General features: G+C 37.7%; 1 protein-coding gene across 1 annotated transcript; it reads left to right on the top strand.

The window, feature by feature from the left end:
* Positions 1–62609: 62609 nt before the first annotated feature.
* Positions 62610–105932, top strand: ADAMTS5 (ADAM metallopeptidase with thrombospondin type 1 motif 5). Its single transcript, XM_065876682.1, has 8 exons — positions 62610–63716; positions 74954–75086; positions 86530–86697; positions 95086–95369; positions 96825–97008; positions 97382–97557; positions 99511–99686; positions 105365–105932. The coding sequence occupies exons 1-8, from the start codon at positions 62610–62612 to the stop codon at positions 105930–105932; spliced, it is 2796 nt and encodes a 931-aa protein (XP_065732754.1).
* Positions 105933–144179: the final 38247 nt, after the last annotated feature.

Genomic DNA, 144179 nt, shown 5'->3' with positions numbered 1-144179 from the left:
AAAAAAACCCAAAATAAAATCCTATTTGAAATCACATCTCAAAGAATAAAATATCTAGAAATAAACTTAACAAAGGGAATGAAAAACCTTTTCTCTGAAAACTATAAGACATTAATGAAGGAAACTGAATATAATACAAATAATGGGAAAACATCAAGTGTTTTTGGGTTGGAAGAATCCAGTCCAAGCGGTGCTGGGAACTGCACAGCTACATATAAATGAATGAGATTAGAACATTTCCTCACACTATATACAAAAATAAACAAAAAATGGATTAAAGACCTAAATGTAAGACCTGAAACCATAAAACACCTAAAAGAGAACATAGGCAGAACATTCTCTGACATAAATTATTGCAATATTTTCTTGGATCTGTCTCCTGAGGCAAAAAAGAAACAAAATCAAAAATTAACAAATGTAACCTAATTAAACTTAAAAACTTTTGAACAGAAATGGAAACCAGCAACAAAACAAAAAGACAACCTACAGAATGGAGAAAATATTTACAAATGACATGATAGATGAGGGATTATTTTCCACAATAAATAAACAGCTCTACAAGTCAATATCAAAAATTTAAAAACCCAATAAAAATGGGTAGAAAACCTGAATAGGCATTTTTCCAAAGAAGACAAACAGATGGCCAACAGGCACATTAAAAGATGCTCAACACCATTAAAATTAAAGATATGCAAATTCAAAACACAATGAGATATTACCTCACACCAGTCAGAATGGCTTATCATCAAAAAGACAGCAAATAACAAATTTTGACGAAAATGTGGAAAAAAGGGAACCCATGTACTCTGTTGGTGGGAATGTAAATTGATACAGCCACTATGGAAAACAGTATGGGGGGTCCTCAAAAAATTAAAAATAGAACTACCATATGATCCAGTAATTCCACTCCTCGGTATATATACAAAAAAATTTAAAACACCAACTTGAAAAGATGCATGCACCCCAATGTTCACAATAGCATTATTTCTAATAGCCAAGATATGGAAACAATCCAAGTGTCCATCAACAGATGAATGGATAAAGAAGGTATGGTATATATATACAGTGGAATATTACTCAGCCATAAAAAAATGAAATTCTGCCATTTGCAACAGTGTGAATGGACCAAGAGAGTATTATGCTTAGTGAAATAAGCCAGACAGAGAAAGACACTCTATGTTGTCACTTACATGTGGAGTCTGAAAAACAGCATGAATGTATGTATATAACAAAACAGAAACAGACTCACTAATATAGAGAACTAGTGGTTACCAGTGGGAAAAGGGAAGGGGGAAAGTGCACAACATGGGTATGGGATTAAGTGATACAAATTTCTATATATAAAACAAATAAGTTACAATAATATATTGTACAGCACAGGAAACTATAGCCATTATTTGTAAAAACTTTAAATGGAATATAATTTATAAAGAATGTTGAATCACTTTGCTGTCACTATGAAAATAATATAATATTGTAAATCAACTATATTTCAATAAAAACAAATACAATAAAACAGAAGAAACTTAACTTACACCCTGAAGGTCTAGATGTGTAAATGGTAATGATTCACAAGAAGCAGAAAGTTTCTTGGAAGTTTCTAGAGCTGTATGAATTTTTCAGCCAATGTAAAATGTACCCATATCTTTTTTAATGTAAAAATAATGTTTGTATTATATGCCAATAAAAAATTTAAAAATCCAGGCAGATTAAAGAGAACTAATATAATATGGTAGACACAGAGTCCAGATTTTTTTTTTTTATCCTTGGCAGACTGATATACCCTCCAGAGCATACATGTATCTGGGTTTTAGAAGCAAAGAATGACAATCTGTTTCCTATATCATTAATTTGATCAAATGCGAGTGTGTCTGTGAACTGGAGATAATTTTAAGAAGTCTAAGAGAGATTGGTTCAAGATGGAGGAGTAGAAGGACATGTGCTCACTCCCTCTTATGAGAACACCAGAATCACAACTGACTGCTGAACAATCATCAACAGGGAGACACTGGAACTCACCAAAAAACATACCCCATATCCAAAGACAAAGGAGAAGATTTAATGAGATGATAGGAGGGGAGCAATCACAATAAAATAAAATCCAATAATTGCTAGGTGGGTGACTCACAAACTGGAGAATAATTATACCACAGAAGTCCACACACTGGAGTGAAGGTTCTGAGTCCAACATCAGGCTTCCCAACTGGGGAGTCCGGCAATAGAAGGAGGAATCCCAGAGAATCAGACTTTGAAGTCTAGCAGGATTTGACTGCAGGACTTCGACAGGACTGGGAGAAACAGAGACTCCACACTTCAAGGGCACACACAAAGTAGTGTGTGCATCAGGACCCAGGGGGAAGGAGCAGTAACCCCATAGGAGACTGAACCAGACATACCTGCTAGTGATAGAGGGTCTCCTGCACAACTGGGGTGTGGCTGTGGCTCACTGTGGGGACAAGAACACAGACAGCAGAAGGCCTGGGAAGTACTCCTTGATATAAGCCCTCCTGGAGTCCACCATTAGCCCCACCAAAGAGCCTGTAACCTCCAATGCTGGGTCACCTCAGGCCAAACAACCAACAGGGAGGGAACTCAGCCCCTCACATCAGCAGACAAGCAGATTAAAGTTTTACTGAGCTCTGCCTACCAGAGCAACACCTAGCTCTATCCACTACCATTACCTCCCATCAGAAAGCTTGAACAAGCCTCTTAGATAGCTTTATATACCAGAGTGCAGAAAGCAGAAGCAGGAAGAATTACAATCCTTCAGCCTGTGGAATGCAAAACACATTCACAGAAAGATAGACAAAATGAAAAGGCAGAGGACTATGTACCTGATGAAGGAATAAGATAATACCCCAGAAAAACAACCAAATGAAGTGGAGATAGACAACTTTTCACAAAAAATAATTCAGAATAATGACAGTGAAGATGATCCAGGATCTCGGAAAAAGAATAGAGGCAAAGATCAAGAAGATGCAAGAAATGTTTAACAAAGACCTAGAATAATTAAAGAACAAACAAACAGAGATGAACAATACAATAACTGAAATGAAAAATACACTAGAAGGAATCAATAGCAAAATAACTGAGACAGAAGAACAGATAAGTGACCTGGGAGACAGAATGGTGGGATTCACTGCTGCAGAACAGAATAAAGAAAAAAGAATGAAAGGAAATGAAGACAGCCTAAGTGACCTTTGGGACAACATTAAACATACGAACATTAGCATTATAGGGCTCCCAGAAGGAGAAGGGAGAGAAAAACGATCTGAGAAAATATTTGAAGAGATTATAGTTGAAATTTTCCCTAACATGGGAAAGTAAATAGCCACCCAAGTCCAGGAAATGCAGAGAGTCCCAGGTAGGGTAAACCCAAGGAAAACATGCCCAGACACATAGTAATCAAATTGACAGAAATTAAAGACAAAAAAAAATTATTAAAAGCAACAAGGGAAAAATGACAAATAACATACAACGGAACTCCCATAAGGTTAAGAGCTGATTTCTCAGCAGAAACTCTAAAAGCCAGAAGGAAGTGGCACAATATATTTATAGTGATGAAAGGGAAGAACCTACAACCAAGATAACTCTACCTGGCAAGGATCTCATTCAGAAACAATGGAGAAATCAAAAACTTTACAGACAAGCAAAAGCTAAGAGAATTCAGCACCACAAAACCAGCTTGACAACAAATGCTAAAGGAAATTCTCTGAGTGGGAAACACAAGAGAAGAAAAGGACCTACAGAAACAAACCCAAAACAATTAAGAAAATGGTAATAGGAACATACATATCAATAATTACCCTAAATGTGAATGGATTAAATGCTCTAACCAAAAGAAACAAGCTTGCTGAATGGATACAAAAAAATAAAAAGACCGATATATATGCTGCCTACAAGAAACCCACTTCAGACCTAGGGACACATACAGACTGAAAGTGAGGGGATGGAAGAAGACATTCCATGCAAATGGAAATCAAAAGAAAGCTGGAATAGCAATACTCATATCAGATAAAATAGACTTTAAAATAAGGAATGTTACAAGAGACAAGGAAGGACACTACAAAATGATCAAGGGATCAATCCAAGAAACAGACATAACTATTATCAATATATATGCACTCAGCATAGGAGCACCTTAGTACATAAGGCTAATGCTAACAGCTATCAAAGAGGAAATCATCCAGACAGAAAATTAGTAAGGAAGCACCAGCTTTAAATGACACAATAGACCAGATAGAGTTAATTGATATTTATAAGACATTCCATCCAGAAACAGCAGATTACAGTTTCCTCTCAAGTGCACATGGAACATTCTTCAGGATAGATCACATCTTGGGTCACAAATCAAGCCTCAGTAAATTTAAGAAAATTGAAATCATATCAAGCATCTATTCCAACCACAATGTTATGAGATTAGAAAACAACTAAAGGGAAAAACATAAAAAACACAAACACATGGAGGCTAAACAGTATGTTACTAAATAAATCACTGACTAGCTCACTGAAGAAATCAAAGAGGAAATCAAAAAATACCTAGAGATAAATGACAATGAAACATGATGATCCAAAACCTATGGGATGCAGCAAAAGCAATTCTAAGAGGGAAGTTTATAGCAATACAATCCTACCTCAAGAAACAAGAAAAAAATATCTCACAACAAGATAAACAATCTCACCTTACACCTAAAGGAACTAGAGAAAGAAGAACAAAGAAACCCAAAGTTAGTGAAAGGAAAGAAATCATAAAAATCAGAGCAGAAATAAATGAAATAGAAACAAAGAAAACAATAACAAAGATCAATAAAATTAAAATCTGGTTCTTTGAGAAGATAAACAAAATTGAAAAACCTTTAGCCAGACTCATCAAGAAAAAGATGGAAAGGACTCAATAAAATTAGACATGAAAAAGGAGAAGTTACAACGGACACCACAGAAATACAAAGGATCCTAAGAGACTACTACAAGCAACTCTATGCCAATAAAATGGACAAACTGGAAGAAACGGACAAGTTCTTAGAAAGGTTTAACCTTCCAGGACTGAACTAGAAAGAAATAGAAAATATGAACAGCCCAATCACAAGTAATGAAATTGAACCTGTGATTAAATACCTTCCAACAAACAAAAGTCCAGGACCAGATGACTTCACAGGCAAATTCTAGAAAACATTTAGAGAAGAGCTAACACCTATCCTTCTCAAACTCTTCTTAAAAATTGCATAGGAAGGAACACTCCCCAACTAATTCTACAAGGCCACAATCACTCTGCCACCAAAACCAGATAAAGATACTACAAAAAAGAAAATTACAGACCGATATCACTGATGAATATAGATGCAAAAAATCCTCAACAAAATACTAGCAAACAGAATCCAACCACACATTAAAAGGATCATACACCATGATCAAGTGGGATTTATCCCAGGGATGCAGGGATTCTTCAATATATGCAAATCAATCAGTGTGATACACCATATTAAAAAACTGAAGAATAAAAGCCACATGATCACCTCAATAGATGCAAAAAAACTTATGAAAAATTCAACACCAATTTATGATAAAAACTCTCCAGAAAGTGGGCATAGAGGGAACCTACCTCATCATAACACTGTCCATATTTGACAAATTCACAGCAAACATCATTCTCAGTGGTGAAAAACTGAAATCATTTCCTCTAAAATCAGGAACAAGACAAGGATGTTCACTCTTGCCACTATTATTTAACATAGTTTTGGAAGTCCTAGCCACAGCAATCAGAGAAGAAAAAGAAATAAAAGGAATACAAACTGGTAAAGAAGAAGTAAAACTGTCACTGTTTGCAGGTGACATGATACTATAGAGAGAGAATCCTAAAGATGCCACCAGAAAACTACTAGAGCTAATTAATGAATTTGGTAAAGTAGCAGGATATAAAATGAATGCACAGAAATGTCTTGCATTCTTATACACTAACAATGAAAGATCAGAAAGAGAAATTAAGGAAACAATCCCATTCACCCATTGCAACCAAAAGAATAAAATACCTAGGAATAAATCTACATAAGGAGGTAAAAGACCTGTACTCAGAAAACTATAAGACACTGATAAAAGAAATCAAAGATGATACAGACAGATGGAGAGATATATCATGTTCTTGGATGGGAAGAATCAATATTGTGAAAATGACTATACTACCCAAAACAATCTACAGTTTCAATGCAATCCCTATCAAATTACTAAAAAATGACACTTTTTTACAGAACTAGAACAAAAAATCTGAAAACTTGTATGGAGATGCAAAAGGCCCCAAATAGCCAAAGCAATCTTGAGGGGAAAAAAAATGGAGCTGGAGGAATCAGACTCCCTGACCTCAGACTATACTACAAAGCTACAGTAATCAAGACAATATCATACTGGCACAAAAACAGAAATATAGATCATTGTAATAGGATAGAAAGCCCAGCGATAAACCCACACACCTATGGTCAACTAATCTATGACAAAGGAGGCAAGGATATACAATGGAGAAAAGGCAGTCTCTGCAATAATTGGTGCTGGGAAAACTGGAAGCTACATGTAAAAGAATGAAATTAGAACACTCCTTAACACCACACACAAAAATAAACTCAAAATGGTTTAAAGACCTAAATGTAAAACTGGACACTATTAAACTCTTAGAGGAAAACATAGTAAGAACACTTTTTGACATAAATCATAGCAAGATGTTTTTTGACCCACCTCCTAGAGTAAGGGAAATAATAACAAATGTTTCCTAATTAAACTTCAAAGCTTTTGCACAGCAAAGGAAACTATAAACAAGAGGAAAAGACAACCCTCAAAATGGGAGAAAATATTTGCAAATGAAGCAACAGACAAAGGATTAATCTCCAAAATATATAAACAGCTCATGAAGCTCAATATTAAAAAAACAAACAACCCAAACCAAAAATGGGCACAAGATCTAAATAGACATTTCTCCAAATAAGACATAGAGATGGCCAACAGGCACATGAAAAGCTGCTCAACATCACTAATTATTAGAGAAATCTAAATCAAAACTACAATGAGGTATCTCCTCACACCAGTTAGAATGGGCATCATCAGAAAATCTGCAACAGCAAATGTTGGAAAGGGTGTGGAGGAAAAGGAACCCTCCTGCACTGTTGGTTGGAATGTAAATTAATACAGCCACTATGGAGAACAGTATTTTTTTTTAACATCTTTATTGAAGTATAATTGCTTTACATTGTTGTGTTAGTTTCTGCTGTATAACAAAGTGAATCAGCTATAGGTATATATATATATATATCTCCCCATATCCCCTTCCTCTTGCGTCTCCCTCCCACCCTCCCTTTCTGACCCCTCTAGGTGGTCACAAAGCACCGAGCTGGTCTCCCTTTCTATGCGGCTGCTTCCCACTAGCTATCTATTTTATATTTGGTAGTGTATATATGTCCATTCCACTCTCTCACTTTGTCCCAGCTTACCATTCCCCCTCCCTGTGTCCTCAAGTCCATTCTCTATGTCTGTGTCTTTATTCCTGTCTTGACCCTAGGTTCTTCATAACCTGTTTTTTTTTTTTTTTTTTTTTTTTGATTCCACATATATGTGTTAGTTACGGTATTTGTTATTCTCTTTCTGACTTCACTCCTTATGACAGACTAAAAACCTAAACATAGAATTACCATATGACCCAGCAATCCCACTACTGGGTATATACCCAGAGAAAACCATAATTCAAAAAGACACATACACCCCAATGTTCATTGATGCACTATTTACAATAGCCAGGTCATTGAAGCAACCTAAATGCCCATCGACAGACAAATGGATAAAGAAGATGTGGTACATATATACAATGCAATATTACTCAGCCATAAAAAGGAATGAAACTGGGTCATTTGTAGAGATGTGAATGGACCTAGAGACTGTCATACAGAGTGAAGTATGTCAGAAAGAGAAAAACAAATACTGTATATTAAGGCATATATGTGGAATCTAGAAAAATGGTACAGATGAACTGGTTTACAAGGCAGAAATAGAGACACAGCTGTAGAGAAGAAGAAACATATGGACACCAAGTTGGGAAAGTGGGGTGAGTGGTGGTGGTGGGATGAATTGGGAGGTTGGGATTGACATATATACACTAATATGTATAAAATAGATAACTAATAAGAACATGCTGTATAAAAAAATAAAGTAAAATAAAATTCAAGAAACAAAAACAAAAGAAGTCTAGGAAACAGTATAAATGATGCCAGATCTCCAAATAGACATTGGTGAATCTAGAAAAATCTAAAATGCCATGAATTTCTATTAAATTCTACTATTTCATTAATAAATTGAGTTATTTGGCACTTTTTTCTTATAATATAAGCACCCAGGTATAAGTTAGGAGAGAATGAAAGTGTAGCAATAGCTAGCCCTCTAGCACCAAGTGAAATCCTTAATGCCCAACCTTACCACTCTGTACTTCAATACCAACCCTTTCAGGTCTAAAATCCATCATTCTACTTTTTCTTTTTAGATTTACAAGGCCCATAGACTGCAAATAGGCACCAAAGTTGTCCTTCTCCAAGTCTGCATGGTTAGAAACAACCTTTTCTTTCTCTTCCCTTCATTAAAACTTCCTAATTTCTGCGAATTTCAAGTAGATATTAGGAGGAAAGCAATCTGATTAAATAAATTTAAATACAACATATATATATATATATATATACACACACTTAGCTATATATATATATATACTTAGCTCCATATGTGTGTGTGTGTGTATATATATATATATATATATATATATATATATATATATATATATACATAGCTAAATAAGTATATAAAGCTATATATAGACTGGTTAAACCTTCCCAGGATTAGGTGTAATTTGAAAGGAGGGCTTATCCCTCGCTTGAATGAATTTGTGGTTAGCAGAGAATCTGAAACTTTAAACACAGTAATGGATGGAGAGGGGTTGCTGGGAATTATACCAGACTGTCTTCTTGTGCTCACTGCTCAGCTGTTTTGAGTTGTCATCTCCTGTAGCTTTTGAGGCTACAGGAGGGTAGGGGGCAAGTGAAAGAGCAGGACTGCCTCAGTTTCAGAATTTTTTCAAAGATCTTCATGTTTCCCAGTGTGATTTGCTCCTGCACATTTCAATGCTTGTGAATCCTGGTTGCCTGCTTCATTACCCTGTAGATATTTCTTGTGAGATTACGTTTCCCAATCTCTTTCAACTTGGTGCTGCTCATGGCCCAGAGGATGAAAAAGCCCGTGTCTTTTGGGGAAGAGAATTCTGAGAGGCTATTTTTGTCTAGTATCTGGCATTGTCTTCAACTTGTCAGACAAGAGTTATCATGGTATCACGCATGGTTCCACTATTGTAGCCTTTCAACTGCTTACAAGGAATGACAACAATTTATTCTGTTGGTAAGATGGGGGCAGCCAAGAGGTTCACTTGATATAAGCTTTCTCTAAGGAGAGGTTATTAATGAAAATTGCTGATTTGAGTCCACATGTATTCCTTGAGGAGTTAAGTCATTTCACCTGCTAACTAGCCAATAGATGTTTATAATTAAAAGCAGGCAGTTCACAAAGTATTAATAGCCAGTAATTTGAAGTCTACAAGAAGGGTGTTGACCTATCTTCACAATGTTTCCACCCTTTGGGTACCCTGGAGAAGTTAGGAAGAATTATTGGCTGATACTGATCCTTTCTGTAAAGACAACTTTTGTGGGTTATTCTGCCAAGAATCTGTTGGTCTAAGCAATTCACAAAGAAGGCCAGATTGATATGTATTCTCCCTACTTAAGTATTTCTGGTTCAAATTATTCCTTGCAACAATAAGTTCTGGCAGAAGGGTGGATTTACAGTGCACTGGTATTTAGAAGGTGGGAGTGGGAGACTGTTTCAAATTCCAAGCTATACTGAGGAGTAATTAGGTGCAGTGGAATAGATCTTTTCGAAGATAAGATGACTTCCCCTTTAAAATGCTTTTCATCAGCAAGAATGTTTTCTTTTAAATGTAGTCCATCACCATTCTCCTTTGTGTGTGTGTGTGTGTGTGTGTGTGTGTGTGTGTGTGTTTCCCATGTCTCAAATCCTAACAAAGGACATTTTGAAGGTTATATTTACAACAGATATTTCTTTACATGTGGAAAAGTACATAGTTATATCTGTAATTTTACCTACCAATGAACAGAAAGATTTTACCTTACAATTTGGGAGAAAATCTTATTTTTGACTCTATATTTATACAATGGACAATATTTTAAACTATTATTCACGTTTCTCTGCAAGAGAAATTTAGTGACCTAATTCTTGCACCCTTATAGGGGTCTTATTTCAAAGAATTTCAGATCTTTGAATTTCAGATCCAATTCACAGTTACTAGAAAAAAAAACTTTTTTTAACATCTTTATTGGAGTATAATTGCTTTACAATGGTGTGTTAGTTTCTGCTTTATAACAAAGTGAATCAGCTATACATATATCCCCATATCTCCTCCCTCTTGGTCTCCCTCCCACCCTCCTTATCCCACCCTTCTAGGTGGTCACAAAGCACGGAGCTGATCTCCCTGTGCTATGCGGCTGTTTCCCACTAGCTATCTATTTTACATTTGGTAGTATATATAAGTCCATGCCATTCTCTCACTTGGTCCCAGCTTACCCTTCCCCATCCCCATGTCCTCAAGTCCATTCTCTATGTCTGAGTCTTTATTCCTCTCCTGCCCCTAGGTTCTTCAGAACCATTTTATTTTATTTTTTTTTTAGATTTCATATATATGTGTTAGCATATGGTATTTATTTTTCTCTTTCTGACTTACTTCACTCTGTATGACAGACTCTAGGTCCATCCACCTCACTACAAATAACTCAATTTTGTTTCTTTTTATGGCTGGGTAATATTCCATTCTGTATATGTGCCAAATCTTCTTTATCCATTCATCCAATGATGGATACTTACGTTGTTTCCATCTCCTGGCTATTGTAAATAGAGCTGCAATGAACATTTTGGTACATGACTCTTTTTGAATTATGGTTTTCTCAGGGTATATGCCCAGTAGTAGGATTGCTGGGTCATATGGTAGTTCTAAGAAATAAAACTATTAATTAGACTTTTTTAAAGGCTTGATGTTATGATAGTATCATTTTCTTAAATTAAACTACTTATGTAGATCAACCAAAAAGAATCAGGCTTTTACCATTCTTTTGGAATCTGGGTTTATAAAAACTCTAAGATGGGTTTAACTACCCTCTCTGTGTTGAAGATTTAGTCACTTTAATCTTGGCCTCCACTTCACAGAGAACTCAGATAAAGTAAACTACCACAAATATTGAATCTTTAAACTGTCCATCTGAACTTATTATTGTTACCAATTTGTTGATACTTAAAATAAAGGTGTTTGAATTAGTTATATAAAGAATGTATTTTTTTCTCCCAGTGTTTTCTGCGACATCAAACCAACTGAAATTTTACACTTCAACATAGCTTATAATAAAAGTAAAATTTTAAATTTGCTAAGCTTTGATTTTCTACCAATTTTAGATTTATCCATTATAATATAATCTAATAATGCCACAGAAATGATTCAGAGATGTGATGAAGATTGAAATATAGGCTGAATATATTAATCATCTCACTAATAGACAAAATTTCAGTAATAATGTTTAACAATTAATGAAAATATGTTTACTATTAATCCAATTTCTACCAAATTTTATGATAAATACTATACATACATTTGTATTTAATCTACAAATAACAAAGGAAAAATAAACTGCATATTTGTCTTACTCCTTTGGACTGATGGAGAAATAGCACCAGAAAGTCATACATTTTTCTAAGGTTTTAAGGTTAGTAAGTAGGAGGTGAGTTTTCTGGCCATATTCCTCACCACCATACTGTCAGATTTTGTGTTCATAAAAATAATGTTCTTGGACTTCCCTGGTGGCGCAGTGGTTGAGAGTCCGCCTGCCGATGCAGGGGACGCGGGCTCGTGCCCTGGTCCGGGAGGATCCCACGTGCTGTGGAGCGGCTGGGCCAGTGAGCCATGGCCGCTGGGCCTGCGCATCCGGAGCCTGTGCTCCGCGGCAGGAGAGGCCGCAGCGGTGAGAGGCTCGCGTACCACAAAATAAATAAATAAATAAATAATGTTCTTTATTCCCTCAATTAATAGAAAGTCATCAGTGAATTCCAGAAACAAAGAATATATATACACATAAAATATGTAGCTATCAATCATCTAAGTAAAATAAATGATTATGAAAGGAGAGAAAGAATAGGTCCTATGGATAAAAACAAGGCAGGGAATTGGCTTAAGGAGATCGCTTGGGATGGGGACTTCAATTTTAAGAAGAGTAGACTAGAGCAGCCTCACAGGGAAGGTGTCCTTGTGAATTAAGTCCCATGGCATTTGGGAGGAAGGGGAAGTTACTTGAGAGACAGGAACTTCCAATGCAAAATCCCTAAGTAAGCAAATTCCTGGAATGTTTGTGGAGCAGCAAGAAAGCCAACGTGAATGAGGAGTAATAAACAAGAATTGGATAGTGAAAGATTAAAATCAGGAAGGGAAAAGGAGAAACAGACATTTGTAAGTCCTTGTAAGTTATTATTTAATTTTGGCTTCCATTTGGAATGAAATGTGAAGCCACTGGGAAGATTCAAAAAGAGGAATTATATAATGTAACATATCTTAACAATATCACTTAACAGCTGTGCTGCAAACAGTCTAGAAGATATGTGTTGGAGCAAAAACAAGCAGTGATTCAAAATTGTCCAGTTGAGAGATGTCAATATCTTGGATCAGAGTAGATGCAGTAAAGATGGAAAGATTATTCTGAAGATAAGCTGATGCTGTTTGTAAGTAGATTGTGCCTGGGATATGACAGAAAAAGAAGAATTCCATAAGTGAGAAGGGGTGGAATCTAGTGCACAGGTGAAGGGTTCGGTGCTTCCTTAGGGTATAAATCTTTGTGGAAGTTCTTTTCTGATTGGTTCATTTTCCTCTGTGAAATAGAAGATCACCGGCTCAGTGTGAAGATGGGTTAAGAATATTTAGAAGTTTAAGGAGAGAAAAGATACGAAATTATCATCTGGGAGAGTGGAAGAATAAATGGGCCAGGGTAATATAGTATGATTACTTGACAGAAATAAGGGGCACCTTGAAATTAAGAATCATGAATTTAATATGAGATCAGACATCACAGTTCTCTGTTTGATTCCAGCCACATTGAGATGCAGGTACAGGTATAAAGTATTTGGAGAGTTGGATTTAACCAGGGTTGGGATTTTGCCAAAGTATTGATTATGAGAAAGAGGGACAAGGTAGTTGAAAAGTATATGCAAAGTCATGTTTTTAGTTGACTATAGAATTTAGGCTGAGTAAGAAGGGAAGTGAGAACACTAAGTAGAGTAACAATATATTGTATTATCTGAACTAGAGCATGTTTAATTATTATGATAAGATAACAGATCTGAACAAAAGTCTTCTATGCAAACCAGAACATGTAGCCATTCTGACATTAGGGGACATGGGGCAAGGAAAAGGCAGTAGAATGAATGGCTTGTAAGTCTACATAGGGTCAAAGGATTGTTAGAGTCAGGGTACTGGATGGAAGGAGCTAGAAAGGTAGGAAGTGAGGGCCAAAATGTGATACACTTGAAACTGATAGTATTGAAAATTTGCAGTTTCTGCTAACAATAAAATTGTGGCTATGAGAGTCAGTGGCTGAAGTAAGTGGAGGACAAGATAACTGGAAAGGAAGTCAAAAACAGAGAGGCCCATCTATGGAAAGGTCTACACAAATATTGTTTTTCACAAATATTATGAGAGGAGTATTTTGGAGAGAGTGACATTTACCTAGGGGCTAATATCTTCAAGGAATGAAGGGGGTTTATCCTGGGATCAGTAGACACTTGCCCGAGGAAAAGCAAATAGTGCTCTAATTTGAAGACTTGAAATTTAAACTGGGGGAATTTAGGAAGGAGAAAGTAAGAATTGTCTCAAAGAAGCAAAAGTAGTGAAGAGCACACCTACTGCATCTCTAGGGCCATGAAACTAAGTTTGTTGGAGCTGTACAGCTGCCACTTGATGCCACAAGAGGAGAAGTTATGAAATCAGCAATGAGCCAGGTTTCAGAGCAAGAAGATGAAGAAAACACTTATAAAAAGGTTAAGGACATATGAAATTTGGGTGTGTCAAGAAGACCATGGAAGGATAAAAGTAATGCTGAGTGAGAGAGAGAAGTAGGGAGTGGGGGATGGAATTAGAATAGTGATAGAATAGTAATGCACACTCCTTAGGGAGATTAGAAATGGCTGACATCTCAGAGATAAAGGTCATGATGAAACTGGCCTTTTAGTCCCAAGGCAGATAATGATGGTCATTCCTCTGCTGATTTAGGGGGGGGCTGGTTCAGGAAAATGAAGCACCTTGATAGAGATGTGGGGATGACAGCTGGGCAGTCCTCTTCAGAAGGCCTGAAGTTCCTCCCTCCCTACAAATGTATGGTCCCACCACCACCTGAGTATTTTCATTGGTCCATGTTTTTGAAAAGGAACTTCAACCTTGTATAGATTTTTGTAATTTTTACCAATTAATATATTAGTGTAAAAATGTAGTAATATCAATAGATTGAGGACTGGCATCCTTTCAGGTGACATTTTTATTTAAAGTTCAATTTTATTCAATTTAAAGTTTAAGGCCAAACATTTTCTGAAAGAACACATCTCTGAATTTATAATAGTGGCTCTTGGTAAAAATTATACAGAAAAGCATTATATGTTACCATATATGTAGAATTATATGTTTGCAGTAACTGAAAGAGTTTCTTTTGTTTTATTTTGTATTGTATTTTAAAGCTTTTATTTTTTAATGTAAGAAAATAATGAGAATTTTTTTTTTACTTTCGGCAGCACTATCTAAATACTTTAGTAAATGTGATACTATTGAAAAACACATTTCAATTAGTATGTATTTGAATAAATATTAATTAACATATACCACTGCATGATAAATTAACATTCTTAATTTAAAAACTCTCCCAGGACTTAATAGTTTGTTACTTATTTTAGCATATTGAAAGCTATTTAGACAAAAGCCCTAACTCAACAAGAACACAAATATTTGGATGACTAATAACAGCAGAGGAAACATTCCGTTTGGACACCTCTTTTATAAATTTATTTAGACAAACAGAATGACAGAAATAAATTTCAGTCTGTGTAAATGTATGTTTATTAACTCATTTATAGTTACTCTTCAGAATAAATGATTTTTCTTTTATCTCTGGAGGGGAAAAAAAAAATAATAATTCCAAATGTTTAAATTGACAAAGCAAAATAAAGTTCACACATTTTCATAAAAGGAGAATGAATGAATCCATACATTTGGGTGGGCAGTCTATTCTCCAGGTCAATGACTGAAGCCAGTGATTCTATGTTCCTGTGGTTTTTCCCTTTGACGTTGTTTACTCTTGATTCTACATATATCATTTTTTTCTACCTTTACTCTTTTCATAGATTTTGCTAATAACTTAAGAATTGTTCTGCCAGCACATAGTTACAAAATTAGAGTGGTCGTGTCATATCTGTTTCAACGAAAATGAATACAAATGTAGTTTGGTCACAAATATCTTCCTGCTTCATTGTGAAGTACAAACTCCCTGCCCTAAATGGTTAAGTGGAGGGTTATTCCAAAGTATTCATGAATGAGTACGCTTTTTTTAAAATATACGTTCTACTGCACTTTGAGGAGTAGAAGGATCTTAGATGCTGTCTTAGTACGAATGCCAACAGGAATTGCTTGTGGCTGAGGCATTCCTTCCCACACAAGCCCCAAAGGGCAGCCGTCTCCATAACAGGTTAACGCGTCCCTAAAAATGTTCCCTTGACCTGAATAGCCAACATGAAGTTTAAAAAGAGTCAGAGTAGGATGTGGGAAGGCAACAGTACCAAAAAAAAAAAAAAAAAAAAAAAAGCCATGTAAACAGCTTCCACTCTCTGCCTCATTTCAAATGCTGAGCTTTGCGTCACTGCTGCTTTTCCAATCTTCAGCAAAGAGAATAAAAACTGACCATCAATGGAGTTCTTTCAACGAAGTATAAAAACTTCCCTCCTCTGTCACTTCAGATTTGATATGTGCTTTATTGTTTTATGGCATCAAAGACCCATCTGTATCAGAGGAAGTAAATTTTGTTGTAGAAATTCGTTATAGAAACTATATTAAAATTAGTTCACCCTTTATCCTTCACTTGTTTAAGGGGATGGTGTTTCAGCTGGACTAAGTCTCCTGAGAGATTAGTTCCCCATCCTATCCTATGATTCCCTCCATGTTGAAAAGCATGAAGGTAAGAGAATATGTATAACATATTGGTATAGCCTTTGTCTTTCAGGCAACAGTTGGTATAGCCTTTGTCTTTCAGGCAAGATTCAGCAACTGAACTCTTTCCCATTTTTTAAGGTTACCAGACTCCTAGTCTTTTACATTAAGTATGAATGTCCCTGGATCCCCACTGAATTTAAAGACTCTTAATTTAAAATTAGTGCAGTGGATAAGGCACTGGTAAAACATGTTTTGTTACCCATAACCTCATCATGAGAAACTTTTAAGTAGCACCTGTTAGGTTCTGGAAACTGGTACCTCTGAAATGGAAATATTTCATGAACTCACCCAGCTTTCTTAGTTAGGAACACTTTCCCTTCCATAACCCTCCCCTATACACACACACACACACACACACACACACACACACACACACACACACCCCTTGTATCTCAGTAGTAAATGTTCCAGCAATTACTTATTTTTTTCTAATTGCATATGTCAAAAGAGAGTCTCTTTCTTGAATGAGTTGAATCAGAATATAAAGGGGAAATGTTGCCTGAGCTACTGAGTTTGGCTTAAGCATTTCTATCAACTTTAAAAAAAATAAGGTGACTGCGAATGACTATATTGTTTTACCAGGGCTGCTGTAACAAATACCACAGACTAGACAGCTTAGAAACCAGAAATTCATCGCCTCACAGTTCCAGAGTCTAGAAGCCAAAAATCAAGATGTCAGCAGGATTTGTTCCTTCTGAAAGCTGTGAGGAATAATGTACTCCATGACTCTTAGTTTCTGGTGGTTTTTAATCTTTAGCCTTCTTTGACTTGTGGTAGTACATCTCCAGTCCTCTCATGGAGTGCTCCCTGTGTGCCTGACTGTTCAGATTTCTCCTTTTTATAAGGCCATCAGTCATATTGGATTCGGGATTCACCCTACTCCAATAAAACTTCATTTAAAATAATTACATCTGCAACAGCCTTATTTCCAAATAAGGCAACATTCTGAAATACGGGAGGCTAGGACTTCAGCATATAAATTTGAGGGGGTGGTACAAAATTCAATCCAAAAAACTAGTCAATATGTCCTTGGAAGTAACAACTCCTTGATTCATTATTTGATATTTTTTCTAGTCTCCCAAATTCCAGTTTCCTTGTCTATTACTTATTTACGTTCTTGAATACACAGAGCTCCAATGAATTTTCATCTTCTTTTTGAAACCAGAACAGTAATTTATTTATTCAGTCAATGAACATATATTTATATCTTCTAGGTACAAGATATATAGTATAAAACAAATACTAAATGTCTCCAGCTCTGATGGACTTATAGTCAAATTAGAAAGAAACAGTCAAAAGAGAATAGAAAAGTTTAGAATCTAGAAATTTTAGATATTAAAGGAAATAAACTATGCTTTTTCTAGGTACAGAACACTAAGGAAAAAGTCAAGAACTTTTTTACTCTTATTTTCATGACTTCCCTGAAGCCTAATTTTTACATTTAATTATCAGCCTAGGGGACAATCTGACGTTCCAAAGGAATTAGTTCCTAGCAAGAGGAAACAGACTCCACAATAGTGTATTTCAAGTGTATGCTTGAAATAGTGTATGCTCAAGTCTGAGCATCTGAGGGCCACCAGCCACAGAGAGATTTTTTCCTTGGACTATATCCTTAAGACTTAGAGCAAATACTGCTCAGTAATATGAATGGAGAAGATTCATGCTAGAAATAATTTTCCTTTTATGCTTTGTTCTTCACCACACACAATTTAAGCAAACCATTCCTTAAGAGTCACACTGGGATGAAATGCAAATGAACCACAGAGTGGATAGGAATCATGCAAATTAGGAGAAAGGGGAGGAACCATTAAGTACCAAAAACAGCAACAAGGACACAGAGAAGCTAGGCAAGACTGAATTCTCTGGCTTCATGGTGGCCCCAGATGAACACGAAGATCCAATCTTAAAGCAAGAGTAGGTAGCTTAATATCACTGCTTGTTGTGTATTATTAGGAAACATCTATATGTAAGATGTGCCTCTTTTGAATTTTTTGTTGTTGTTTACAATAAAAATTTTGACATCTTTAAGAAAGTTAACTGCAAAAGAAACAAGTTTCATTCTTTAAGATCTAGGAGGGTACAAATATCTTGCATCAGTGGTATTGGTAGTTCCAATGCAAGGATACCTTTCTTATTTTTAAGATGGTCTAATGCAATGAATGGTAGTCCAGGTCACAGAGCTGAGAGTCTATAGCAACCTAAGCTGAGGACAGTTAAGAGATGTTTGTCTTCAGTCTGAAAGGGAGAAAAAAGTCACTAATATTGAGAAGAGAATGGAAAATGTTGCTGTGCAAAATGGATACAGCAGTCTTCACTTCCACCAGAAATATATGAAGCTTCCTTTAATTCAATGTGGCTGGGGACAGATGGATACTTCTGACCGATGAAACATGGGTAGAAGTGCCAGGTCATTTATTTGCCATTGCAAAGCCCATTCCTCCATCCCAAATCCATACCATCCCCACTCTGCCCAGAGAGCTCTCCTTTTCCCACTAGCATGGTGATCAATAGTGTTTAATTGGTTGTGCCTTATCAGCCTAGGTTTCTGAGTGTAGTGAACAGAGGACTGCTGTTGACACTGTAATACACATGCATCCTGAGCTATAAATAAACCTTTGTGTTTTTAGCCACCAAGATTTTGGTGTTATTCATCTTCATAGTGGCTCTTACTAGCTTATCCAGACAGATAGATTCCATAACCATCCCAACATTTGATATTAGCTGGATTTGTAATTTTTCCCAGTTTTATATATATAAATGTATATTCCAATATTATTTTAATGTGCAGTAGGACTTCCCTAGTGGCGCAGTGGTTAAGAATGTGCCTGCCAATGCAGGGGACACAGGTTCGATCTCTGGTCTGGGAAGATCCCACATGTCGCAGAGCAACAAAGCCCGTGTGCCACAACTACTGAGTCTGTGCTCTACAGCCCGCGAGCCACAACTACTGAGCCTGCGTGCTGCAGCTACGGAAGCCCACACACCTAGAGCCTGCGCTCTGCAGCAAGAGAAATCACCACAATGGGAAGCCTGTGCACTGCAACCAAGAGTAGCCCCCACTCACTGCAATTAGAGAAAGCCCTCGTGCAGCAACAACCAACACAGCAAAAATAAATTTTTAAAAATTACAAAAAATAAAATAAAAGCTCCCTGAAATTCATGAACAGAATGCTGCCAGGGCCATTAAAGAAAAGCCCTAGCATCATTTGATTATATTGCAGAAACCTGTAGTTAGGCCAAAGACTTGTGTTAAAAGGAAAAAGTCATCATTTTATGGGGTAAGAAACAAATCATCTAACCCATCTAAAGCTTGTCTGTAATTTTCAGATGGTATTCACTTATTAGCAATTAAAACTCCTCTAGTTTTTATTCATTTTTTTTCCTTTTTCAACTAAAAAAATGTGTTCTAATAAAAATAAAATACATTACTCAAGCTAAACAATATCATTTGTATTTTTGTTTTAGATATACAAATTGAACAAGAGTAGAATTTATGGAAACCTAAGTGGGCATTATTCTGGAGCCATGCATTATATATTATCTTTTATGTTTCGGGGTTACTTTACTCTATATTCAAGTGATTTTGTAAATTTATTTTTCTTATGCCAAAACTGTTTTGCTTGGAAAGAGGGCTCAAGATGGTAGTGTAGAAGATCCTGAATTCACCTCCTCTCATGGACACCACAAATCTACATATGAATAATTCCTTCAGAAAGATATGTGAAAACTGGATAAACAGAACCTCCTACAAAGGGTAAAAGAACACCATCTAGACAGGGAGGAGAGGCAGAGAGCTGGGCCCCTCAAACATCTGCCTTGGAAAACCAACAGGGAATACATCCAGGAAAACTATACAACTTCAACAAACAAAAAACTCATTCTTAAAGGTCTTGTGAATAGTCTCACTCAACATGAACACCAGTGCAAAAACACCAGAGTGAAAAGCACATGGACCACAGGTGAAGGGACCCACTTACTAATCTTGAAGCATCTGCCAGAGATGTAGGAACCAGTTGGGATGCTTCCTGGGGACAGAGTCACTGGTGGGAGCCATTTATGTGGTCCGATGCTACCTTGCTAATATTGGACCTGGCAGGCATCATTTTGAAATTATCCATATAACCTATTAGCACCAGTGAGTGTGCCCAACCAAGAATGTTGGCTACCTCTGCACCTTGGCCAGGCCTCATAGCTGACCAAGCAATAGCCCTGCCCACCAGTGCCCTGTGACAGCAGCTGGGCCTCACAGCAAGTCTTTGGTCAGCCTCACCATCACCACCCCATGGAAGTTACAGCTTCAGGAAAGCACATGCAGCCACATAGGGAATACACCTTGAGCACCTTGCTCTGGTGGTCAGGCAGGTTGTGTCTTTGAGCCCCTAAACAAGGTCACTCTTTCAAGGTTGGGAGAGATAGCTGATATACCAAATACATAGAAACAAGCGTGGTGATTTAAGTAAAGTGAGAGAGGGGAATATATTCCAATTGAAAGAGCAAGACAAAACCTCAGAAAAAGAACTAAAGGAAATGGAGATAAGCAGTCTACAGATTCAATGCAAACCCTATCAAAATACCAATGGCATATTTCATAGGACTAGAATAAATAATTATAAAATTTATATGGAACTACAAAAGATCTTGAATAGCTAAAACAATCTTCAGAAAGAAGAACAAAACTGGAGGTATCACTCTCCCTGATTTCAAACAGTATGATACTGGCACAAAAGCAGACACAGATATCAATGGAACAGAACCGAAAACCCAGAAATAAATCCAGTCATATATGGACAATTAATTTATGACAAGGGAGCAAAGAACATACAATGATGAAAGAACAGTCTCTTCAATAAATAGTGTTGGGAAAACTGGACAGCCACATGTAAAAGAATGGAACTAGACCACTTTCTTACACCATACACAAAAAATAACTCAAAAAGGATTAAATACTTACATATAAGACCTGAAACCATAAAATTCCTTGAAGAAAACACAAGCAATAACTTCACTGACATCAGTCCTAGCAATGTTTTTGAGGATCTGACTCCAAAGACAAGGGAAACAAAGGCAAAAGTAAACAAATGGAGCTACATCAAACTAAAAAGGTTCTGTGCAGTGAAAAAAACCATGATCAAAATAAAAAGGCAACCTACTGCATGTGAGAAGGTACTGGCAAGTCAGTATCCCACAAGGGGTTAAAATCCAAAATATATAAAGAACTCATACAACCTGATATCAAAAAAACAAACAATCCAATTAAAAAATGGACAGAGGACCTAAATAGACATTTTTCCAAAGAAGACAAACAGATGGCTGACAGGCACATGAAAAGATGTTCAGCATCACTAATTATTAGGGAAATGAAAATTAAAACCACAGTGAGATGTCACCTCATGCCTGTTAGAATGGCATAACAAATGCTGGAGAGGATATGGAGAAAAGGAATCCCTTGTACACTGTTGATGGGACTGTAAATTGGTGCAGCCATGATAAAAAGTATGAAGAGTCCTCAGAAAATAAGAATAGAAGTACCGTATGTCCTAGCTAATCCTCATCTAGGTATTTATCTGAAGAACATGAAAACACTAATTCAAAAGGTATATGCATAGGTATAGCCTATGTTTGTTACAGCATTATTTACAATAGTCAAGATAGATATAGGAGCAACCTCAGTGTCCATCAATGGATAAATGGATAAAGAAGATGTGGTGTATAAATACATATACACAAAATGGAATACAACTCAGCCATAAAGAAAGAATGAAATCCTGCCATTTGTGACAGCATGGATGGACCTTGAAGGTATTATGCTAAGTGAAATAAGTAAGACAGAGAAAAATAAATGCCATACGATTTCAATTATAAGTGGAATCAAAAAAAGAAAAGAAAGAAACAAATCAAATGAACAAAATAAAATAAGAACAAACACATAGAAACAGAGAATAGATTAGTGGTTGCCAGAGGGTTGGAAGATGTGTGAAATGGATGAAGGGGGTCAACTGTATGGTGATGGATGGCAACTAGATTTGTGGCAGTGATCATTTTGTAGTGTATACAGATGTCAAATTATAATGCTGTTCACCTGAAACTTACATAATAATAAAAATAAAATTAAAAAAATAGTACTTCTTTTCTTGGTTGTTTGCTATCTCTGAATCAAAGTTGGTAATATGTTATAACTTGATCATTAGTAAGATAGGGCCTATAATTTTTTAAATAAGTTGAAATAGCCATTATTTACCTAAACAAATTAATCCAGATTTTAACCAGCAAAACTAATCATAAATCAGCTTTGGAAGAAATGAAATTTTCCTGAGTCTGACACTTTGCTGTGTATAGAAAATGTATCCTGAACAAGTAATATTATTTGTTCTAGGAAAACCTAATTCAAAGATCACTCATGTATTTCACAAATAATGACTGATTACTAAATATGTGTTTCACATTCTAATAGGAACCATGGACAAAAAGGTAAAGTCCCAACCATTGTGGAATTTACAGCACAGGGCAGGAAACTGGTCAAATATATAATTCATTTTCTATGATCAATAAAAATTGAGTTCATGCAGTATAATTAACTTCTATAAGTTAATACACTGTGATATAATTCATTATGGTAATGAAAAGGATCTATCAAGATAAGATACAAGAATCTTCCAGTGATCAAGACTTTATCTAGGGCACAACCACTTTCTACCTCATAAACTGCTATCTCATAGCTAACTCTTGCTTTGTGTCTTCCCTGTTCAGTGAGTAGGTACTGGGTGTTAGAGTTAAGAGGTACCACTGCAGCATCATGACGGCATCTTCCATGTCCTTAGACTTGCAATCAATATCATAGTTTCCATGGTGAGAGTTTCTTTGAGTTGAGAAATATGAATGTGCTCAACTCAAGGGGTGATACAAGTTTTGGGGGTCTGTTGCTTATATAATTATGGGGGTCTTCTTTCAAAAAAATAAAGAATATGCAATTTTGAATACAAAATTAGGTAGAGGGATTTGGAAGATGTTAATGTAAGGGAAGTTCTGAAAGTCAAGCTTCATTAGCTTCACAATAAGTGTTCCCATTAATAAATAAGAACAGAGTTCACAGTCCCTCACATAGACACACTCATATACACACACAATCAAATGTAGGACTCTCTCACCTATAAATAATGAAAATCCTGTGACAAAATTAGCAGATTTAATCCAGCTGTATGGTAAAAATACATTATGAGAAACCACCAAACAATCTCCCAAAGTGACCGTACTATTTTGCATTCCCATCTGCAATGAATGAGAACTCCTCTTGCTCCACATCCTCACCAGCATTTGATAGTATTAGTATTCTGGATTTTAGCCATTCTAATAGTTCTTTTAATTTGCATATACATGATGGTGTATGATGATATATGCACATTTTCATGGGCATATTTGCCTTCTGTATATCTTCTTTGGTGAAGTGTCTGTTAAGGTTTTATGTTCATGTTTTTAAATTGGGTTGTCTTCTTATTATTGAGTTGTAACAGTTCTTTGTATATTTTGGACATGGTTCTTTATCAACTATGTCTTTTGGAAACATTTTCTCCCAATTCGTGGCTTGTCTTTTCATTCTCTTGACGGTGTCTTTCACAGAGCAGAAATTTTAGGGTTTTTTAAAATTTTTATTTATTTTTGGCTGCATTGAGTCTTCGTTGCTGCACATGGGCTTTCTCTAGTTGCAGCAAGCAGGGGCTACTCTTCATTGCAGTGTGCAGGCTTCTCACTGCGGTGGCTTCTCTTGTTGCAGAGCACAGGCTCTAGGAGCGTGGGCTTCAGTATTTGTGGCATGCAGGCTCAGTAGTTGTGGCTCGCAGGCTCTAGAGCGCAGGCTCCATAGTTGTGGGGCATGGGTTTAGTTGCTCCACGGCATGTGGGATCTTCCCGAACCAGGGCTCTAACCCACGTCCCCTGCATTGCCAGGCAGATTCTTAACACTGCGCCACCAGGGAAGCCCTGAATTGCTTTTAATGAATAAAATAAAGCAAAGGTGATGAGATGTTACTACTGTGATTATTTTACAGTACACACAACTCTTTGCTAGCTGACTTACTCTAGAGACTCTCCCTCTCTCCACTTCTCCCTCCTCCTTCCCTCTCCCTCTCCTCCTTCATGCTGGCTTTGAAGAAGCTAGCTGCCATTAATCTAATTCTGCCAGAAAACTGAGAGAGCTGAGCTGTACATTCTTTCCCAGCAGTCCAGCCTCTGATGAGACCACGGCCCCAGACAACACCTGGACTGCAGCCTGGTGAGTCTCTGAGTCATAGAGCCCAGCAAGGCTGTGTGGGACTCCAGATCCACAAAACTGTGAGAAATAAACATGAGTTATTTTAAGTGTGTGTTAATTTGTTATACAGTATAGAAAACTAATATACTTTACTTTTTTAGTCTACATATGTATGATTTGTGTTTATACATGGAAAATGTAGATAAATGTAGCAATGGAACTAACAATAAAAACCACAGTGTCCTTATAGAATTATTCTTATCCCCATATTCTGAGAAGATTTGTCATTCCCATATGTGTTAATGAGCAACAGCAGATACATCAGAGACTCAGAGAATTCTGCTACAACTTAGAACAAGTTTCTTGTCTTCATAACAGCAACCTACCACATGGTTTAGGAAAAAATATGAAACAAAAAAAACCACACACTACCTTTTTCAACTCAAAGGGAAAATTTAGAATAGGAAAAAAGAGAACACTTTTTCTTACAGTAGAATAACAGCTAATAAATTTAGAAGGCATGGTGGAATTTGAAATTTACTATTGGCAATCACAGGAATAACAAATGATTAATCCAAGAAACATCAATAGATGCTAAAATTGTGGGTTAAAACTTAATGAAGAATGGAATATTTACAATCTCAAATTACTTCCCTCTCCCCCCCCACACAAACATGTAATTACAAAGAAAAAAAGAATAACTTTATAATAAAGTAACTTTAGAGTAATCAAAGTTAACATCACCTGTAATGGGACAAATTGAGATCAAGTACCTTCTGATAGGGCAATGAGAGAACAAATTATACTTTCTGTGAAATTCTTGCCAAAAATGGAAAAACTGAGTCTAACAATAAAAAAATCAGAAAAAAATTTGAGGGACTAGGGATAAAAAACAAAAATATTTTCTGTAATCTTTAAATGTGCCAAGGTCATGAAAGTCAAGGAAAGACTAGGCTACTCTTCTAGGTTGAAGGGGATTAAAAAGACACAACAAGTAAACGGAATGCATGATCCTTAAATGGTTCCTTCTGCTATACAGGACATTGGGCAAGTGAAGAAACCTGAATGAGATCTGAGGATTTGACAGTAGTCATATATCAGTGTTAATTTCCTGATTTTGATGACTAGGTTGTGGTTATGTAGGACAATTTCTTTGCTGAAATTATATGCTAAAGTATTCATAGGTGATGGAGTATCAAACAGTGATTTATGGAAAATGGTTAAGGGTAAAAAAAAAGTGTTTGTTTTATTCTTGCAACATTTCTGAGAGTTTGAAAGTATTTCAAAATAAAAATAAAAATGATTGTTATGATTTTTAACCAAATCAAGGCATTTTCAAAACAGCCATATCTGTGAATGTTTTCATTAAGTTCTATCAATTGGGAATTCTTTCAGTCCAAAACCCAAGGTCATTATTATTAAAAGAGTTCAGTTTTAAAATCTGATTCTCTTTCAAAATGTTTTGCTACTGGTGAAAGTTTCCATCACCGTCCATCGTTAATAATTCACTTGAAAAGCAATTAATTGAGTCCATGTATTGTGAAGGTCTACATATGAAAGAATTTGGGATTAAGGCAATTGCCTCTTTACTTTGAAATAACTGTATGTTTGAAGTAAAATTATCACTTTAGCTAAAATCATCCAAATAATTGTTTCCACTCCCTTTGTATTTCATCAGTGTATCCAGAAAATCTGTAAATAAAACCATTTCTTTTCAGATTTCAAACACACACTGATGTATACACACAAATACACATATTCATATATATACATTACCCCTACAGTTGTAACAAGACTATTCCTTTCAAAATAATCGCAGCCTTTACTGTAACTCACCAAACATGTTCATTGCTAATGTGCTTGTGCATGAGTTAGGGATAGAACATATTTCCAGATCCCTGTGGTTTTTACAGGACAGTGCCATCTGTTTACCATTGAACGTTTCCTAAGGCCTACTTCTCACCACTTTAAGACACTCCATCAAAGGAAATATCCAACTGCCCTTCTAAAATGTGAATGTTACAAATCATTCCACCTTAGCAAGATATTTTATTCTTCAAATTCCATGTTTTAAAAGCTGTATAGCAAAGGCAGAAACAACAACCAAAAAGGTATAATTTCTAAGTAGCAAAAGTAACAAGTTTTCATTATTGCTTAAGTTTGCCTATTCAGCATTTTTTTTCTCTCCTACTCCATAGTAGCTCTAACCAGCCATTCATCAATAATTGTTAGGATGTTAGCTAATAAAGCTCACTTTAACCTTAAGTACGTTTGGATTTTAGTGTGAGATTCTAAATGAATTAAAATCCCCTAAGACTCACAGAAGTAAATATACTTTGGAGAAATTTCAAGCATCCTAATTATTTGGTGAAAGAATATTTGGAGCAGGAACCTTCCCAGAAACCACATTGAAAACATTCCCCTGCTGACTCCATCTCACTAATCTGGGGGCAGAAGGGCCATTGGAGGAAAAGCCTTGTTTTAGCATCAGAAGGAATTGGGGTATTGACTACAAGTATGACCAAGGACAAATGATGAAACTTTTCTGATCATCAGTTTAGTTAAATGCATAATGAGGATAAGAATATTTATTTTTTAGGGACATTGTTATAATTGACAATTGTTAAACAGAGTTTTCCTATTTGCATCTTCATGGTAAAAAGTCAAAATGTGATCTGAATTGTCATAATTTGGATTCTCTTAATAACTTTATGACTATGTTACCTACTCCAAGCTCATACTGTTCACCAGGTGACAGGACAATAAACCAAGAGATGAGATGTTAGGGCAAGGAATAGAAACTTTATTTGGAAAGCCAGTGGACTGAGAAGATAGTGGACTGGTATCCCAATGAATCATTTTACCGAAGTTAAAATTCGGACTTCTGCTATACTAAAAGGAGAGAGTTTGTTGCAAACTTCTTGGTGCCGGCCAGGTCTTGGAGGGGATGTCAAAATTCTTTGTTCTTGCAGCTGTCCACCTAGGTCTGGTCATGATGTTCTTGTAAACCTCCAACAAAACACATGTCATCCTCTGTTCTGAAAATTTTTATCTCTATATGAACAATAAGTGTTATTCCTTTAAAGATCAAGTCTGGGAAGCAGAGCCTTGAGAAGGGGCTATCTTGTATATTTCAGGCTATAGGCAACATTCTTTTACAAAAGGAGCAGAGCAAGCATGACTAAGAATAGGCCACAGAGCACAAAGTTTAGAGCTAAAGGAATAAATCCAACATGGAGTCAAGTTTGTTCTTGTCTGTTAAAACTACAGTTTAATAGTCCACTCTTTAGAAAATGAGGTATTCATAAATTTGAAGTGAACTTAACTAGAAACTTGTTGCTATTGTTGCTTCATTGATGTAGAAATTTTTCTCAGTAGTAAAAACATGTTCATTGCTAAGTGCCTTCAATTTCTACTCGGTGGTGGTATTTTGGATAGAAATGGAAAGTTTCATCTGCTACTTATATTTGAGTAGAGATTATATGAGAATTCTACATGGTTCCAAATTCCAATTTTTTATGTTTAATCTGAGAAGAAAGTGAGAGAGGGAATGAACACATATAGGATTTTATGTTGTCAGTAAGTTCAACATCATAAAATTATGCCTCTATTCCATAAAATATCCATGTTCAATACCTTAACAACACTTTATTTATATAACTAGAAAGTCAAAAACAGGGAGAGGATGGATGGGATAAACAATATTTTTTGGTTTTAAAATTCCTTGAAAGTACCATTGTCACACCCAAAAATAAATGGTTTAGTATTTTGTGAGGGGAAAAGTTCACAAAAATTTTTCATAAACCACTTATCCATAAACTATGAATATCTGACTATGATATCAGAATATGAACCAAATTTAGATAGTTATTAAGTTACACTTCCAAACTAGGAAGAAACTAGTATTTATTGATATTAAAATTTGTTTTGTTTGGTTTTCCTAGTAAGTCCTATTTTGAAGATTCTGAAATTGTGAAAGTCAGGCTTATATAATTTCTATGAATAGATTTTTTGTGAGTATTCAGCAAGAATAAAATTAGTTACCATTTCAAGTTTTTTTCTGTGTGCCAGATACTGTTCTAAGCACTTCATTTAATCCTTAGAACAATGTGTATAATAAGTATTACTATTCTAATTTTTTTAAAGATAAAATTGATTATTTTTAGAGATGAAAGAACTTCATTATTTCAACATCACAAGGGTAGATCCAGAACCCAATTAATCTGATTCCAAAGCTTCCATTCTCAGTTCCTTTGACAGTCATGAGTGTTTTCCCTGTAGTCTCCATTCATTTTCAGATATGCTTTTAGCAGTGCTCTCACCCTCTCTGGAAGCTAATGATAGAGTCACCAGCCTCAGTCATGGTCAAAGTGTCAAAAGTTCCTTGACCTTCAAACAACTCTCATAACAGCCTGCCATGGCTTCACATGTGAAAACCACCAGAAAGTTAGGAAACAAGGTAAGGGCATTATCCAAATGGAAAAATAAAGCCACATTTTAAACATTTTTGGTGCACATTCCTTAATCAGATTAACTAGTTGGCATCATGAGGAGGGACTTTTTTTGTTGGCAAAATATTTCCAGCCAGGGAAAAGGTAGCACTAATAAGACTTTTCATCCTGCACCTGAAGGGGCAGACCTAAGAAAGTAAAGTAGGGGGTTAGGTGCTGTGGCAACAGAAACAAAAGATGATACAAGCAAAAGCTGATCTCTTTATGTTTTCATTAGGATCATCTCTACTCACAAGTGAAGTCCGGGTGAGCTGAGTTTGTGTGAACAATTATGTACGTTTATTTTTTAAGAGAGACTTTGGTGAGAGTGTCAGTGCTTAGGAGAAATATGGTGAACATAATGGATGGATGTCGATTTTTTCAATAATTACATATACTTTATTTGCATAGAATTAATCTCTCCATGTATTACCTCATAGCCATCCTGGAATGCAGATAGAAACAGAATGCCCCCTATGTAACATGACAAATATCAGACATGAATGAATCAATTGACTTACCCAAGATACATTGCCAATTGATAATTTTAATAAAATAGGGTAGAGGTTCTCAAACTCTTAGTGTGAATAAAATAACAGGGCAATCTCTCAAAATTCAGATTTCTAGGTGCAACAGTAGAGATTCCGACTCCTGGGGTAAGGTTCTGGGATCTGCATTTTTAACAATACCTCAACTGCCTTCATGGCAAATGACCCAGAGTCTGTCTTTGAGAAACACTAGCCCAATGAGTTTCTGGGCCCACAAGTGTTAAATTGATTAAGGACAGACTTGAGAAATCATTGTGGCCTGGAGTTTCCTGGAGTGTTGGTCCCCCTTATGGAAATGTTACTTACAGGATTTAATAAACTGTTTATAATGGCTTAAATCAAGCCATCTGCTAAGGAAATAACTATCCAGTACAAGACAATGAGCAAAAGAAGGGGCCTCATATACCAGTTTCGAAGGGCATTATAGGGAAGCTCTGGCCACAGAGAGAAAAGTACTAATTGATCACATAGCCAACTACCCTAGACAGACCACCCCACCTGTTTGGGCACTATCAGGTGATGGATGTACCTGGGGCCAATTTCAGGTTTGTGGTCTTCTCCATTCTTCTGTCTTAGGAATTGCTGCCTCTTTAATGAAAACTGTCCTAGGGGAATAAGAAACACTTGGAGGAGAATTAAACCAAAAATCTTTTTTAAAACATTTAACATTATCTCTCTAAGCCTTTTCCTGATTCTGCCAGCTGAAAGCAATCATCTTTCTCTCATTTCCCGTTGCATTGGATGTTCACCTCCAATTGACACTGTGATTACCCTGTGAGGCATGTTTACTTACGTGCCTTTGCTCTCTCTGAGCATGACTGTGGGCTCATTATGGACAAGATCCATTATGGATTCAGTGTTTTATCCCATTCCCCCATTGCATGCAGCACATAACTGACACTGCTATGCTATTGTTTTCTGGGGATTTGAATCAGTGAGGATTTCTTTTACTAGAGAGTAACTTCTTGCAGAACTGCTATTAACAACCCTAAACAGATAATTTGAGAAGCCTGCTAAGCAGGTATTATTCCAGATCCCATCTCTGACCAAAAACAAGAACAGAGTGAAAATTACACATACTAGATACATTTTTCCTCTGATCTGAGACTTGCAATAGCATAATTTGCAGAAACAGTAAATCCAAAATTAAGTCCTTGGAAAGATATTATTAGGAAGACTACAATTCTAGTGTCTTGACCCCCTTTAGGGGAAGAGTAAGCAGAGTTTCCTTGGACAGGAATTTGTCAAGAAGAAATGGGTCAAAGGCCTTGGGTTACCTGCCAAACCTGAACCTGAGCCTGGTTTGAGGGGAAGGCAGTACACAGATCATTGCAAGGCTAAGTGCATCCATTTACTCTAAAGGTCTGTTGCTGGGCAAAGTTGAAACAGGTCTCTTTTGGATGTTGCCAATAATAAAGTCTTGTGTGTTAGTCTTGGTGGTCAGAACTTGCATATTCCTTTGTGCATTTATTGAAGATTCATGGAGTCTAGTGCTGCTGTTTAGCAACTAGTCAGGCCTCTGGCTTCTGCTTGCGGCCTGGTTGGCCTAAGAATGGCATGGTGGATGTTACAAGTCGTGGTTCAGTCCAGTGGCATCTTGGTCCAAAAGTGTATCTTAGCCCAGTATGATTCATCTTGGACAATTTGGTTAGTCCCTTTAGTATGCTGTTCCAAAGGCAAGAGTTGGTGGTATCTTAGCAGTGTTTGCAACCTAGAAACATTATTCCTTTGTAATTTAGTCTTGATGAAGTTTTTGCTAGCTAGTCAGAGCATGGTGGAAGCTTGTGAGGATCTAAGTGAAACTTGTTCTAGTAGTCCAGATATGATACATTTAGACTATTGACTTGGGCCAATAAGTAAGATTTAGAAAAAAACTCTATAATATGATTTCTTTGTGTGGGAGGGTCGGGGGAACATTAGTATTCTGGTCAGTTTTTACTACAGTTTGTGTCTAATACTCAATTTATGAGCTCTTCTTCCCCATAGGAAATGCCTAGTGGGATCCTAGACCCAGTGGTCAAGTCTAGTGAAGCCCCAATTCTACGACCCATACTTTATGAAACCTCAGCTTGGTAATAAGCAGAATGGTGAATTTAGAAGGTCTTCAAGTATATTGATGAAACCCATGGAGTCATAAGAAAGGCACCAATTCCTAGAGACTTCTCAATGTCTACTACTGCCTGCACATGTGGACTTGTGTCTGGAATGGGGGAAGACATGCCAAAGACCATCACCAATTTTAGGGCTTGTGTTCCTTCAGAGACCGTGACAACATATGATTTACCATGGTGACTCCATTGTTCTCTGATCATTAGTGGTAGCTGATGGCAGAGCAATGTGGGTGCTGCATTTGGGGCCTGGTCATGGCATACCTGTGGTTATGCACCCATGTTACTGTGTGGGATGAAGTAATGATAGAGCTTGTAGGTTGGATGGTCTAACATATTCATAGCTCTGGACATAGGAATCATCTTGGTGCAGTAATTGTACAATTTCATGGTGAAGACATAGCATTGACTTTATTTTATATAGATGGTGAAGTTTTTAGGAGGAAACTGATCATGGGAAGTGATGTTTTTCCAATGAAAATATTTATCTGGGAGCTCAAATTCCAAGATCTCTGTTAAATGACATGTATATTTTGGTCTCTACTAGTTACCTGCCCTTCTCAAATATATTTTTATTACTGAGTGAAATTTATCCACTCTCCAAACTGTTTATAAGTTCTTGTTGCCCTACCCAGATTCCTTTTACTGAGGCACTGTATTCACTCCTCGGAAGCTGTAGTGGTTGGCTGCTAACAGCTCACACCAGCTCCCTTCTCCAGAAGATCACCATTAGAGGATGGGACCTGACTCACCTGGAGATGCTTGGGAGGTTAAACACCCCACACATACACCTGTGGTGTTGCTTCATAGCCAATGACAAATAGAACTGGGGTCTAACAGTCCATCCCCCTTGCCTCTGGGTAGGACAACCTCTGTGATGTGATTCTTGTTCCAGAGTTTCCTATGGGTCAGTCTAGACCTCTCCCAAACACCATGCTTGCCTAGCTTCCCCTTGGTCCATCCTATTTTCCTCATTCCCTTAAAAGTTTTTCCTAAGATCGCTTCATTAATAAATTACTTGCACAGGAATCCAGGAATCCAAGTCTCAGTTCTTTCTCTAAAGGAATACTATTAGGTGATTTAGGAAGGTAATGTAGACTGGATATCTTGAAGGAATATTGAGAGAAAAAGAAAAGAACAATAAAGTAGCAGTGACAACAACATAAACCTAAAAGGAAGAGAAGGACATTAACCACTGAAGTTTAATAATTGAGTACAAGATCCTCTAATTTTTTTTTCATCATTTTATGTCCAGTGCCTAGAAAAGAGCCTGGATCAAACAAGTATTAAATGAACAAATTAATTAGTGAGCCAGACATCCATCCTCTCTATAGAAAAACTTGACTGCCTAAAGAAGTAGGCAGAGAACCAGCATCACAAATGGGGAAACATATGAAATAAAATAGATTAGAAGATAGACAGACCTGAGACAAAAATGGGAAAATAGAGAATTTATTTTGGAAGAGAAGAATGCAATTATGGTCACGAAGTCTCAACCAGCCAACTTATGATGTGCGCTTATCCTTCTTTGGTTTGTTAAACAACATGGTTCTCCAAGGACTAAGATCTATAGTTAGCAAATATTTTATTTTTTAGCAAAGGAAACTGTTTACTAAATCAAATCTCACTCATACACTTACTAGAATTCATAAACTGATAAAAACAGTATTTATTGTATAAGTTTGTTAAGTTAAACTTTATAGCAGTCAACCAATAAGAAAATGAAGCTGCGTTGAGTCACTGGAAAATGTTTAAGTGTGGATTGTGTTTCCATCTTACATGAACCTCAGTAAGTATTTTATCTCATTATAGTGTTTTTGAGAAAATACAAATTTACACAAATAAATAGTTGCAATGACACCAGGTTTTAGAGCCTCATCTTGAAATCTCATGACACTAAACCAATTTAAATCCTTGAAAAGAGTCATACTGAGAAATTTCTGTTTCAAAGTTGAATCACTTAAAGTCTAATACTGTCATGCTTTAGCTAAAACAAAAGCTTGGAATCACTCTAAAATTGTCACAGTGAAACTTTGTGAGATTACTTGTTATTTCACAAGTGAAATTAAACTGTGAGCTAACCATCTACTCTGTAGATGACCTTGATCTTTCCTCTCACCACAAGTATAGAAGGAGTATTTTTTCTAATACTATCTTACTTTAGCAGATATGCATTAGGCTGATTTATTAAAAATTAGTGCAAAACTAAAACTTCTTAATCAATAATACATTAATTATACATTTAAAGATGTATAAAGATATTACAGAAAAAGGTTTCTTCTAAGATTGACCTTTCCCTCTCCCATGGAAAACATATGGAGGTTCCTCAAAAAATTAAAAATAGAGCCACCCTAAGGTCCAGTAATTCCACTCCTGAGTATATATCTGAAGAAAATGAAAACACTGATTCAAAGTTATATGTAACCCAATGTTCATAGCAGCATTATTTCCAATAGCCAAGATATGGAAACATCCTAAGTGTCCATCAACAGATGAATGGATAAAGATGTTGTATATATATATATATATATATATATATATATATATATATACACACAATGGAATATTAGCAATAAAACAGAATGAAGTTTTGCCATTTGCAACAACATAGATGGACCTGGAGGGTATTATGCTTGGTGAAATAAGTCAGACAAAAACTGTACATTCTCACTTATATGTGGAATCTAAAAAATAAAGCACATGAATGAATATAACAAAACAGAAACAGACTGATAGATACAGAGAAGAAACTAGTGGTTACCAAAGGGGAGAGGTGTCAGGGAGAGACAAAATAGGTGAACAGGATTAAAAGGTACAAACTACTAGGTATAAAATAAATAAGTTACAAGTATGCACTGTACAGCACAGGGAATATAGTCAATATTTTGTAATAACTTTATGTGGAGTATAATCTATAAAAATATTGAATCACTATGTTGTACACCTGAAACTGATATAATATTGTAAGTCAACTATACTTCAATAAAAATAAATAAGTAAATAAACTGCATGAATGTTTATAATGGGCCAGGATTGGGAAGTACTGGCAAAAGGCTTTGTAGTTTTCAAAGCGTTTTACCTGTGTCATATTTTTACCTCAATAATTAAAAATAAAAGAATGTATAGACTTTGAGTAATACAAATAAATAAATAAAAATAAAGGGGTGAATGACAAGGTAGGTAACTCATTAATAAATCTTAAGAAAAGTTAAATGGCTTTTCTAGGAACCAAACCCAAATTTGCAGTTGAGTGCTGTAACTTTTAATCTCATGCTCTTTCCATCAGAAGAGGTTCTCTTAAGGGTCATGAATGATCAGTGAGTGAGCGATGCCTGCAAGAACTGGACCTAAGGATTGTTGTCCATAGAAATTTGATACAACCTGGTAGGAAACAATATATTGACATTTTTTGGAGGCTGTATCCTCAAGAAGGATCATCCTTTTCAGACTTATATTCACACTGAGCATTATGTTCCCTTTTCTTGATTAGAAACCTGAGATTACCCTGATGTCATACATGTCATTGTCCACAAGCAATAGGAGATGTCAACCAGCAAGACCTGAGAAATGTATCCAAAATAACTGAGTTACATAGATGTTGAAGTTACCTAGAACAATCCAGCTCAGTAAGTTTGGTCAACACTATGTCTCCTTTGTATCTTTGCTAAACAGGGGCTTTGGATGGCCCTTTCCATTTGTTCCAGATAATTTTCTGATTATTCTCCCAAATCTATTTCCTATCCTTTTCACTCTACTTTCTCTTTGGGGAGGCTAATCTGTATGGATTATATTAATGGGCACCATTGCTCACTGCCTTCTGCTGGATTTGGTCAAAAAGGGGAGGAAGGTAAATTTTATATATTTACGTCCAAAGCAGCCTTCTTGGGGGTTACCTCAGGCTGGTTGCATTACTCAACCAAAGGTCGCTGCTCCTCTCCTCCAGGTGGCCCTCCCTGTAGACTCTTTCTTTCCCAGGTCCTGGAAATGGATCCCACCTTTTTTCTGTCATGCATACCAGATACCACTTAAACAGTGGTAACAACAGTTACCACTGTTATTATCCCAAGTTACTGTGCACTACCCCTTGATTGCCCACACCTTGCCTACTTATTTGCAAACAGTCCCGGAATGATCATCATTCAAATGTGTTTTTCCTGTTGGCTGGATGATGGATAAACAATACCATGCTCACTTTCTATGGAATTTTGAAAGGTAGCTGAAGTTTATCCCTGAACTTAGCTTCTAGGGTTATAATTGTATAATGTCACAGTTAAATGGATTTGATTTTGTTCATTAGAAATTTGAAATATACGCAAGCTAATATTGAGCAGTGATCACTGGATGCCAGTTATTTTCCTAAAATAGGAAATTTTATTTCCTATAAAATTTGTGGAGATTTAAACCTACATTTCTGTCTTTGGGATTAGGGCAAATTAACTGAGCTTCATACAAAGCACTGAACACAATTCTGCAAACATTCAGGTAGCAGCATGGAGGCTGGATGAGGGACAGAGAGAGGACACAAGAGGTCATGTTCAAATAGACCTGATGGTGAGAACCATAGCAGCAGTATGGTGATGAGGTAGAGGTAAACTCAGAGGACACACACTTTGGACAGAAGTTAAGTTGAAGGGTGATAGGATAAAGTAAGATGAAAGGGAGAAAAAAAAAAGTCAAAATTTAGTACAAGAGCTGGTGACTTTAGAAGTAAGGTTAAAGTACAAGTGAAAATTTTTAGTTTAGATGAAAAAATGAAAGGAAGTTCAGTGAATTCTACTTGAGGACTAGCATTGTGTTTGTTTCTGGAAAAAGTCTCTCTTAGGAGAGTGGAAAAGGCGAATTCCAAAATAAATGGGGCTAGCAATTAAGGACACAATACAGAGAACTTGTTCCCCATTGATTATTCACGTGCTACTTGCATGTGTTACTTGTTAGTTACTTGAAAGGACCTAACTTTTTGTTGAATTAGGCAAAAGGAGAAATGTTCATTTCTATTAAAGGTAATAAGAGAAATGAAAAATACATTTTGCCAACCTTTCAATTTTCTGGCACATCTGAGTTTCAAATTTGGTTCAAAATGTTTAAGTTAAAATACAAAAGGGGAGGGCTTCCCTGGTGGCACAGTGGTTGAGAGTCTGCCAGCCGATGCAGGGGACACAGGTTCGTGCCCCGGTCCGGGAGGATCCCGCATGCCACGGAGTGGCTGGGCCCGTGAGCCATGGCCGCTGAGCCTGCGCATCCAGAGCCTGTGCTCCACAACAGGAGAGGTCACAACGGTGAGAGGCCCGCGTACCACAAAAAAAAAATAAATAAATAAATACAAAACGGGAAACATTTCCGGATTGATCAAGGCACAGGCATGGAAAAGCATACAGATACCACAGATACCGTGAATATAAGATAATTATTAGAAACTATTTTATTAGTTATGTATAAATAAATAAGAAACATATGGACTGCATTTCCCTGGCAATACACTTGGATTTGAAAATTAAAAAGAAAAAAAAATAACCACCTTGATAAAAAGCTGACAAGACTTTGCCAAACCCCAGCAGTTGGAAAAATAGCTTGAAATGTTTGAGGAACCCAAACATGGATGGGTTTGCCCTAGTTAGAAGACCTTTTATGGTCAGATGAACATGGGTAACAGTGGGGGAGGCAGGGTGGAAAAACACATCAGGAACAACACATGGTTTGGCATGTTTCCAGTCAATTTAACAGAAACTCAGATTAAAATATTCTACAGAATGTACCTGACTCAAATGTTCACTCCAAACAAGATCAAGAATTCCCTGGGTAGTTGACCCAATTTGAAATTAGAAGTTTTCACAGCTTAGTGTATCCACATTGTCTGGCATCCTACCCTTTCAAACATAAATTCTAAATTTAGTGACCAGGAATTTTAAAAGTTCAGAAAAAAAATATAAGAATGACCACATGAATAGGAACTCTACAAGGGAGGAAATATTAAGAGGGCAGGTGATATATCAGAAGTGAAATTCTAAGTAAGTAACTAAAAATTATGCCCATGGAGAAGAAAATGCTGATATGCTTAAGGCAATTTATAAATCTGGGCTAAGAACTCTTAGGTACTTGAATATTTGCCAAGAAAAAACATAAAAGAGAGAAGTTACTAGGGATAAATTCCAATTGAGAAAACTACTGAAAAAACTAAGCACAAAACTAAGGATTTTGAGAAATGATAAAAACATTTCACTCATTCAACAACTATTTATACTCTGAGTAAGAACCAAAGAGATGAGATACATAATTGATTTGTATAATATAAGAGGTGGGATTCAAAGTGTAGAATAAACTACTCATCTTATACATTATTTTCATTTTCTGTATCAAAGAGGATAATTTTCAAACTCAAGTGAATTCATTTAGTTAAAACTAAAGCCTCAAATTAGTGAAAAAATAGCAAAGGACATTAGCTTTTCAATGTGTTACAATGTCTAGGCCTGGTGAATTGGTTTATAGGGACTTGAACAAACGTGCAGAAGACAAACCAAGTCTCCATTGGTAATTTTTGGTAATTTATGAGAAGTAGGAGAACTAAAAGAGAATAATACATTATTTTTATTTTGAAAGTGATTTCGAAGAGTGCAGAGTGGGGAATTCAACTTTGAGGGAGTGGTAAACTTAGGTGGCGTACTTGCAATATTTTAGAATACTAACTTGAGAATAGTTCATATCTTGAGGAATTTAAGGATTTAACTTCAGTTTGATTGATTGGAAGTTTTCTAGGAGAACCTGGAAAATTATGTGTAGGAAGTGGCAATCACTAGCTAACTTCTCAGATTCATAATTTTGGGAGGGAGTTAAGATGTGGAAAAGATGTGGAATAGTAATTAATAGGAGGAATAGACTAATTTCAAATAAACTGAGATGGGATTATTCAAATAACACATTTTTGATGAGCAAAAATAAATCTGTTTGAAATTTTCATGCCTTTCTATCTATTAAATATTTGGGACTCACTGTTGCCACTTTCCTATCTTAACTAGATTTTCTATACCAGTGCGCAAGGCATCATGACCGTAAGCCAAGATTAGGAACAAGAGAATTGTGCGGTGGGGTTGATCCAAGACTGGGAAATGGCATGGTCATAGAGACTGAAATATGTTGGTAATGACATGAAGAAACTAACCATAGAATCCAAACTCTACAGAAAGTCATGTAGAGCAGAGGTATAGCTCATAGAGTGAGGCAGCATTCATTTGTTTTTTCAGCATAAGTAAAATGAGAGCCTGCTACATGTTAGAAGTTGTCCTAACTCTAGAGTACTGTGATGGTCAGTTTTATGTGTAAACTTGACTAGGCTATAGTCCCAGTTATTCAAATCAAACAATGATCTAGGTGTTACTGTGAAGGTTTTTTTGTAACCTCCTTTAGTAACTGATTATTAAAGTTTATAATCAGTTGACTCTAAGCAAAGGCAATTATCCTTGATAATCTAGGTGGGCCTGATTCAATCAGTTGAAGAAGTAAACAAGAGTAAACAAGAGGCATTCCTGAAGAATAAATTCTGCCTTGGGACTGCAGCTTCAGACTGTGCTTGAGAGTTTCATCCTGCCCTTCCTGAAAGCCTGCCTTATGGATTTTGGATTGACATATCCAGCTCCCATATTGCATAAAATAGTTCCTTACAGTAAATATCTTACTGCATATATAGCCTGTTATTCTGTTTCTCTGGTGGAAGCTTAACTGATACAGATTTTGGTACCAAGAAGTGTAGTGATGCAGTAACAAATAAAGTAAATATGTGGAAGTGGCTTTGGAGTTGGGTAGTAGATAGGAGGTCGAAAAAGTTTAAGACATGATAGAAAAACCTAGATTGACTTAAACAAATGGCTGGGAGAAATATAGATGTTTAAAGGCACTTCTGGTAAACCTCAGAAGGGAATGAGAAAAATGTTACTGGAAACTGGAGGAAAGGCATTTCTTGTTATATAACAATAGTAAATGTAGCTGAATTATGGCCTATAGTTGTGTGGAAAGCAGAACTTGTAAGCGATGAACTTGGATATTTAGCTGATGAGATTTCAAGCAAAATGTTGAAGATGCAACTTGTTTTCTTCTTTTTGCTTGTAGTAAAATATGAGTGGAAAGAGGTAAATTGAGAAAATAACTATTAAACAAAAAGGAACCAGTACTTGATAACTGGGAATATTCTCAGCTCAACCAGATTGCAAAAGATGCTAAAATTAGGAGATTCACTGTTAGGTAAGTGTGTTCTGGAAAGAAGGACTAAAGTGTGGCTGGACAACTTTTTGCTCGTGGTGAAGAGATTATGCATGTGGCTCATGGATCTCCTTTGCCATCTCAGCAGAAGGTGGAATAGAAATGGGATTACACAGGAAAGGTATTTGGAGAACACTTTTGTCTAATGGAGTGAATCCTCATGACATACACCAGAGAACCACAACAGTTTTAAAGAAAGTTATATCAGCAAAAAACTGTCAGCTTGCATTGACAGTGAAACAGGCAGGACAAAATGAAAGAGGGTTGTCAGACTCCCAAAATCCTAGAAGCAGGAAAGAGGATGATAAAATTACTCAAATGCAAACATGTGTCACCACTCAAGAAAAGGAAATATAACTCCAAAACTAGATCCTTGATTCTAGAGGCCAGAGCCATGTGTGTAGAGGCTAGAGCAATGGACACAGAAACTGGAACCATATGCCCAAAGGGTGGAGCCATAGATACAGAAACCAGAGCCTCTAATCCTCAAAGGACTATTCCCAGCCCTTGAAAACTAATCTCATTTGTCCTGCCAGATTTCAAAACTGTGTGAAACCAGTGACCCTTTTCTTCCTTCCATTTTCTCCCTTTTGGGATGGAAATTTCTATAACTATTAGATTATGTCTATCCCACCCTTACATTATGGGAACAGATAACTTGTTTTCTAGTTTCCCAGGTCCAGAGATGGAGAAGGATTTTACCTCAAGATAGATCATACCTAGAGTCTTATATATTCCTGATTTAGATAATTTAGGGGATGAGATTTGAGTTGATGTTATATGGGTTGAGACTTTGGGAATGTTGGGATGGTGTGAGTGTGTTTTGTGTGTGGGATGGACATGAAACTTTGGGGGTCATAGTAGACTGTAGTGAATTGAATAGTGGTTCCCAAAATCCACTATTTTTCTTAAGTTATTGGCAGGTGTGATTAAGTTAAGAATTTTGAAATGAGGAGATTATCCTGGATTGGACCCTAAGCCCCATCACATGTATCCTTATAAGAGGGAGACAGAGATTTGGCACAAACAGAATAGGAGAGGCAAGGTGACCAAGAGATTGCAGTGAAGCGGCTACAAGGCAAGAAATATTGACAACCATCAGAGACTGGAAGAGGCAAGAAACATACATATTCTCCTCTTAAGCCTCCAGAGGAAGTGCAGCCCTACTAACTCTTTGATTTTGACCTAGTGATACTAATTTTGGACTTCTGGCCTTCAGAACTGTGAAAAAACAACTTTCTGTTGCTTTAAGCCACCAAGTTTTTGATCATTTGTTAAAGAAGCCACAGGAAACTAACCCAGGTACAAGAAGAGTAGGATGTGAATTCTTCCACAGAGATGAGCAGTATCATGGGGGCCAGAGGAATGTCGAGAGTAACTACAACCCCTTGAAATAACTGTGGGTGCACAAAAGGGGAAAGACTGGTTTCTCCTTGAGTCAAGTGCATATCACAAAATTTTTCAGCTGTAATTGCAGGTTAAATGCATCTTATCCAGATAAATAAGAGAAAGATGCTTATTAAATTGACAGGAATGGGAAGTAAAAAGGTGCAGGGGCAATGAAAAAGTAAGGGGTGTTTAAAAAAGAGGAGAATCCTGTTTCACTGCAATATGGGATGAATGAAAGAAAAGCTAGTAGTGAAGTGAAGAGATAATCTGGGGCCTTGTTTTGATGGACTTTTATATGGTACTGAAAATATCAGACTTATTCATGTAAGAAATGGGAAACTCTCAAAATATTTAATGCAATAAGTCAATAGGGATTCATGAACTATGGTTTTTAATATATGCTTTAATGTTTTCACCCTAGAAGCTATGTAGAAAAGAAACTAGGATGGGGTCAGACAAAGATGAGATCAGTCTCACCCCAACATCCCAGGTGAGATAATATGACAAAAGTGACAGAAAAGAGGAGATGAATTTAGAGTTATTTTTGAGATCAAATTGCCAGGACTTGCTGACCAAATTAAAGTCAGGAATGAGGACCAATCCTTGTGTTGTGTTGTTGTTGTTGTTTTCTGCAACAGATGAATGGATGCCAATGCTATTAACCGAAAACAGAATAATAGGGGGAATTTGTGGGGCTGTTGACACAATTCCTTCATTCACTTAATAAATATTTACTGTCCACCTACTTTGTCCAAGCTCTGGGCTAATGATGTTCAGTTTGGGGTGATTCCAGGACCTTAAGAAGGTCACGCAGTACAAAAAGGGTGAGGAAGGAAACAAGTCACTCTGGGAGTGTTTAATGTTTTATATTTGTTTGTTTTATTTTGTTTGCTTTATTGTGTGGGTTGACAGTGTGGAAAGGAGAGATAGTAGGTGAAGAGGTTGTAGTTCAGATAGAGGACATAGTAAATGTGCAAGGGAAGTATATGAAGAGTTGTTAAAACGAGGGGTAAATCAACTGTCAAGAAGAAAGTCTATCTCCCGGAGCACAAATGAAACTGGATAACATTTTCATTATTGATTGACGTTGAAGCGTTTTGGCTTTAAATATAAATGGCATACCATATGCAATTCCTCCCCTAGATGCGTTTTTGGGAGACTTTATCACTGTATAACAACAATACATAATAAATAAATAAATAAACAATGGTTTATTGACATGTGCAGTCCAATACGTTTACAGGATAATGAGGCACACTCGGTATCTGTTGCACTTCATTAAAATTCCAGGCTCAAACTTAACCTTGAAGTTTAATGAAACTGCATTTCTAATTTAGTAATTCTTATACAGGACAAACCTTGATATCTTTATGTACAGTGAGATACTGATTACATTTATATGCTGTCCGAACACATTTTTTTTTAAAATTTATTTTATTTTATTTACTTTTGGCTGTGTTGGATCTTCGCTGTTGTGCGTGGGTTTTCTCTAGTTGCGAAAAGCGGGAGCTATTCTTCGTTGCGGTGCCCGGGCTTCTTATTGTGGTGGCTTCTCTTGTTGCGGAGCATGGGCTCTAGGGCACGTGGGCTTCAGTAGTTGTGGCCTGCGGGATCTAGAGGGCAGGCTCGGTAGTTGTGGCGCACGAGTTTAGTTGCTCCGCAGCATGTGGGATCTTCCCGGACGAGGGCTCAAACCTGTGTACCCTGCATTAGCAGGCGGATTCTTAACCACTGCACCAGCAGGGAAGCCTCCAAACACATTTTTTAAAAATCAGCTGCATAGCACAGGGAGATCAGCTCAGTGCTTTGTGACCACCTAGAGGGGATAGGGAGGGTAGGAGGGAGACGCAAGAGGGAGGGGATATGAGGATATATGTATACGTAGAGCTGATTCACTTTGTTATACAGCAGAAACTAACACGACAATGTAAAGCAATTATACTCTAATAAAGATGTATATATATATATATATATATATATATATATATATATATATATATAATCAGTTTAGGAAATAAGGCAGAATATTTCTCTTTCTATCCCCACCCATGATGCAATTGTACAGGATTACAAAAAGGCAGTATACTATAAACAATGAATATTTTTCTTTTTTTTTTTTTTTCTTTACGTGGGCCTCTCACTGTTGTGGCCTCTCCCGTTGCGGAGCACAGGCTCCGGACGCGCAGGCTCATTAGCCATGGCTCACGGGCCCAGCTGCTCCGCGGCATGTGGGATCCTCGCAGACCGGGGCACGAACCCATGTGCCCTGCATCGGCAGGCGGACTCTCACCCACTGCGCCACCAGGGAAGCCCAAATATTTTTCTATTTTGCATGAAAGCCCTCATCATTTTTAGTCCATGGGCATGGTGATTCTTTTATATCAATTATCTATAAATGTCCAGTGCATCACAGATCAATGAAAGAAATGACCACAGGCAAGCACCTCATATGTGTGATGTCTTGGTTCAAAAGAAGATAAACTGAAATAATGAATAAGCTTTGTGTAGCAAGAATTATGTACATGGTATTTGGCATCCTTCTTGCTCTGTGAATGGTTTATTTTCATGGATGTAAAAATGGTCGTATCCTGATCCTGAGCAGAGTTTAAATTTCAGCATATCCTCCAGGGGGATACTCCATAGAATGTCTATTCTGTAATTCTGAGGTAGAGCAATTTCTAATTATTAAAGGCCTCCAAAGTACCTGGTACTATATAAAAATGACTTCTACTCTACCCAACATTGCTAAAAGGGAAATGTTATTGTAATAGATATGGAAACTGGTAATTTTCTTATTTTAATAGATGAGAAAAATATTATTTTGGACATTTTAACAGATGAAGAAATTTACCTGGCAGAGTTGAGATTCAAACCAAACACGTGATTCTTCAACCCCAAGGCCAAGCTATTCCTAGCACAGCAAGCTACCTCATAAACAGGCTACTTCAAATCCCTAAATAATCAAAACACTTATATTTTTGGTGGGTTTCACCCAGACCTAGTCCTTTAGGAAAAATATCAATACAATTATTCTATTATAATCAAACTTTAGCATACTTAGTCTGCCTTTAGTCGATTTAAATGATAAGTAAAGGTGAACATGCTTACTTCAACTAGAAATGCCACAACTTTGGAATTCATAATACATTTATTTATTTTTAGCCAAGATATACAATTTACCATAAAATTTAAGCTAAACAAAAATTCATTTTTAGATAAAAATGATTTTTGTTGTTCTTTAAGCATGCAAGATAGGCCACATGTACTTACATTCTATCCTATATCTTCACAAGAACACACTGAAATGAAATGATTAACCAATTTATTCTCCTACTCTCCTAGGCCACCCTGTTTCATATTCTCCATTTTCAGCCAACAACCTTGCTTCCTATGTATTGAGAAAATAGGACTTTCACAAACTACTGAGTTCACCTAAGATTTTGTTTAACTTTGTTGGTTGCACGTTAGGGAGAAGAAATGGATGGGAGGGCTATGTAGGAGATCAGTCTCTAGCCACTGTAAGAAGTTATTGGATGATGAGTCAAACCATAATGGAAAAGAATATGAAAAAGAATACACACACACACACACACACACACACACACACACACATATATGTATGTATATGTGTAACTGAATCACTTTGAGATACACCTGAAACTAACACAACATTGTAAAGCAACTATACTTCAATTTAAAAATAATTAAGAAGAACATTATTAACATACCACCTAGAAATATGGAAGTAAATATCAAAAGAAACAGGTAAACATTTTGAAATAGTTGCTTCTGGGGAGTAGAACTACTGGGTCTGGAGGCATAAGAATATTATTTTTTAACTCTAAGCTTTTTAGCATTTAAAAAAATCTATATGATAAAAATGCAATTGATAAAATTACAAAATTAAAGGCTGGAATAAAATACACAAAATTATAAATGCCTTATTATTAAGATGTTCTGGGTACTAATTTTATCATGTATTTCTCAACATTTTAAAATGTTACATAATTCATATAGTTTACCAATAAATCTTCATGAAGAATAATTGTTTGTATTTTATTCTATTTTAGAAAACTTTTTAAGTGTTCTCCAAAAGAAATAACTTAGTAGTATGGAGAAGGGGGAGTACATACATTTCTATGTTTGTACATATTAAAACTTATTACTGTAGACAGTACAAGAGATGACTCTCTGCTGGGCCCGTTATTAGACTCAACACATGATGAGAGGGATTGAAATGTTTTCCAGGACTAGAGGAGCCGCTGGTTTTATCAGTAAATTTAAAATGCCAAGGAAATTATTATACATCTCAAGGAGGATTGCCAGCATGGAAAAGCGGGTGAGCTAGGGACATGAAAGATGCAGTTTCTTATCTGCAAAGTTAATGATCCAATTTTAGACCATGAAAATTCACCAAGGCTTGTTTTCTCTGAGGCTCTTTTGGTAGACAGCAAGCTGATCTCAGAAAACAGTCTATTCACACCTCTGAATATTAAACCATCAGAATCACCAACAAGAGCTATCCTTGATAAGGACAACCACAAGGTACAAGGAAATGGCTAGATTTCTGAATCTCTGATCTTAGGTTAACTTCACACTATCTATATCCAAGAATCAAAAATGAAGATGAAATTTCTCTTTCAAAAACTTTGTCTTCTACTCTGTTTTTTTTCCTAGACTAATATAAGACAGTCCTTTAATTTATAGCTCATCACTTGAACTATAAATTAAATGATTCCATTTAACTGTGGTTTTCCTTCAGATACAATGTTAATAAGGGGATATTTCTTAATCAACAAACTGAGGCTCAATTTTTTTGAAAATTATCCATTTCTCTATTAAAAGTAATTACTGGTCATTAAATCATAAAAGTATGCAGTGAACAGTATAGTATTAACAGTGTATAGAGTCAGTATATGTTAACAATACAGTAACTAGACTCACAAAAATACTTAGTCTCTACTGAGGATATAACTGGTAGAAATATTTTAAGGGTAAAAGTGAACAACTAAGGTCCTCCTGAGGAGGGAAAATATATGTACAATAAGTAAATAAGATTTAGAGTCAGGAAACTTGGATTTGTTCCAGCTCTGCCATGTACCAGCTCTGGCTTTGTCCAAGTTACACATCATTTTCAAACCTTAATACACCTATAAGCAAATACAATTCACAGTGTCCTTGTCATAGATTTCTTGATTAATTACACTCATCTAGCCAAAGTGACTACTATAGTGACTGTCCTGTAGTAAGTGCTCAGTAAATATTTGGTATTGGTATCAATTGATACCAAATGAAGGAACGTGTACTCGAAGGTAGAGAGAAAAGTTTTACATACTGGATCCTACATTATTGTCATTGATTACTGACAGTGTTTGAGACCAAGAGCCAAAGAGAACCCAGGCACAGGGAGCTGTAGAGGCTATCAGGAGGCCATCTGAGGTCAAGGATCCACGCCATAGGGTCTTACGTATTGATGCAGGTCAGAAAGCAGACAGTGCCTATGATGTAGCTGTGTTTAGCCTTCTGCCAGGGCTCTGAGTAACTGGCAGAGCGCTGAGCATGTGACTCATTATAAGTCAAATTGCTGTAAGTGAGAAACCACCTGTAGTTAAGACAAGTGCTTCATTGAAAGTATTAGAGCAAGAGAAAACTTAGGGAAAGAGTGATCTCTTTGATGCAAAATAGCCCTCAGCTCTGTCCTGTAGTACATTCTAGGAATTCTCTCACCACACCCCTATCTGGTCAAAGCATCTCTTCTAAGCTTCCTCTTTAGAGGAAACTGGATTCTGGGACCTGGGGCTCCCTATGGTGACTCTATACCTAGGCTCTTCTTCTTTACGACATTGTGGATTACTCTAAAAAATTAAAAACGGAGTTATTTCCCCTTAGCTTCATGTATGAACCATACTAGAAATCCCTGTCCTACCTACTTAGTCTGAGTTCTGTCCCATGGATAGGCACTCAAACTTTAATTTGGTTTCCTCAATAAAAACACTATTACCATTCACAAAATCTGTTTATTTTGTCTTTCCATTCAGCTTGGCCAGGGCAATTTTCTCTTTTTAACATTGAAGTTAAATCCTGTTTGGATATTGCCACACATTTCTTGACCTTTTTCTGTCTCCTATTGCTTCACTGTTAAAGCTTTATAAGCTCACTAGTTCTACCTGTCCCTCCAATTGAGCCTGAATCAGCCTTCATCTTCTTCTTTTTTTTTTTCTATATTTACATTTATGTTTCATAAAATGCCTTTCTGGGCTTTTTTACAATTCCCCTTTCTTTCTTTTCCTTTCTATGTTCTTAGCAACATTAGTCCCTCCACTTTCTCAATGTGTTTTTCTAATGGTTACACTGAGGTTATAGGTTTTTGGAAGAAAGACTATGGAGATGAAAGATGAAGTATCACTCTCATCGCATCATATCAAGGATACTTACTATCAACATTATTTATCACTGGGATTATTGACTTGGATCACCTGGCATGGTAGAGTTTGTAGGCATTCTCTCTCCTTTCCATATTCTACTCATTGGACACAAATCACTAAGTGTAACGCATACTCAAGGGGCTGGAGAGCTAAGCTCCATCTACGTAAGGGGCACTATACTGACATATTGTGTGGGAAATTTGTCTCTTTTCTTTTTACTTTTTCAATAGTATATTTGTATCCACATGATTTCATGGATATTCATTATACACTCTGGGTTATAATCCAATAATACTTCATTTATTTTGTTGCTGAAATTGTCCCATCTTTAGTCACTTAAGAGCTCTTTCAGTTTGGCTCCTTTATTAAAGTTCATAATAAACTCCACCATTTTTATTATTTTAGATAAATGCTTTAAGAAAAAGCATACAAAGTGTGCTGTTTTGCCATTATGTCAAAATTCAGTATATTAATCAACATATTACGTCAATTTTGCATTTATCATTTTATCTTGTATTCTATGCTTCTCCTCTGTGCTGACCTTTCTTCTTGCTAATTTTTATACTTTAACCATTCCTATATAGGGGCCTATTGGATTATGGCAAAGTTTCATAGTCTTGGAAAAAATTTTCTGATCTCTATTTTGCCCTCATTCTTGGAAAATAATATGGCTGGGTATAAAATTCTAGGCTTACAATGTTTTCCCTTCAATCTTTTTAAGATCTTAACCCACTGTTTTCTGTTACCTATTTTTTGCTGACCAAAAGTCTGCTAAATATTTATCTGGGTTTCCCCTCACTCTGGTAACCTTTACTATATAATCCTTTATGTTAGGAAGATTAAGAGTAATAAGTCAAATAGAAATTATTTTTATTAATTCATTTTGATACTCAGAGTAAACTCTTGATCTAATGAATTCTGGAAACATCAAATATTTTCCCTTTATATACTTCTTCTCAACCATCCTCTCTGTTCACTTAGTCTGTTGGATCCTTCCTGATTGATACCCACATCTTTTGCCTGCTCTTTTGTCTCTATATGATGTTACTATGGTCTTATTGAATGTGTCCTCCCAAAATTCACATATTGAAGTCTAATGCCCAATGTGATGGCATTAGGAGGTGGGGCCTTTGGGAGTGGTTTAGGTCATTAAGGTGAAACCCTAATGAATGGGTTTAGTGCTCTTATAAAAGACCCCACAGAGCTCCTTTGCACCTTGTGTGAATACAATAAGAAGTCTGTGGTCCATCTGATCACAGACTGAGCAGCAAAAAGAAAAAAAAGTCAATGAATATTTTCCAATATATCATTAAAATTTAACATTTAGAAAGGTATTTATTTAACAAGCTTCTATCTAGAGCTTAGGAAGGAACAGGGTTTTTTTTAACCTTTTTTTTTTAAAGTAAGCCACTTCATATGGTAGAGTATAGCAAAGTGGTTAGAACTACCAAATTGGAATAAAATAAACTCAGTTCAAAAAACTCTGCCACTTTATTCGCTATGTGTGACCTTCAGAATGTTATTTAATGTGACTGAGTCTTTCTTGGGCTCACTTGACCATGTCAGATCTTGATTTTAAACAGCCTCCAGAATTGTGAGAAATGAATGTTTGTTGTTTATAAGCCACTCAGTTTTTGGTATTCTGTAAAGCCACCTGAACAAACTAAGACAGATGCACCTTGATGAATTCAATACCTTCTTCCAAATTACTATCTTCAACTGTATGCCGAGTTTATGGATGTATTTTGTGTATATATATATATATATATATATATATATATTTCTGTATATTATGATGTTTTGACATCTTACAAAAAACCTTTCTGGCTGGGGAGAGACTACACCTCCCAGGGCTAGCAGATTCTTCGAGGTAGAAGGTGATTCAGGGATTCAGCTGGGGAGCATACCGTTGATATGCAAACCAACAAACACAAAGCCACAACTCCTCTATCATGTGGCCCTCATACAACAGAAGTTCCTCTATCTGGTCTTTGTACTACAGCTGACAATTCCCTCTGCCTTAATCATCCCAGGGAACTAAAGTCAGGCAACTGAAGCCCACACCTATAGCTCAAAGTCCACTGAAATTACGCAAACTAGATATTCCTAAACTGTTGGCCCTGCATTGCCTTGCCTCCTTCCCGTGAAAATCCCGAGAAAGGTCATAGCCTAGGCCCTCCAGGCCCTCCAGAAGCTCCTGCTTCTGCTTCCTGACTAAAACCTGGTGTTCCTCCAGTTGTCCTGTGATGCAAGTTGTGCCTGTCATTTCTAAGGAACTATGAGTAAATTAAACTTTTTTTTCTTTCCAATGGCATTGTCCTTCTGTGTTGTCATTCAGTCACATGTATAAATGAAGGCCTAGGCCCAGAACAATGAAAGTAATTAAAATAGTTTTATACTTTAAAAATACATTTTTTATTTTCAAGATTTCTAATTTCTAAAAAATATATTACCTATGTTAGCATGTAATAGGTTTATTATTATTACAAATGAATCAACAAATATTTTTTTCAATTCTATTTTCTATTATGGTAACTATCAGTAGATATAATCATATACTGAGAACCCCACATAAACCAAAGTTTGGGGGGGTCATCAATCATTTTTAAAGGGACAAAGGGACCTCAAAATTTTTGAGATTCACTGCTTTCTAGAGGATGGAAATTTTTTTTCCCCTTGTTTCAACAAAAACATGAAGAAAAAGAAAGTATAGACAAAGTATTCTACTCTATAGATATGCCAAGAAAAACATTGAGAAGCCACACATTTTAAAATGCCATCTTAGCACAAAGTACTTGTGGATATTTTTGAAAGAAAAAAATAAAAGAATTTGACCATGCTTTATACAGTTTTTAATGGAACGTCAATAAACATTAAGGCAGTTCTTATTCAAGTCTCTTAATGTTGGGAAATGACAGAACAGGAAAACAAGTGAGTCTTAATCCCAAAATATGCTACTCTGCCACAAAAGAAAATGAGTCAGTTTATCCTTGGCCTCCTTAAATCCTTGTGTTTTCCTGTCCATCTCATGGATGAATGAATATTTAGGAAGAAATTTTCTTTATTGAACATGCTATTTCTCCACTATGAGTTTCTCCACTTCAAGAGAACACTTCTGGGGCAATGAGTCAAATAATGCATTTGTTGATTTCACAAGTGTCAAAAACTAAAATGCTTCGGGAAGTTTCAAACCAACATTTACTCTAGGCATGCTGAGTCCAATTGCCACTGTCTTGCCTTCATCATTTGTAGCTCTGTTTGCGCTTTTGACTTTCTCTTCAACCTTATTTTAATGGAGACCCACAGTTGTGTGCTTTTTGTACCTAATACATTTTGCCATCTTGCAGCTTTTTCCAAATATTTATCTCACTGGTGAGTAAACTGCATCGCATATATCACTTGGAGTCACTGTCCCAACTATTTCCTTTTCTTATACCTCTGGGCAACATAAGTGAAATTGTTTTCATGGTAGATCTGAGCCTTGACTGAATTCCTTTCTCAAATCTATCCATTTTATTTTCTGTCTTAAAGTACAACTGCTTTACACTTTGTGTTCTCTTCACTTCTACCACCAATAATACTAGTGACCTCCTTTGAAGAAACGTCTGTTTTAAATAACGGACAATAAATGTCTGTTTTCAGTTTTTAAATTTTTTTTATTTTGGGGTCAAAACATTTGGCTCAGAAATTAATTTTCTCACATCCTGAAGGATAGAAGTGCAAAATTAGTGTCAGCTGTGTCACATGCTGTCTAAAAGCACTAGGGAAGAGTCCTTTCTTGTCTCTTCCTAGCTTCTGGTAGTTGCCCACAATCCTTGGCTTTCCTTGGTTTATAGCTGCTGAATCAGTCCAGTCTCTGCTCAGTCTCCTCCATCTTCACATGACCATCTTCCCCCTGTGTGTTTGTTCTTTTTGTATCTGTGTCTTATAAGGACACCAGTCACTGAATTTAGGACCCACCCTAACCCTGTATGACCTCATCTTAACTAAATCTTCAACAGCCCGAATTCCAAATAAGGTCACATTCTGTGGATTTGGATGGCTTCTTTCAAAGAAACAAAAAGTTGTGGTTTTCATTTTTTGTTTACTCTCTTGACCTTAGCTTTTTGTTGTGTGATAAGGACTTTTCAAAACAAAGCAAACAAACAAAACCCAGAACCAGAAATACCAGGCAACTACCTAGGCTGACCACATTCCAAATTATGAATTGCTGTGTACTATGTACCTAAGTTCTTCCAGGAGCCACCAAGAAACTGGAAATGTGAATATTATGTCCACCAACCCTAAGGGTCCCATATATTATATCATGTGATGGGAAAGATAAGTGTCATTGAGTCTTCCCTCAACTACCAAAAACCTGTACTGTTTTGTCACCATTTATATTCTCTTCTGGACATAGGGTTCTAGAAGTTTCTACTAGACTGAGTTATAGATGGTCATGATTGCTTTCATAAGTTACAATTATTCCTCTTTTCCTTGAACTGAGATCAAGATTATAGAAAAGAAACAGAAACTAAATATTTTGTGCTTTATTTCTCCTCCCTTAAACACTGTGGGATTAAAGGAGATTAATTTAATTGAAATAAATTAAAGCAAATGTTTGTCGAGAGACTATAAGGTCTGATGTGCTAGGATCTGGTGGTATGTGTAGATGGGGGTGATGGTCCCTATACTCTATGATGGCAGTCTAGCACGTGGCAGAGGGATAAAAAAACAAGCACACAAATGACTTCAACACCATCAGGGAATATAAACACAAGAAGACATGAATGGAAAAAATAAAGTTCTTTTTTTGTAATTCTGCTTTACCGTTCACTCAGACACCAGAGGTAATAATGACCATTAGAAGATACTTCTTTCTAAACCCTTTTGGAATTTCCATTTTGCATCAGGCTTTTCTCCAAATTTAGCACCTGGAATGTTTTAAATATCTTTATTCTTCACAGCCTTGTGATGTTCTTTCAAAACCTCCTTTCAGGACAGTCAGAGACACATTCTGAGCCAAAATATAAATGGACATGAAAGAGTTAAAACTAAATCCGCAACTGCCACAGTGGGATAATAATAATAGTAATATATTATTTATTTACTGTGCACCAGGCACTTCATCCATATTTAAACTTTTAATCTTTATAAGAACCCAGGAAGGTAAGTGTTACAATCTTCACTGATTGGCACATGAAAAACAGGTGCAACAAAGGGCCTAAGTGACTTCTAAATTACAAAGGATCACAGACAGTGCCTGGGCTGAGATAGAAACTTGGGCATTTTGGCTTCTTGCTGTTGTTTTGGAGGGATGTGCTCAACCATACAGCAAGTTGGCATAAAGTAAATCTTCTGCTACTCTCGTGCCTCATGGTTTGGTAGAAGAATTTTCTTATGATGTTTGGCTCTGGTGGTTTCCTCTAATTACCAAAGCCCCGCGATGACTATCTTTCCACACTGCGGGGTCAGCACAGAGAGGGGGCAGGGAGCCAAGCATCTCTTCAGAGCACACATCAGAGGGATGTTGGGTATCCTTAGGTTCCAGAATGTCACAGACGTTTGCAGTGTTTAATAGGATTAAACAGATTTAGAATCAAAGAAGTACAACTGAAGTTTCAGTTTTAACTAATCATAAATGTGAAAATTTCTGCCATAAGTGAATCAACCCAGATAAAAAGTGTTGAAAATTTTGATACAGTTCATCATGAGACACATCAGCGACATGAAACAGAATAACAGGAAATATAATGATAGACTGTGTGATGCATTTATTATGTTTGACAGCTAACATCAGACAAATATATTAATATTGAGAGTTCATTCCTATAATCTGTGATTCAAAAAATATTTAGATTGTCTACCATATGCAAAGCATTGTGTTTAGGCCTACATATAGCGTAGCAAGCAAAACAGGGGTGTGTTCATTCAGATTATTTCTATTTTAGGTGACAGAATTTCTAATTAAACTAGCATAAACAAAAATAAAGATTTTATTGACATTGTGAATTCAAGGTTTCTAATGTTACTGTCTTTTTTTTTTCTCCCCTTTCTTATTTTCTCCCTCTTGCTCTCTTTCTCACCCCTGCTTGGCTTCATTCTTAATCTTTTTCCATTGGTGGCATCTCTAAGATAAATGGCAATTATCAGAGACTGACTAAATGTTGTTTTCACCCCCTTTCTTCTTGGGTTCACACCTGCCTCCCTCTGTCTTACATCTGGGTCGCTCCCTATGGCTAGTTATGCCAAAGGACTGTTAACAGAAATGAAGTATGCCACTGTTGGAAGAGGCAAGTAAGAGAGAATGCCTTATCTACCGTCTCTTTCTTCCCTTTCTAAGTCAGCCTCAGAGGCAACAGGTGAAGAATGGGGTAGGATCACAGGATGAAACAAGGTTGAATTCTTGATTGATTGCACGGAGCGGCCTCCCACCTGCCATCAACCCACAAAGAACTTTGATATCGAAGGAGAAAATACGATTACGTAAAAACACTGAGAATTTGAGGGTGTTTATTATACACTTAGAATAAACTTCAATTGTGTGAGAACATTGAGAATTTGTGGGTGTTTTACAGCAGTTAGATTTCTGTTTTTAGTACATGGTCCTTATAGCTTTTGATCATGGAAAGAAAAGTATATTTGCCTAATGACCTGGCAAATGTCCCAAGTGAGAATACAATGGGCAGAGCTCTTTCTGGGACCAATTTCTATGGCCAGGTCTATGGAGAGCTCTGAGCTGCCAGGTTTGGTGTCAAGTACCCAGACCTGTGGGAAGGGGACAGAAATGGGATCAGCTTTACTCAAACACGTGGATTAGGGCTCCCTGAAAAGGTGTGGTTTTATTATTAGAGAAAGAATGGTTAAGAAAGGTGACAAATATCAAAAAACACATGCACAAATACTTTTAAAAAATAGTTAACATAGATGTTTTGCATAGTTACCATGTATCTATTCATGCCTCCCATTTGCAAGTTACCAAGCTAGAAACTCGAGTTACAAGGTGATAAAGATAAGCATAGGTCCTGTTTTCATGGCGCATGCATTCTAGTGGAAAAGGCAGACATAAAGAACGGGAGAGGGAGGGAGGGAAAAAGAGAAAGAAGGAAGAGAAAGAGGCCAAGAATAATTCTGATACATGGAGTTATCTTTGGCATGCAAAAAGTTTACTTATGTAGGAGGAACCCAACCATTAAACTTGTCAATGATCAAAGGCAAAAACAAGGTTTATGATAGAGCAGAGGGAGAGAAACAAAAACAAAAACACCTCAGTCTCAAGACATTGTTTTGCATTTTTTTGAGAATAAATTATTTGGCTGATAGCTAGCAGAGAGTCCAGTTGGCATAGTTTACCCTTTAATCCTCTGACAACTAATTTTTTTTAAATTATTTTTAGATTTTCTGAAAATTCTGTAGAATTTAGCTGTGGAACGTATGTGAGAGGCTTTCTTTATGTCATACTTGATAGTTTCCTGCTGTGAATGCCTCTGCCTTATGTAGTTTCAACCTGCATCATTTTCCTCAACCCGCTTTTCTAAAATAAATCTCACGAGGAAGTAGGTGAATAAAATACTGACCGATTTGATTACTGCTGTGGCAGAAATAAATGAAGATCTGAGATGCAGAAAAACAGGCTAGAGATGATATAGTTCATTGTAAATATGTGTTTAGTAATTCACAACCAACTACTGGTAATTAATTCTAAAGTCATGAGTCAAAAGAGCTCTTTCAGGTATAATTCAACAGTCACTTAAAACATTTGGGCCCAAACTGACATGGACCATCAAGGTCTGATAATGACTGTGGACAGATCTGGTAAGGACTCCTTTGAGAAGATGATTTTGAATGCAGGTCTGAGTTTCATGAGTGACAGCACCACAACCTCATTCTTTCCAACCCAGCTCTGTTCTCAATAGAATGTGATGCCCCAAATGCCTGAAGGACAAGGGGAATCTTTCTTCATCACGTATATAGACTGGAAAGGGTGTAGATGGCTTGAAAGAGGATGCCGAAATGAGAAAAACGAAGGAGCAAAAGTAAGAGTCTGGCTTTGGGAACAAATACATAAAAATTTGGGCAAAGATTAGTTCCCTCAAGTACAACGCAATCAAATTCTATTTCCTCTTCTCTTCCTGCTGCCTCAAGCCCACCTACTCATATTCTTAAAGATGAGAGATAACGACCTCATTGAGACCCTGGGTCACGTCAGTAGAGGTGAAAGGGGAGTTTCCAACAGGTTCAGGATGGACTAACTGGAAGAAGAAAAGAGGGAGAGTTGATGGTGATTGTCATGAATGGGCTCCTTCCTTGAACTGAGAATAAAATTTTTACTCAGTAAGTCAATAAGTAAGAGCGGCATTGTTACTTCCTGTTTCCGCCATGATTCGGGGCTTGGGAAGAGGGGTATAGGAAGAGGGACACCTGTGAAGTAAAATAAGGAAACACTGCAAGCTCTTTACCTGCATCCCCATCCTCATGTAGGATCATAACCAGGATAACTGCTCCTTCCACCTGCTAGTACCTGTCTAAGAAAAGTATGTGTTGGACAGGTATGTATTAGTCCATGGATAATCATGAAAAATGATACTCTGTATTTCTTTCTTAAACCATCTATGCAACCAGCAGCATGGGTGGAAGGTAAGCTTATTGATTAGGCAGCCACTGTCTTCATTTCCTTACTAGCCAGGGGCGAGTGAGGCAGGAACCAATTGATGTTTATCAGCTTTGTTTGGACTAACTTCCGCTTCTTACTTTACTGACCAGAATAAGGCAAATACTTTTAATAAGGAGAGATTCACTGGTTTCCAAGGAGACTGTGATATTGCAGAGGTTGAACAAAGTGTTGCTACCATGTAAACTTTACTTAAAAAAACAAAAAAAACCCACTAGTTGTAGGGCTATGGAACAACAATTCTTACCTGCTACAATTACGGTGGCAACAACTACTCATTACGCAATTTGAACTCTTTGCTTAAATTTGTCATCATGAAGGAAAAAATAAAAAACTCAAATGTTTTAAATTACTCTAGGCTGGAAATTCCTGATTTTCCATGTGTTTCCAGTAACGTTTGATTTTGAGATAATTTTTGGAAAAAAAAAAAGAACTTGAGTAACTCCTAAAAGAAAGTAATATGTGCATATTTGTGTGAGAAAAGCTAAAACAACGTTTCACAGCTGGTCAGCATAAAAACACTTGTTGGTTTTACTTTACAGATAGCACCTGTATGTCTTAAATAATACCATGTACATTACTCACTTTTATACTGTATAAAATTTCTGCATATAAAAAAATGAAAATCTAGCTTTGTCCAAAATTTATTCTTTATAAATTAAATAACACTGATTCTGAAGCATATGTTATCTGTCACAAGAGATAGACCATTCTGTAATATGTCCTAAGCAGAGACCAGAGAAAATGGTTTTGAGTTTTATCAGAAGTGTGGTATATTTCCCTAAAAAAATAAAATCTCTACAGTGAAGGTCTCAAGAAAGTTTTCTCTGCAAGGGGAAAGGAAGAGCTGGCATAATACCCTCTCTTATTTTCTCAAGACATTCTATCCCCTTGTCACATCAGTACAGCCTAGATGGGAAACCGAGTTAGGGCGAAGCGTGTGCACAGGTGCACACATGCTGCTGTGTGTTGTGTGTCTAATATGTGCGAGATTGTGCATGTACATTGATGTGTACACCATTGTAGATTATAGGAGGAGATGGAGAGGGAGGTAAAGGGTTAGGAAAAAAGAGAAGGATAGGGCATCCCTGGTGGTGCAGTGGTGGAGAGTCCCCCTGCCGATACTAGGGGACACGGGTTCGTGCCCCCGTCCTGGAAGATCCCACATGCAGCAGAGCGGCTGGGCCCGTGAGCCATGGCCGCTGAGCCTGCGCATCTGGAGCCTGTGCTCTGCAACAGGAGAGGCCACAACAGTGAGATGCCCACATACCGCAAGAGAATCATAGTTTAGGTAGTAGTTTTACCCTCTAAAAATTTAGGATTCATATCAAAGATAGCATACACTTCTTTCCCTATTCCCCAAGTGTAACCTTTGGTTTTCATTTTGTTTTTGTGCTAAGAATATTTAACATGAAATCCACCCTCACTAAATTTTTAAGCATACAGTACAGTATTGTTAACTATAGGCATGATGTTTTACAGCAGATCTCTAGATTTCATTCATCTCGCATAACTGAAACTTTATACTCTTGAAGAGCAACGCTCCATTTCTCCCTCCCCCTAGACCCTGGCAGCCAGCATTCTACACTCTGCTTTTATGAGTTTGACTATTTTATGTGGACAGCATGGATGAACCTGAAGGACATTATGCGAAGTGAAATCGACCGGTCACAGAAGAACAAATTCTGCATGATTACACACTTACATGAGGTATCTAAAATAACCTTTGGTTTTGAAGCAAGTCTTCTGAGAACTGGAATTTGCAAAGTTGAGTGGCACTTGAGGAAAAGGCTGACCTAGAATCTTTAGAGCATTCATATAGAGCCTCAAGCAGCAGTGGAGCTGCTTCACTCTCAGCATCCAGCATCCTGCCTCAGGGACCTGATACTCAGGGACTTCAAAATACAGCAAGACCTAGGGTAGGGATCCTGATGTGGGAAAGGAAAACTATTACAGAGTTGACAGGCTGTCATTCTCCTACTTGGGAGGTAAAGAGCAGGTGTTTGACTAGAGGGGAATATTTTATTGTCAGTTATTTCCTCATTTTTAGCATTAAAATCATAGATGGGGGAGGGGAGGAAATGACACATTAGCAAATAGAAATTTGAGAAAATACTACTTACAAGAATATACACATCCGATGAAATGAAGCTGTACTGGAAATACACAGCTCAAAGCACCTGCAGAAGTTGTTCTCTTGCTTTTTTCCCCTCTTTTTTCCCCTCTTTTTTCCAGTTTGCATTCCAAGTATCTCTTGGTACAGTTGGCTCCATCTCTGAACTGTCAGCATCTTTGAACATTAATCATGACTTATTCATTTTCATATGTCTCCAGAGAACCTCCAGAGCACTTTGCAGTGGGACCTCGACAGATATTTGTTACACTGGGTGGATTTTAAGAGAGGTTGTAGATTGCCCATCAAATCAGGGGGAAGGAATTTAGGTTGCAGGAGAGCTGGCCACTAGTGGATTTTTGCCTCCCAGGCAACTCACTTTGGTCTCAACTCTTAGATAATAATCTCTAAAATAATTTCCAATTTGTAACATTCTGGAGTAGAAAGACTCTCTTCCTTTGGGGAAATGTAAAATTACACATCAGGTGTGGTCATATACTCTAGAAATGCAGTGGAAACTTCTCATTAAATATGCACAAGTAACACTTCACTTGGAATAATGAAATAACGAAGTAGCAAATTGTCCCCCTAAATGTGATTCCTCATACATGTTCTTTTTCTTCTTTAAAAAGAAAATAAAAACATGGGCTACTTTTAGCCAGTGCAAAGTATATTATTGGACTGACAGACATTAATTTTTCTGAAACATTTGTGGAATATTCATCTTAATCCACAAGGGTAATATTTTTAAAGTGTTACCACATGAACTTCCTAAAGTGCCCAAGTTACTTTCACAGAAAAAGAAAAAGGTTATATCCAATTAGAAATGTTCTGAATATGTAAGAACTTACTCATTAAATTTATAAGCTGTATTAGTTCCTGTCCTTGTGAATATGTGGTTATATTTATATTTAGTACTTGATATTCACGTTTGGAGCTTTATCTGTATCTATCTTGTTCTTCAACATACTTCTAAAATTTTGAATAATCTACCTGAGTACAAATATCATTATGTAATTAAAATTGAAGGCATAAAATTCAGAGGCATGTGAGATTCATGTGAGAAATGCAGTGTTTCTGAGAGAGGAGAAAGATGTTCATTCACTAAGAAGAAAATTCATTTGGAATTTCTTTAAATGCTAACTATGAAATCTGTGAATTCAAATAATTATAATTAATTAATTTACACCACTGCCATCTGCTTCTCTATCAAAAGGATCCTTTGAGATTAACAATGATGAAAGGGTTAAAATTAATGAATCCAAGTTGTTTTAGAGATGGTATTTAGTGACAAATATTGGGCTACTTTTTACTGAAATTGGTAATAATAACAATAACAAATCCTATCTAAAGGCACAGGCAATGACCCCTGAAGAGAGAATGGCCAGTACAAACTTGAAGGCTACTGGGGGAACAGGAAGACTTCAGGAACTAGGTTCTCCTTTATTTCCTGATTCTGAATGTCTCTGGTTCCTCAAAATATTCAACTGGTAGTATTGGTCTTGGACAGCTGACCACTGAGAGACTAAGGGGTCATGGAATTAAAAGGCAACGGCCTTCAGCAATAGAACTTCCTCCCAGATCTTGAGGTATTTCAGAATCCACTAGAAGTTATTGGGTGGTCCAGAAACCCCAATGATCAGTTCATTTATAAGTGAGAACTAACTCTCAAAACATGCTTCACCCCTCCCTCCAGGTGACTCCAGAGGGTGCTCCAGGCACAGGGCAATGGGCATCACTGCTGGGCAGCTCTGGGATTCCCGGGTTCATCGCTGCTACTCAGAGGACCTCAAGCCAGTTCAGGACCCTCCCGATTCCCTGAAATAGTCATCAGATCTCTTAACAAAGATACAAAAACCACCAGCAGCTTGGAGTGCACAGAGGTGCCCCTGCTATCCTTGGCATGCATCTCTGTGAATTAAACAAAGGTAGAAAGACAGAAATGTGCTAACTATATAGCAGATTCATTTTCCACTGATGTATTCATTAATTCGTCTTGGAATAATGGGGAAGGAAGGTACTCTTGTCCCTATGGTAGACCTTCTAACCATTATCAGTAGTGGTTAGAAAGTCGGATTTTCCTTCTTTTCTACTAGAGTTGATAATTTGAGGAAAGAAAGAGGAGAGAGAAACCAAGTAGCAGTAACAATACCACTCAGATACTAATAAACACCAACCTGCGCCCTTCCTCCCCACAAAAGTCTTCTTTTTCACCTAAAAGGAATTTCTGAGAATGATAGTAGGTCAGGGCCAAGGGTGGTGGTGGTTGTTTTAGGAGAAATAAATACATATATGGGTATTTATCGTTTAAATATCATTTTTGACGAAGGAATAAGAGAAAAGTGTGGGCACTTTTTTTTTTTTTTTTCCCTAATCTTATGGGGAGAAAAAAAAAAAATGAGCGCAATTCCCTTCAAGAGTTAACTCTCCCCCCCTCCCGCCCTTGCCTTCTTAAAGCAAAGCAAAGGAAGTTCCAGTCATCCGGGATTAAGTGACAGATCGTGGGCGAGGATGAAAGGCGCGCTTGAGGAAGGGGGGAGCCCGCGGCTCGCACACAAAGGCGTGGAGTTCCCAGGCCTCCCGCGGCCCTGTCCCGGGGACACGCAGCCCTCGGGGCGCAGAGACGCGCCAGGAAGCGCCCGCGGCTCTCCGCCTGCGCGGCCACTCTGCTGGTGGCTGGGAAAAGTTAGTCACCCGAAGACCGAACCTAGTGTGCAACCGAGAACGAGAGCGAAGAGTCCGAGGGATGCGGAGGGAGGAAACCGGTACCGGCAGAGCGGGGCGAGGGGGCGCACGGGAAGCTGAAAGCCCTTGGCTGATGGATGCGGTTGCAAGGTCTACGAGGCCAGAGCGCACCGGCGTGCACAGGGCAAAAACGTGCTGCAGGAATTTCCTACCGAGGGAAAGAAAAGCAGGAGAAAAGGGGGCAGAGAGAGACTTGAAACGTCTCAGTAACTTTAAAAACATACCAAAACACCCCGTCAGGAGATGAGGTAAGCCGAGGTTAGCCAACCCCGATTGGTTGTGAAATATCAGACAAACCCCAGCCGCTGTGGCTTTAAATGAGGCCAAAGAAATCTTCTGTTTTTCTTACTCAAATACTTTTCTCCCCCTCGCCCTTGCTCCCTCCCCCACCCTCCTTCCACCTCACCGGGTCCCTTCCTCCTCCGCTGTTGCCCTTTCCTCGATCACCCCCCAGGCCCGCCCTCCCCCATCTGATTAGGCGCGGACCAGGAAGGGTGGGAGTGGTGGGGGAAGCTCTCCCTTTAAGAGGCAGCTTGCAGTGACGAATTGTTGAAATTGCCATTGCAGGATGGCATGCCGCTATAAATTCATTGTTCCACCTCCTCGCATCTTCACAGCGCTCGCGCTGCTCTCCGCGCTCGCAGCGGCCGACTGGGGATGACGGCGGGCAGGAAGACACTGCATCAGAAGGGACACCGACGCGCAGCTTCGCTGGCTCGCCGCAGGCCGCCCCTTGCATTTCTGTTTTAATTTTTATGGCTTTTTTTCTTCTCTTTCTTCCCTTCCTCCCGGTTCCAGTAGAGTCAAGGAAACCCACAAAATAAGAAAGGAAGCGGGCTCCGGAGCTTGGAACCCCTGCTGCCGGCGGGTCCCGAGCAGCAAGGGGGCTGGAGGCAGCACGCATCAGTTGCCCGCCTGGTGCGCGGCACCTTCCTTACTTTTCTCGGTGCTCCAATCCTGGCTGGGGTTGGATTGGGGTTTTTCCCCTTTTCTCCACAACCCGGCTTCTTTTTCTTTTCTTTATTTTTTTCTTTTATTCTTTTTTTTATCCTCTTTCGGGAGCACGAATCCAAACATTTTCCAAACCAACAAAGAAAAGTTCGCACGCTGGCATCGCGGCCGGGACAGGCTGGCGCTGCTGCCGGGTCCCCCTCCCTCCGACACTTGACTCAACCTTGCAAGCAAGTGTCTGTGTGTCCCCACCTCCCGCCCCGGTAACTTCCAGAGCGAATAACAAACACCCATAAAGTCCCCGTCGCGCAGCCCCTCCCCGCGGGCAGCGCACTATGCTGCTTGGGTGGGCGTCCCTGCTGCTGTGCGCGCTCCGCCTGCCTCCGGTCGCGGCCGGCCCCGCCGCGGCACCTGCCCAGGATAAAGCCGGGCAGCCTCGGGCTGCTGCGGCGGCCGCCCAGCCCAGCCGGCGGCAGGGGGAGGAGGCGCAGGAGCCGGCCGAGCCTCCCGGCCACCCTCACTCCCTGGCGCCGCAGCGCACGAGCCGCGGGCTTGTGCAGAACATCGACCAGCTCTACTCGGGCGGCGGCAAGGTGGGCTACCTGATCTACGCGGGCGGCCGGAGGTTCCTCCTGGACCTAGAGCGGGATGGTTCGGTGGGCGCCGCTGGCTTTGTGCCCGCAGGAGGCGGGCCGAACGCGACCCGACGCCACCGGGGCCACTGCTTCTACCGGGGCACGGTGGACGGCAGCCCCCGCTCTCTGGCTGTCTTTGACCTCTGCGGTGGTCTCGACGGCTTCTTCGCGGTCAAGCACGCGCGCTACACCCTGAAGCCGCTGCTGCGCGCGCCCTGGGCGGAGGCGGAGGCCGGGCGCGTGTACGGGGACGGGTCCGCGCGGATCCTGCACGTCTACACCCGCGAGGGCTTCAGCTTTGAGGCCCTGCCGCCTCGCACCAGCTGCGAGACCCCCACGTCCCCGCCAGGGCCCCGTGAGCGCCCCCCGGCGCACAGCAGCCCGGACCGACGCTGGGCGCTGGCCCCGCAGCTCCCGGACCAGTCAACTCCCTCGTCCGATGGGAGTCAGAGACCACAGACGTGGTGGCGGCGGCGGCGGCGCCGCTCCGTCTCCCGGGCCCGCCAGGTGGAGCTGCTCCTGGTGGCCGACGCGTCCATGGCGCGGATGTATGGCCAGGGCCTGCAGCATTACCTCCTGACCCTGGCCTCCATCGCCAACAAGCTGTACAGTCACGCCAGCATCGAGAACCACATCCGCCTGGTCGTGGTGAAGGTGGTGGTGCTGGGTGACAAAGACAAGAGCCTGGAAGTGAGCAAAAACGCGGCCGCCACACTCAAGAACTTTTGCAAATGGCAGCACCAGCACAACCAGCTGGGGGCTGACCATGAGGAACACTACGACGCGGCCATCCTGTTTACTCGGGAGGTAGGTTCCGCCTGGGGGAGTGGTTCAAGCCCCGGAGTACGGAGGTAGGTCAACAGGACAGCCTTGTTGACAGCCTTGTTTCTCCCACAAACTGCCTGCCCCCATGGGTTTGCTTCCCTGCTTCTTGCAGGAAACCCAGCCAGCCTCCAGATCTGCTCCCGTATTCGGGATAGAGCCGGAGCAATTCAAGCCTTAAATGACCAAGACCTGCTCACACAATCAGTCCAACAGGCAGGATGTCTCCAGTCTGAGATACGCAGTCATAGATGCGTAAATATGGTAAAATGGAGCTAGAGTGCTTGGGGGAATGTGCGTCGTTAAATGAGAAAAGGGGGAAAGCAAGTTTGTCTTAGGAATCAGGGATCATCTACTTTCCAATGAACCCAAAGATATAACTTTGTCTAACCTAATGGCAAGGGCTGATGATTCATTCACTGTAGTCACTTTTACCCACCATCTTCCTTTGTAAACGTCCATACCTTCTTACTTGAACCCCTTTCAAGACATAAGTCAAGAGAAGGCTTTCCAAAGGAAGGACTTGTTTTCCAGTCTGGCTTCCTAATGGAGTTCTTACATACCCAGCTTGGTGGAATCTTACTTCCTTGGATGGAAGGGATTGGGGATGGCCAGGAGGATATAGAAACCCAATCTTGTGAGGTTCCTTAGCAACTCCTTTGCCTAGTCCTCCAATGCATGGCAAGAACTGCTCCGTCCTCCACAGCTGCCAGTCAAGGGTCACATCCAGCTTGCATGTTTGGGTTTTGGATGAATGTTTCTGAAGCCCCAGTGTGGAAAGATCTGGGCAAAGAGTCAAGACATGAATCAATGTTTTCCCAGGATTTCCCTCTTTTAAGGAAGGGGGTTACAGGAAGGGAAAAAATACTGATCTTTATAGGCCCAGAGGTTCTGGGAGGAACACAATATCTATGTAGACCGCCACAAAAGTGTGACATTCAGATACAGAGTCTGGACTGGTTTTGAGCTTGTTTTGCTCAGAGCTTTGAGCCTCAGTTTTCACAGCTGTACTCTGATTGGCGGTTTTGAGTCATGCTTTCACATGCCTGGTAAGAATGGACTTTGAAAACTCATTCTTTAAGTGTTTGAGATCCATCCAGGATAGAGAGAAGGATTAGAAGCTTTGAAATATTATGCAAAATCATGGTGCAAAGGGAGCAACCAGAACTAGGACAGGAAATTCAATGATGGCTTGCAGGAGGTTTCAGAATCACATAGCTCCACCACCTAATTCTCCTATTTTTACTACGGCACCTCTGGTATGAAGGAAAAGTGTTGATAAATTTGGAGTGGAGAAACACTTGTGGTTCACAGGGTGGACACAGATGTAAACCACGTGTAAATAAAGATGCTGGAGGGCAGCAGTTTAGGGAGAAGTGGGCAATGCACAGTGCTTTGCACAATGGAAAACCTTTCTCTTCATGAAGTGATCTCCTGGAAACCATCCTTTGATTTTTCTGCACAACATTAATCTTTAAAACGGAAGAACATTCATTTGTGTAGCCTTCCATATGAAGTGAAGTTCTCCTGTAAAACTATCCCTTTTTTATTTGGTTTCCACGTCTTTTTTTTTTCTTTCTTTCTTTTTTTGGTTCACAACTTTCCATGTCTGGATTTCTTGCTTTGCTACATCACTAGGGGCTGCCAAGAAGGAGGCTTCAGAGAGTTTATGGAAGGAAGTTCTCTAAAGACTGAAGAAAAAATACTTTTGTAGGCCTACTACGGCAAAGTGTTCACTTTGAACATTTTCATGGTTCACTTTCATTTTGGAATAAAAATGCACATTCCATAAACATTAATAGAAGACTCCAATACTCCCTATTTCCTGCCCCATAATTTTCCTAATTGCTTCTTAGAAAAAAAAGGAAAACTAGTCAGTGATTCAAAATGATCTGTCTGTTGCTTTTTCTGGATTTGTTTTTTGTTTGGGTAGTTAACGATTCCTATTTTCCAAGCTTTGAAATATATCAGTTCCTTTAAATAGATAAAGCAAGGGGGAAATAAGTTAACATCTATCTTAATTTTAATAAGTATTATAAGAACATTCATTTTTCAAACTAGTCTACACATGGAAAATATTTTACATGGGCCCTCCCTGGCCTCCTCACCAAGCAGAAGCATACTTTTAGTAAAGTAAATCTCATTTAGTTTGTGGTTGGCCCTCTGGTATATACATCTAACTTGATGAGAACCAAATATTTGAAGAGCATATTATTATGAATGTATGCACCTAATTTTAAAAGCACAATTAATTAGGGGGCTGAGGAAAATATTACAAGACTCATGTAGCATTCATTTGAGAGTACTTTAAAATATAATACTTCAGAATGTGGAAACCAAGAGAGCTAGAGGAGAAATGATCTGAGACCTTCAGTTTCATGGAAATCAGATATCTGGGACCTAAAGAAAAACTTTCATGGCTATTTTTTTTTCAATGACAAATACCCGGAGTTGGCACCAGGATCTACTTTTACATCTCTGTTTTGAATGTAAGAGGAACGTTGCTTAGCAGCCAGACGCCAAGCCATGAAATCCATGTTTTGATGGGCTCTGAGCACTGTTCAAATTCTGTATCCAGATGTCTTCTCCTAAACTGCTTGCTTTTCAGGCATGAAGCAAATGTGTGAGGATATGTTTTCCACCCATGTTGACTAGCCGAGGGCACCTTGAGCGTTATGTCTAGGAATCAGCAGAATACTGCTAGTAATTCATTTGTCAAACTAACAGGCTTCACTGTCAGGACTGTACCCCAGCACAAGGCGCTGTCCTAATTAGGGAAATATAGCACCAGTCACTTTTTTGCAAGAGGAGCCTTTTTCATTCCAGAGTGGCACTTACGCTGGAATTCATATCACTTCTACCATCAAACAGTAGAAATCTGATCTCCCCAGGATTTATGTTTGCTTTCCAGAATCCTTTTCTGGTTCCTGGCTTCCTCTTTTCTTTTAAGATAGTTTCCTTAAAGGCACACTCCTAAATCCATTTTGGAGATGATGCACTCTCCTTTAGAAACAAAACACCTACCTGCTTGAGAAAAAAAGTGGGAAATTGTTTAAGGTTCCCTGTCTATGACCATACCACCCTGAACATGCCCGACCTCATCTGTTTAACATTCCCTCACCCCTGCACAACAAAGCTTAATGAAAGCTTTACTTTTTCATGGCTTGAAAGCATTGGATTGAAACTGAACCAGCTACGAGACTATATAATAGAAAAGGTTCATTCATTTTCATTAATCATCAGTGTGCCAGTTAACAGGCAATTGTGTGTCAGCTAACACCTCACTTCTATATTCTGCCTTTTTTTTTTTATTTTATATTGGAGTATAGTTGATTAACAATGTTGTGTTAGTTTCAGGTGTATAGCAAAGTGATTCAGTTATACGTATACATGTATCTATTGTTTTTCAAATTCTTTTCCCATTTAGGCCATTACAGAGTACTGAACAGAGTTCCCTGTGCTATACAGTAGGCCCCTACTGGTTATGTATTTTAAATATAGCAGTGTGTACATGTCAATCCCAAACTCCTAATCTGCATTCTGCCTTATAATGCTGTGGTGGGGACTCCACCCAGAATTAACAGCTGGCTCCTTGCAAGGTTATGACAATAGGGGTCCCTAGAGGAAGACTGGAAGCTTGGAAGAAGGAAACGGATGTGCTGCTTTTTCTTATTTGCTTGTAGACTGGATCGACTATTTCAATCACATATTTGAGTTCAAATCCCATTTAAATTCAAAAGCAAGCCCTTATCAAGGAATCATAGCTGATAGGTCAATTCTAACCAATAGAAGGCTAAATGTCTAAGAAATGGGAAGACTGGGAGCAGATTCAGCAGCTCAAGTTGACATTTTAAAAATAAATAGTGGGGCTTCCCTGGTGGCACAGTGGTTGAGGATCCACCTGCCGATGCACGGGACACGGGATCGTGCCCCGGTCCGGGAAGATCCCATATGCCGCTGAGAGGCTGAGCCCGTGAGCCATGGCCGCTGGGCCTGCACGTCTGGAACCTGTGCTCCGCAACGGGAGAGGACACAGCAGTGAGAGGCCCGTGTACCACAAAAAAAAAAATAATAATAATAATAATAAAAAATTGTGAATTGAAAATTGCTGAGAGTAGGTCTTAAAAGTTTGCATCACCAGAAAAAAAATTGTAACTATGTGTGTGATGGATGTTAACTAGACTTACTGTGGTGATCAGGTTGCGATATATACATATATTGAATCATTATGTTTTACACCTGAAACTAATACAATGTTGTAAGTAAATTATATCTAAATTAATTGTGAAGAATATTACGTAAAATCTGAAGTCTATTATATGAGAGACAGTAAACCACAGCACACAGGACATATTGTCTTCCTCACTTTCAGCACCTGCCTCTGGGCATCTCCTAAGTGTGAGACACTCATTTAGGGAGCTGAAAGCAGCGAGATGGAAAATACCTGATCCCTGCCCAGCCCAGCTTATCACAAGGGGAGAGGAAGCAGATATATGCATAAATCAGCTAATGTTAGGAAAACTCTAATAAATGCTGTAACTAAGCTATAAACAAAGGCTTAGAAAGGAAAAAGGAAGGAAGAATCAATTCTGCCTCTGTATCTTTATACAGGCTTCATTGTAAATGTAGAATTGAATTGGTCCTCGAAGGATGGACAGATTTGATTTGGATTCAACCACCTTTTATTGAGCATTTCATAAGATGCTATCCATAGTCATAAACCATTTTATAATTAATCCTTTCAACGGTCTACAACCATAGTGACATTATCATAAGTTGACAGATAAGGACATTCATACAAAGAGAAACAGAGATAAACTTCTCAGAGTAACAGCTGACAGGTGGCTGAGAGGGAAGTTCGTCCTGTCTAGTGGTCTCTAAAATAAAAATATTACAGCAAATTTATTCAAACATTCAATATGTTTCTAATAGGCAAAGAGGGATGAAGAGATTTGAAAAGTAGCCCCATTCCGAAGAACCTATTCTAGGAAACAGACAAGGAAATGAATAATTGTTATACAGTGTGATGACTTTTGTAATAAATGTGGTCATTAAATGTCATGGAAGTACATTAGAAGGTAGCCTAACCCATTTGAGTTCAATTTGGAAGAAAGAGGAGAATTAACCAGATCTATAAGGAGGAAATAAGCATTGCAGACACACCAAACTAATAGTGCAGTGGCCCAGAGGCAGCATGGTAATTCTGGGAAATATAAGGGTTTAGGTATGATAAGACAGATGGTATGAGAGCGGAAAGGCGATAGATTAGTCTAGAGAAGATGATAACAACCAGCTTATAGAAGAACTTCTATTCCATGTGTATTAGTCTTCTTGGGCTACCATCGCAAAACTCTGTAGACAACAGAAACTTACTTTCTCAATTCTGGAGGCTGGGAAGTTCAAGATCTAGGTTTCAGCCTATTTGCTTTCTGGTGAGAACTCTCTTCCTGGCTTGTAGACTGTTACCTTCTCACTTTGTGCTTACATGGTGTGTTTGAGGGGACAGGGGTAAGAGAGAGTTTTCTGGCATCTCTTCTTAAAAGGACACTGATCCTATTAGATCAGGGCCCCATCCTTATGATTTAATTTTACCTTAATTACCTCCTGATAGACCCAATCTCCAAATATAGTCACGTTGGGTATTAAGGCTTCAATACATGAATTTAGACAGTGGCAGGGAACACGATTCAGTCGGTAGCATAAAGAGTTTAAATTGTAAATTAAATTCAGTGGGAGTCTACAGAAAAAGCATCAGAAGGAAAGAGGCAGTGATCAGAGGGGTGTTCTTGAATGAGCCTTCTGGCCTAAGTAGTTGGGCTAGAGCCTGCGGGAGCCTTTACAGACTATTTTGGTAATTTTCAAGGAGAGACTCAAGATGGTCTAAACTAAAGCAGTGGCATTAGAAATAGAGAGGCAGGGGTCGAGTCAATAAGTGTTAAAAAGAAGTGGATTTGAGTAAATTAATCCCTTCTAGCAGGAGGAATATTGGGGCTAAAGTTTGGGCAAAAAAAGTTGGGGAGATATGCAGGAAATAGTGGACAAAATGGATCATAAAGGTGCAGTTAAAGCTGGCAAGGAAGCCTGGGTTGCATTGTGCAAGGTTTTAAATGCCAGGCTGAGGTTGGCATGCCTTTTAAGTTTTGCAGGAATGGAGGAATCCTATAAGATCTGGGTTCTAAAATGTAATTGACTGCAGCATATAGGTAGGGAAGTCACAGGAGACGAAAGGACCATTTAGAAGCCTTAGGTGATAGTCCAGGCAGGAGGGAACAATGGAAGGAACAAGAAAGAGAGGACATCTACGTGAGGCATTTGGTAGATGGAGTCAGTGACTTACAGTGACTGATCTGATGTGACAGGTGAGAGACAGGCAAGTTAATGATGTCACCAGGTTTCTTATCCATCACTTCCAGTTTCTTGCTTTCTGGAATTCCTTTCTCAGTGCATTTTGTATTTTTCTGTGCCTCTAGATTATTGAGTTTCACCAGATATACCACAGAGAGAAAGACTGTGTTATTTGTTACAACCAAGGAATTTGCTTGACCAAGTAGAGATTATGAATGTGAAAGATAAGAGTAATGTCGGGGGAAACACAGGTGATGATTTAACTGCACCTTGGTGAAGTAAGTTCAGGAATTGGAGTGTTTAGATATAGGTTTGAATTGCAGCTCCACCAGTCTCAAGCTTCTGATTTTGGACACTAATGACCCCAGAGCTTTAATTTCTCCATCTATTAATTGAAGTGTTTTCCCTTAATCTCAACATGTGTGTAGCTGGAACAAACCCATAAACCACCTGGTCCAAGTTCCTAATGCTATTGATGAAGGAAAGTAGTCTCAAAGCATATAAATAATTCACGCAATGAATCTAATTAATAGAGTTGAATTTAAAGCATCACTATCTCTAATCAGCTTCCATCTCCATTCTCCAGAACGACGACTCTTCTGAGCATCTATTCCCCTCAATCTCCAATGTGCTCCATCTTTCCTTTCTCTTCTTCTTATCTCATATTTACCAGGATAAGTTCCCTATCTTGGAACTCCGGGCCCAGGCTACCTTTCCAGCTTCCCCTGTTCATCCTCCACCAGGTCTATCCTGTACTCCAGCCACAAGAAACGTGTTGTCATTTCCAAAACAGACTCTGCCTTTTCCCACCCCTGATATATTCACGAGTCTTTCCTTTTTTGAATACCCTTCCTCTAACACTGTCAGACTCCTTTTCATCCCTCAAGATCCAGTGAGCTCCTTTGAAACACCTTTATTGATTCCCCCAAGGAGAGCTTGGCAATTCCTCTTCTGAACTCCCTCAGCAACCTGTTCAATCTGCTTCCTTCTTGACATGTCTTGTTTTGCTCACTAGATCATGACGTTTCTTAAGGGTCAGGGTCAGATCTTATTGTATTTATTCACCACACTGTCAGCACTTCACACAGTGTCTGGCAGGTTGTGGACACACAATAATTGTTTTAGGAATAAGTGTACCTGGATCCCTTGGTCCCTAATCCAGCAGAGCTCCATGTTTTTTTGTGTTACCTAGTTGTATCCAGAAGCATGGACAGAGACTGCAGAACATGGGTCATTGTCATGGTTGGCCTAACAGACCCTATTAATGTAGTTTCTGCTGAGGTCCAAATCAAGATCTCTGCTATTGGGGGCTGCTGTTTAGGTAGCCCTAAATCCCTCTTCACTAGGAATCTGGTAGACAGATAGGTAGATACCTGAGACTAGTTAAACCCTCTTCTCTGCCCTTCCCTTGAGCTCTGAGCTTGTCCTTACCAGGGGGTAATATCTGCAGAAATAGAAGATGCTGCTATTTAACTCCAGATTCCCCCATACAAGGTACCCTGCCTTCATTTTGGCTGCCGTTACCACAGCTGTGATGATATCTGCTCTTATCAGCCTTCACGTTTCCTTCCTTCCCTCAGCACATTTATGCTACCTGAGAGACCAATCTCACATCAAGACTAGAAATCCTGCGTCTCCTGTTATGCCTTCCACTTTGCACACTCACATCGGCTTAGTTCATTTTCCCCACCCAGTACCGACCACTGGGATTTTCCAAGTTGTATTAGCTTCTGGGCACCTGCTTCTCAAGGTAGCAGACTTCGCTGGCTCCCTCCCCGACCCCACTCCATCCACAAGAATAGGTCTGATGTATTGTGAGTCCTCCTAAACTTCACGATAAGTCACAGATACGGCCATATTCATGATCCTCTAAATGACCACCCTTAGTCACCATGTCAGTGACCACCTTGTCAAGTCTTCGTTGGGCTTGCTGACTATCTCGGCTCTATTTTAGGTACAATGTCCCAGTCCTGGCTTCTGGCCAGGACCACACCACAAACCCACCAGTTAAATCTCTGCATGCTCTTGCAACCCTTACATTTTATTAAATCTTCCATTGCATTGTTGTCTACACGATATCAATATCATGATAAGATATCAATCCTGCATAAAAAGAACCATCTTTAACATAGCAGATATAACTTCTCTTCAGATTTACACTTACTAAGCAGAAGAATTCTTGAGAGCACTTTTATTTTGTTTGCCTCTTATGTGGCTACTGTATGTGATTTACATTTCTTTAGTATCCCCTGCTTCCAGATTTGGAAGATAGATGGATGGGTTGACAGACGGAGAGACAGACAGACAGATAGATAAATGCTATTGCCCCAATGGTGTCTTTACTCTTTCTCTGAATTAAAAAAAATTTTTTTCTATAAATTTCAAATAAGGTTTGCACCTGTAAATGTTGTTATAAATCACCATCAGAAAATAGACATGAATGTGATGTGCTGTATTCTTAATAATTTGATGCACAAGTTGAGTTTTAATGCAATTGAGTGAACATTGCCTCCCAAAGAAATACAGGCATTCGTTGTATAACTTGAGGAAGAAACCATAACTGAGTTGCCACGGTTTGAAATTGCATGAGTGAAGTGGAAAGGTTGCCAGTTTACATAATTACAGTTACAGAAATATAGTCTGTGGCTATGCAGTCAAGGGTTTAATCAGTGTGATTAAAAAAATAACTGCTTCTGTTCATTATTTTGTCACATGTACAAATTTCCATGGCAAAGGGCCAAATGCATTTAATGCAATTCAAGGATGACAAGGAGGTTTGATGGGCTCTAATGAGCAATTGATTAGCAGTAAACAGAGAGAGATTAAGAATCCACATTAAACTCTATTCAGAACAAGAGGGCCATTTCCATTAGCTGTGGCTGTTCATCCGAGCTTATTAATGAAGTAAGGAGTAAGAAGGGGAAACAATTCTTCGGTTTTGTTATTTGAACCCCAAATTGTGAAGATAAACATAAAACACGGTTTAAAAAAATATGCATGTGCAGAAATAACCCACAGTGTCCAGTAGTTCACTTAAACCATGACCTGGGCCTTGGTCTTAAAGCTACTAAAATGACTGGGGGAAAAATGGATTAAAACATGTATTGTACTATATAATTATCTCAAAGACTGATTGTTATGCAAAAGTGTGTTCCAATTTCAATTTTAAAAACTACTAATTTGTTCTCAACAGCTGTAATTTGAGATCCCATGGATGACATATGAGGATACCCAGGAGACATTGGGAGGCTATTGTTGGTTTGGTGACTGGATTCACCAAGGCTACTTGGCTGAGATTTCTACTGTCTGCAGCTATAATAATATGGCGGCCACAGTGCAATTCGTCACAGCTGGGATCACATAATATACAGAACACAATAAGGACCTGAAAATGTACTAGGGAGATCGTAGGGTATACCTTTTAAATATTATTCACCTTAACTGGACTTTTATGCAGCTTTTTATGCAGAGAAAAGTTAGCAGAGTATGTTGACATTGACTAGGCGGCATTAGTTATGTAGTAGTAATATCTCGTGCTGGCTTCCTGCAGTCTGTTGAGGTCTTGCTAGCATACAGCATATTAAAGGTATGTGACAATGTTCAGTAAGGCAAAAATCTGTATAGGATAACCATCTTTTCTCTTGGTCCTGGGAGAATAAAAATATTAGCTCCATGTCATCAAAAAAAAAATAAAAAATAAAATTATGTGAGGTCTACATTGCATCTGACTATATGTCAGAATTCACCTCAATTAAGCAAATGTTTGTTGAGTTCCTATTATAAGTCAGGCATTGTGGTAGTTGGAGATACAAAGATAATAACTGCAACAGAGAGAACACGTATTTCAACTAGTAAATAGTCATTTTTCACAGTAATTCATATTTTTTTAAAATTCTTCTGCAGTTATTCACTTATGGCTTTTGCTTTGGATAGAAATATATATACTGTCAATTAATTTTCATTGAAAACAGGAGTCAAATACAAGAAAGTCTAATGTCCATTAATACTCAAATAGCACTTAATGGAAAGCTTATCATTACAAATCTATCATGTCAAAAAATTTGGCTTATATTTTCTTTATATGCTTCGTAATTTAAAATTGTCTTGTTGATGTCTCTTTTGTCTAATTTGATCATATTAACCATTAGCGAGGTGTGATCATGTTCCCCTTTGAGAATCTCTTAAAAGCTATGCAATTTCTCTCCAGGAGAACAGGTAGGCTCATTTATATAAATACAGTATATTACGTATATTTTCTGAGAATTGATCAGGTTGAAAAACACTACATTAAACACTGTGGGAAAGAGTGTATACATTTCTGAAGACACAACCTATGAAATTACAACTCAATTTGGCAATTAAGAGATGATCTTTTGAGGAATTACCCTTATAGATTAAAATTTAGTTTCTTACCCAAATTACTGGGAAATTTATATTCTGCCATAAATAGGTGATTGCAATTTGCCCCTGTGGTGGAAAACAAATTATTAGACTTGGCTTCTGATAAATTTAGCAGGAATTTAGGTCAGAATATTAAGGCTTTCCTAAGCGTGACTGTATGTGAAAGTGATCCATGGCATATGTGCCTGCATATACACAGTACAGCTTTGTTAAGGCTGCGACTGCTATTGTAATGGACAAGCCACAATCTTATGACATCTTTTAAAACGTAATTGAGTCCCTTCTGTGCTTCTGGGACCCAGAGAAGCTTAGAAGAGTCAATGCTATTAGTTTGTCTTTGGAAGGTTTCCAGAGCTGAGCAGGTGATACCATAAACATATCCCAGTGTTGACATTTGGAGTGAGCAAGTGGCTCTACAAGGTGGCTCCTTCTGGATGTAAATTGATTTTAATGATTTCTTTCTTTCTCCCGGGCAGGATTTATGTGGGCATCACTCATGTGACACCCTGGGAATGGCAGACGTTGGGACCATATGTTCTCCTGAACGCAGCTGTGCTGTGATTGAAGATGATGGTCTCCATGCAGCCTTCACCGTGGCTCACGAAATTGGTATGCAGTGTCTTTTCTCTTCCCTGGCCAAATCAAACACTTGTAACAGCTGCAACAGGAACCAAAATACTTGGCAATTAATTCCAGATTTCTCCTGGTTCAGATGCAGCATTGAGGATTACATTTGTTTATATTTGTACTTTTAGGGTTAACTAATAAGAGGGAAGGAAAACAAAGTCAGGCATACACAGAAGATATTTCCTTTCTGTCAGTGCCATTTAAAAGTTTAAGAGAAATTCACTAGTGCTACTGTCTTTTGAAGCATCCATAAAGGACTCAGACAAAATTTGTCACAGTTGACAATGGAATGCAGAGATGTTTGCCTTAGAAGTTACTCTATTGATTCATCCAGGGCTAATCAGTTTACACAGACATTCATCAGGTTTTATTCCACTGTGAGTGATAACAGTCAGCTCCTGGAGAAGGTAATCAATAGATTATGGACAGCATTCCTGTCCTGCTTTTAATAGCAAAGCAAATGAAACAAAACCTAACAGTTACCAGGGTTGGTTTTAAAATGTCACTTACCTGGTGACATTAAGAAACTCATCTAAATCCTAAAACTAGAAATTTAGGACTGAGTTAAATATGAAAAATATCCCAGCAATTAGGAATATGTGTTTCCTAATAATTGACCTAGCTACTAGGTATATAAGAAGTTAATTTAGTACTTAGGATTAAATGTTAGAATTATACCCATCTGGGCTCAGTTCTTGCTAAAGTACTTTCTACCTGTGTCATGCTGGTCTGATTATTTAAACTCTCTAAGCTTCAGTTTTCATATCCGAAATATAGGCATAATAATGCCTATTTCATTGAATTATTTCAGGGACCAAGTTGGGTAAGTTACAGATACCAGCTGTTATTTATATCCATATACACTTCTGTTTATCTTTTTAATTAACTAGTTCATTTACTTTTTTTTTTTTTTTTTTTTTTTGAGGTACGCAGGCCTCTCACTGCTGTGGCCTCTCCTGTTGCGGAGCACAGGCTCTGGACGCACAGGCTCAGCGGCCGTGGCTCACAGGCCTAGCCGCTCCACGGTAGTTCATTTACTTTTTAATGTGTCACCTTTTAGCATTATCTTTTTGGAGGCAAAGTATGGCTTGATAGTTATTGTACTTTTTTGCTGTATGTTATTAAGCAGATTGTTTTCTTAAGCTAAAACCATAATTTTAAAATAGAAATTAAAACTTTTTTCCCATAATTTTAGTAGGCAAAGAACATTTCGCAATGTGTTGATTTTTGGCTGCTATGTTTTCTTTTGGGACTTAAAATAACTTCACATCAAAAGTGTAACTGTATAAGTCAGTATATTGGAGCAGTAAAATAGAAATTAGCACTTAAATTCCAGTTCGTATGTATTAATCATGATCTTAATTCTCTTAACTGACACTCTTACCATCTAAGCAAAAAAACACAAACATAACATCTAAATGTAAATAACTGTCCAATAGCATCACTGATAACAATTCAATTTAATACTTTATTAATTGAGCATCTTTAGCTTCAAGATGGAATCCCAGCTCTGTCTCCATGGTCTCTTTTTATCTCAGGAAAGAGATTCAGACAATGAGTCTCCATTTCTTCCCTAGAAAGTGAACTAATAATGAATGAGGCATGGCTCTCTGGTGGCTGCACTAGAAGACCTGGTATGTCTGAAAGTGTTTTAAAAACACAAATGCCATTTGAGCTTTGGGGCTGGGATTATGTCTTCACCTCTCTCTTATTCATGCCTATTAAACTCACTGATAAAAAATACAGCCTAACATTGATCCTTCATTGATATTTCTTATATATCTCTGTATGTGCATGAATAAGTGGGAGAAACACAAGAGCCATCCAAGGCAATATTCTGATTTTGCAGCAAAGCTAAGAAGAATTAGTTCAAATACTCAAGAGCATTGTAGTGACGCAGAGACAATTGAAAAAGTACACCAGTAATTAATCACCATTATTCAGAGTGAGAGAAGTTCCATAACAAAAGTTCTAAGCCCTGGGTAGGTAGAGGCTGGTTCATCTCACACTGAGTAGAGGAATGATGAGAAATAAGCAACAGTGCTGCAGTGAACATTGGGGTACATGTGTCCTTTTGAATTATGGTTTTCTCAGGGTATATGCCCAGTAGTGGGATTGCTGGGTCGTATGGTAGTTCTATTTTTAGTTTTTTAAGGAACCTCCATACTGTTCTCCATAGTGGCTGTATCAATTTACATTCCCGCCAACGGTACAAAAGGGTTTCCTTTTCTCCACGCTCTCTCCAGCATTTGCTGTTTGTAGATTTTCTGGTGATGACCGTTCTGACCAGTGTGAGGTGATACCTCATTATAGTTTTGATTTGCATTTCTCTAATGATTAGTGATGTTGAGCATCTTCTCATGTGCCTCTTGGCCATCTGTATGTCTTCTTTGGGGAAATGTCTACTTAGGTCTTCCCTCATTTTTTAATTGGGTTGTTTGTTTTTTTGATATTGAGCTCCATGAGCTGTTTGTATATTTTGGAGATTAATCCTTTGTCTGTTGATTCATTTGCAAATATTTTCTCCCATTCTGAGGGTTGTCTTTTTGTCTTGTTTATGGTTTCCTTTGCTGTGCAAAAGCTTTTAAGTTTAATTAAGTCCCATTTGTTTATTTTTGTTTTTATTTTCATTACTCTGGGAGGTAGGTCTAAAAGGATACATGTACCCCAATGTTCATTGCAGCATTATTTATAATAGCCAGGACATGGAAACAACCTAAGTGTCCAATGATAGATGAACGCATAAAGAATATGTGGTACATATATACAATGGAATATTACTCAGCCATAAAAAGGAACAAAATTGGGTCATTTGTAGCGATGTGGATGGACCTAGAGTCTGTCATATAGAGTGAAGTAAGCCAGAAAGAGAAAAACAAATATCGTATATTAACGCATATATGTGGAACCTAGAAAAATGATACAGATGAACATATTTGCAGGGCAGGAATAGAGACGTAGACGTAGAGAACAGACTTGTGGACACAGGTGGGGAAGCGGAAGGTTGGATGAATTGGGAGATTAGGTTTGACATAAATACACTACCACATGTAAGATAGCTAGCTCGTGGGAACCTGCTGTATGGCACAGGGAGTTCAGCTCGGTGCCCTGTGGTGACCTAACATGTGGGGGGTGGGTGGGGCGGGGAATTTGGGAGGAGGGAGGTCCAAGAGGGAGGGTATATAGGTATACATAGAGCTGATTCGTTTCATTGTACAGCAGAAACTAACACAACATTGTAAAGCAATTTTACTCCAATAAAAAAAAAAGAAAGAAGCAACAGAGTGGAATTGTGGCATCGACCGCCCATGAGATCATGAGCCCTAAATCCTGACCTTGTGAAAAAGAGATTACAGATTCCATGAAGGAAGGGCTGTTCCTTCAATCCTCTAGTGATCCATTTTTACACATTGACAGCCTCTGGTTTCTTTGTAAAGAAACCAATGTGGCAGTAAATGCAGCTTCTTTGAGGCTGCATTGATCCCCAAGGCAACTGGACTGGAATGAAGAACCTTCCAGCATCATCTTTCCCAGCCCTCCTGAGTTCCTAAACCAAGAGGTTATGCAGGCAGGCAGCAGTCAGAGAGGTAGGAAGCCAGTTGCTAATGAGAACATTTTATTAAAACTGTATATGTACAATAAGAACTTTTCTTAATAATACAAGAATAGTGGACATAGTTTTATAAGAGAACAACGTGGGAGAAATGTGGGTTTCTTTGCAAAAAAAAATCATACCTAACTCTTTGATGTCTGACTATGCTCTGTGTTCCCTTTAATTTCTTGTTTGGATCATTTCTATTTACTTCTTTAGAATTCTCTGTAATTCATTCTCCAATCAAACAGTGCCTACTTAATTTCCCTTTTTCCATTACATGTGCCCTAATCTGAGAAATTTAAGGTCTGGGAATAGGGGGATATGGATTTAATTTCCCTTTTATAAAGGGATCTGGCTTTCATTCACTTTGTTTTCTAATTGCTTTATTTTTCTTTAATTTCACTTTTCACCTAAATATTGTAAACATGTGTCATAAAGTATAAGCCTTAAAAATTGTAAAGATAACCTTACAAAATATTTCCTAATCATCTGTATACAATTACAGAGCTTTGCTTCTGCAGCCAGTGTGATCTTGCTATTCTGTTTCTAGCGCTTTATTTTTAGATTGTTGCTTGAAGCCATCAGCTTGAATTAACTATGCTCTGGATTCTAATTCTACTCTGTTCTTCTTATGTAATTTCCTCCCTTCCCTTTTATTAGACATTTACTACTTTCCAAATTTGGAGGTTACATATCCAGGCTACATATGGTGATAAAATGACGTTGTGAAACCTCGGTTTTGCCAGAGTGTTTTGAATTCGCTTCAGTCCATTCCAAAATGAGCAATTTGCTTCATGCATACAGTGTAAATACATTCCTGTGCTCAAAACATAAGCTGTGGAGAAAATTTCCAGGCTGTTCGCATGATCTTTCTACTTTATTTTTTCTATAAGAAGTGAAATTATATATTTGATTAATACTTTATTAACAGATTTAAATTCCATTTCACATGGAATGTCCCACTCACTGCTTCCTCTTTCTGTACATAGTGGTTTAAAATACAAAGTCATTATAGTTGAATAAAAAGTTTTTTTGTTCTTTTACTCCCTTCATCAAAAAATGCCCCTACATTGAGAATTATGTAAAATGTCAATAAACAGAGGCAAGCCTAAAGTCCTTATCTTGTACCTTTTCTACCCATGATGTTAAAGTCATAATGAAGTGACTTAAATGAACAGTTCTGAAAAGTGACTCTTCATGTGCCACATATAAACGGGAGCACTTCTCTTTTCCTGCTAGTTCTTTCCAAAAAAAGAGCTAGATTCTGGAGATGCATAGTCAACCGATGTCAATACAGGCTTCTGGAAAATAGAGTTTGATGCGTCTAGACTCTGCCTAGACAGTAACAAATTGCCTGCCATCTTGCTATGTTAGGGGCACGTCAACACAGAGTAAATTGTTAGGACGTTTAAGAAAGTTGTTTGAAATTATCAAGAACTCAGTCCCCCATCCCTGGACCTTGGGTGGAGGTAAGAATTTTTACAATCCAAATGTGAACTGTAGCAAGTTTCAAGTGAATGTAAGTTTACATTTGGAGTTTATATTTTTAACTTGTCAAACTTTTATTATCAGTTTTCAATAATAAAGATTTCACCTGCTGCACACATGGCTCTCCAACATAATAATTTTACTGATGTTAGGCCAGCTTCTGATGTGCTAGGGGGAGCAATCTGATTTTATTTAGACTAATGAAATCCATAATTTGCAAACAGGCCGAAGCTTAACCTTAGAGTAGTTAATTATAAAATGTGCTAAGTGAATCTCTCCACAATGAAAGTCTCCAAAATGCTCCCTAAGCTAAAATCAGGCAAAGTGTCAGGGCCAAATATTCAGCTGGAGGCTTAGGAAGTGGTCGAGACACAACAGTATGGCTGCATATGTTTTGCTGCAGTTGGAGTGATTCTCTGCGGTTCTCTGGTTATGTTGATCTGCATGTGACTCTGCGCCCACCGATGATTAGGTTAAACGAGCCCATGTTTTGAAAAGCTGCAGAGGCCCTGGAAACACCATACACCAAAGCCAAGTGCACAGAATCAGATGTCAGGACTGACTGTGAGATGTGAGGTAAAAGGAAGCTAGGTTTAAATTTGGTATTTACCCTCAAACCCATAGCTTTAATCAACATGAACTGAGCGTTTTTTTCTGTCCAGTTTGGAGCAATGCCACACTGTGTCTTTCTTGGCCCCCAGATGAAAGGTGGGAATAGGTCTTTGCTCCATGTCCGGAGGCAGCATTGAAAGATTTAGCGTTTAGTATCAGTTAGTTTGTTTTTAAATCAAATCCCAATTCGTATTTCTCTAGGGGAGGCCTGTAGATTGTCTGTCATGTGTGTGGAAAGCCAACAAGTTGAAGGTGGCATAAAATAAATATATCACACACTTAATGAGTGATTTTTCCTCTTATGAATAGAAAATTTTGCCTTCTCTCACAAATCAAGAGTGTCTAGTAATATCAAAATTTATCAAAGACTAGAATACCCATAAGTAAAGTTATAACAAAACCAAGATATTAGTGAGAACAATGAAGTTAACTAACTATCACTGGGTATTTATGTTTGTCAAGCACGTATTTTAAGCACTTTACATCTTTTATATCCTTTAAGCCTCACAAAATCCCATGAGGCACGTACTATTAATGAGTCACCCAAGAGGGGACGCTGATACACAGAGAAGTTTCAAAACCTGTCTAAGGTCAACAACTAGTATACTGCTCGGGGAAAATTTGAACCCAGTTCATCTGGCTATAGAGCCCAAGATTTGGACACTATCCTATAATGGTTTACTAGTGTTCCTTTTGAAGGAGATAATCCTGAATTTGATTCAAAAGGTTATTGACACAGCTATTTATAAGGTGAAAAAATTTGTTTTCTTCCTTCTAAATTACATCATTGATATAACGTTTAGCGTTTATGTTTAATGTTTTGAAATGGAAGTTTTAAGAGTTTTATCACTGCTACATAAAGATTTGCATTTGAATAGACACGTAGGATCCAATTATTGGAGCTCCTGGTTTCCTTCACCAAGGAATCTAGATTCTGATCCCATGTGAGCTTTTGACTCTCTTTTCAACCTCTGGCAAGACCTTCCTGCATCTCAATAATCTTAACTGGAAAATTAAGTAAAAATAAAAACATCACGTCATTAAGAGACACATGCTTCATCTGAGCAGTGCTTTCTTAAGTAAACACATGACAGAGCTTCTTGTGACATTTTTAAAAGATGTGGTGCTGTGTCTCCTTGTCTATTGGTCAGTTTGGGGTCAGGAGACAAGAGCTTGAAATTCTGTTTAATTTACAGACCAAAGTTTAGAAAAACAACCCAATTTCCCTCCTGAGGTTAATGTTATAAGTCATCCCTAGTTGTACGGTAATAACTGATTTGGATAAGAAGCTGAACCAACATTTTCCTTTAAAGTAATGTGTCTTTACCCGGGTGTCCATTATCTCAGATTTTAGAACACCAGATTCACTTGTGAATTTAAGGAGACAAGATGCTTTTTAAATCTACATTGTGAATGTCCAAGATGAAATTTATTTAATGAAATGTCACCCATTTACCAATTTTAAAAGACGATTTCTGTCCTAGAAAAATTATCAGGAGACTAAGTGTTTGCTATTTCTGAGCTAACACTAAACTCAGACTCCTACCCTACAGACTTTGCTTTAATGTAATTTACCATGAAACTCATTTCCTTAGCATAATTCAAATAAACTCCTTCCTGAGGTTATTTTGTGTGATGGGCACTCAGCAGGACTGTTGTATTTATGACATGATTTAATACATATGTGTATATGTATAGCTGATGTATAGCTGATTCACTTTGTTATAAAGCAGAAACTAACACACCATTGTAAAGCAATTATGCTCCAATAAAGATGTTAAAAAAATTAAAAATAAAATAATAGGTCAGTATTTTATACAGAAGCCCATTTAATTTACACCTTGAGTTTTACTAATGATTTCAAACAGCAACACACAATTCTGGAGGCTGCATCACTTGGGAAAATACTGAATTGGACCCCTGCATTACTCTCTAAATTTTACTGTGACTTCTGTAATACTTAAAAAAAAAAAATTTAGTGTGTGAATATACAAATGCCATTAACAAACTCACCCACTACATAACTGTGTTTGGTCCTTAACTCTGTCGGGATTTTAGGCGAGAAGTGGCTTCCAATAACAGGAGTCAAGAATTAAAGATTCACTAAGAAAGATATTATTGTAAATAAGATTGCCTAACTTCATTAAGGCCAACAAACCGCTCTTCAATCTTTTGCACGTCTACTGATTACAAATGGTTCCAAATACAAATACTAATGCTTCCTTGCAGTGAGTCTTTGGGACCTCTGCTTTAAACCCAGACCTTGAATTGTGGTCCTTAATCCATATCAGTCCTGTCCTCTCACTAGGATTTTTCACATCCTATTTTACTAAGGTAGCTTGGTTGAACTTCCTCAGATCTCTTCCTTTACCTTTTCCAAATTGACTTGAATCTTCCTCTTTTCCTATACCTGGACTAGAGAAAGAAGTATCTCCTCTGTCTTTCAAGGGAAAGAATCGCCTTTCTCTGTGGCTTTCTGGAACCCCTTGCCCTGACTCCTCCAAGACCTCACCCCTCAACTAACTCTGGTCTGCATTGCTCTAAAAACTCATCATAAAATACATTTTGATTAAAAAACAATACGTTATTTTAGGAGTTGTCAATATTTTCTCCAACATTGTTTTATTCTCTGTGGCACACGTGTTTAAATCTCAGCTGCACTAATCCTGCCCAAGGCTGCTTGTGGGAGAAATCCTTAATCTCTAATCTTTAAACATTTCTGTGGATGATTTAGGAACAGTCTCTCACTGGAAAAGTCACTCCTAGGCAATCAGTGACATCGTGATAAATTCTGATTAAGCTCTTCACAGCATTTCCTTAAAATGTGTTGTTGTCAGCCATGACATTACATTTGAAATTTCCTAGATCCCAGAATTTTCTCTGTTAATAAGCTTTGAATAACATAGTGTGTGATCTCTAATGTAAGTGTCCCTTGAAAATAGCATATGCTTTTATATGTAACTTGTCATTTCAGGGTTCAAAGATATTGGCAGATTTCAGACTGACATTAGGTGTCCTAGCTTAATGATTGGGGGAATCACATTTGAAAATGCCATTTCTTTGGCTGCTCACAGCCTTTAGTATGCCTGTCACGTCTCTCCAGAAGAGCTTCCAGACATCACTCACATTGTTCTTCCATTTCAATTCCTCTTCAGCTCCTGAAGGGAAATCACATGGGTCTCTCTTGCTGTGCCCTGGTTCCAGCTCCTGTGGCACTGGCTGCCTGTTTCTTTGGGTGCCTAAACATTCTTCACATTGCCCATGACTCTCTTTGTCCTTGGGAGAGCATACCTCTCCCAGCCAGCTGACAAGCTTTCTTCATGGAAAACAGAACTTTCATCCTCCCTCCAAGGAGTCTGTCTCTCTCAACTGACCCTCAGGCAGTCCCTTTCTGACTGACTCTTGGAGATCTTACAAAATTCACATCTCGTCTCAGCTCTTGCTAAAGTGGAACTGAGATGTGTTCATGCCCAGAATGGCAATCTTTTCTGATGGCCGTCTAAGCATTTCTTATATGTATCTTCAGCAACAAGTAAATTACATTGATAAATTAGCAATTTAGGGGCCAGAGAGCATGTCAAAAGATTCATTAAAAGAGACCAAAATATCTTAAAATAAATTGCTTTGCTTAGATGATTGATATTTAACATTATAGGCTTCACCATTCTGTATAAAAGAAAAAATGGAGGTACTCTCCCAGGTCCCTCAAAGCGAATTTGGTGTTTACCACCTGGCTTGTATTTATATCGGAAATCTAAAATTTAGCCTCCAAATGAAGGGAATATCTCTTGATGCAGTAATACAAAGGCATATAAAAAGTGCTATTTATTTAGATACATTTGGAGGAAAAGACTATTACTCCATTAAATAAATATAAATATCTTATGAAATCGAGTGCAAAGATCACATTTTTTAAAGTAGAAAACCTGGATTCATATTATAGAGGTCCCCTTAGGCCACTTTCCCTTTCTCTTCTATGCCAGGGGGGAAAAAACTCAAGTATGAAGCTTCCACACTAATGCCACAGTGTTAGCTGATAAACATTCTACATTCTCAACAGTGTTTGATATACTAAGTAACTTCTAGCAGTTTTGAATAGGACATGAATGAAAGGTTCTATTCTTCTGTGAGTGCGGTGAAAAACTCAACATACCACCCCAAAATTGGACAAGCTGCTTCCAGTCTTCTTTTGCATGTTACTTGGAAGATATTTTACATACTATGATGCGCATTTATGCTCCTGACCAAATAGAAAGTGAGTGGTGGTGAGAGGGTTTCCCACAGAGAACTGACTAGCCTAGTAAATGCTGCCGAAGTACATAACTGCATAAATAGCATCAAAATGTGGAGCCCTAGAAGGTCACCGAGCCCTGGCCACTTAACTTCAACCACAACATCAACCAGCTGCTCAGTGGACAATTTTGTTATGAGGTGTTAGTGATTTAACAAGTTGGCCAACAGTAGTTTGGCATAAAAAATTTCATCTCTGTTGGGTTTTACTGTTGCTCACTGGACTTTTTCTTGGCAGAATGGACAAAGTTCCTGCCATTGGCGTTCAGGAACCCAAGGAGAATGCAGTAATCACTTTTCTGTGGTATTTTCCACATTCTTTTTTGGTGGTTTGTGTATGATTCTATAAAGCTTTGCAGAAAACACTACTAGGATGACTTGTCTACCTTTTTAGAGTCTCTCCAAACTGTTGTCCTGGATTTTTTTCAACAATATTTTAAATTTATTGGAGAATGCATTATACCTTTAGACTATGTGAAAATTAATCTTATGTAATCAAAAAAATTTAGTCAGATTATAAGAATGGGGTATGTACTCTGTGAAATAATACCTAGCTTGATAGAATGGGAACGGCAGTGTGGGATTGCACAGAGCGTGTTTGGTAGACTTAAGCACAAGCACCACCTGAGTAGTTGTGGACAATCACTTACCTTCTCAGTATTTTCTTTCTCTCCAAGCGCTAACACTCTGTAATGGGCATCTTGGTGCTTTAGACATTTCTTAAGTGTAAGTGAGTATATCTTCAAAATATACCATTTACTTGTGGGACTAGTATACCTTCACAACTCACTAAATAACTAAAAGAAACGGGAGTGAAGCAAGCTTACATATGCATGGAAACAGAAATTTACTTGAAATCTTTTTTTTTCTCCTCTAGTCATCTCTTTTATGGCTACCTATCTACTTGGCCAAGAAAATAGAAGTCACTGACATTCAAATACCATCTATTAAGTGTTTGTAACTTACAGAACATTGAGTTAAATACAGATTTTTTTCAACAGTAGATGGCGGGGGTAGGCTGGGGGATGCTCTCTGATCTCCTGCGGCTTATAGTTCGTCAGAGAAGATAGAAAATTAGACAAGCATTCAAAATAATATGTAGTGAGGGCTATGACATAATCCCACAGTTGCCTTGCAAATTCTAGATTCTAAATAAGGCCTGTTTCTACATATCCTTGAGCATGTGTGATCCAGATGGATTATAGGAACATCTACTCTAGTGTAATTTTTCAGTTTTCCTCTAAATATTCACCAGAAGTGACCACTCTGACTACATGCAGCTTTAATTTACCTGGGGGTCCAGTCTCTATGTGAAAAGGCAGTTAAAATAAACTCATATACAATTGGGAGGAAAAAAGTCAAGTGCTAGTATAATTTCCACAGAAAAGTAGAAATACAAAAATCACTCATTATTTGCACTTCATTTGTTCTGTCCCTTAGGACATCTACTTGGCCTCTCCCATGACGATTCCAAATTCTGTGAAGAAAATTTCGGTTCCACAGAAGATAAGCGCTTAATGTCTTCCATCCTAACCAGCATTGATGCATCCAAGCCCTGGTCCAAATGCACCTCAGCCACCATCACTGAATTCCTGGATGATGGCCATGGTATGTATAGTTCCATAGGCTCAGAAACAAAACTTGGAATTATTGCAAGTTGTACTTCATTATGTCCTCGTTATGTTCACCTTACCCTCTAAGACAGTGGTTGCTTAGAAAGTGTCAGAAAAAGGAACAAGGGGACTGTCTGTTGGTGTGTAATGCCAATGTCCTCGGTGGCATTATAGCAATGGTATTTTTGCTTTTGAATTACAAAGTTCAAAGAGAAGCAATGTGGGAGACCACACAGAATGCCTAGCCAGTGCCCAGAAAGCCTGGCTTTTATTCCCTCTTTCACCACTAGCTTACTGTGAGAACATTGGCAGATAATCTTGCTTCCCTGCTATTAATATGACTCTCAGAATTATTTGTTACATCCTTATTATAGGGGTGTGGTTAAAACGTAGGTGACAGTTCTGTCAGATTCTCTTTATGGCGACATAAAACCAAGAATGGAAGCTCTTTAGATTTGCATTCACTAAAAAGTTTGGTTTCATCCTGACAGCCTGTTTTCCTGAAAGTGGAGTGAAAACTGCAGAACAGGAATAGAAAAATCAATCTGAATGGTGAGAAAACAGTTTAAGAATTTCAAAAGAAAATCCTTGGCTTTATCCCCTAAGTACAGTTCAAGAGCACAGCACATTTTATTAAGTTCTGCAAATCTAGGATTAGTGCTGTAAATTATATAAAAATACTAAGGAAGTCACAGTTTTAGAAATAATAAATTCTGACCCTTAAGTAATCTTTGAAACAAGCTGTTGCTAATTTCCTAGCATTCCTTGTTACCTTAAAATATTAGAAACACAGGAGAAGAGATGAGGTAGAGTTGGAAGAGATCTTCAGAGACCACAGAGTTCAAGTTTCTCATATTACAGAAATGGACATCTTCTCATTCCTTATTTTTTTTTTTTCTCTTAAAACATGTCTCTTTCTAAAACTGGTGGTTGAAGTGAATGTGACAGAAATTCTTGATCACGATAATTGTTCACAAATTTATCTCATGATGTATGGTTCAAAGTTAGATAAACAGAATCTGCAATAGCTGTTTTTCCTTGTTCCACAAAGTTTATGGCTTGAAATTTTTGTAACTTCATAGTGAGTTGGTCATCTTGAGCTTTGGCTACATAATTACACAACAATTAATAAATTCAGTTCTTTTCAGACAGAAAGAAATTCCACTACACAGTTCTTTGCTATCTTGTAGCCAAAATGTTCATAAACTCATTTTTGCTATGTTAATGGTGAACTGGTAATGCTTTAGTTACTTTCATCTACTTACATTGACTATTCCTGAAAACAATCCACACACATCTTGCTTTAAAATTTCCCTTAATACAAAATAAATGTTCTTTGTTAGTTGAAATGATGGCCTAATATCTTGATGATTCAGAAACAATATCAAGAATCAATGTATTAGGTTTTTCCTAGACTAATATAAAGTGGTAATGTTCTGTTTAGTTAGCCCAGTTTAAAATGCTGATTAAATGCTGATAGAGTCCTGGAGTGAATGCTTACCTAATTACCGGCCTACCTACATTGATCAAGTCCATATCTAATAACGTGCCTCTTGGGAGGAATCTTAGTTTCCACTCTTAATATTACTTTTACTGTTTTTCTTCAAGTTTCCTAAAAATGGAATAACATTAATATTTCATTTCAAAATCACACATTACTCATTCCAAAAGGTTGAGCTAAACTTTGAATCACTAAATGAACAGATTTAGTTGCTAAGGCAGCAAATACTTATGGCTAAAATTGAACCAACTTTTTTTTCCCTGTGTAAGTATTAGGTCAGCTAATTACAATGCTGTGCAGAATTTTGTTCCTATTGCCATATTTCTGGAATGATTCATTTATTTCATGTTTGTGGAATTCATGATTTTACTTTCCATGCAGTAAAGATGCTCCCAGTATTGTTTTCATTTTTTAAACATTATTTCTGTATTTAAAAGAATCTACACTCAGATTTTTTTAAATTTTACAACAAATTTTATACATCTTTCTGTGTCTACTCCAAAGGATCTCATGGTAGATAACAGCCAAAACCATACTTTTGCTAGAAATAGGTCTTATTCATTTGCACTGAGGAAATCACATCTGAATTCCCCATTTATATGTTAAATAAATAAATAAATTCAGTTACCAACATTTGTCGGACAGGAAATTCTCATAATATATTCATTCATTCATTCCTTTCATTATGCCTAGGCTCTCTCACTTTTGAATGTGTTGGTTAGGCAGTCTTGTGTTTTAACTGCCCCATCCCACCAAAAACTTCAATTTTATCAGTCGCCTATAGTGAGTAAAGAAATTTCAGAATGATGAGGATCTAAGAAAGGCACTGTAGCTGTGACACAGTGGCAAAGTTCAATTACATTCATTTCAAAACAGACGCAGAACTGAAGCTACAATACTCTCTGTAGCACTGTCATTTACACTTGAATTTAAATAATTTAATAACGTTTAGATTGCAACCAAAAGCTGACTTAAGTCAGTTAAAGCCAAAGTATGACAATAGGAACTAATCAACAGGATTTTCAGATGGTGGCAGTTCTGACATTTCAACTCCAGATCTTAGGAGAGAACCAAGGGGACAGTCAAAGCCCAAGATGATGGAAAAACAAACAAAAAAGCAAACAGAATACATCTTTGTTCGAAGACTAAGCTGATAATCATATCATCAAACCTTTTCAATTTACTCGTAGGGAGCTACACACATTTGCAAGCAGAGCCCATTCATTCATATGTAGTAGAAACAGTTCTACTATTTTTCTGTTCTAATTTTCTAGGCCACTATTTAGAGCAAAAAAAAAAAAAAATAGTCATTTGGGTGCATAGGGGATGCCAGACAGGTAAGCTGAGAGAAAGAAGTAAAATCATTTGACAATAAGAGAGAAACCAGAAGAGCTGTAAAAAGTAGCCCTGAAACAGTAAAAGCACAGTGGTCTGGCACCATGTTCCAGAAGGTCAGAAACCCTCTTACCCCATTATTGTATCCTGCTGAAATCCCTCAAGATTTCAGCAGGATACAATAATTGATACTCAGAAAAGAAGTGATTTTCTGTTATTTAGGAAGGTTAAATTAGGACACTCATATAAAAGGCAGCAAAGCTATTGATGTTTTTAGGTAGATAGTCTCACAAAATTGATACAATTTTTAGGTGGGGCCTAAAGACTACATTACCTAGAGAATCCATTTATGTAATAGCTTATCTGTCTTGTTCCCACCTCCAGCAATGCTGGAGAAATGATGTCTTAGAGTACAATTAAATTTGAATCATTTCATTTGTTTTTAAAATTATTAGCCATAAGTAGCCAGACATGTGTAGCACTCTACCACTGCCAAATTTAAATTTCCTAATATTGAGTGTTTCCCGATTTAGTTCCAACAAGAAATATGCAGCAATTAGGTTATGGTTGAAAAGTCAGTGTGCACATTCTAAAATAACTGGGCCTGCAGATTTGATTCAGAAAGGAAGAAGCCATGTCTTATGGAGACTACCTCCTCCAACTCAGCCTGGCCAAGATACTTGCAGACTTCCTGCAGTGTCTATACAAGTTAGCTCTAGGCAAGCTGGCTAGGAGTATGATCCTCAAAAATAAAGGTAAGCACTGGCAGAGAAACTGTTCAGCAAAAACAGGTTATTCAATTTCTTTTCTCAAATGTTTAATAACCATGAAGCCAAAAACAATAGCCCTGTCTGCTGGATCCCTCAGTTCACAGTGCCAGGTGATAAGAAGGACCACTGCCCGAGCAGACACAGCTCAAGAACACCCAAGACACAGGCTGCTAAGGAAAATCTAAAGACAGCTTTGAAAAATTCATATTTAAAGAGCTAAGTTTACAGCCACTTACTGAACACAGAACTTTGGAGAGAAAGTGGTATTAGAAAACCAATTCTCTGAATCCTTTGTTAAGTGTAGACAGTGAAGCTAGTAATAAGATCTTAACATTCAGTTTTTAAGGCCCTACTCATAAAATTCAAGGCCCATGATGGTATTCTCTTTATTTTCACAATAAATATGTTCTTTAACATGGTCTGTGAGTAAAACATGTTCTTTAAGTCCACAGTGACCTATATGTTTAAAAAGCTATGCTTCATCCTTTAACACAGAGAATTTTTAATCGAATTTCCTTGGCATTACATCTGCTAAACAGTGTACCACAAACAGATCCCTTGAATTACTTTGGTCAGCAACCACTGTCTGTGCCTTTGTCGTTGCCCAAGTTAGTTTATTCGTCACTGAACCCATAATGCATCAGTGACTCTTTTAAACATGCAAATAAAGACCTTAGAAAAGAGTTGCAAGACCAGGGAGATGATGATAAAAGAAGAAACTTTGCAATGTTGTGAGCCTTCTTTGAATGAGTTTCATTAGGTATATTCATTGATTTTTCCTAAGCCAAGGATATTTGGACCAATTCGTTTTCTGTTTTTTTTGCCACACCATGCAGCTTGCGGGATCTTAGTTCCCTGACCAGGGATCGAACCCGGCCCCCGGCAGTGGAATCGCAGAATCCTAACAACTGGACCACCAGGGGATTCCCTGTTTGGGCCAATTCTTATTTTCAGTGTGTGTGTGTTAAAAAGGAAGAGAAGACAGAAATAACTACAGTGCTAGAAACGGGGCGGGGCGGGGGAATGAGAAGAATAAAGAACAACCAACCTTCATCTGATGTTTCATTTATCATTAATATGAAAGACAAACAGTGCTAGAAGTCAGATATAAAAAAACAAAGATTTTTCTGCTCCATTTCCTGGAGGCATGGCATACCTTCCACCACCCCAAGTGTACTTTGTGGCCATGAAGAGACCACCACTTTCTTTCCTTTGTTTATCCATCTCAGATCACTGGCTCTTACTTTTTAAAGTTTCTACTTTACTTATACCCTAACAGTTAACTTAGCATTTAACTTAACATGGATGGTGAAACCAAATATGTGATGTGCACACCTTTTCATTGTCTTTCTTTTAGAAACAATCCATCTATATACGCAGAATGTTAAAACGAAAGGAAGGAAGGAAGGAAAGGAGGGAGGGAGAGAAAAAGGAGGAGAGAAAAGGAAAAAGAACTTGGCAATTTTGTGGAACAGAATAAACAGACAAAATGTCAGCAGCAAAGCCCAGACAGGATTTCAGGCTCAGATAAATTTTAAAATATGTGAAGATATGGTTGAGAATAAAAGTAAAACAGATTAAGAAAAGTCAACAATAGATTGGACACTTTTAGAGGTCAATATAAAAGATTCTAAAAGACTGATCAATTTCCTCTCTCAGCCCTCCCCCAAATTGAACATATTTTTTTGATGAAAAGTGTATATCCGACCCACTATTACTTAAATCTTAAATATTTCATATCGTGAGATTCGAAATCAGGTTTTATATTGATTTTTTTATGGTTGTCCCTTGGCCCAAGTCTTCCCTTTGGTAGCACTGTCTGTACCTATTTTATTGCCAAAGGACATAATTCAACATATAGATGGAATGGATAGACTGTAGATTTCACTGTTAACAGAAACTAATGCAGCAACAAATCTTAATGTTGAGAGCATTAAAGTAATAAATGAATAGCAAATCTGAATAAATCATTTTATTTTAAGCAAGAAAAGTTCATCTCCAAATGACCTCTAAGGGAAAACCATAGAGCTAAGATATCTCTTTTTTAATAGCCAAGTAAATATGTTATACATTTTTAAAACTTATACTTTGGTATTGAGCTTCATAAAGAGAGGCCACATCTTGGAGCCTCCTTTGTCATAAGCCGATTCCAAATTGCATTGTACGTTTCTTTTCACACATCATACATCATCAGGGAGGTAGAGGAGGTATCAGTGACCGCATATCCATGGAGATGTGCTGAGTTATTTCAGCTTGCGAGAAACGAGGTCGACCCATGCCACATGCACCCACACATGTTAAAGACTTCCCAGCTAATATTTAGTTACCCAGTCTTACAGTCTGTGCTTTTCAGTAAAATTTAAAAAAAAAGAAAAGTTTCTTCAAACAGCACTTTTGGAGAACTGGAAAGCATTCTTGCTGCCTCAGAGATCTTTTGACAGTCTTCTACCATCAGCAATCCGCTATGCATTCCCTGGTTTACACAGGCTCTTTTTTATGTAGCAAGGAAGATAATGCTTTTCCCGAGTTCCAAAGGGCCTCATCTCACTTTATCTTCTAAACAAAGCTTAGTGAGGTTTTACTATCATTCCTTCCTATTGACTTGCTGTTGATGTTTTTCTTTTAACTTAATGTTTTTCTCCCCAAGTTCTCTTTGGCTGGATACTGATTTTTAATGCTTTTTCTGGCTTGCCTTAAGAAGCTTTACCTCTTCAAACGTTCTGGCTCAGAAGTTAAGTAGGAACTTTGCTCTTTATTCATTTTCATATAATGCCTCCAACACAGATTGACAAATTTCAAGGTATTCGCTTTGAAGAAACTTGAGTGTAGTTGTAAAAACATTTGCAGTATACTTAAAATGTGCTGAATATTCCATTTCTCAGTGGAAAGTAGGATTTAAACATGGTTTTCTTTTGTTGAATAAAAAGAATGACTTGAATACATCTGAAATGTTGTTAAATATGTTGGGCATAGTACCAATATGATTGTTTTCTATTTTTCTGGTCCCCCCTTATAGCTCTGTGAGCTAATTTTACCCTTCCAGTGTCACAGTGAGGAGAGAAACATTCCACAGATCTTAAAAATAAATTAGGGAGCAGTTAACTACTATGGCCAAGAACACTCAGCCATTTAGTGTTTTGCCAGAATTAAACTTTAGATCAACTGTTTCTTCCATTAGCTACCATTTAAAGGATCCCTACACATGCCTGCCCTTTAGCAATAAAATAAGCAATCTATCCACGTGCTCAGCAGAGGCAGGATGGGCCTCTGAGCATAAAACCCTAACAGCTATGGGACCTTGGGTAACTGATCCATCTTTATATTCCTCAGTTTCCTTATCTGCAAAATAAAACAATGAAAGAATCTGCTTCATAGTGTTCTCGTAAAGATTGAATAAGCTAATACATTTAAAGAACCCGTGTCCCCTGCATCGGCAGGCAGACTCTAATCCACTGCGCCACCAGGGAAGCCCCAATTATTTTTAGTATTGTTAATAATCAGTGTGTAAATCTTAAAATCAAGTAGACAGAAAAACACCAGAACTGATGGGCAATATGTAAGCTCCTGTATGAAGAGGAGAAGTTGAAGGTGTTAACTCACTGGGAAGGGATTTCTTAGGGAAGCTTTTTGGGGAAGGTGAGGCACATTTCAGCTTCTGAATTGGCACTGTCTATGTCAGCTTCTACTGACCTCCCCCCCCCATCCCTTTATAATCCCCACATCACTACGTACTGAGAGCACCAACTTGTTTGTGACAGACACACTCCAAAGACCCAACAAATACCAACTGCATTCAATAACTGATACAAAGGGGAGAAAAAGGATGCAAAGAGTAAAAAAATGGGCCTAGTCCCAAGTTATCAAAGATGTTTTCTTTTCTCCTCCCACTGCTCCTGATATATGATGCTTGAAACCTCTTTATTAAAATTCTTTCAGTCTAAGAGAAAGACTTTATTTCCTTCAGTTTATTGGGAGACCTTTAGGGGCAGATCTGGGTCATTTCTCTGTATTTCTAATATCTAGTATGTTTGCTAGAACATTGTAGGTGCTAAGCAGATGCTGGTTGAGTGCAGGAATGAATGAGGCATCCACTTGTTTATTACTTATGGAATTAATGGAAAGGTGACATGGATGGGGGATGGGTCCCCCCGATGCAGGGGACACGGGTTCGTGCCCCAGTCCGGGAGGATCCCACATGCTGCGGAGTGGCTGGGCCCGTGAGCCATGGCCGCTGCACCTGCGCGTCCGGAGCCTGTGCTCCACAGCAGGAGAGGCCACAACAGTGAGAGGCCCATGTACCGCAAAAAAAAAAAAAAAAAAAAGAATGGGGTAGTTGGAAGTGGAGAAAGGGATATAGGAAGGGTGCAAGGACAAACTCTGTTTCTCAAAGTTGTAAACACCTATTTATTATTATTGTTATTGTTATTATACCCACTATCTTATTTCCTCTAGGTCCAACCCAGTTTCTGTTAGTCCCTCAGCACAATGACTATTTTCACAGCTAATTATTATGAAATAATTTTATTTAATCAAACCACTGCACATCATTATGTATACCCCAGAGCACATCATCCATGGGAAATCCTAGTGGGTGCTGGTGAGCTCACAGAGGCACTCAGCCTCGTCCACAGGGAGTCCCCTCCCCCGGGCATCACACTACAGATCTGTAGATGCATCGTGTTTCAGCACCAGCTGGAGTCTTGCATTTTCAGATCCATAATTTTCAAGGTTTGAAACAGAAACACAGAACAGTGGTCAATCTTGGTTATTCTTTTAGGTAACTGTTTGCTAGACCTGCCACGCAAGCAGATCCTGGGCCCCGAGGAACTCCCGGGACAGACCTACGATGCCAGCCAGCAGTGCAACCTGACCTTCGGGCCCGAGTACTCGGTGTGTCCCGGGATGGACGTGTGCGCCCGCCTCTGGTGCGCCGTGGTGCGCCAGGGCCAGATGGTGTGTCTGACCAAGAAGCTGCCAGCCGTGGAAGGGACACCATGTGGAAAAGGGAGGATCTGCCTGCAGGGCAAGTGTGTGGACAAGACCAAGAAAAAATATTATTCAGTAAGTGATTTTCTTGTCACGCAGGGCCTGGAGACCTAAGGTCTGATGTACCTTCCTGTGACACCTGTGGGGACTGGCCACAGAAGGCTCTATTTCCTAGTTAAAATATTTTTCCTTGAGGGATCTATTTACAGCTCCCTCCTTTACCTGCAAGAGCCATCCCCAGCTGTCAATTACTGGAGAAAATGCAGATCTCAGGTTATATCCTGTAGCAAATAAGGAGACAGCCCAGATTCTGTCTAACTGAGACCCCACGTAGGGCCCCAAATTACTGCTTGGGAGTTTACTTTCAAACTGCTCGTAAAGTTATTGGAATACATTTATTTAAATTCGGTAAGGAAATAACAGCAAAGCTGACACATGGTCCTCATGCATACTTGGTGAACTCCAAAATGGTCACGCTTTCCCCCTCATGGCAAGTTAATCTAACTTCAGGAACTATAATAGCCACACCTGCTCCAGGGAGACACCTCCTCCCTCCCTATGCACCCGGTCCAGCTTCATGTCAGCAACTGACACCTTCACTGTCAAGGTCCAAGCAAAGCATTTGTTCCCTCTCACTCATAACATTTTCAAAGTCCCTAGAAGAGTGTTGCCATAGGCGTGTTGCCTGTGCCTTTCAAGACTAACACACAAGCAAGCATCCTCAGATACCCTGACACAGATACCCTGACACATACAACCAGAGGAAGTTCTTCAGGAATTCCCTCGGCAAAGGCGTTTCTAGTATCTTCCTTTTGGAGTCTCTCAGCTTCCTGCTGCCTGCCGTGTTTCTATAGCAATAAACCTGGGATGTCATAACAGGACTCTTCATTCCCTGTGATGTGGGTGCATGTGATTGGGTGCTCTTCGGTATCTGTCCCATTTCCTTTTTACAGGGTGTAATGAAGCCAAGCCCAGGTCAGATACATTTATGCATGTGGCAGAGGGTCTGTCACAGGTGGACGTGTGATGTCAACAAAGGGACTGCAGAACTTCAGTGCTAAAGAGGGAGAAAAGATGGAAGCATAATCAACCTGGAATCATACAGAATCTTTAGCATCACACAGTTCTTTAAAGATGCAAGATCAGGGTGGACACAAAGTAAACCGTGGTTCGGTGGTTATTAACAGAAATGTGCAGTATCAGAAGATCCAAAGAAGCCACGAGCAACCCTTGCAGTGTGCTCAGTACTTAGGGTGAAGTGTTCAGACCCTCTAGTGCTGGGGGGTGGGGGACAGAAAAGGTGGATTGCCAAGATTTGGAATCACATTGTAATTCCAGAGTGTTCAATACCTGTGACCATGTTAAATTCAGTGAAAATTTAACTGTGATGAAGTGTCCACCGAGCGACTGAATTCAAGTGATTTCCAAATGTACATTCCACTGAGTCATTGAATGCATGTGATTTCCAAATGTACATTTTGAATGTTTTCCTCGCTTCTCAGTTAAAATATCTTCTATTTTCTGTTTTAGACATCGAGCCATGGCAGCTGGGGATCCTGGGGTTCCTGGGGCCAGTGTTCTCGCTCATGTGGGGGAGGAGTACAGTTTGCCTATCGCCACTGCAATAACCCCGCACCCAGAAACAATGGCCGTTACTGCACAGGGAAGAGGGCCATCTACCGCTCCTGCAGTGTCTTACCCTGCCCAGCCAATGGTACGCTGCTCCCAAGTGTCAGCAACCATCATGTGTCGGGTGTAATTTGTACTCTAGCAGTAATAAATAGAGGAGGCTGGAGAAATAGCCTATTAATCTTGTACTGCACAGTTCCACCAGTATGCAAATCAATAACAAATACATGAGTGATTTTTAAATTAATATTATAAACAACTGAGTGTTCAGGGAGTAGGAAGAAAATAATTGCTGTTTTCAATTCTGTGTTGAAGATAAAAATCCTTCAACACTGGTGTAGAGAGACTCTGGAAAAAAAATATATCATCTATCATCTCCTTAAATGGATTTAAATGAGCAAGAATATATCTAAGTTTCAGAACAGAGAGAGTAATAATGTGACATGTTTGATTTTTAGGTAAATCTTTTCGTCATGAGCAATGTGAGGCCAAAAATGGATATCAGTCTGATGCAAAAGGAGTCAAAACATTTGTGGAATGGGTTCCCAAATATGCAGGCATCCTGCCAGGAGATGTGTGCAAACTGACCTGCAGAGCTAAGGGCACTGGCTACTACGTAGTGTTTTCTCCAAAGGTAACTGCATGCAGACGGTCCAGAAACAGTAGGCGTCCATGGTGGAAATTATTTGGTAGAATGGAGCCTGCACATACCAAATGTAAACAGTCATTATTTGGGGGGTGGCTAGGTTTTGGAAGGTTTCATTTTCACCTCTGTAATTTCTATATTTTCAAACTTGCTACAATGAATCAAAAGGATTTTGTAAACAGAACAAGTAAATGTTTTAAAAGCTATTTTTGAAAAAGTGTAACTCTCTGTCAAGAAGGTGAATTGCAAACTTAACTTCAAAATAGTATTCCCTAGGTACATTTGTAAAGGGGACTATAAAACAAGAAAGTTTTCTATTTTTCTGTCATCTTTTACTGAAGAATTTCTTTGGTGATTCATGAAGATAGATTCAAGATCATCATCCCTGACCTAGACTTTAAAATGTCTTGCACCTTTAAAATGAATCAATGTCCTTTTAGTTATACACATTTATAATATATGCATGTGAAATTATCCCTTGTTTTTCACAGAAGAGCATTTTCTAACTTATTGAAGTTTCATTTCTCACAAGCAACATTATGCAGCAGTTTAAAACAGTTTATCTAATTTGCAAATATGTACTATATTTAAAACCATCTCTGTAACTGGTCTTCAGATATTTATGACATATTATTGAAAAATAAGTTAATGTCCAAGTTATGTAACATTTAAAATGTTTTATCTTTTTATTGAAAAATAATATATTTTCATTTAAAAATATTATAGAGAGATAAAAGCAAAAATATTACCTGGAAATATAATCATTTAGAGAGCTGTTAACCTGTTGAAGAATACCCTACCTCACTTTATACACATATACACCCTCATATACACACACTTATATGAAAGAGTTTTGTATATACACAAATACAAAATATGTATGTTTACACATATGACTATATATGTTACTTATACATACTTATATGCACAAACCACTGAGTCCATATACATAGTATTTTGTAACTAGCTTATTAAATATATGCTAATTCTTTTTTTTCAAATATATTCAGTCTCTTCCAGTAAGTACTTTTCTCTGACCTTCCCAGACTTCTTTTTTACACAAAATTGTCTCTACTTCAGTGTCTCACAATTCAACACAATAGGGAATGCTTTCCAACCGTTACAAGGTTGTGACTGTCCAGTGTAGATTTTCAATTTTGTTACAGTAATAACAATTACGCACAAGACAGAAATAGAGTCACAGATATAGAAAACAAACTACCAAGAGGGGAGGGAGGAAGGGATAAATTGGGATTGGGATTGACACATACACACTACTATCATAAAACAGATAACTAACAAGAATTTACAGTATAGCACAGGGAACTATACTCAATATTCTGTAATGACCTATATAGGAAAAGAATCTAAAAAAGAGTGGGTATAATGCATATGTATAACTGATTCACTTAACTGCACAGCAGAAACTAGCACAACATTGTAAATCAACTATAAAATTAATTAACAAAAAACAATTGTGTAAACAAAAAGGATGTGTGCATTCGTGAGCCTGCTCATATCTCTGCTCTCCACACAAGTGACAGACAGTCCCACACTAAGTGAAAGATTGTTTCTAGCAATAAAAAGGCAAGACTATACCATGGGAACGTGTTACCCACACAGAAATGGAGACTAGGACCTCGGGTCTCCTAACACGTTCGGAATTAAGCTCAAGAGATAAAGAAGAGAGAAAGGGCATAACCCCAATTTATCCCAGTTCTTCTTTCTGCCAATATGTCAAGAATTTTTCAGTTGGATACTCCTGGAAACCATGTTTTTTTTTTTTTTTTTTTTTTTTGATTCGTTGTTTATTTAGTTTCCAAAGTACTAGCCATTCCAATCAAACTTAAAACTCCCAAATTAGAACTTGCAATTTTATCAAAGAACCCACCTATGCAGGCCCAAGTATTTCCCACTGCTAACGTGTTTCTCATTATTCAGGTGACCGATGGAACGGAATGCAGGCCATACAGCAATTCCGTCTGCGTCCGGGGAAAGTGCGTGAGGACAGGCTGTGACGGCATCATTGGCTCGAAGCTGCAGTATGACAAGTGCGGAGTGTGTGGAGGAGACAACTCCAGCTGCACAAAGGTGATTGGAACCTTCAATAAAAAAAGGTAACGTGAGAGAATGATTGCCCTTATCTGATCTGAACGAAGCTTTAGACTCTTGCAAAATTGATAAAGGAGAACTCGTGTTACATCATAAGCTATCTGTGGGAGGACATCTAGCCAGGACCTAGTTACACATGATGAATATGAGAAGTGAAGGGAAGGAGAGGACATGAAATGAGCTCTGCATGCCGACTGGAAACCCATGGCACCTCTGCGAGCAGATTAACTGCAGTAGCCATGGGTCCAGGTTTTACAGAGTGTGAAAAAGGCAAAGAAAAAGTCTGTGACATTCCACTTTAGCCATATCTTGCAGATCTGTTATTTCTGAAACACCATTTAGGAAGAGATGGCTGGTTTCCAACGTAACTACTGTTTTGTTTTGTTTTTTTACAAATATATTCTCATTAGGCTGTAGTTTTATTGAGAAAACATTTCTCAGTGCAAAATGTAAGTTATCTGCAGTAGTGTAGATGGCAAGCCTGTTTTTGAGACAGCTATCCTCGTTTATATCTACTCTGTAAAGAATAATGTCAGTTTTCTACTTCCTCTTATGGTCCTGATTACACTCTTGCTTTACCACTTTCTGGCGTGAAATATTATACTATCAGCTAGGATGGCTGAGTCAGCTAAAGAGTCTGCTGGAATGCAGGATTGTTTTTCCTCTTCACCAGGCCACTCTTATGCTGAGTGGTCTTGGTCAGGTTCACCTGTATTCCTGATATATGTGCTGTGTTGTCTTTAACTGGAGAGGAATATACAAACCAAGTCAACAATAAGAATTCCTTAAAACAATCACATGCCATGGTAATGTAAAAAACTAGAAATGACCTTTGATATGATAAAAAAAAGTATGGCTGGAGAATTTATTCTGTATTAAAATATGCATTACTAATCCTATTTGCTAGTGATATAATAATTATTCATCGAATTGTGTTGGGCCATCTAGGTCAAAACCCCTGCAAGTCCAATTATATCCTGCGTTTTAATATATTTCAAAGGTTCAAGGCTCCTTAGAAATGATCCAGTCTAACGTTTTGCTTTACAAATGAGGGAATTGGGGCTCTGAAAGTTTAAGACTTACCCAGTTTTACTTGGCTGATAAATGCCAAAGTAGAGGCTATAGCTTAGGTCATAAAAATAGGATGCACAGGCCATTTGTAAAAAAGAAACCAAAAAAGAAAGAAGGGTAAAAATTCAGGAACCAAATGAGAAATAAAATTATTTTTTTAAAAGTAATACCTTGCCTTATGTACTGTATGCTGTGTATCCTTCCTACATCAACTTATAAACCTCTTTTTATAATGCTAAATTTAGCATTAAGCTTTTTTATTTACAACAAATATCCGCATATTTGATGTCACCTGAAAAGGGGAAGGAAGACATTCATGATAGCAACAAGCAGGATCCCACATAACTGCTTGCAAATTGATTTGACCAAGATTATAGTATGTGGTACAAATGACCTGTTTGAGTATCCTATATAAATTATCTTGGCCTAGTGTGATCGATAAAAGAGAACATTGATCTTGGAGCTGGAATATTTGCAATCACGCTCTGGCTCAGTAATTCACTAGCTATGTGATCTTTGAAGAGTCACTCAACTTCTTTACAATTAGCATCCTTGAGAGTAGAATGGAAATAATAGTAATTATCTTGCAAATGAATGTTGCTGTGAGGACCAAATGAGATAATGCATATTAAACTACTGCACTGGGCTTCCCTGGTGGTGCAGTGGTTGAGAGTCCGCCTGCCGGTGCAGGGGACACGGGTTCGTGCCCTGGTCTGGGAAGATCCCACATGCCGCGGAGCGGCTGGGCCCGTGAGCCATGGCCACTGAGCCTGCGCGTCCGGAGCCTGTGCTCCGCAATGGGAGAGGCCACGACAGTGAGAGGCCCGCATACCACAAAAAAAAAAAAAAAAAAAACTACCGCACTAAGTTCAAACCTCTTCACAAATATGATCCTAATTTTAATTCACTCCTCCCTCAATTTTCTTCGTGTCAGTAAAGGGCAACTCAATCCTTCTACTGCCTAGTACCAAAACTTTGGCGTCATCTTTCACACCTCATTTTCTCTCACACCCCACATACATCCATCTGCACATCCTCTCAGTCCTACATCCAACATATATCCAGAATCTGGTTGCCCCTTACCGCACAAGCAGAAGCACTGCCATCTGGTAGTCACTGTCTCTTGCCTGGACCAATCCAGCGGTCTTCCCACGGGTCTCCTGGCCCCTGGCCCCTCACAGACTCTTTTTCACAAAGCAGAGAGAGCCATCACTTTATCACCTAAGTCAGATGGTGGCATTCCTGGGCTCAACTCTCCAATGGCTACCTTCTCACTTAGAGTCAGTGTCCAAGATCTCTTCATAACCTGTGAGATGCTAAAACATTTGGTCCCTGCCCTGCTCTGAGTCCCTTCTACACTGGCCACTTCGCTTGCTCTGCGCTAACATACTGGACTTCCCAACAATCCTCAAACACGGCAAGTGGCAGCATGTGTACTATTTCCTCTGCCTGGAACAATTTTTAACACTTAATAAGCAGTGCTTCCTCTAGAATTCCTTTAGATGTCTTAAATGTCACCACTACCTGCCCCCCAAAAAGGTGGTGGCTTCCATAAGTGAATAGGAGCATCTCTCCCCCATCCTTGTCATTCCTCTATCTTCTTACTCTGTTTCTTCACAGCTCTTAATCAACAGATATTGTCACATATTTTGTTTGGGGGTCTAAGCCCCACCCCACTAGAATGTCCCTTCCATGGCAGCATGCTTAGTATGTAAGAATGCATGTATTCCTTCATGGCAGGTACTGTTCTTGTACTGGGGAGATAGCCCTGAAGAAAAGAAGATTCCCCTGCCTTGCCAGCCACACTTCATACTTCATAGTTATATGAAAACATCTGCATTCATTCATGGTAGCCAAGGAAGCTGGTTAATGTCTAAAGTGTAAATGATACCAAGAAGGGTGCAAAGAAAATGAATAAAGAGTACAAAGGGAAACCTATTTTACTAAAACATCAAGAAATCAGAGCATGACTATTTACAATAGCCAGGACATGGAAGCAACCTAAGTGTCCATCAACACATGAATGGATAAAGAAGACGTGACTCGTATGTACAACAGAATATTACTCAGCCATAAAAAGAAACAATAACTTGAGTTATTTGTAGTGAAGTGGATGGACCTAGAATCTGTCATACAGAGTGAAGTAAGTCAGAAAGAGAAAAACAAATACCTTATGCTAACACATATATGTGGAATCTAAGAAAAAAAAAATGGTTCTGATGAACCTAGGGGCAAAACAGGAATGAAGATGCAGATGCAGACGTAAAGAATGGACTTGAGGACATGGGGAGGGGGAAGGGTAAGCTGGGACGAAGTTTAGAGAGTGGACATATACACATTACCAAATGTAAAATAAATAGCTAGTGGGAAGCAGCCGCATAGCACAGGGAGAGAAGCTCGGTGCTTTGTGACCACCTAGAGGGGTGGGATAGGGAGAGTGGGAGGGAGACACGAGAGGGAGGAGATATGGGGATATATGAATATGTATAGCCTATTCACTTTGTTATACAGCAGAAAATAACAGAACATTGTAAAGCAATTTTACTCCAATAAAGATGTTTAAAAAAAAAAGAAAAGAAATCAGGGCATGACTCTTCATACTTCCCAGTGGCTCGGGAAGCTCAGTTTGAGGCCTGCGCGGTGCTGAGAGTTCCCAGCGATTCTCGTGAACATGAGTCAGACTCTAAGAACAGGATTTAAAAAAAGGCTCTCCCGTCTAATTCCCTTACCTTGACACTCTGTTTGGTATCATTTAAACTCTGAACGTCACCAGAACTTATTTTAACTGTTATGACGTACAGTTGTTGGAGGGAAGGGATTCATGCAATGGGGACGTGGTAAAAGGAGCATAAAGTGTGAGTCGAGAGGCCTAGAACTGCCACTCATTAGCTCTGGAGTGAACTTGTGCAAATACTTTAATACATCTCCACATTATAGACTTTTTAGGTAAGATGGAATGTTTTCTCCTGGCTTTGTTTGAAGCCATTGTAGAAACATCTCATCTCTTAATATTAGATACTTCAAAAAAAAAAATCCTGTGACAGAATCTAGTCCAAATGTATTAGAAAAATTAAGATAATGAATCAAATTAGGGAATTCCCTGGCAGTCCAGTGGTTAGGACTCTGGGCTTTCACTGCTGAGGGCCCATGTTCAATCCCTGGTCGGCAAAGTAAGATCCTGCAAGCTAAGTGGTGCGAGCAAAAAAAAAAAAAAAAAAAAGCTAATGAATCAAATTGAATAGATAAGCAACATCATCAGCATTGCATCTTCTCTCTTCAACACAGTAGGAAGCTCTGACACCTGTCTGGCCATCATGGTAGGTCAGATGCCCAATAGAAAGGGGCCTTCCCTGGGGATAAGCCTCCTCTCCAATTCAGAGGAAATGTTTGAGTGGGTAACACATTTGGATTTTACATATATGAATCCATTATCCCGTATCCTCCAAACTTTAGTAAGAATTCAGAAGTGAACAATTAAATTTCACACACATCCGTTAAACTGTACAAGTAAAGTATTTGTTTCCATTTAAATAACTAGGAAAGTAAAACATATGAGGACCTTAATGTGAAATTACTTAGGCAAAGATTTGGGCAAAAGATGACTCCTCCCCACTGGTCTAGTCCCTTGGTGCTTAATTAACCTTTCTGTCCTTGCGTTTTCTGCAACCTTATGGGTATCAGAGATATTTATGCCTTTGCCCATTTTCCTGAGCAGATGATGGGTTATTAGAGATCTATCTCATATGTCACTCACCATAAAGCATCGCTCAATTGACCATAACACTTTGCAGACCCTAAGCTTTCAGGGAAATTTGCTAAGGCATTAAGGATTCTTTTGTCCTTTGATGATTCTGGTAAGCTACGGTTACGCAGTTAAAGAATTTTATGTTCTATTTTCTGTCTTGCCCCAGGAAATCCAGAGTTTTAGTAGAAATGGAGTCAGAGCCTCTAACCTGTCTATAGCCCAACAAATAATTAAATCCGTGGTTTCCCAACTAGTCTGCACCTTGGAACAGTGTGGGGAACTCTAAAAGTACTGCTGCCTATGACCCATCCTGAAAGATGGGGATTTAACTGTTCTGGCATCTGGGGATTTAAATTTGTAGGCTTTGGAATTTTTAAAAGATCCTCACATGATCTTAATATGCAAACAAGCTTGAGGAACGTTCATTGAAAGGCTTCTATGAGATTAATTGAGGGTAGATTTTTGCTGGTTTGTGTTTACGGGCATTTTGTGCCAGAAAAAACCTAAAGCAGCTTTGTAAAGATGATAAGATTTGATAATGATGTGTGATTTTTGTGTAAATCTTTAACTAAAGGAAGTATAAATTTTTAAAACCAAGGCAGGTTGCTAACATCATCCTAATTTTGAACATCATAATACAAATGTATACAATATGATAGTCTGACTGCAATTTTATTTTGTTCTAAGAAAATTAATTTTTGAAGGCAATTTAAAATGAAGCTTTTTAATACATTAAAACTTTATATTAAGGTAAGGTGAGACTTTTAGAGAATTTCTATTTGTTTATCCATTTGTTAAGCATTTACTTACTTTTCTTTCCTCCCCTTTCTTATTCTCTCTCTCCCCTGTGGACATTCCTGCTTCCAGCAAGGGTTACACTGATGTTGTGAGGATCCCAGAAGGCGCGACTCACATAAAAGTCCGACAGTTCAAAGCCAAAGACCAGACTAGATTCACTGCCTACTTAGCCCTGAAGAAGAAAAACGGTGAGTACCTTATCAATGGAAAGTACATGATCTCCACTTCGGAAACCATCATTGACATCAATGGAACAGTCATGAACTATAGTGGTTGGAGCCACAGGGATGACTTCTTACATGGGATGGGCTACTCAGCCACAAAGGAAATTCTAATCGTACAGATTCTTGCAACAGACCCAACTAAAGCCTTAGATGTCCGTTACAGTTTTTTTGTTCCCAAGAAGTCCACTCCAAAAGTAAACTCTGTCACTAGCGACAGCAGCAATAAAGTGGGATCGCCTACTCCACAGCTGCAGTGGGTGACGGGCCCGTGGCTCGCCTGTTCTAGAACCTGTGACACGGGCTGGCACACCAGGACGGTGCAGTGCCAGGATGGAAACCGGAAGTTAGCAAAGGGATGTCTTCTCTCTCAGAGGCCTTCTGCATTTAAGCAATGTTTGCTAAAGAAATGTTAGCCTGTGGTTATGATCTTCTGCAGAGACAACTGGATGATTCATCACTGACACAGTTGTGGTGAACACGAGGTCAACCGAAAGCACGGAAAGTCACACTTCAGGGTCATTGTCAACAGGAGTCCGATTATGGGCAGAATCTGCTCTCAGCGACCAAATAAAGATGCGCACTGCTTCATGGGACAGTGGTGACCTTGGAATATAGAAAAACTTGGGAGTTATTGAACATCCCCTGGGCCTACAAGAATACAAAAACACTGATGAATGTAGAATCAGGGGACATTTGAAGATGGCAGAGCAGTCTCCCCCTTGTCACCTACCTCTTACAGAATGTCTACAAAGGCATCGTAATCATTTTCGTGCATATTATTTACACAGTAGCTTATTTTTACTGTTTGTAAATACATTCTTCCTTGGTATGTCACTTTATATCACTTGGTTCTATTAAAATATATATATATATATATATATATATATATATATATATATATATATATATTTCTATAAAAAAGTGTTTGACCAAAGTAGGTCTGCAGCTGTTTCCACTCCTTCCAGTTTCTAGAAAGAGCTGTGGATGTTTTACTGGAAATTAAGAACTTGCTGCTGTTTTAAGAAAGATTTAGTATATGTTCAGACTACAGGAGATAAAATTTTCGTCAAAAACCATTTTGACAGCAAGAATCTTCTGAGAAATTCTGAAAAGAAAAAAGAAGCTCAATATATCTAGTCATTTAAATACATACAGGGGTCCATTTATTTAAGCCTTTGACTGCCTGTATTTTTTCAGGCAGCCAGCCAAACTAATGCATAATTAGGAGGTAGAAGAAATGTTTGTGTGTGTGTGTATATTATCGAGTCTAAAAATTAGTTTCCTCCTGTTAGAATTTAAAAAGAGAACAAATACATGCTTCACCATATTTTCAAGTTATATTTTCACAACTGCTTTCTCTTTCTATGGTTCCCATCTGATATCTCACAATGTGTAATACACATTCAGAACACACAGCAAAGAGTTTTCTATCACCTTCAACACTGGTATACCTCTTACCAGCGAGCCTTTAAAATGCATTTTGTTTTTGCTTGTTTGTTTTGTTCAAGGGTTCTGTAAGACCTACAGTGTTTTGTACTTTTTGTTGACTTGGTAGTTAGCCATATCTAGAAGTGGTTATCATTAATGTGGCTAGTGAAAAAAAATGGTTAATATTAATAATACTGTTTCCACACCATAGGCAATAATTCCTTGCATTGTTTTTTTTCTTAATCCAAGTATACTTATACTGTACTTAAGACTTTTCCCAATTAGAAAGCATTTGGTTGTACCAGTAAGTGTTTGAGTGATGAAATGTGATGGTCTTTGCAAAGTCTGCTCTTATTTCCATAGCCTGTCTAGGTAGGTTGTGAGTTAGAATAGTTAGACATGGAAAACTTTTACAGTCATCTGCATAAAAATCTCATAGACAGTAAACTGCATCCCTCTACCCCATAGCTCAGAAAACCTAAGATATTTCATTTCATTTGGTTTTTCTTTTTCTTTGTGAAATATCACAAAGCTACTTGTTTTTATAAAATTTTATAATAATCATACCAAATGTGCCTATTTTTAAAGATTTGCATATAAGGATATTAGGGAACTATTGCTTGAGTTTCCTTACACTCATGAGAGTTTATTTTTATTATAAGATATTTTTAATATAAGAGAATTATGTATTTGATCTTGCTATATAGCACATTCATTTCAATAGACCAGGGGAATGGATGTCTCACTGTTTTAAGTATTTTCATAAGAAATCATTAAGAAATCAAAACTGTTAATCATCCTTTGGGTTTTCATAGACTGACTTTGCTTTAGATGTGGTCCTTTTTTCTTAATAAATTACCAGTTAGAAAAAGGAGGCCTATACAAGACTGGTAACCTCCATTTGATAAAGGTACCAGATATCAAGGACAGGGAGCAAAGCTGTTCATATCAGTCAGAAAAAAAAATTAAAAATAAAAATCACACCGACCATTGACTATGCAGAGAGAATTAAGAGAAGGACCAACTTTACTTTTTCCAGTATTCAGAATAACTTGAATCAAGTACTTAAACTATGACAATTTTTTTTTTATCTTTTGTGGTTATATTGACAGCAACATTAAAAAATAATTGAAGAGCAAACATGATTGTGTCCTACTCTGCTTCTCCATACTGTATTCATAGATTTTTAAATATGATTTACCAATGATTCATTTTTTCCTCAAATATTAAAGTTTTACACTTCTCATGGGAGCAACCCTAGAGAGCTTAGAACAAATAAACCACTATTCCATGCTTTTAAGGAGTTTCCTTTAGGGTTTTTTGTTTGGTTTGGTTTGGTTTGGTATGGGTATCAATAGACTGACTAAGGAATGTATGTCTAAACTCCTGAGAAAATTTATAGACTGGAAACTGAAATTCAGAGAAATAGAGTGTTTGGTAGACATAGAGAATGATGAGCAAAGGGAAAATCCTCTATAATGAAGATAATTCAGTTCAGTTTCACATTGGGTTATGCCTTTTACCTTTCCATAGTTACATCTTGAATAGAGCGTAGGATTCAGGATGCTAGGGGCTACTTCCTAAAAAGAAAAAAAAAAAAAAAAAAGAGCTTGTCTAAAAATGCTCAGGTTGGTAAGAATCTAATCTCACTCACAAAACTAAATACTCCAGGTTGTTTCATTAAATACTAAGGGAGCCCAGAAGAAAATAGCATTTATTTCTTCAGGAACAGAAAAAAGTCAAATGAAGCCCTCCCTTATTGTTTAGAGCTTTAAGGACATTGTTTTAATTTATTCAGCAAATTCAACTTCCTCTGCCTTCCTGTGGAAACAGTTTTAGCACATTAAGAATGAAGGGATTAATCACAAACAAAAAAAGTTGCAGCACTGAAAAAAAAAGTAATTTATTGTTTTTGCAACTGGTATGTGAATTTGTGTGATAAAATTATTTATTCTTATTTAACAAAAATATGTGCAAATTCTTCTATATTTAAGATGTTTTGCTGTTGTCCTACTTTTTAATTTATGGTTCATGTTTGTGTATAAAGTACACTTTGTGAGTTTACATAATATACGGCACTGGTTGCTTTTGTATTTTTTTTTTACAGAAAGCTTTCTGTGTGAAACAGGTGTATATGTATATATTCCTCATGTATTCGTATTCTGATACTATCCCTTTTCTTTCTAAGTAAGTTTTAAATTTAACCTTCCATGGCTAGTACTGTTCATCACTTGTAGTTATTTTAATAGGTCTTTTGGATTCCATTTAATACTAATTTTTCCAAGCTTCAGATAAGAAAAGCATTTATTCAAGCAACTAAGGTCTAAGTTTTAAACTAGGATATATAGGTAGCCTGGAAGCTTCCCATAGAAGCTAAGACACAATTCAAACTCAGGTCCATGAGCTTCACTGATGAACTTTGGACAAGGAGTTGTTGATACATCACAGCCTCCAAGTGATATCAATGATAATAAAACCAAATAATGTCTTTTGCTGCTCTAGAAACCCTCCTTACAATTAGTATCATTCAGTCTCTAGTATCTTTAAGATTCTATAGATGAGAGTAAACAAAGTGGATTTAAATGATTCAAATGTTTGTAGTCATAACTGTTTCACCAAGTTTGGGATCTCCATCGATACAATATGACTTTTTACTACTACAAGTTAATCTCTTGGAGGGATAATAGGACTTGGGACAAGCAGGGACACCTCTGAGCACACCAGCTTGCTCCTGACTATGATTTCACAGTCTGGTCATAGCAATAAGGCAAAGCACCTTTGGATACACAATTGACTAGATCAATCTCTGGTTCTGATGTTTCTCCCCTTTACTCCTTCCTCATTGGACAAGGTCATTGTAATGGTTTAGGTGAGGGCAGCAGCCAGAGTCAAAGAAGTTCAGGACTTGTGCTATAACTTAGAGTTCACTGTTTGTGAAATAAGATCGAATTTAATAATGGCTGGATTTTGCTAATAGTTTATAGCTAAGTATGAAATCTCATTGGTATGATTGGTGACTATTAGTAATCTATTAGTAGTTAAACTTGAAGCCATAAAAACACCTTTTTTTTTTTTAACATTTCAAAGGTACAAAGTAAATGAATGACCTTGAAGACAGAAATGGCCATCCAAAGCTATAATAGAACCAAGTACAGGGTCAAGGTGATCTATCATATAGACACACAGAAAAGGAATTTACATGTTTTCTCTATTATTTTTCTCATTTGTCAACAACATGTAGTTTTAGGTTGTCAAACAGGTAGATCAACTTAGCTCAATAGCCCACTGAAAAATACAATCTTTCTAATAGCTCCCTGTTATCATGAACTACAGAAATGACAGCTCAAGTTACAACACATGAAACACATCAGTCTATACCACATAATTTTGTGTTCTATTCAATTAATGTATGAGAACATACTGAAACACCAACCCATGCATTAGTGAGCCAGAAAATGAGAATATATGTAGTGTTTAGATCAGAAAAGCTTTCAACCTGGCAATTATTTTTCCGGTGCCATTATATCATAATTTTAATGCAGATTTTGTAGAAAAGATAAAGGAATCTGTTGTTAGAAAACGCTGGTTTTAAAATGGAGTAGGACTGAAACATACACATTCATTAACCCTGTTAGTTGCACCCTCTTAATATTCTAGCACTAAGAGCAAGTTTGCTGTCTGTGGTCCTTATCTCATAGCTCCACTGGCTGATCCATGTGTACTGCCATAGGTCAAATGAAAAAAAATAAACAATGGCCCATCATCCTATAAGGCACTGCCACATCAGAGTGACCCAAGTCTAACACTGTGAGGAAAACTGTGATTTATAAATAAAACAGGGCATTTTTTCTTTTACTTTTCCTTTGGCACATCCAATGAACAATTGTAATCTTTATCAAGGTGCTAACACTTTCAGTGACCAACTGCCAAATGTGGTATTTCTGAGTTACTATTTTATTCTACATGATTTTTCAATTTGCAAGAAAGAACTCTAAACAGTTTGTCAATCTTGGGCACAACTTGATACTCAAAGTTTGGGAAATTGTATTTAATGGTCATTCAGATTGGCAGTGTTTAGTGACATAAGCTATATGTACATTGAGGATGCTTAATGTGACGTCCAAACTTGAAGAGCATCAGGTTGGTGTAGCCCACTTTTAGATGTCATGTTCCATCACATACTAAGCCATCAGCATTTCTTTCAAAGAAACTTGTCTGTTTCTTATACACAAAGGAACTTCTGTGTATATTTAGCTGGACTTTCACACATACACTTGGCTACTATATCTCCATCTTTTCTGTAACAATTCACAATGTATGAAAAACACTCACCCCATGCTGAGTATATCTAGGATAGAATATAATACTGTGTGTGACTTTGTGAAACTAGACTTTGGATTAAGAAAGTCTCTGGATGGTATTTTTGCATCACACACTCCGGCATGACATAAATGTAGGAGTCAAGAAATACTGCCTACATTTTAGTGTGACACATTGATCAGAGCAAATCATGCACTTGCTTTGTAAATAGACTGCAGATAACTAAACAGATTGCGGGAATATGTTCGATTTGATGTAGGCACTGGCACGAATATTTGGTTTCTATATTAGAGTCTGTGAATCAAGTCAGGTAATAAAAATAGGTAGAACTGAGATTCTTAAATCTTGAAAGATGCTTTCAAGGTAGAGTAAAATATTGAAGATTTACATGCTGTATACAAGCAGTAAAATGTAAGCTGCTTTTTACACTCAATTTTCCAGAAGTGTTAGCATTTTTCAGTAAATATAATGCTGTTGGAAAACCAAAAACAATCTTGGAAAACTAAGATGGGTCTTATTTCAAATGTCTCTTCAGCTTTGGCAAATTTCAAATCTGAAACGACTATTGAAAGCATTACTGTGTCTTGTAGCCTGCATTCCACAACAACTCTGTTATTCACGTAAACCACTTGAACTGAGACTTTTGGGACCTATACTGTAATATTTTTCATTAAGGAACAATATCTTATTTTGTAAAGCATTTCCCCTATGTGTGACTTTAAACTGTAAAATTAAACATTGGCTTTGTGGTTTCACTGGGCATAATAAATGTAAATTGTAAACTAGGTTAAAGTATGTACTGCATATAATATGTTTTAGAGGTGGAAACTACTGTCCATTTATTTTTAATTTTCTCATAACAGCAATAGGACCAAGCCAGGTCTTAATGAAGCCCTAGGTTCTCTATAATTTCTCCCACTCCTCATTCACATTGGCACAGACAATTAATACTTTCTCTCTCTTAAAATACAATGAACTATATTGCTTCAAGTTCTTCTTACCAACTACCACCTGCTAAGTCTGTCTAGTGTCAAACTTCTGGTGTTAAATTAGAAGCAGCAAGCAATATAATCTACCTGCTTCATCCTTTCTTTTTTAAAAATGAACATATTCTAGATATAAAACTAAAGAACCAAAATAATAATGCATGCATGGAAATTAAAAAAGAATTGATATCCACTAGCAAAAGCCTATTTATTAATATTTGGTATCAAATTTATAGTATTAGGATTCCAAAGGACATGAATTCCTTCTAAACCTGAAATCATTACTATTAGTGTATATTGCAAACATTGAATTTCTCTCTCTTATCAAATAGTATTTCAGAATTGTACATTAAATTTTATTCTTGGTAGGATGTATACTTTTGAAAGAAATAATTTAAAATGCTTAAACATTTAAAAGCATGGTATATAATAATTAGGTTAAGATTGGTTGAACATCTCTTTGGGTCAGGCCCTGGGTGAACACGTCACAAACTTTCTCCCAGGTGTTTCTCTCCATGACCCCTATGGCATTGGTCTTAAGATCCCAATATTGCAGACGGCTCTCACATCATCGCAGCTGTCAATGGTCATCTAGGTGTCACCAAGTGCCAGGCACTGTTATAATCACTTTAGATATTTATTATCAATTATTGGCTTTTCAAAGCACTAGGAGTCTTAAATCCATATGGACCAAGAGTCTGAGGGAGGGATTGCAAGGTGGATGGAAGAATGTATGAGACTGGGGAAATGAGGGGAAGTATTTAGATGTCCTAATGTGTGGGCCCTTGAGTAAAAGCAAGAGTGGTCCTAAAATTCCTATTAAAATGGCATGGAAACTGGAGAATCGGGCAAGCAGTGAGAGTAGAGACAAGAGCTTAGAGTGTACAAAGAACTATTGTTTAAGGAGAGAGAATTTGATGTAGAAAGCTAGTAAAATGGCTGGAATGGGGAAAAAAAAACTTTGGTATTTAATCTTACAAACTCCTTCACAGCTAATAATGAGCTGGTTCAGGCAAGGTCGAAGGTGTAAAAATGGTCCTGGGGGTAGTTTTTAGATTGGGAGTAAACTGAACAAAGAAGATGGTTCAAAATGGAGCAACAGACGTTTGAAAAGCCCAAACCATCTTTAATTCCTAGATTCTATGGGGTTTTTCTTGATATATTATTGTTGTATCTGTTCAATTAAACTTATGTTTTCCCACGGAATGAAAGATATATATGTTTTAATGTAGACACAAGCAAAGGAGCATAGCTCTGTTTTTCCCAATTTTCCTCCATATCCATCTCATAGGTAAAGAGATTCGAATTCCAGGATGATTCACCAACTGGGGCAGTTCCCAGGGATGGAGAAAGATAGTAAGCAGTCCCAGAACCTCACTCTGACTTGAATTTCATTAACTTTGCCATAATATTGATTCCTGTTTTTATTTCTATATGCCCATAGCACTTTGCCTCCCTATTTCTGCTTTCATTGGAGTTTGCCTTGAAGTTTCAGACCTTTTGTTGTTGTTATTTATTATTAAAAGCATCTAGATCTTGGAAAGCAGGAAAGTATATTCGTAATCATTTGTAGTAGACTCATCCCCAAAACAGTAACTGAACTAGTATCAGGTGTAAAGAATTTTTCATCTATAAAAGTGTTGGGGACCACTAACCTATTCATCTTCCAAATAAGTCTGGTACCTACTAGACATTGTAAAGAATTTATCCAGAGTGTTCCTTTAGTCTTGAGCCTTTTTACTATCTCTTTCCTATTCAAAGATGTTTTTTCTTGTTCCTTGGATTTTTTTTTTTTTTTTTAGTACACCTATGTTCATAGCAGCATTATTCATAAGAGCCAAAAGGCGGAAGCAACCCAAAAGTCCATTGACAGGTAAATGGATAAACAAAATATGATACATACATACAACGGAGTATTATTCAGCCTTTTAAAAAAAGGGAAATTCTGACACATGCTACAACGTAGATGAACATTGAGGACATTATGTTAAGCAAAATAAGCCAATCACAGAAGGACAAATACTGTATCATTCCACTTATGTGAGATAGTAATTGAATTAATGGTGGTTACCAGGGGCTGGTGGGAGGGAGGAATGGGGAGTTGTTGAATGGGTACAGTTTCAGTTTTGCAATGAAGATAATGGTGGTGATGATTACGCAACAATGAAACTACGTAATGCTACTGAACTGCACACTTAAAAATCGTTAAGATGGAGCCTCCCTGGTGGCGCAGTGGTTGAGAGCCCGCCTGCCGATGCAGGAGACACGGGTTGGTGCCCCGGTCTGGGAAGATCCCACATGCTGCGGAGCGGCGAGGCCCGTGAGCCATGGCCGCTGAGCCTGCGCGTCCGGAGCCTGTGCTCCACAACGGGAGGGGCCGCAACAGTGAGAGGCCCGCGTACCGCAAAAAAAAAAAAAAAAAAAAAAAAGTTAAGATGGTAATTTTATGTTTATTTTTACCAAAGTTTTAAAAAAAAAAAACCTCACAGCCTAGTCTGGGGTGGGCACACATGAAGGAGCCCACATTTTCACCAAAAGTGGGTTATCAGAGTAATGGCCTGCAAGAGCCCTGAAAGGACGAGGGAGGCCCTGAGGAACTTACATGTATTTTGCACCTATATTTGGGGGGAGGGGACAGACTGGAAATGGGACAAGGGGCTTCATTCCTTGGTTTTCTTCCCAATTCAGATAGAAAATGTCTCAAAGACTCACTGGGGTACCTGTGGGAACACTGGTAGTGTATTTGATGAGAACCTAGAAAGGGGAGATTTTTTAAAAATTTAACTGCTATAAGCCAGCAAGTAGGTGGGACGTTGACACATGAAGGGGCAGGGCAGGGAGGACATCTAGGAGCAGTAGCTGGTACAGCACCTCGGGATTTGCAAGAACACACAGCTTCCATGAGGTTTGGGAATCCCACCAATCACAATCCATTCTACTTTGATTAAAAAACGATCATGCAGCTTGATGTAGCCTCTCCATCAGATTTGACTTGGACTTACTGTGGCTCTTTCCAAAAATTAAGTTTGCCCTCAGATTAGAACTTTTACAATACTGAGAACGTTCCAAAGAATAACGGCGCCACCCCTGGAAGCTTTAAAACAGAGAGCCACTGAAGTGTAATCCCATAGGGGAGCAAGGGGAGATCCCTGGTCCACCAAAACGTGCAAGCCTAGAATGTCAGGGGTATCCCGGAAAGAAACACGCATAAAATGGAGCTTCACGGGAGGGGCGCAACCCTTTGTGCCTATCCTGGGCTCCTTGGATCTTAGTTGTGTTGTTTTAGGCAGTTTGAATATGGGAGCTCACTTAGAGCTGGATGTTATCAGACAGAAGATACAAAAGACACAAGAGCCTATTAGGTGGAACCCTGAAGAAGTGGTCAGAGCTGTGACCACTGTGGGTATGTCAGACAGAATATTAGTCCACAGGAGCAAGCAATAGATATCCCTTCCCTCTAGATGATGCTAATAGCCGCTTCTGAGCTCCTCCACTGCGACCACCTAAGTCCAAACCACCAGCATTTTCCACCCTGAATGATAACAAATGCTTCCTGATGGTGTTTCCTGCTTCCTTCAGCAGCCAGACTGATCATGCAAAACCGTAAGTCAGATCATTTAACTCCTTGGATGAATATTCACCAATACCTTCCTACCTTACTCAAAGTAAAAACCAGTGTCCTTTTCATGGCTTTTAAAGCCCCCCAAAATCTGGTTCCTGCCTCCCCTCTGACTTCCTTCCTATTTTCCTCACCCTGGTCCAGCTGCTTTACCTCCCATCTGATTCGCTCAGTACTGAGCAGAACTCTTTGCATAGAATATGTTTGCCCTTATATACACTTACTTCTCATCTTCCCTCAAGTCACTACTTAAATGTTGTCTCTCAGAGAAGCCATCCCTGACTACCCTAAATCAAAGAGAACCATCCCTCCTTCATTTTTCCTCATAGCACTTATAATCATTTGAAATTTTATTATATACTCATTTGTATATGTCTGATTATCTATCTCTCTATCTATACAAATGCACATACTTTAAGGGCATAGTCTTTGTTTTTTCCACTACCATATCACCAGCTTCTCAGAAGGTACCTGGCATATAATAAGTACTTGTCGAATGAAGGAAGGAAGGAAGGAATGGATAGCAATCCAGGCAGATAATCATCATTAAGGGGATTCAGAAAATGGTCAAAGTTATCTTAGTAAGTGGGGAAAAAACATGGTAATGAAAATATTTTAAACAGGTAACACTGACATTTTAGACAAAAGGCAAGCCAGGGTTAGGCCAGGGAAGTAGGGGAGCCAGGGTAGATGGGTGGTAGCAAGAATTCAGCTCCTTGGTTCCAAGACAGATCTTTAGTTCCTAGGATGGAATATTGAAAAGACAGAATTCTAAAGATTTCCCTCCATAATTCCCATCCCTTGATTATTCAGTCAAACACTAATCCAGGTACTGCTCTAAAACTATTTTGCAGATGGAATTAATGTTACTAACCCCCCTAACTTAAAATAGGAAGATTATCCTGGGTTAACTGGGGGTCTTCAAGTAATCACATAAACTCTTAAAAGGAGAAAAGAAAGGCAGAAGAGGAAGCCAGCGAAATTCCAAGCACAAGAAGGATTCCACGCACCATTGCTGACTCTGAAGATGGAGAAAGGGAGCCAGAAGCCAAGGAATGTAGACAGTGTCTAGAATCTGAGAATGACCCCTGGCTGACAGCCAGCAAGGAAACAGGGACCTCAGTCCCTTTAAGAACTCCTCAGTTCTACAACGGCAAGACACTGGATTCTGTACAATATGAAGGAGGCTGGAATTAGAGTCATCCTCAGAGCCTCCAGAAAGGGATGCAGCTCTGTTGACACCTTGATTCCAATCTGGTTATACCCAAAGCAGAGACCAAACAGAGCCATGCTGAGCCTAGACATCTAGAGAACTGTAAGATAATAAATTAGTGTTATTTTAAGCTGCCAAATGTTTGGCAATTTGATATGGCACTTACAGAAAATGAAAACTAGGAAAGATCCCAATCTAGAGTGGAGTATTAGAAAGTCTACCAGTTTAGACCCTTAATCAGAATGAACAAGGTTAAGAACCAGTTCTTGGGACTACATTATGAGAAAGGGGAACACAAGAAAAACACAGAATCCAACCTGCTAGAACAGGCACAAAGGCTTGAGGTCAGACCCTCATCTAAACTAACTTTGATATGGAGTCACTTGGGCTGCTGGACAGTGATCCATATATACACCCTGACTCAAGGACAGGATTAGCTAAAAGCTTGTTGGGAAATAAGAACTTGTAGCCACAGTGAAAAGAACAAGCAAAAACAGGTTAAAAACAGGGGCAAAAGGGATAGGAGTTCATGGAATAAAGAAATCTATTGCCTGGAAAAATGTTTTCCAAAATGCAGCTAAGAAATCTTTTGTTGGCAATAAATAAATAAAGGTTTTGATCAAATAAGTTAAAATTTTAATAAGGATGTTCTGATTTTGTATTGCTATTAACAGACCATGCCCAAATTTTGTGGTTTAAGACAACAGTTTTTTGAACCTCATGATCTTGTGACTCAGGGCTCAGTTGGGAGATACACCTCAACTGGGGTCATGTGATGAGATTCATCTGGTAGCTGGACTGGACTGGAGGGTCCAAGATAGGTTCACTCACATGCCTGGTATCTTGGCAAGGACAATGAGAAGGTCAGGCTCAGCTGGGACCCTCCTTTTTTTGTAGTCTCAGGCCTTTCCCCATGGTCTTTTCAGCAGGTTGTGGTCAGTCTTCTAATGAGGTGGCTCAGGGGTCCAAGAGTAGGTGTTTAGAGAGAAGCAGGTGGAATCTACAAGGTTTCTTAAGGCAAAGACTTTGAAGTCCCAGAACATTCTTTTTTAACACAACTAATTAAAAATTTCACAATGCGTGATTCAACAACATTCATGGATCCTTCCTTGATTCATCCAAAGTTGAAAGATTATACGATATGCTGTTCTTTGTACTTATCAACATTTTAAAGTTAATTCTTCTGTGCAAACATGTCATTTATACACACAAATATATGGAATTTTTCATTTCAGAAACAGCAATGTTTAGAATTACAAAGGCATAGTAGTTAACAATTAAGTGGAAATCATTACCCTTTATATTCACTTGAGTACAAAATCAGTGACTTACAGACAATAAGTCACACAGTCTTGTAATTAACTTGGTGTACCAGCCCTAACTCTGGGGAATCTTTCTGGTTGGTTGGGGAAGATGAATTGATTTTTATTGTTTTGTTTTGTTTTGTTCTGCTTTGTTTTTGTTATTGCTGTTTTCCCACTCTGCTTGCTTTTCCCTGAAAAAACATTTCAATGTGTCTAAAAAGTTGTCATTCTGTGGACCACGAGTGTCTGACTTAAGGAGGTCTCAAATTTAATATTTCAAAGAAAGTTTTGAATATCAGCTGTACATTCGGAATTGAATAAATAAATCTTTAGTTTCTAAAATATATTAAGCCAGATGTATACAATAGAATAATAAATCATTCAATCATCTGCAGGTCATTTCATAAGGAAGTAAAGTCCTTCTAATTAGGAGGATGAAGACTTAGGAAATGTGCTGTTTAGGAAATGTGTATAACACCTTAATTTGGCTCTATTTAATGCAGCTGCCATCAAGTTCTAGCTCCTTTAAAGTGATAGACCTCACTCCTAATCCTATCAGTTCCTCTGCCATTGGTCCTACAGAAGGCTAGTCAGAGACTATGGATGAATCAATATGAACCAATCAACACAGACTTTAAAAGGCATCTACTGCTGAAAAGGGGTCAGGAGTTTATAGAAATCACAGCTTGTATGTTGCATCTTTCTCCTAATGAAAGAAAAAAACTGTTTCAATATTGGTGGAATATTTCTGGAGCCCACTATTTTTATTCTTATAATCCAGAAGAGATGGAGTCCTAAACCTTCTTTGGATTTTGACATAGACAAGACTCCAGTATGTGAGCCCGGAGACAGAGTTTGACATGAAATCTATGACTACCATTGCAGATGCAATTTTTTTTTTTTTACTTTGGGGTTATAGGAAGACAGATATCTCTCCAAAATAGGCCCTTTCTAGTTGTTCTATTTTCCTGAAAATAATTCTTCTCTCAGAGTAATTTTCTTTTGATCTTCCATTTATCTTTTTTTTTCTAACCTATATTGTATAAGAAGTTTAAATCTCTTGAGACAAATACTACTTTAAGACTCTGATTAAAATTATGGTTTGTGCACACAAAATATTATGTACAATTTCTAGAGAATTCATGGACCTTTGAAGCTAAACAAGAAATCCAATGCAACAGAAAGAAAAATAAATATGTCATAAATAGAAATGTTCTAATAAACAACTTCTTGCGAGTGAAAATTTTGCTGTTAAGATTAGAATATATTTGGTATACACTGATAAGTTTTAAAAAATATTTACTGATCACTTAAATAATATAGCTTGTAATGATATCAGGGTGCAATAGTAAATAATTCACAATTCCTCAAGGACCTAAAGCCAAGGTGCATATAGGTGACAAAGAAATTGTATTGCAGTGTCACAGTTTCTCTGATACAGTTAAATACAGTGTCAATCGTGAAATATAGTTGCGGAAGAGCAATTAAGACTGTTGAAGTGTGTTAATACAGTTACATACAATGATTGTCCTCCTATTCTGCATGTTGCAGACACTGTTAATGTTAACGTATGCCACCCTCCCTCCTTGCTCTATGTTAACAATTGTAGGGCAGACAAGACTAGGTCATTGAGAAGCTGAACCAAAGCCAACAATCAACTATCTTTGGAATACTTGTTTTGTGAGAACATTTTTTTGATTTAAATCCTTACTGAATTTTCTGTTTGCTGAGACAAAAGCATTTCTCATTGACTCAAGTTCCCATTTCAATCCTGGGAATACTAATTTAAAAATAATATAAACAGACTAAAGCTCCTTTAGGAGAAAGAAGTTGGAAAACTGAAGGAACTTAAAACTATGTCCTAGGGCTTCCCTGGTGGCACAGTGGTTGAAAATCTGCCTGCCAATGCAGGGGACACGGGTTCGAACCCTGGTCTGGGAAGATCCCACATGCCGCGGAGCAACTGGGCCCATGAGCCACAACGACTGAGCCTGCGCATCTGGAGCCTGTGCTCCACAACAAGAGAAGCCGCCATAGTGAGAGGCCCGCGCACCGTGATGAAGAGCGGCCCCTGCTCGCCGCAACTAGAGAAAGCCCTCTCACAGAAATGAAGACCCAACACAGCCAAAAATAAATAAATAAATAAATTTATTTTTTTAAAAAAACAAAAAACTATGTCCTATTTTGTATAGTTAGAAAAAATGTTGGAAAGGGACTTTAGAACAAAATAGTATATGTTTTCAAATAGTTGATGGGCTATCATGGGGAAGAAAAATTACAATTATTTTACATAACAAGAAGAATAGAATTAAAACCAATGAATTGGTCAAAGTAAAGACCAATGTAGGCAAAAGTTTCTACCAATCTCACACTCTAATTTTTCTTCCAAACACAGGTGCTCTAGAAGTACCATAACTGTAGAGGTTTATTTTTACCATTACCCTCCCCCAATGACTTTTTCCAGAACTGTCGGTATATGCTTTGGGGATATATAAATATGTATGTGTATTATACACACACACACACACATATATATATATATATATATATATATATATATATATATATAAAACTTGTAAGTATGTTCAATAAATATTATCTTATTATTCCCTTTCATCCTATAGACTACTGTATACTTCATGACACAATGTTGGCCAGTTATAAAAGCCTAGTTTTACTTTTCCCTAGTACAGTAGTTCTTATTAAGGGGAAATCCACCCCTTCCTCCAGGGGGATATTTGACAATGCTGGGGGATATTGTTGATTGTCACAGTGCAGGGGCCAAGATGCTACTGGCATCTAATGGGTAGAATCAAGAGATGCTTCAAAGTACAGACCAACCCCCCCCATAACAAGGAATTATCCCATCTAAAATGTCGATGGGGGCTTCCCTGGTGGCGCAGTGGTTGAGAGTCCGCCTGCCGATGCAGGGGACGTGGGTTCGTGCCCCGGTTCCGGGAAGATCCCACATGCCGCGGAGCGGCTGGGCCCGTGAGCCATGGCCGCTGAGCCTGCGCGTCCGGAGCCTGTGCTCCGCAACGGGAGAGGCCACAACAGAGAGAAGCCCGCGTACCGCAAAAAAAAAAAAAATAATAATAATAATAATAAAATGTCGATGGTGTTGAGGTTGAGAGATACCACCATAGTAGATGACTCCCACCCTGCTTTGCCTGTGGGATACATATTCTCAAGAAACTACTTCTTACTTTCTAACTAGATGTGAGTCAACATGTCTGTGACTCTTTTCTCCCTAGTGCTATGAAAGCTGGAGCAGCAGCAGCTGGGAGCCAGTGCTTCATTTTGGAACATTGGCATTTTGTGTGTGTTTCTTCATAAAAGAACCAAATAACCTTAGATAGGTTATGAGCTCTGGGCATTTGTGGGACAATTGGTGGATTATGCAGGTAAGCATGGCATAGACTGATGACAGGCAATTACTATAAATCACCCTTAGTCTGACATCCAGCCACATGCAACCGATTGTAAGAAATGTGAGGAAACTAGCCCTGGTCCATCCATTTCAGAAAATGAGTATTGTGCCCAAAGCCAGGTTTGCACATTTTCTGAATGAGCTAAGTGGAATGTTTCCCATATAGCCAAGTGAAAAGAATTGAGAAGAATGAAAGTTTTGTTCCTTCAAGGGCATTTTTAAACAATGTTTTATTTTAGGTGCAAATAACATATATATTTAAACAATAACTGCTATAAATGAGCATGTTTTAGTTTCTAGGGAATTTTAGAAATACAAAAACTCTAGGAAATGCAAAAACATGGTAGTACAACAGACAATCCGAATTCAGTTTTCCATGAGTCACTAGCTATAGATATTGGTTTTTTGTTTAAGAATAAGAGTTAGATAAAGGCTTATATATGAAGATTCATGCCAAAATACACATTCTCAAACGTGGTCATTCAAAATAGCCCAAATGATATTCTAATTGACCATAGAGGGAAAAAAACGTGTTTTTTTTTTTTAAATCATACTAAGTGAACTAAGTTGGACAGAGAAAGACAAATATCATATGATACCACTTATCTGTGGAATCTAAAAAAAAGATGCAAATCAACTTATTTAAAAAACAGAAACAGACTCACAGACTTCAAAAACAAACTTATGGTTACCAAAGGGGATAGGTGAGGGGGGAAGTATCCATTAGGAGTTTGGAATTAACATATACACACTACTATATATAAAATAGATAATCAACAAGGACCTTCTGTATAGCACAGGGAACTCTACTCAATATTCTGTAATAACCTGTACGGGAATAGAATCTGAAAAAATGGATATATGTATACGTATAACTGAATCACTTTGCTGTACACCTGAAACTAACACAATATTGTAAATCAACTCTACTCCAATATAAAATAAAAATTAAATTTAAAAAAGTTCTTTTAAAAAGTTTTATTTCTTTTTTTCAACCACAGTTTCCTAACTTAGAAAGGAAATCACCAATATCACAATAGCTAGAAATATGGTTAAAACCAAAAATGAGCCACAATGCACAATATCTGAGAGATTAGGAAGAATGAGAGAGAGAGAGGGAAGTTCACAAACATTGTTGTTAAGAGCAGGTAAGATTAGGGGAGGACACACTATGAAATTCTTCTTACATTTTCATGAAGTTATTATTCATTTTTAGATATATACAGTGTACTTGCCACTGGGTCCCATCCTGCCAAACCAGAAGGATTCCTGAGGTTCTTGTTTATTTCTGTTGTTCCAAGTCATTACCTTCCACCTCCTAAAAGACTCAACACCACAGCTTTCAAGTCAAGGCCAAAGACACTCCATCTTTAGAAGCAAGTGTACAATTTTAAAAATGATTGCACTTTGATGTGCTTTGTTTTTCTCACATAGAAATGATTTTCAATCATAAGAGTCAGTCTTGGCTCAAGGCAAAATGTGATACGCTATGACTGGTATGTTAACACACACAAGCCATCAAAACTGAGGACCATCTCTGAAGTAAGTCAGAAAGAGAGAAACAAATATCATATATTAATGTATATATGTGGAATCTAGAAAAATGGTACAGTTGAACCGGTTTGCAAGGCAGGAATAGAGACACAGATGTAGAGAACAAACGTATTGACACCAAGAGGAGAAGTGGTGGGGCATGGGATGAATTGGGAGATTGGGATTGACATATATACACTAATATGTATAAAATAGATAATTAATAAGAACCTGCTGTATAAAAAATAAATTAAATTAAATTAAAAAAAAATTAAAAATTAAAAAAATAAAAATGTGTTACCTTGGTTCTGACTCCCTGTGCACGTGACAGAGATCAGAGAGTGAATAATTCCTTTTTGTCAGTTCAAAGCTAAATTCTGGAGGCAGCATGTTTTTCCTGGATGTCTAACTAAATCTTCTTGGCTAAATTTACTAGGTCAGAGCTACAAACCTCCAAAACACTGTTGCATTTAGTAACACAGTGGGTTCTCATTTGTGGGGATTCCGCACTTTGAAGAGTATTTACAGCTCAGTTCTTCACCCTAGAGAGCCTGACTCTGGAATCCAGCAGATGATGGCTACTCATAGCATTCCAAATCCAACCAACTTTTCCAGCCACACGTCCAACTATCATATCTGATCATACACACTTATAATTCTGCCACAAAACCTGCCTTTTTTCTTGAATTTTCTTTGTGTGCCCAAGTCTCTGTCCTTTTGCCATGTTGTTCTTTCAGCCTGGTTGCTTTTCCATCATGCCTCCCAACAAAACCCTTTGCAGTTAAAAGTCGTATTTTTCATGAAGACTGTACAGATCTACTACTACTACTACTACACACACACACACACACACACACACACAAACGTGCACACACACACACACTCCCAGTCAAAATCAGTTACCATGTCTTCTAAATGCCCACATTATGGGTCCCTATATTATTATACTCTTCTATTTTTGCTTCTTTCCCTACCTCACTGATTTTACAACCCCTCATTGAATTATAAGTCCTTTGAAGGCAAAACCCATGTTTTCAAACCGTTATATTTGCAATCACTGCCAGCTTATTGTCTGAATGATTGCATGAGTGTATATTTGAAATTAGTTTGGACAAACACTATAGACATTCATTTATAATATTAAATCTAAATTTTTAAATGCAATGGCTTTATATAGATTGTCGATGCTTTGTTCTCATGGGTCTTTTGCATTCATTCTGATTTTTTTAATGTAATACTAGATATTCTTTTTCTTGATTATTGAATCTTTTATGACACCCCACCCCCTCCTTAAGTTTGGGGTTGCTGACAAATTCTTCACTCACCTCATCAGAGACCTGGTTCTGAGATGGAATCTCCATGACATCTAAAATAACTGCTAAAAAGTTAGTAAAATATGTTTTTTGTTTTTTTTTATTGTCCTCAATGCTAATGAAATCCTGGTATTGAATAATAGGAATAATAATATAATGTACAGTTTAGAGGATTAAGGGAACTTTAAATCATATCATCCACCCTCTTCATCATATAGATGAAGCACCTGAGGGCTAGGGAGTTTAGGAGAAAGTGGTCCAGGCTTACACTCTCACTTCTCTTTTTGGTGGTAATGCCAGGTCTTCAGGTAGCTGTTTGGATCTGTGGATATAAGCAAAGTCCAATAGGATTCCCTGTACACTGGACCCAGTTCAAAGTCCTTGTCCTTATTAGTAATGCTTTGTATCAGTCTGAACTCAACCAATCTTGGAATGACAATACATTCTAAAGTAAAAAAGACACAAAGAAATAATCGTCAATTAGAAGCAATTTTTGTTTATCTCATTTGCTGTTTGGCTGTCACAAGGATATGTATTTCCTTGGAGGATTTTACAATATAAACATTACAGGAAAGTAACAGCATTTCCAGGAAGGAAGGAGAAACACAATGATTCGTTGCCTTATTGAAGATTTCTCTTCTACCAGATAAGGAGACCAAGACTAAGTGAAAGGAAATTATTTGTGGAGAGACGTTCTTGCTCTAACTTGGTGGTTCTCAATCTCAGCTGCTACAGTCACCTGGAAGCACTTTTTAAAATACCAAATGCTCAGGCCTAGCTCCACACCAATTAAATCAGAAGCTCTGGGACTGAGGTCCAGGTATTGGTGTTTTTTTTTTAAATCTCCTCAGGAGATTTATCATGCATCCAGGGAAGCAAAGTATTTCTGCACATCTTTGTGGCAGTGTTCTCAGTCCTAATTCTGTATCTTCTTATCATAGGCTGCATGATTTGGTTAGTTTTGTTTTTAGATACTCACGTTTGACGACTATCCATACATGATTTTGGCAATGAAGAGGACGACCAACACCAGCCCTTTCCATAAACCATTTGAATTTCGGGAGTTTGTCTCTCTGAACCTAAAAGCCAAGAAAAGGAAGAACAAGCCTTGTTCATCTTGTGGCATATGGCAGGGATTTATCTGGTGGGCACCTGGTGAGTTTGCATCTTCTTCAGCACTGAGTGTAGGTTGCTATGACAATGTGAGAATCAGATGCAGTTCACAACCCTTCTCCAATCTTCAGGGTGCTCCACTTCTCATCTCTGCCTGCCTCTAGCTTCCTCTACTTCCTGGCCTCTTGTGTGCTGAGACTACTAATCTCTGAATGAATGTCAAGAGAGAAACAGATGCATATAGAAGAAGTAAGAAAAGAACTGGGCTCTGGATTTAATTAGTTTGGATCTGAGTACACTTAACAATTCAGAAGTTAATGCACCTGCTTGCTCTGGTGGCTTCTCTCTTGTCCGAGTTCAGAGATTGGAACCTAGCATACATAGCCTAAGACCAAGCTTTTCAAATCCACTACACCAGAGATGCAATTAGAGAAAATTCTGCCCTTGTTCTCTTCTTGTGTTTAATTTATAGTGCTACTGCCACTCTGGGTATCATTATGGGCATTTTCATGGGAAGTTAAGATGAGGTATATTAAGCATGTCTAGAGTGCTAACCCTAAAATCCTATTAACTTTGATAATCAGAAAAAAATAGAATACAACTAGAATTCTTGTGTCTGCCTTCCATTCTGTACCATTAGATTTAATGTATGATATCTACTTAGTTTCAGGCTAGAGGCTCCCAACTAGTATCCCTGCCCCCTTCTCTATGCCTTATGCCAGATCACAGGATCTGAAGCATCTCTTGCATCTTGTCACTGATGAACTTTAGGCTCTGTTCTTTCAACAACACTGGTTCCAAATGCTCAACCTACAGATCTCAGTAAGTTTCCAACATCCCTGAGCCCTAGTTTCCCTTTTTTGCATAATGGAAAACTTGACATTCCTATATAATATATAGCACAGAGGAATAGCTTCGTAAACTTTTGGTCTTTCTTCATTTCTCCTTTCTAGCTTACCCACTTTCTCTTCATGGAGCGATATACTTAAAACTGTTCATATCTACTAAGTGCCAATTATCCAAATAAAACTTAGTCCTGGCATTCCAGGCCATGTATAAGACTAATTTTCACACTTTTTTTTCCCCCTTTGCCTTTGTCCTGCACCATAAAGCCACCTCACTCATCTAAAATGATTTGGACCTCTACCCATATCCTTGCATTCAAAGATACCATCCTCTCTGTCTGGAACAACTCTACCCCATCCTTTTGTTATTGAAATTATGCCCTTTCCCTAAGGGCCAAGTTAATTGCCACTTCCTCCAGGAAACTGGAAGGACCTCACTCCAAAGACATTCTTCCAAATTTAGAGACTGAAATTTATCCTTTGCCTTTTAAAATCAAAAGTCAAATAAACCAAGAACACACCAAAAACTTATTTAAATTCACAGTGGAGTCAACCAATGGAAGCAAATAAATCTGTCCCCCCAAAAGAAAACATTCTAAAATATGTTTTTAATAAAAAATCTGATTCTCCATTCATACATTTTTTCCTTTTAATTGTAAAACGTCAGATAAGCTAAATGCCATTTGTTTCATTTTAGCTTAACTTTTTCTCACTCTAAAAGAAAGGCATGTGTTTACATTAATTCTCTATGTAGACGAAATTCTTAGATCCTTGAGGGGTCTGGTATACATCCTGTTTGCAAACTAAGATTTCTTTATGAATGAAGAATAAAATGTGCGTACACAGGCCTGAAACAGAAACCTCACTTTGGGGCACTGCTATTAGTTCCAATCTTTATAATCGGCATCTCGGAAACGCTCCACTTTACAAAGTACAAAGCCTGTTTTCATAGTTCTCTCATAAGCTGTTTTCCCAATGCACTCCAATCAGTTTGATGCCAGTGAGTTTCTGTTGTGTTTATTATATTTTGTCTTCTTTCCACCCAGGCTCCCACCCCCAAATCCCACATTGTGAGCAAGACTTTGAGTAACGAAAAGCTTATTAGCAAATTTTCCAGCAAATAGATTTTTTTGGAACTTTTTCCACCTTTCATTGATGGGCTTACACTGAAATAAACCAGTCATGTTTGTGTTAAACTTCTAATGAAACTTCACTTCCAGTCACATTTCATGAACGGCAAACTGAATATACCAACAAAATCAACTCGTGAGTAAAACTAAAGAGAGACAGAGGCACACTGAGTAAAACAGAAAGAATATGAGAAGGAAAAGTTGGGAAAGAATGATTGCTTAACTCTTGTGACCTCCGGTGACAAAACTTTAAAAATATTGTTTTCCCTAAATTGAATGTGAATATGTGTGTATCTGAGAGAATTAAAGACTTTAGAAGTTAAAGCCAAATTTACGTCCATGTAAATCATTCCATAAAATTCGTGTCCACAAATGACACCAACACATTGATAAATCTATTGTTAATGTAAGTGTTAAAAGTCACAAAACGAAAATGAGATTACAATGAACTGAATTCGAGTACTAACTAGACTTATCCAGATGAATTAAGAAGTACACAATGATAAAGCTTTACTCAAAACATCAAACAAAATGGGGTCTAGACTTCCTTTCTTCCACAAAGTCCCCAGGCCCCAATTGTGTTCACCTTTTTAGTTTTTGTTCCCACACCATGCCCTTTCATTTTTTTTTTTAAATTCAATGTCTCTGTATCTTTCTTATTACCTTTGCAAAAAGTACGAAAGTACTGTCAACTACAAATTGGCACTTGCCATCTATCTCTACAAGGATTAAATCATGTGCTGCTGCAGCTGCTGACCTTCAACACCCCCTGAAAGGAGTTCAGGTGGAGAGCAGAAATGAGGCACTCTGCACTCTGGGAGAAACTGGCAGAACAGGTCTTCAGATAGATATTTTCAGGAGAAGATTTTATGAGCCCAATTCTTGCATCTCCTCATATTTAGAAAAGCACTAACATCCTTCATGGTGATGTCCACTCCTCTTATCTAGCAGTAACCTTCCCGAGACTAGCAGAAACCTTCCACAAAAAAATGTGCTCAATTACATATACTCCCCCTTCACCAAAATCACATAGATACTGACCTTCCCCCCTACCTCTTTGGAGCAGTTTCTCAGAGCTAACTGAGATGCTGTCTCCTGGGCTAGAGTCCTCATTTGGCCCCAAATAAAACTTAACTCGCAACTCTCACGTTGTGCATTTTTTATCAGTTGACAGCATTACTCTGAACTAAGGTAAGTAATTTAGTAGCAATAGGAAAATTAGAAGGAAAAAAAAGCAGCCAGACAGAAAAATAATGACTTCCAAGTAAAAATGCTTTGAAAATGGTCACATTTCCATTCTTTAAACCGCAATTTTACATCTTGGCTCAACCTATAATCATTTATTGTTAACTTCCCTAAATGTTGATCAAAGATGTAAGAAGACTTGAGAAGATGATCAGCATATTACATCCTGATCCTAGATAATGCTAATGCCTACCATGTTCTAAGTACCTCAAGATACTTCTAAAACCTCAAGTTACTAGATAAATGATAATTTATTTAGTAAATTGATAAATGATAGTAAAATGATAATTCTTTACACATAAAATTCTTTACACATAAAATAGTACCGTGTATATTTTGTAAATGCTTTCAAATACTGCATCATCTTTTGTCCAACTGACCCAAGATGAGTGTTGATTCAATGCTTGCTTAATTGAATAAAAATATATTGAAATGACACAAGAATCTATGATGTGTACTATGGACCTAGGAAATGAGGAGTCAAACTAAATATTATGTTGGAGACAGTGGTTGGATTGCATGCAGTCAAATCAGAGCTAAGAACCAAGCTTGTTGGAAGAGTTGACACACCAGAACAGCTGGAGTTAGGTTATTTACCTGTGGAAGAAAACACATACACAGAGAGGTGACCAGAAGCTGATGATGCCAAAACTACTTAGAAAATTTGTGGTCACCTGCCCTGTTGCATTTTTATAGGAAGAGATCAATAATTCATGACTAGAAGTAAAATGACCTGCCAGTGCTGTTAACAACATCATTTCACCTATTGATTCAAAGGGATCAGGTCCTTATTCATGTCCTCACAACACTTCACATTTCCATGTCACTTCAGCATGCTCTTCCATGGCAAGCATGGTACCATTGTCCAACCTCGCTACTGGCTTCCTGTCCACCACAGACATTGACCAAAATTAACACTGCTTTGAGTTTCAGGGACTCACCAAGTACATAGGACTTCGAGTCCTCACTAGGAAACCTGGAATTTCCCAGCACAAAGCCCTGTGCTGTCTTTGTGATGTGCTGGTCTGATTTGGAGCAAGAACAGGTAGGACATAAGGAGTGAAAGCAGATAAAGAAATCAAAATGAGACTGCGACAAATGTTAGAAGCATTGATTAGACATTACTTTGAACCACAAGGGAATTCTTTAAAGTTTTGTTCGGGGACAGAACACTATTTAAAGCTTCCAAATTGTAACACTGAAACTCATCTTTACACATTATATGTCAGGAAACTCATCTCTATACATTATATGCCAGGAGGCCCTAATGTTTAGTTGTTCCTTTTGTGTTATTTACCTGCATGGCAAAATATTCATGAACAGAGGAAAGAAGTTTCGATGCAATACAGGATTATTTTGCTGATGTTCTCATTTTTTCTTGCCTTTTTATTTGTGTTGGAATCTGATGCGAGAATATTATTCTAGTATATAAAATAAGATAGAGACATGAAAAACTTCCAGTGGTATTAACTCATTCTAGAGAACATGAATTTTACTCTTAAAACTGTAAATGAAAAACTGAAACAAACAGAACACATTTAGCTGTTTTGAGGCTGCTTTTGGAAATTTGTTTGCTGAAAGGTTTTATTCTCCTTTATTTATCCTCAAAATTGAGGCCATACTGTGATTCTGACAGTCAGAGCTATCTAATGATTCCCTAAATAAAAGCTTCTATTACTAATTCCACTTAAGACCAGCATATATGAGGAGCCTGTGGATTTTGGAAATAAACTACCCCAAATTATTGTTTCAACACAGGTTTAAATTTCAAAATAGAGATTAAAATTTGAACAAAGGACTGCCACTTCTGCCTGTGACACAGTCACAGGAGCTGGACTTGCCTTCTCATTATAAACAATGATAAAAACTGACAAAATACGCAAAACTACTGTTTTTAGACATTGGACAACTGGCAGTCCAGGACTGTGTTACCTGAGAGAAAAGAAAAAAATGAGGTGAATTATATGATCATTGCAACTTTCTTCCTGAAAGCATTTTCTAAATTTCAAATCAAGGAAAAGGAGTCCAAGCAAAGCATGGCAGTCCTGCTGAATCGTTGGGGCAGAGACTAAAGTTCGAAGAGGCTGAGAAAGCTGGATATGCAGGGCAGAATACAAAAGATGAGAAAGCTCCCAAAGAAATAGCTCCAGGAATCTGCATGGGCCTCTTGATATTTTGGCTGAATACTAAGCAATACGTGAAGGGTAAAACTAAGAAATGCATAGGGTAAAATGCCTATGAAACTGGGCAAAAATAATAAACTACAAGGGAGCTGTAAACTGAATAAATCAAAAGCTCACTCAGGGCTGAGGGACTATTTTGTATCAACTACCCAAATGGAAGAAACCTTGTTGAACCCCTGAGGCATTCAATAGAGACGCCAGAAGAAGTCTTCATTGCAGGGCTACTCTGTGTCACTCTAAGAAAAGCTAAAATGTAAGTCCCAAATAATCCATAAGCAACTAAATTTCCTGCTAAAATATACTTCAATATTCTTTAAATGAAGACAGAAAATTCCATATACATATCAGCATAATATTTACAATGTCTATAATCATATAAAAAGTTACTGAATATTAAAAGAAGCAGGGAAACATAGCTCATAGTCAGGAGGGCTATTGCTTATTAATTAACTGAGAAATGACAGAGATGATGCAGCTAGCAGACAAATATATTAAGACAAGGTTATAAATATTCTTAAGGATTTAAATGAAAACAAGAACCTAATGAGAAGAGAAATGACAGATTAAAAAAATGTAATTTATAGGGCTCATAAACATAATATCTGGGAGGAAAATTTAACAGGAAGGACTTAATAGCAGATTAGAGACAAAGCAAAAAGGATTAATAAACTTGAAGACATAACAATAGAAATGGAAACTGAAGTACTGAGGGGAAAAATTGTTTGAGAATTAAATAAACAGAACCTCAGTTACCTGCAGAACAACTGGACTTCCAGAAAAAGAGGAGGAAAAGGAAGATTAAAAGAAAAAAAAAGAATTGCCAAAATGTCTTCAAAATGTCTTTAAAACCACTTTATAGAGGTAAGATTGACCAACAATATTTAATGTATACAACCTGATGAGTTTGGAGATAAGTATATACCCATGAAACTGTCACCACAATCTATGCCATAAACATACCTATCACCCCCAAAAGGTTCATTTTTATTTATTCTTATTATTTTTGTGATAAGAACACAAAATAAGATTTACCATCTTAGCTAATTTTTAAATATACAATACTGTATTATTAACTTCAGGCACTATACTGTACAGCAGATTTCTAGGACTTACCTTGAGTAACTGAAACTTTGCACTCTTTGGCTAATACCTCTATAAATATTTTAGCTCTATATTTTGGCTCTATAAATCCACAGATATAGGAAATTCAAAATATTGGATAAAGACAACGAAAACCAAAAGAAGGCATGTCTTAATCACATTATTGAAAACCAGTGAAAAAGAGAAGCATCCAAAAAAATAATTGTTTGGCTCAAACGTCTTCAGTGGTGAATTCTACTGAACATTGAAGGAAGAAAATAATAATCTTACATAAACCCAGAAATCACAAGAGGAGAGGACAATTCCCAACTTATTTATGGTGCCAGTTTTGCTCAGATTCCAAAAACAGAGATATTATAAGAAAACTACCAATGTTCTTTATAAATATAAACACAAAAATCCATGCCAAAGATTAGCAAATCTAATAAAACAATTAAAAATTAACACATAATGACCAATTGGGATTTATCACAAGAATGCAAGTTTGGTTAATAATTCAGTAGACACAGATGTAGAGAACAAACGTATGGACACCAAGGGGGGAAAATGGTGCAGGGAGGTGCTGGTGTGATAAATTGGGAGATTGGGATTGACATCTATACACTAATATGTATAAAATGGATAACTAATAAGCACCTGCTGTATAAAAAAATAAATAAAATTCAAAAAATAAAAATAATTGAGATATTACCAATCTTCATCCTCAATTTAAAAGAACTAAATTACCCTGTGGAAAGACAGTTTGTCAGACTCAATAAAAAACAAAACCCAGATACATACCTATATAAGAGATATACATAAAATGTAAGCACAGAAAGTAAAGGGAAAGCAAAAGATACACTAATTTTTATATCAACCAAAAGAATGTTGATATAACTACATCAATATCAGGCGAAGCAGACTTTATGGTAAACAAAGCATTGGCAAGGATGTGGAGAAAAGGGATCTCTTGTGCACTGTTTCTGGGACTGTAAATTGGTGCAGCCACTATGGAAACAATTCCTCAAAATATTAAAATAGAACTCCATATGATCCAGCAATTCCACTTCTGGGTATTTATCCAACGAGAAAAACATAAATGAGAAGATATATGCACACACACACACCCAAAAAAAAAATAATTCAGTAGCAATCAAGGTTATTCACCATACTAACAGAAAAAGGGGGGAAACAATATATTATCTCAATAAACAAGCAAAAAAAGCATTTGACAATATTCAACACCTATTCATAATAAATGCTCTTAACAAACAGAATAAAAGGAAACTGTCTTTACTTGAAGACAATATGATAGCACACATTAAAAAAGAACAATCTACCAAAAAATCTACCTAGAACATCCTGATAAGTTTACAATAATGTAAGGTGACAGGGTACAGTATTAAAGATCAATATTTAAAAACTAATATTATAAAATCAATTATAATTCTATATACTAGTGACAAACAGTGGAATAATAAAATGTTTAAGTACCATTTCCAGTAGCATAAAAATATAAAATACTTAGGTATGGGTATAAATATAGGCATGTAAGATTTCTATAGTGAAAATTATAAAACATTATTTAAAGAAATTAAGAAAAATAAATGGAGAGCTATACCATGCTCATGGATTAGAAGACAAATTAAAATATCAGTTCTCCCAAATCAATCTATTGATAATTCCAATCAAAATTTCAACAGCAATCTTTTTAAAATAAAAATTAACAAACTGATTCAAAATCTAGTTGAAATTTCAAAGGATCATAATAGCCAACAAAAATTATTTGAGAAGAACAAAGCTGGAGAAATTGTACTGAGTTCAAGACTTATTACAAAGCTTCGGTAATCAGACAGGGTGGTGTTTTCAAGTGTATAAACATGTTGCTCAATGAAATATAATAGAAATCTTAAAAATATATCCACATGTATACAGTCATTTGATTTTCAGTATGTGCTAAGGAAATACAATGTGGAAAGGAATTTTTCAACTAATGATGGTGGAAAAATTCAATATATATATATGGGAAAAAAATGAACTTCAACACATTTTATTATTTTTTTTTCCAAAAATGTTAATAGTTTTATTTCTAGGTAGCTGGATTATGAATGACTTTAGTTTTCATGATTCTGTCTTTCTCGGTATTCCAAATTCTTTTCAATTAACATGTTTTAGTTAATCAGAAATAGATAATGTATTTTATTATATTTTTGATGTTTTTTTGTTTTGTTTTGTTTTGTTTTGTTTTGCGGTATGCGGGCCTCTCACTGTTGTGGCCTCTCCCGTTGTGGAGCACAGGCTCCGGCCATGCAGGCTCAGTGGCCACAGCTCACGGGCCTAGCTGCTCTGTGGCATGTGGGATCTTCCTGGACTGGGGCATGAACCCGTGTCCCCTGCATCAGCAGGTGGACTCTCAACCACTGCGCCATCAGGGAAGCCCGATGATTTTTTAATTAATTTTCATTGGAGGAAAAAAACTCACTTATTTCTTACCATATAGACAATTTTCTCAAAATGGATCATAAACCTAAAAGCTAATGTTATAAAGCTTCCAAAAGAAAACATAGAAAAAAACTATTTGAGAACTTGATGAAGACAAGGATATTTTAAAATATAAACAAATTGTTCATACTAGTACAATGGAATACTACTTAGCAATAGAAAGGAAGGAGCTGCGTGATACACGCAATAACATGGTTGAATGTCCAAAATACTCCTAAGGTTCAGAAGGCACATACCATACTGGTGGCTGGTGCATGACCCACGGGCACATGACCAAGGCTTGTCCAATCAGAAGAATCCACCACTCTTCAACTTTGGGGCTTGTGAGATGCAGAAACAGAGATGACAGGAAATCTGCTGCAATGCCAGCTGCAGCTACATCCATTTTCCAGGGCACCAGTAGCAGTGGTGCCTACAGTGGCATCCAGGAATCAGAGCTAGAAGTGGAGGCTGTATAATCTGAGAAACCAAACTGTACAGTGGTGGTGGTAGCAGTGTCCTCTCTGGACAGGATCTGTGGCTTTATCGTTGTCTGTGCAGTTCTGGCTAGCTTCCGGATTCCTTTGTTCATGACAATTTCCTGAGCCTCATTCTCAGCCGCTCTGGCAATTCTGTGAGTTACCCAACATCCATTCAATATTCTTTTCTTGAAATAGTTACTTCGAGTTTTTGCTGTTTGCTACTAAGAACTCTGATTAATATAAATTATATCAACCATGTGTATAGCAATGATTTGAAATTTTATATCTCTAGCTTTGACCTCATCTACAGTCACATAAACCTCTCCTTGAAATCTTCCTTGGATAAAACTAAACATCTATAAAATAGAATTCTTGATCTCTTCCTCCCCCATGAAGTGATAATTGGCCAAGCAAGGCTTAGTATTTTCTCTCTCCAGTACATCAACTAGCAGCAACTAAACAGCTCCATCTTTCTTTGTTTCCGTTTTAATATTTTTTTACTGAAGTATAGTTGATTTACAATGTTGTGTTAATTTCTGCTGTACAGTAAAGTGATTCAGTTATACATATATATATATGTATATATATATATATATATATATATATATATTCTTTTTAAAGTATTCCTTTCCATTATGGTTTATCATAGGATATTAAATATAGTTCTCTGTGCTATACAGTAGGACATTGTTTTTTATTCATCCATATTTCTTATAACTATCATAACTATCCAGTTCTTTAGATATTGTATAATTCAGTGAATCCCCTTTCACTTGCATCCCTTCCCAATTCACAGCAGGTAAAAGTATCAACAAATGTAATGCCACAGCAGGCCAGAGGTTATCACCCCTTCACTTACCACAAACAATAGATGTCTGTTGCCATCTGGCCATTGAGTGATCCAATTCCAGAATCTCATCCTGAGAGTCAGCTTCCTAGAACCAATTCTAGTAAGATTACTGACATACGGTTGGATTCCCCAGAATCAAATAAGGAGATGAGGAATTTCCAGAAAGCAATATTTTTGACATATTTCTAGGACATAAGTGACAATGTGGATCCAGAAAAAGAAGGAGGGGAAGAAAGTGTGTGGTAGCAACAAAAACTCCACAGAGTGTAACTTAAATTCAATAACTCAGAGGCACTTTGTGTTCCATGAAGTCTCACGGAAGAGTTAATCAGGATTAAGGGATGGAGTATTTATATTCACCCACATATCAGTCACTGACTAAGAGCTGTTCTCAGGGGGAACTAAATTCTCAGGCATTTCCCCTCTCTGTGCTTGCAGGCAAGGCAGGTTCCAGCAGCCTGGAAAAAGCACAAGTGTTTATTTTGTGCCTCTCCCACTAGCCTGTGGGTCACAGGAGATCAGAAGCCCTGTCATCCTCTACAGTGCTATGTGCAGTACCTGGAAGGGTGTAAGATGGCAACAGTGCTTTTGCATCCAGTCTGATCTATCCTGGATCCCAAGAATCCGGGTGTGAAATTGGGAAGACATTGCTTAAGAAGCAGTATTTTGAGGAAACCATGGGAAGTAATTTAAATCAGGATCAACAAAAGGATCTGGGATGTGACAAAGAGAGAGCAGAGGTTTAAGGCCAAGTTCAGAAATCTAGAGGAGCTAATACACTAGCTGGATGGAAGCAGATTAAATTAAGAGATCTTGGAGGCATTATTTAATTGAAAATATAAGCAAAAAAAAAAAATTCTGACAACATGCTTACAATTGTTGGCATGTGTTAGGCTGGAGAATTAAAGACAGCCAAGGAAGAAAGAAACTGGGGAACATTTGGTGACTGACTATTTGATAATAGTGAACTTGTTCTCAGAAAAAAAAAAACCAAGATATTCTCCAAGAAACTGGGAAATTACATGGAAGAATCAAAGTCATTTCTTCTTGAATGAGCTACAAATCAATTAATGAAAAACAGATATATAATCATCACTCTATGTGAGAGAAAATGAGGAGAGATTGTGCATCTAGGTAATTTAGACATCTTTGAGCCACTAACAAGTACAAAGTAAAATTGGGCTGTCCAATAGAAATATAATGCAAGCCACATATGCAATTTAAAATATTTTGGTAGTCACATCGACAAAAAAGTATAAAGCAACAGGTGAAATCTTTAATAATATGCTTTATTTAAACCAATACATTCAAAATATTACCATCTTATCATTAATATTAAAATACTCATGAGATATTTGATGTTCAATTTGTAAATTTAAAGGAATTAAATTAAATTGAAAATTCAGTTTCTCTCAGTAGCTACATTTCAGGTGTTCAATGGGCACACGTGGCTAATGATGATTATATAGAACAATGTAGTGCTAGAAGCAAAGAATGACAATGTGAGACTATCTGAAAAGCACTCTGAATTAAGTGAATAGCTGTATCTAATGCTTACTGTTAATAAAATTCTTCATCCTCTTTCCAAAGGGCAAATTTTTAAACATTTAGTTGTTGAAAGCTTCTTAATGGCAGATCATCAATGAGGCCACTGCAGAAGCCAAAACCATCATCCCTTACTGAAGAGCATTCTGAGTTTAAGCTGCTTTTATTTAGAATGTTGGCCTCTCTGGAATGTTCCATGACTTCAACCTGATCTTGCCACTCAGTTTCCAGATGTGTTGCCCTATAGAAATTATGTTTTCACTTTTGCATGAATAGATGATGAACCCATGAGAAAAATTTAGAGAGTTCTAAGTAGTTTTGATATGTATATCAGAGTGAAAAATCGGTATAAACTTCTCCGATTCCAAAAAAGTGCCATTGGTATTATCCAGCCCAAATCAAGATGCAGTAACACAAGAAATGTGAATTCTAAAAATAAGGCAAGATTTTAAAACTTTCTTATGGTGACTTATTTTAATTCCTTCTCCACTCCTCCTACTACCCTTGGGGGAAAAAAAAGAATTAGAGAGAGAATTATACAAAGTCCACTTATTGCATATTGGAATAAAACCATGACTGACAAATTTTTTGTAGTTGGGAATCTATTCTTCTATTACAAGATCAGGGACACCTACTATCCATGAAAAATTATCAGGAAATATAATTGAGTAAAGTAAAATTTTGTAGGCTTTTCTCAGGGAATAAAACTTTTGATTTTGGTAGAGAGCTCAAAATGGCTTCAGGTCCAGTAACTTCCATTTCAAACCTCTCCTGAAATAATCCCCCAATGCCCAAAGGGTCACACAATTTTATTGCCAATGGTAGTCTGAATTAATTTAGTTCAAGGAATTTGTCCAAGTTATCACATGTGTTTCATCACCTTCAATTAATGACAGCCTGAAAGGAGGGTAGACATGACTAAGAAAATGCTAAAGTAAATCCGTGTAAAAATTTGACCAGGAAGAAACACCAAGTTTTCATCACCAGCATAACATTCTACATCCCACATCAGAAGGGATCTTGATTGCCATTTATGGGGCAATATCTCAATATTCACCTCAATCACACCCTCTTTCCCAGACTGTAATAAGGACTCACAAGACAAATGAGGGTCTATCTTGGATGCCATTTGATCTCCACCCACCTGCTATATCATCCGTATTATAAAGTAGTGGACTATGCTATACAAAAAAGCTAGCACAAAGTAGTTTCTGCTGTAACTGTATTCCACATGAAATGGATTGGAATAGCAGCATTATAAAAATCAACCAAAGTTTTCCTCTTAGATAGCCTGGTAGTATCAAGACATACACAAATACTTCTAACTCTCTCCAGAACCATCGAATGAAAAGCCAGTCGATAAAGTGAAATTTCAAGATTTTTCTGCATCAACTAGTATATATGGTTATAGCTCTACAGAAAACCACTTGTTTGCAACTTGTGGGTGGTAGCTGATTCTATGGTTGAGAGCTGATATTCAAATCCAGGCCATCTTGGGAGTTTGAGATTGACATGTACACACTGCTATGTTTAAAATAGATAACCAACGAGGACCTACCGTATAGCACAGAGAACTCTATTCAATACCCTGTAATAACCTAAATGGGGAAAAAAAATTGAAAAAGAATAGATACATGTATATGTATAACTGAATCACTTTGTTGTACATCTGAAACTAACACAACATTGTTAATCAACTATATGCCAATATAAAATAAAATTTTTTAAAACTTAAAACAAAGTAAAACAAACAGAAAAATAATTAAGGGCTTCCCTGGTGGTGCAGTGGTTGAGAGTCCTCCTGCTGATGCAGGAGACACGGGTTCGTGCCCCTGTCTGGGAGGATCCCACATGCTGTGGAGCGGCTGGGCCCATGAGCAATGGTCGCTGAGCCTGTGCATCCGGAGCCTGTGCTCTGCAACGGGAGAGGCCACAACAGTGAGATGCCCGTGTGCCGCAAAAAAAAAAGAAAAAAAAAATAATTAAAAACAAACAAACAAAAAAAAACAAGTCCAGGCAGTCTGGCTCACATCCTTGACCACAACCTTGACAACAACAGTAACATAGATACAGTCGGCCCTCAGTATCCCCAGATTCAGAACCATGTATATGGTAAGCTGACTGTAGTACACCATTTTATAAAAAGGATCCAAGCATCCTCAAACATTTGTATCCACGAGCATCCTGGAACCAATCCCACACAGACACCTAGGAACAACTGTATTCATTTTTGGAATGAGTTTAAGAAATTGTCTAGTCCAACTCACAAATTGATGTTTAATGTGCTCAATAGTACCCCTGTCAGTGTATTAATTCTCCTAGCAGTAAGGATAGAAAAACATTTCAGAAACAGAGGAATATGTGAGGTCTTTTTTCTGTGTGACAAATTAAAATAGTTTAAATTTACTCCTTAGGCAGCTCTGCTATATGATTTCCAAATTTTGAAGAATTACTCCTTCTCATCTGCACTTCCATAATCATCTTTTCTACCAAGAGATTGAAAAAAAATCACACCCACAAGAAGTAAAATAATAAAAGTAAATATATGAACTATAAGTCATTACTTTCTAGGACATCTTGCTAGCTTGGAAAAAGAAAAGAAAAACTGAAAAGTTCTAGAGAAAATTATAATATCAACTGTACAGATTTATTAAGCCAGATATAACATGTCTAATATAATAACCACATTTCTCACAGAAAATGCTAGTTGGATTTTCAAAAAGTATTTTTTACCCATCATGTCTAATGTTTCATCTTTATTTCACCCTACAAAGGAATATGGGCTATCTCAAAATTGAGCTTATCTTTGCAGGAAAAGAGAAATTATTATAATCTTTAAAAAAAAGTTATTCGCAATGAAAGAAAATAGAAGCATCATCAAAATTGTGATTTCAAATATACATCAACTTAAAACTCTTACAGAGTTTTCAGAATCAGTCATAAAATCAGCGCCTTTAACTTATTTTCTCAAAAAGGACAGTGTAGGAAATCATCACAGTGATCTCTAAGCAAAAAACTTCTTCCCACATTTACATAAACATCCTTCAGGGTGATTTGACTTTGCAGCACCAGGACTGTCTGGCATACCAAACAAAGCCATAGTTGGCACAGTTATCTCCCTAGCTCTGGAGTAAGATGAGAGATGAAAGAAATATCAACATCTACCAAGGCCAGTGGAAATAAATTTAAACTCTCTTCTACCACCAAACAAACAACCACAGCCACATCTTAAAAGCCACCATCAGGATGGCTGATTCCACAGCCTGAAGTGGCTTCTTCCATACCTTAGTCCTGTAATTAGTGGCGGGTGTTTCCTCCGGACACTCAAGAGTTAGAGATTTGGTTTGAAGAAATTTGGTTGCTCTGAAGTTTATCCAAATACGTTTATCCAAATAAGACTGAATTTTTTTTTCTGTGTGTGTTCCTCGCTTTTCTCACGTTTTTCTTTCCCACTCTGCCCCCTACCTATTCAAATTTCTCCTGCAAGACCTATATAAAATTTCCCTCCAATTCTAGAATTTCCTATTGTGTCTCATTAGTTTAGTGCTTATGTCCTACTATTTTTAAAATATCTGTTTCACTTTCTAGAAGCTAAATAATAGAGTAAATCCTTTGTCAAAGAGAGTAGCTAAATTGAAAAAGATCTGAGTTCCTTTTAGCCAGAAAATGAATTTCTCATGCCCATACTTCACAAAACTTCATTTTTGTTTTTAAGAATTTTTCTAAACAGAAAATATAAAAGCTCAAACCAGCTTGATTTGGACATTTGTAATTATTTACATTTGTAATTTACATTTAATTTACATTTGTAATTATTTACATTTTACATTTGTAATTTATTTACAAAGGCTGGTGAGCAACCTTTTTTTCTTCCTAAGAACACTGTGATTTCTAAATGTTTGGGGAATTACCCCTTCCTTTATTGTGGGACTGTAATTAGGGGCCCAACCTTCCCCTAGCTAAGCAGTGGAGATGTTACTCAAGATTCCTGATAATTCAGCACTCTCTGGAATCTGAATATGAAGCAGACAAAGGGACTGAAACTTGTGGTTTATCCCGTGGTTCTTGTTCAGTTCTCTGCATCTGTTTTTCTACCTGCTGATTTCCAAGCCTGTTTCTCCAGACTTTATGTCAAGCTGAGAACTTCCAGTAATTCACCACAATCATCTTTGGTTCATGTTAGTCAAATTCACTTTCTACTGCATGCAACCAAAAATCACAACGGATAGTCAGTTGAGACCTGTCAGTCATTCTTTGATGAACAGCACCATATGCTGGATTCATTAAATTGTAATCAATTAAATGAAGGAAACTGATCAGTCATAATTGTGTGATCAATCCTATTGTTGGTGCTGGAAAATTATAAGAAAAAGAAAGAAAGACACTGGCTTACTCTTATTGTGTTTATTCTATAGTTAAGATTAATCCATACACAACAATTACAATTCCCAGGAACACAAAGAACTCAGAAGGAATGCATTCACTACCCAAGCAATGACTTTTCTTGTCACCCATTAAGTTTCCGAAGCCTGAACCTGTCATTTATGCTCAACTTCTCCCTCTTCCTCACCACACATATCTAATTAGTCACACTTCATTCACTGAGAAAATATTTACTAGCACACCATGTTGATTGTGTTTACTTTATATCTCTTCTTTCCATCACCAAAGCCTCTCCCTTAATTCAGCCCCTTACACTGCAGCAACTTACTAACTGGCCCCTCTGCCTCTGACTTTGTTTTTGTGGTTCATTCTCCCGTAAGAAGACAATTATTTCCTAAAGTGCAAATGTGATCATATTGCTCCCCTTCTGAAACTTGCCATCATGTTTGGGAGAGGTCCAAGGTCTCAGCATGGTATTCACAGCCCTTCAAGGCACTTGAAAACTTTTCTGGAAAAAAGTGAGCTGTAACTAAACAAACAATTGAAAAGACGAGGCCTATCATGATCTGGCTCTTGCTTATCTCTCCAGATTCATCTCTCACCACCCTGTGCTACAAGTATATTGGGCTCCTTACAGGTCCTTCCAGCACTATCATCTCATCTCCTGGCCCTGACATCAGCTGCTTCTCTGCCTGAAATGCCCTTCCTGTTCCCTGCCCTCATTTTACCTGACAAACTCCTACACTCCCACCCTTCCTGCCAAGGGGAGCTGATCCTATTTTGTATTAGCACAGTAGTCACTCTGTGCATCCCTCCTGCACAAAATCTATCACTCTATAATGTCATTTTCTATTCCTCTGTATGCCACCCCTTCTAGAAGGCAGGTTATGTTCCTTGAGTTTGAAACTCTATCTGATTCATCTTTGTCTTCTCTGTGATTAGGAGAACACCAAGCACATGAAAACATTCAATAAATGTTTTATTGACTGACTGAATACACATAAAATATTTTCAGAAATAATGCATACTGTATCTGTTACACAGACCCAAATAACAGAGAAGATTTAGATGGAATATATTTTAAGGCATTCTATTTGTAAACACGGGAACCTTCTTTCTACCAAGACGTTGTAGAGTTTCAGGACTCTCTAAAGACGCCAGGCCTGAATTATAACAAATGTATTTCAATGACAGATAAAACTTTCTAGATTTATGTAAAGTTTCTCTTGATTCAATCAATTTGTAAAGTCTCATAGAAACAAAGAAAAAACAACAGATGTCCACAAAGCTCTGGATTTTGTGGGACAATACTTCATATGTTAATACATCAAGCACACTTGGAGTATAAGCCAGTCCAACAGAATTGGCTTTATAGAAGAAGAGGATGAAGATTAAGAGAGTCAAAGAAGAAATATAAAACATTTTTGACAATATTCTCTGAGTAAATGAATTTAGACAAAAACAATGGGAAGTTGTACAAGAAATGGGAGGATGATAGGACTATTATGGCAGATATTCTCCTAGAATGGAATCAAATGGAATAAAAGTTGCAAACACTTACACATGGTTTCATAGGTATCTGTAACGAAAAAAGGCAACATGCATATGGTAAAGCACGAGATATGCTGGTCACAAAAGACACAATACAATCCTTTAAGAACTTGTCTTCCTTCTTCTACCATGAACAGTCCTCAGTCATCAACCATTTGCCTATTCGTCTCTACATAGTGACCCTCAGTAAGATGATTTTCTCTTTCTATAATTACAATCTTAGGGCATTAATCACCACCACTCAGCATTAATCCCAAATCTGTAACTCCTTTTCTCACTTCTAATTAAATTTTAGTGTTTTTTTTTTAATATATACTACTGTCCACTGTGCTTGCCATGATCTCAAACAAAATTTATTCAGAGTGAATCACTCATCTTCAACCTAATATTAGTTCCTCTTTTCATCATCTCTTTCTGCAAAGACGAATGCTGATCTTCCAATATCATGTCATTAGCTTTTTTTAATACTTTATATCTGGTCCTTCTCTCTCTCTCTCTCTCTCTCTCTCTCCTATCACTGAATGTTCCAGGAAATCAATTAGTTTAGCTATAAAGTACCCATCAAAATACAAATTTTTTTTCTGACACTAGCTAATTAGGTGCAATATCATCTTATTGAGATGTTG

The sequence above is a fragment of the Phocoena phocoena genome, chromosome 4 (assembly GCF_963924675.1).
Source record: "Phocoena phocoena chromosome 4, mPhoPho1.1, whole genome shotgun sequence".
Taxonomy (NCBI): Eukaryota; Metazoa; Chordata; class Mammalia; order Artiodactyla; family Phocoenidae; genus Phocoena; species Phocoena phocoena.
This window is presented reverse-complemented; position numbering and strand designations above follow the sequence as displayed.

Bases quoted from the DNA above. Each gene is read 5' to 3' on its own strand.
- ADAMTS5 (XM_065876682.1), top strand. From the start codon at position 62,610: ATGCTGCTTGGGTGGGCGTCCCTGCTGCTGTGCGCGCTCCGCCTGCCT. The intron at 63,717-74,953 runs GTAGGTTCCGCC...TCTCCCGGGCAG, and splicing joins CCATCCTGTTTACTCGGGAG to GATTTATGTGGGCATCACTC. The intron at 75,087-86,529 runs GTATGCAGTGTC...TCTGTCCCTTAG, and splicing joins CACCGTGGCTCACGAAATTG to GACATCTACTTGGCCTCTCC.